Here is a 144,179-nt window from a genome sequence, read left to right as displayed (position 1 = left end):
ATTAAGTGATCATAAATTACAAAATTGTGTTCATTTATTTGAATTGTGTGGTATTTTAATTATATTAATAATATTTGTGTTAATTGATAATTATTAACATTTGTTTTTCAAAAACCATTGTTGAAATTAGGGCATTGAGGGGCTGATGAGTTTGGTGGTCAGAAAACCCCGACCACCAAACTCTTGATGAGGAGACCGCCACAGTGCTGGCAGGATCCCCACTGGCCTATTACGAGTTTCTCGCCGGAAAATGTGTGGCATCATTTTACTTGGCTCCACATGGAGCTGAGTCCAATGCTGTCGCACAGGGTCCCCCTAGCACCCTCGGAATGCACACTGTCTGCACAGTGCGAATTCTGACGGTGCTGGGGACAATGTCGTGTACAGAGCAGGGGCCATTCTGTGGCTCCCAGTAGTTGTTCTCCACCAGCCTTTTTGCGGCCGTTGAACAACTATGAAAAGGCTGACAGAGAACATGGTTGTAATCTGCATGGCAGCATGCAGATTAAAACAACGACCACCTTCATCCTGTCTGGATCAAAAATCCTAACGGAGACGGCTGTCTTGTGGCTGCCCAATGGACAGGGTCGTAGTGTGGTGCTCGGACCACCAAAGACATGGTGGTCTGAACTCCATCTCGAGTCTGGCGGTCTTCGGACCGCCAGACTCATAGTAGAGCTCTGGTTGTGGCCTCTTGCTATCTTATGCATTCTCCCCACTACCTTAATGTTCCCTGCTGCTCAGCCAGTGAGTGGGGTCATTGTATGGTTGAAATTGTGACAGTGGTTGTGCTTGGATAAGTGGACAATTGGAGTGAGAAAAGCTGAGTGGCAGGATGCTGCTCCTGGTGGGGCTTTATCTGTAACCTGCAACTAAGCTAATAAACCTACTTCTTTTATTACCTACGGGTATCCATCATTGATTACAACACCCCTGAATCTTCATATTTAGAGTTTTCGATTTTTGGGTAGTTAATAGAGTTGTTAAAATATGGTGTTTGTTTGAAGTGAAGTACTCTCTCTGCACTCTACCAGTGATTAGGGTGGGAATAGTAATCTTTAGCCCTTCTGAGTTTAACGAGTTTCATACTGTTGCATCAACGGGAGTGGGAATAGCAAATGTTACCCCTCCTATGTCCAATCTTTTCCCTACTGTTGCACCAACTGGTATGGCATTAGTAAATTTAACCTCTGCTCAGTCCAACGCTTTCCCTACTGTTGCACCTACTGGAGTGGGAATAGTACATTTAACCTCTCCTGAGTCCAACACGTTCTCTACTGTTGCACACATTGGAGTGGGAATAGTAAATGTTACCCCTCCTGAGTGCAACGCTTTCTCTACTGTTGCACACAATGGACTGGGAATAGTAGTTTTTAACCCTTCTTAGTCCAACGCTTACCCTACTGTTGTACTGACTATTGGGGGAATAGTACATTTTACCCCTTCTGAGTCTAACACTGTCCCTACTGTTGTACTCACTGGAGTGGGAATAGTAAATGTTACCCCTCCTGAGTCCATTGCTTTCTCTACTGTTGTACACAGTGGAGAAGGGGTAGTAAATTTTACCCCTCCTGAGTCCTACGCTTTCCCTACTGTTGCACATACTGCAGTGGGAGCAGTATATTTATTACTCTTGGAGATTACTAAGCTTTTTTTAGTATTGTTTACATATTTTTATTATATGTGTTAATGTATTTAATTTTATATTTTTATATATACACATATATACATGTATGTCATTATTAAAATATTTTAATATAATGTATTTTTATATATTGATACTGTTTTGTGTAATATTAAATTGGAAATATTTTAAAAAATGTGTAGTTTATTTTTTATATTTATTAATTATTGGTATATATGCATGTAATATAGATAGATAGATAGATAGATAGATAGATAGATAGATAGATAGATAGATAGAGAGTTGTATTGGTATATTATAAAATATTAGAAAATTTAAATCTAGATTATAATTAATATTTATTCATATACATGTGTGTGTGTGTTTAAATAAGTTTGTAGTTATATAGATATTACTTAAACATATTTAATTTACATTATATTAATGCTATATGTTAAAATATTTAATATTTACTGTTTGAAAAAATATATATATACATATATGCATATGTATATATATATATATATATATATAGATATAGATAGATATAGATATATGAATATATGACATGGTCATGCATGTTGATATTACTATAACTAAAAGTGTGAGAGACCATATCCTACAGGGTTTCTTTCCATGTGGAAATTGTCGGGCATGTACGAACAACAACATATCACAAAAAATTAGAAGACCCAAAAGGGATGGGTAATGGATTATCAAGCAGTTCCTCACCTGAAGTACTACATATGTTATATATGTTCTTGAATGTCCATGCCAATTGACATATAGGTAGCACAACACTGATGGCCAAAAAGAGGGTAATGGAGCATATGAGGGTCATTACCAATGCAGATCCTCACTATCCAGTAGCCAGACATTTTAAGGAGATACATGGTGGTAACAGTGCCCTTATGTCATTCTATGCTATTGAACACATAGTAGTGAGTCCTAGAGGGGGTAACAGGACCTTATGAGTGAGGCAACAAGAATCCAAGTATATCTTGGAGTCTGAAACTAAGATCCCGACGGGTCTCAACTCTGATGAGGAACTGGGAATACATCTGTATGAGGAGTAGAACAGTTGCTTTCTTGGTTCATGTACCTTTTCTATTCAGTGACTAAGCCATTCTGAAAATGATTGGATATTCTCTGTTTTATTGTATATAAAAGTAAATATACTATATTTCGTTTTTAAGGCACTGATGTTTGGGATGCACTGATATATGTTTTATTGTTTCCAGGTATTTGGAAGGGATCAAGAAAATGCCTGGGATTCACTTGCAGGATAGACACTGGATCTCACTCACACTCCACACCTATTAGTATTCTGTCTTGCGGTGTCAGATACATTTTTCACATTCTTCTGCTCCATTCTCTTGGTTCCCCCTTTTCCCCTCCCCCATGCAATGTTTTTGCATTATGCGGGTATTATGATGCTCATGGTGTGGAGGTAGAGGTACATTTTCTCATACTAATACGTTGTAGTGCCTTTTTAGAGGGAGAATATTCCTCCCTAATGACATCCACGCATATTACCTATTTGTGATGCACCAAGTGTTTTCCCTAGGTGGGTATACAGATGTAGTACTATTTCAGCTTTACTGGATATGATATATCGTACAGTGGATGGGGAACAGTGATGTACGCCTTCTGTTTCTAAATTATGTCAGTAGTGTACATTGAATTGAGATATTCACATGTAATTGTACACCATTTGAAGCACATTATTCATGAACTAGAACTCTTTTACATTCCAGATGGCCACCAGTGTGCAGTGAATGATGAGAGTCCTTTGCCTATATCTATGTTTTACTATTATATCTTCATCTGGTGCAATGCATTGAGAAGTAGACAGGCAGCAGTGAAGTACACTCACTGTTTTGAACTGTTGGTACTGGGGTGCATATATGTTATGAACTACAATTGAGACAGTAACAAGTAATTGTATTCATTTTATGGACCTTTTTTGAAGAACAGTATTACTTGTACATTCAAAGATGGCTTCCAATATGGGATGGATGGGGAGAGACCTTTGCCTCTGTTTATGTATTGTGCTTTCTCGTTTGTTTTCACGGTTTAAAAAGAGACTGCAAGAGCGTAACTATTATGTGATCAAGCCCGCTTGTTGGGCGAACCGCATCATGTTTGGTATGCAGTGGACCTGTTCCTGCACTGCAATCTCGAGTGAGCCTTTTATATGATTGTTTGTGGATTTGTATATTTGTATCTTTCAGCCAGCTTGCTCCGCTGGCGTGAACGCTCCACCCCTCACTGAGTAAACTCCGGAAGGGGCATTTTGGACTTGGATATATATATATATGTGTTGATATTAGTGTAAAACATTTTTTTTCTTTTTTTTCATACTTAACATTATATGTATAGGAAAACAATATTTTTGACACAATATTTCTGTATCACAATATTTTTGGTGTCGCTATTGTGTCAATGAAACATATTGTGATGCAGCAACTAATAAATTGAAAAATATGAGACATCTTAATCATCACAGTGTGACTGTGGATAGCTATGATATGTTAACGGGGACTTAGTACATTACTTACACATAAACAACATCAAATGTTGTACATATGACAATGGGGAACAAAGAGATACAGATGGGTCCCTATTGTAGTGGATGGTCTTATTGAGTGTCTGAACAATAGATAGCAGAATGATAAATTGCTGCCTGTAGGATGCCCTGTGATGTGGACAGACTAGTTAGGATATTATGGGGTCACCATGCTATGTTGGGTTACTGCAGCAGTAGAAAAGAACACGTTCAGACTAATCAAATTTCATAAGAGCAGTATGTGGGTGTGGGAACAAGTGAAAGCATCATCATCATTGAACATCCACAAAGTGATAATTTAGGTGATTGATCTTTTGACATTTGGGGTGACGTGAGGTGCAATTTCATTGATTGTGATTAAATGGTAGGTACGTTGTTCAAAGCAGTATCACAATACCATTGTGAACAATGGGAGCATGGGTGAAATGAATGAGTGTAGTCATGTTGTACATCATTTTAATCAAGGGTTAGTTTGATGTCTCAGACCAAAAAAACCTTATACACGTATACAACACTTTAAAAAGTTGTTATGTATAAAGAGATCAAAATGGTATTGGATATATCTGTGTACAATCTTGGGATAAGGGTGTATGTCATGTAATAAGGAAGGTAAGCATTAGATATACTTGTTCACCTATGATATCAATGGTGGACACATCCCTTACATAGGCTCCTTTGTGGATGACTGATTTATAGTTTTACTGTTATGAAATGTATGGAGAACATAGGCATAAGCAAAAACAGGCTGACATGGATGTTCACATGGCTGGCTCTGTTGTCCAATTGGTGTGAGAGGTCACCCAACCAGTAATCTACAGCAGTAGAGGTGGCGGTGGCAGCGAGTGGCTGATAATCTAGCAATACAGGGACTACAATGGTGACAGTAATATGATGATAATATACACTTATGGAAACCTTTCATTGTCACCTCCTCTGTACAGGCAGTACTGTGGATAGAACTTTCTCTCAGAACATGCAGACAATGTACAGTCAGAATAGAAGTGAGCTGGGACAATATAAGTTGCACATATCTTAGGGCTGTGGTTATGATAGCTATAGTAGTGATACATACCTATCTGGGCAACCAGGAAGTGTGCATGTGTCTGTAAAAGTTGTGGCCCTGTTACATGCAGAGGTATTGCAGTTGCTAGCAATGTGGAATACATTTAAACTGTAAAAGAGTAAGGTAGAACAGGTCAACATTGCCTTATCTGTGCATGTGTAAGGGTTCAGATGTGTGGCTCTGGTTGGTTTAGGATGAATACTTATGTGTGTAGAGATGTCTTATTTGTGTGCACATGATTACAAGAGTTACATGTCAAGATGATTGAGATGTAGATGACTGTGATCTTACCTGACGTGATGCTAGGAATCCCTTGAATAGGCAACCCATACAGCAGGTCTGGGTGCATGGTTAAGAGAATAGAGGTAGGGAGATAGAAATTGGAGATGGCAAGCAAACTAAGTCAAACCTGGGCATAGTGAAAAGGAAACAGGAATGTCAATGAAAAGTCACTGTTGAAAATCAAATGCCACATGTCAATATACAAATCAAAAGTCATCAGTCCAACGCAAATGCTGAAACAAAATCCAAAAGTCCCAAACAAATGTTTAAAGAAATATACAAGTAATTCTCATAACCCAACCATGGTTCAATTAGTTCTCCCCTGGGTTACAATTACATAGCCCTGACCATCTTGAAGGTCAAAGTTTCCACCAAAGCCTTCAACCACCTACTGTTGCACAGGAATGTTATGAAGGGCAAGAGCAAAGACCTGCTGACCAATAGGACTCATATGGTCAGACTTAAGGGTAGTGATGAAGGACAAACAGAGACTGACAAAGACAGTGGGGTTGTACAGGTTGGTTCGGGGAAAGGTATGTTGGCCATGCAGGGGTACAGCAGTCAGGTTGTATCCGAGTGTGTGCAGTGTGGGCATCATAAAAGTCCTTCTAACAATGTTCAATCATTGTAAATACCAGATCAATGACCTGAGTGATGGCTATCTGCTGAACCTCCAATCTGCCAGTGCCCACCTGAAATGCCTCCCAGGACAACCATGACTGGGAACGAAGAGAGGCACACAAGAAGGCTTAGGGGGTCTTTGCAAAATACTCCATCAACCAGAAAGGGCACTTTCAGCTGAAAGAGAAGGAGGAAGGATGGGAGAGACACATTCAAGCCAATGTGTCAGAGGGATCTCTTCAGTGGTGTGAGAGGTGTCCTCAGGTCCCAGTGTTTGAGCAACATGTTACTGAGACAACACCATTTTGTCCTGGCGAGAGGGACCCCAACCTCACTCTCCTCTTAATCAGAACCATGTAGAACACTTCTTTCTCTTTAGAGATCTCCACACAGCATCATTTTGTGATTGAGCATGTATACATGCGAAGATATGTGGAAGAGTAACATGACCAGGGAGTCAATAAAAGATGAAATGTAGAGAGCTGTTGATCTTTCCTTTCATTGGGATTCCCTGGAACATGCAGACGAAACAGCAGATTTGGTTGCATTGCAGAGGAAGTCATTATCCAAGTCTATTACCAGGTAAAATCATTGCCATTTCTAACCTAGAAAACCTCTTGTTCACATGTCTCCTCTTGTTCTAATATTTTTTTCTATGTTCATCACAGTGCATACCTCCACCCCAAAGCCCAACCCAAAGCATTCTTACTTTACATGACCCCCTACCAAATGGCAGTCTTTTCCAATCCACTATGGCTGTGTGGGATAAGACAACTTAGGGCCCGATTTTAATCTTGGCAGTAAGGATACTCTGTTGCAAACTCATGACTAATCACAGCAGAGACTGCTTCATCTCTGCTGTGATTAATCCTCTCCAACTGCCCTGCGGACTAAGGGCCATCAGAGGTTAACCTGTTTTTCCACCTCCCTTTGGATGAGCGGAATTACAGGTCAGTTTTCACTGCCTTTTCCTGCTAGGAAAACCCTGATGTTAAGAGGCAGTGAACATTGCTAAATGCTGCCCTTGCCATGGGTGAGGACTCCCATGGTGAGGGGAGCCTGTATTTTTTATTTTCAAAAAGAAAAATCAATTTCAGGATTTTCTTTTTTTTCAGGATTTTTTTTTAAAAATACAAAAAACACCCTGCTTGGTACAAGATTCTGTCCTGCTGACAAAGCCATGCACCAAACAGGAAAATGCATTGACAGGAACCACCATGATAGCAGTTCATGCCAATGCTTTATGAAGGCTGCCAGCTTGGCGGTCATTTAAAAATATGGTGGGCGGTCCCTCCACCAGGGAAACATAGTAATCTACTCTATTGTCCCAGTGGAATAATGGACTATCCACCAGGACTTAAATCACACCCTTAGTTCTCTATGGTGATTAGCTAGAGTTGACCACATTCCTTTAGCTTTGAGTGTAATAGTATGCATTGTGAGGTCTTATGTAATTCTCCGTCATGTAGCTAAAAGGGATGGAGCAGAGTCCAGGGAGTGCCCTGCATGTCAGTGCTACAATTTGTAATTGTATCATGATTTGTAATTGTGTTCAGGTGTTTTGGCATCATTTGTATTCTATGGAATTTGCACTTCCTTGAAATCTGCCTACATGCCCTAAGTGCTGTTAGACCTCAAGGATGACCATAGTCTTAACATTATGGACATACTTTGAGGTTTCTGTTTCCCCTTTCCATCATAGTTGGGAGGGGTTGGGAAATGTATGCCTACTAATAGAAGTATTTTAACATTTATTTGGATGAATTGCATTCAAGCTGAGAAGTATGCACAGTAGTAGGCACACTAATAAATGAGCATGTGCACCACTCAGAGGACAGTCATTGTAAATTGGGTCTTCACTTGGAGTTAGAGCTTTCCATGATTCTATAACAGGTGCCAAATATTACCACCCATCAAGCACAATAGTTGTCTCCCCTATTTGCTGCCAATGTTTGTCAGACCCTCAGGATAGAACTGCTTCTCCCGTCGGGATTTAATCAACTGATCAAAAAGGCTGATATTATCTTTGTCCACACAGAGATAACTCCACTACAGTGATCAATTGTCCCCTGTGATTGGTGTGTTTTTTAAATCGCTTGAATTGGACTTCCTGCAGCGTTTCAATGATTTAAGATCTTTAATGGGGTCAGGCCAGGAAACCTCTGTTACTATTACAAGCATTTGCCCTTGTGGTAAGTTAGACCCTGTGCAGCCCACACTACAAGAAGTTATTGTTGCCACTGTCAAAAGTCCACACTCTAAAATACCCCATCCTGATGGCATTCTGTCCAATTTATTTAAGGCAAACATTGAGTTCTGGGGCCCTTTTTTAACCAACAACATAAGTGCGGTGTGGAATTCAGGGAGACGAGACTCATGGTCAGCGGACTTAATTGTTCCCATATACAAAAAGGGCAACCGGGCTGAACTAGTTATTACCCTGAGACTCTCTAGTCAACATCATGGGAAGAATTATACTTGATAGTCTAGAGCATTGGAAGAATTATACTTGATAGTCTAGAGCATTGGGCTGATATTCATTCAGTCCTATCTGACATTCAATATGAGCTCCGCATGGACATCGGGACCATGGGACAGGGCTTGGATCTGGAATTGCTCATTAGAAACTACACAGTGGCAAAAAAGGGTGCAATTTACCTAGCCTTCATGGACCTGTCAAGTGCCTTAGAGTGTGTCTCACATTCCAAATTGTGGCCCTTGATGAAAAAGCTGGGGATGGAGGTACCAATTATGAAACCTTTGCAGGACATCTATACAGGCTTGAGAGTCCGAGTAGGGTACAGAGCTAATGGAGAATGCACTGAAGAATTCTGCATTGACAGAGGGGTCAGGCAGGAATGTGTCCTTGCACCTTTCTTTTTTTGCCCTCTGTATTAATAATCTGGAGAGGGTATTGGTGGATGGAGGCAGGAACATACCACAAATAGGTTACTGCCTAGTGCCTGCCCTCTTATATGAGAATGATGCAGTATTAATGTCTCACACCTGAAAGACTTCCAACTTTTATTAAACACCTATATAGATTTAGAGCTGAATCTGAGGATTAACCTGGATAAAATGACATTATGACCTGTGGGTTCTAGTGCCCCCACTGTCAGTTTTATTCTGTAGGGTGCAATTTTATTTCCATGGCACTTGGAAACAGAAAAGTGTCAGAAGACTGTGAAATGGGGTTTCTGGTTGGCTAGGGTATGCACCTAACCCAGGCAGAACCCACCACTCTAGTCAGGGTAAGGGAGCTACATTACTCCTGCTCACCTCCCTTGATAGCTTGGCCAGGGCAGTCAGGCTTATTCTTAGAGGCAATGTGTAATGTGTTTGCACAACACAAACACACACCAGCTACACAATAAATACACCACAAAAGATACTCCACACAATATTATATATTTAAAAATATAAAATATATTTTGTACAAATCAGAGACCAAAACAACATAAATCAGTAGTCACTTTGCCACCTAGGTTCAAAAAACATCACAATGCGTGTAATAAAAGAACTACTGTTACATTGCAAAACATCATGAATTACTGTGCATCTTGTGCAGGCATATTGTATAGTACTGGTTATCCTAATTACGCAAGGCATCAAGCACACATATCAATATGCTCAGGACACGAAATACTACAGACCATGGAGTACATACATGGATTCCCCCATATAACCACAAATATGTAGGTCACTGTGCCTCTGATGTCCTTTTATAGGTTGAACGGTAAGTAAGGTCAGAATATCGGCGACAGGGTTGCCTGTACACCTACAATGGTCATTACGGTAAGTCTCCGTGAGGGATTTCCATCCGCCAAGGACTCACCCTGCAAGGTATAGCATACATCAGGCACACAATGCCCTCAGGTACGAAGGCAGCACTCCCAAGTACCACTTATATACCCAGGCATGTATTATAACAGTCCTACGGGAAGGCTTCGCTCGGTCCTCCCTGCCGCTGGGGTCATGAAAAGAAATAAAGCAGCCTTACCCTGGAAACTCCTAATGGTGGGGTTAGGGTATATCTGGTATGCCCCTAGTGACACGGGTGGGGGTCAATTGCCCAGATCTTCCCAGGACCAGCCCATCTCTCGCAGGAAAAATATGGAGCTGCCTGGGAATGAGCGCTGGGTGACTGAAGGGATCCCCCAGGGCCCTACTCCCTTACCGCAATCCTGGGAAGGGCTGTCTCCCCCTGTTTCTCTGGGGACCCACTTGCTCCCGTACCAGACACTGGCTTCGGGCTGCCGAGAAGGGTTCAGGAGGCTGGGGGTTGGTGTCAGGTGTTGGCGGCTGGGCCCTGCCCTTAACAGCTACCAGCAGAGTCCTGCATTGCTGGGCAATCCACGCAGAGAGGCCAGAGCTTACCCCTGTTGAGTCAGCACTTATCTCCTCTTGGAGAACATAACAATGAGGGAAATGCAAGTGCTCAAACAGTACACCGCAGAATAGCCCACAGCACTGCCTATGCGCGGGATAATTGAACCAAAAGGAGGTAAACGCTGATCATGCATTTCCTTTCAGTGCCAAGTGAAGACACCTAGCTTCCTGACAAGCAGGGGTTGGTGAGGCAGCCAATGAGCTCCTGGAGAACATTAAGAGGAGGCACCAGAGATGTAGCAGGCAGGCCAGTACAAAAATTAAGTAGTGATTCAAATGGCAGTTCCTCCTCGTAATCCTGCAGTGCCCTGTGAAGCCAATGAAGCCAATTTCAGGGAATAGCTGGCAGCAGGGCAGCACACAGAAAAGCAATCCAGATGAGTCCTTTGTGCAGTCAAGCAGTCCTTCTGGCAGAGGCTCGGTCCCAGTTCCAAAAGTGCTCTGAAAACATGGGGCTACCGCCACTCACTGTACTTATTCTCAAATTTTCTGTGATGTAGGGGGCACTTCAAAGGAACTTTAGAAGTGCACAGCACCCCATTTCAACCCCGGCCCTGGCTGCAGATATCAGTAGGGGGTAAACAAGCCCTTTGTGTGAGGGCAGGACACATCCTATACAAATGTAACTGTGACCCACTTCCTAAACTCAGAGCCCAGGAAGACCGTTCAGTATGCAGATGTAATCCTGTTACACCTCCACTCTTCCTGTGTGATGGCTGTCTGGAAAGTATGCATAAAGCCCAGCTGTCACTCTAACCCAGACATGGATTGGAATCAGGTTGCAAAGCACAAGAGTCATAAGCACAACAAAATGCCCACTTTCTAAAAGCGACAATTCCACAATAGAAATAAAAAATCCACCTACACCAATAAGAACGATTTCTCACTACCATTCCAAACATACTAAATATGTCCACTCTACTCCTCATAGATCAGAAATTACGACTTAGACAGCACTCCTAGCAGTGAGAAACCAAATAGGCTGTTTGTCACTACCAGGGCATGTCACACAATGAAGGCACATGTCCTACCTCTTACCTACACAGCACCCTGCCCATAGGGCTACCATAGGCCTACCTTAGGGGTGACCTATATGTAGTAAAAGGGGAGTTCCAGGCGTGGCAAGTAACTTTAAATGCCAAGTCAATGTGGCAGTAAACTGGACATGCAGGCCTCGCAGTGGTGGGCCAGAGACAGGTTTGCAAGACTACTTCTGTGGGCGACACAAGCTGTGCTACAGGCCCACTATTAGCATTGAATTTACAGGCCCTTGGTATGTGGGATACTACTGTACAAAGGACTTGTAGGTAAATTAAATGTGCCAAACTGGTGTAAGCCAGTCATGCCAAGTTTAAAGGAGAGAGCACATGCACTTTAGCACTGGTCAGCAATATTAAAGTGCCAAGAGTACTAAAGCTAACAAATGAGGGTCAGAAAAACAGGAGGAGGAAGGAAAATCTTTGGGGATGTCCCTGCACAAAGGACCAGATACAACAGAGAGAACTGTTTGAGAAGGCTACAACTGCCTTTTTCAATTTCTCTTTGAAGTTAGGGATGAAACTGATAAAGCAGATGGGTACTGTTAGAAACTGGCTCTCTAGTTGGCAGAGGTACACACCCTTGTCCACGTAGGGACCACAATCCTAGTCTGGGTAAATCACAACACGATCCACATTATCCTGTGCTCACCCTCTGGTAGCTTGACACAAAACATGCAGGCTTAACTTAGAAGGCAATGTGTAAAGTATTTGTGCAATAACTCATACAGTAACACAGTGAAAACACCCCAAAAAGTAATCCACACCACTTTAAGAAAATATCTATATGAATAAAATAAGGTCAACACGACAATCTACACAAGTAAAGTTATCCATTTTTAAAGACAATGGGCCTGATTACAACTTTGGAGGACGGTGTTAATCTGTCCCAAATGTGACGGATATACCACCTACCGTATTACGAGTCCATTATATCCTATGGAACTCGTAATACGGTGGGCAGGATATCCGTCACATTTGGGACGGATTAACACTGTCCTCCAAAGTTGTAGTCAGGCCCTAAATCTCACTAAAGGACTTAGAAACATGATCACTCCAACTTGGGCTACCACAACATCATTGATGAAGTCGTTCCCAACATTCCAACGCCACAGTCGTCAGTCATGGGGTCACACAGACCCCCAGGCACAGCATCTTTGAAAAAGAAGAAACAAAGATGTTGCACGGAGTTGTGGAGGTGATACGTTGGTGGCACCAGTGCAGCGTCAGTCTCTTACCGCATCCGGCGAGGGGTTGGTTCCGTACTGAAGGGCAGAGGAGGCAAGGCGTTGGTTCCGTCCGGTTGCAAGGGAGCTGGTGCAGGGTCAGTGGCGAGGCGTCGGTTCCTTGTGACTCAGGGGGTCAATGAATCCAGTGGGTCAAGATGTGATGAGTCAACTTGGTAGTGCTCTGATCACACTTCGGGACATCAACGGCATCACAGCAACACAGGCTTGTATTGCAGGCCGCAGTTGTTGCATGCAGCAAGGACCACGGAGATGGAGCAGGCAGCGGTGAAGTGTCGGGCAGCGGCATCGGTGTTGGAGACTCTGAAGTTGGTGAACTAGGTAGAAACTAGTACTGTAGATTAAGTCTTTGTTGGCCCTGAAACTTCAGAACAGGAGGCAAGCTCAATCCAAGCCCTTGGAGAGCACTTTGGGGGAAGGCAGAGTCCTTCCAGCAGAGTCAGAGGCCAGCAGGTGGTAGGGCAACAAGCAGGGTAGCAGTCCTTGTCAGCAAAGCAGTCCAGATGAGTCCTTTGGGCAGCCTGGCAGTCCCTCTGACAGAGTCCAGGTGTACATCCAGAAGTGTCTGATTTGGTGGGGCCAGAGACCCAGTATATATACCTAAAAATGCCTTTGAAGTGGGAGAAACTTCAAAGGGTGATTTTGAAGTGCCCAAGTTCCCTTTTCAGCCCAGTCTTGTCTTCAAGGATCCCTGTGGGAGGTTATCAGTCCTTTTGTATGAGGGCAGGCCACTGGCCTGTGAAGTGTAGGGGAGAGCCCCCCCCCCACCCTTCCTGCCCAGGGAGACCCATTCAGTATGTAGATAAATGCAGATGTGACTGTGTATCCTGTGTTTATGGCTATCTGGGTGGAATGCACAAAGGAACCTGTCAACCAGCACAGACCAGACATGGATTGAAGACAGGCTGTAAGGCACAGATGGCAGTAAGTGCAGAGAAATGCCCACTTTCTAAAAGTGGCATTTCTAAAATATTAATATTAAATCCAACTTCACCAGTCAGCAGAATTTTCTATTACCATTCTGGACATTCCAAATATGACAAGTCTACTCCTTCCAGATCAGAATCTACCTCTTAAAAGTATACAACAACAGTTTGATACTAGTCTATGAGAGGAGCAGGCGTCACATTAGGTGCAAACAAATGTTTTAGTCTTTCACTATCAGGACATGTAAAACACATAAGTACATGTTCTGCCTTTTACTTGCACAGCACCCTGTCCTATGGGTTACCTGGGGCCTACCTTAGGGGTGACGTATATGTTAATAAAGGGGAGTTGAAGGCCTGGCAAGTAGTTTTAAATGCCAAGTGGAAGTGAAACTGCACACACTGGACTTGCAATGGCAGGCCTGAGACATGGTTAAGGGGCTACTTATGTGCGGCACAATCAGTGCTGCAGGCCCACTAGTAGCATATAATTTACAGGCCGTGGGCTCATGTAGTGCACTTTTTTGGGACTTTCAGGTACATTACATATGCCAGTTGGATAGGAAGCAATGTTACCATGTTTAGGGGAGAGAGCACATGCACTTTAGCACTGGTCAGCAGGGGTAAAGTGTGCACAGTCCTATAACCAGTAAAAGCAGTGTCGGAGAAATGGAGGAAGGCAGACAAAAAGTTGGGGGATGATCACTCTTAGGCTGGCAGGTCTAACAGGTACCAGTTATTGGGCAAAGTGCATAGTGCTGGCCACCATCAGGACAGCTGTTTGTGGGCACACAAGTCTCATGAAATTGCAGAGGTCAGAACATTCTTGTCTTTAGAATGCAAGTTGTCCCATTTTGTTGCCCGACTTTTGTAACACATTATGAGCTGGGCCTATCTTGTCTGGAGGACATTATTAGGGTTTGTCCTCTTCTTTTATGGCACAGGGTGTGGACCTAGGAGGAGGTTAAACTCAATAAGTTGATAATAGAGAACTGCCTTACTCTGGACTTGGTATTGCACATTCCTTGGTTGGGGTATATTAAGATTCTTTGCACGAAGATTGAAAGACCTAATCTGTACAAAAACCGAATGTCATTGAGTATGATCAGCAAAGGGGAACTAACGTTTTGGTATCCGTTTATTTTAAGAGCAAAGATACAATAGAGAATATAATAAAATTAGTGTTTCATCGCATGTGGGGTTAAGGGTCTCTGTAGGCTTAGAGCCCTTCTTGGAGCACACTTTAAGCCCTCAGCAGAGGTTCGTGACAACCGGGTTGAGATGGAATATGGTTCACCGTTTAGAGACCTTTCCCGAGCCCACATGTTTGGTCCAAAAATTGAGTAGCTGTCCTTGTGATGGCCTCTTCAAACAATGTAGCGTGAACGTTATGCTTTTTTGCACATTTTTCGATGTTCGAGGTCTATTTGTATTAAACCATTATCAGGCAATGTAGATCCATCTTGGTTTAGTGCAACAATTACAGTCACCAGAGGTTTGCTTAGCTGCTCAACTGCACAGCTGGCATGCAATCGGCATAGGGAAGACATTAGAAGACTTTTGATTAAGTTTGAATGCCTTCTTTATACCATTTATTGGCTGGCCAGAGGGGATTCTCTATGGATGGTTGCAGGATTAGATGTGGTCTATTTTAATTTTTATTTGCATTGAGACTCTTTTTGAATTTTGTATGAGGACTTCTAATTTATGTAATATCGATTAATCATTTGTTTGTTTTCATAGATTACTGTTATGGTTTATTTTATGCAAACTGAATAACATTGATTGACTGACTGACTGATTGAAACACACAAAATACTCCCAAGCGTCCTGTTATGCTGGAGGCCTGGAATACATTCACTTTGGGCTATCCAAGCGCAGACAGACACTCTGTAACCATATGTTTGTTGACTAGTTAAGATGCACGCACTCACAGCGTGCTTACGCCTGTAAACGCACAGGCAGACTGTACGTGCTTGGGTGTTTACGAGCACTTCCTTCTCAGCTTATTTGGAAGCAGAATAGAGGGGCCTGAAGAACTACGCAGGCTCAAACGTTTGCAGCTTCTGAGGCAACACAGTGTGTCAAACATTACCACTTGAAGCACTACTTCAGTCGAAATTTGGAAGTATACACAAAAATGACAGAATGTTAAACAATCATGGACGCCAGTGCTGTTCTCGAAATCCATAACTCAAGAGACTGTCCTGCTAAACCCGTAACTTGATTACAGCAGCGCAGAATATCTTTAAGCCAGAGGTGGCGTTAGCTTTGTGCCTTGTAATTGCTATAAGACGTTTTGTCGTATTTCCTGTGTTACTAGGACTAAACAGTTAGATTTGAGAAATAGTAGCAGATCATGTTTTATTCGGATGGGGGTTGGATGCTCATGATTTTTTTACATCTCCATTGGACCAGACAATGTATTACCCCGGATTCGCCCTTTTTAGTGCTTTGATCAGCGGATTCCTGCCCCTACAATCAAGGTTTATCTTCGGTTAACTGTAGGCCCAAGCGAAATTTCAGTTATGCTTTCTTAATTTGGGAACTTTCGTGGTACGTTTGTCACGCAAAATCCCTGAATCTATGCCATTATACCACTTCATGTAATTACGCTGCCGTCCATGGCAACGATATAGCTCAGGAATGAGAGAACAACCAAAAAAGCGAATTTCTGTAGATGCAAGGACCATTTTGCCCCATAACATATAACTGCATGGTGCATTTGTATTTTGCATAATTTTGCATACTTCTCCCGAATTGTCTCAAACTTATATAAAGGGAAATTCCGCAAAGTCCGCCCATCCCTAGTTGGTACCGTCTATTTGATCAAACCTACTCTTTCTAGGTCACATCACAAACTCAGATTTTTATATACATAATCCTCAAGGTTATGCCAGTGAGGGGGAAATACACTAATGCTTATAGAGCTGTGATGAACAGAGTAGTCAGAATAGATAGTTATAGGACAGAAAATAAAATGCCCTCAGTGAAGAAAATGCAAACATTGACAGTCAGTGAGATGGAATTATTAGGAGGAAGGGTGGGGCCAGGCCTGGCCATATGGTGAATGCCATAACCGGGGCAGGCCTGTCAGGGCCAGGCAAGCTGGGAAAGCAGGCGAAAGGAAATCGTCATGAAAGAACAACATGCATCCCGCCATCCCGAAATGAGGACACAAGGCTGAGGGCGAAGCAGTGTCCAGTGACTGACACTTGCACTGATGCAAGACAACACCGGAGGTTGAACTGCGGCTATGCAAAGTTGATTAGGGCGGATTGGCCTTGCGTCCCGATTTAACAGAGCAAGCTTCTCAAGAAAGCACAATTTAGGCCATAGGCTTCTTGTATGCCTAATAAAAATTCATCGTAGTCCTATAAAATATCAACATTGTGCCCATGGATAGTAATAGTACTGGAGTAGCTGTTCTCATCGAGATTAATACTGTTATTATTAATTTCTATTAATACCGCGCGTTAATATCACAACGTCAGATTTTTCATGCAAAACAATTGCCTTATTTTACTTCAAAGACTATTGTCAACACTGCAATATTGTTTTACATATCTCTAGTTTTTACTAATATGTAACCAGGGTTACTGGAATTATGTGATTCTGCAGCCACGACTTTTTCGCATAATTATAAATTTGCCGCATTTGCCACATAATCCATCATCTACTATATAATCTGCAGATTTTAACAAAATAGAATCCAGCTCGAACAGATCAAAATTTACTAAAAAACACAGCGACGTGTTTGTCCGTAGTGGAAAGCCATTTGCCTAGGTTAACTGGTCATCTTTCAGGTGCTTGGTTTATTTATGTATATTGTTAGTAAACTTGTACTAATGAGGTGACATATTTGCCCAGACAGTATTACCATCCGTAAAGATGGCACAGTAAGGAAGTAATACTATCAAAAAATGCGACACATTATGCCACATGTAACTTGCTTTTTCTTGCTGCATAGTTTAGTCAATGCTGCCACATAATTTAGTGCTCCCCTGCCTCGTAATTCAATTTGCCCTGCATATAGCAGAAAAGTTATTACGTAATAGCTCAGAAAGTTGAAACATCTAGTTTATATATAAATCTGTGTTTAAACGAGCAGAGAAAACGCTAAACTATAGGCGGTACTGAGGATACACATGACCACATTAATTTAGGCTTCTAAGCTCTGATTTTGGTGCATTAGGAGGCCTGAGATAATATTGGATGCAGCATTTTAAGGTCATTTCTCTGGGTCCATACCATAGGAATTTGTTTCTGAAAAATATAGGAATCGTAATCGAAAACCGGTAAGGAAACACTGACTTCTGGTGTAATGCAATTAGGAACCACGTATACAAAGAATAATCCTATGGTATATCTGTAGCCTGTTAATTAATAATACCCAGGGTATAGGTAAATCTGGGTGCTATAGCACCATATCAATATCACCACAATACTTGTGAAGGAGACCTAAGTAAAGTATGTATAAAGATGAACATCACGGACCTCCTTACAGAAGAGTGTTAAATATTTCGTACAAAGTAGGAGAGTAATTATATAAAGTAATCCTTCATGGCAGATACGAAAAGAACCTACTTGCTGCAAACTCAATTATTTCCAACTGTCGGTGCACAAGATTGCTAGGCAGAAATGTCTCCTCAGAGGGTCACTGCACTGGCCCCTCCCCCTGAGATGGAGAATGCACCTGCCCCCCCCCCCCCACACACACACTTAGGTGGAAAGGGTTCCCTTCTACCTCTTTACACCCTGATGGCTTCCAGGGAGAGGTGCTGCTTCACCCACAAACAACAAGGTTGGCTTGTTGCTGGGTGGTGTTTTCCCATCCGTCACCATGTATGTAATGGCGACCCACCATCTGAAGCTCGAGGAGAAACAGTGTAACTGGATTTGCATAGGCCGTGCTCTCAGGCAAATCAAACCCCGCCAGTAACCCTTGATAGCGCGTCCAGCCCTTATAAATTACTTGTACTTGGACACGCTGGAGGTCGGTGAACCTTTTAACCGAGTTGGGCTCTCCTCATCCAAGAATAGTCGGATCACTCAAATCAATAATCAATAACCATTGTAATCAATATCCAATACTTAATCAATAGACCAAGCGACACATTAAAAATCAATAACAATCAGTATTTTGACGCACCATGACCTTTCAGTCATGAATAACCACACCAGTTTGTTAGAAGTTAATTAATTTATTTCCCTATATTAACAAAGCTAACACAATATATGTGAGTCTCAAAATCAAATGATATATGTATACGAACATTACTAGCTGTCCATAGCGTTGGAAGAAACGCAATCTATGCAAAATCTGGATTATAATGCACTCGGTTATAGCAATGCAAATCACTAATATAAGTAACTGAATTTGACTAATTGCATACATTGGTCAGCATAACAAGATTTCAATTCAACATGGTGCATCAAGTGAACATCTCAACTAACCTCTAATTAACATTGGCATGTGGGGCTTCATGCAAAACGAATTTAGTCAACACAAATTTAGAAAACTTCTAGCTTGGGCCCTATCAAAATAGCAGTTGGTACCTAGGAAGGAAAACACAATGCAATATACAATTATCCTTTCATATTTACCAAATACAATCAGCATTCAAGAAAGGTCTTCGTCCTTCAGGTATCGGTTCGACCAGCATGGGGCAGATTTCAAGGGGGGGGGCAAAGTTAAGGGCAAGTTTCCTTGCGGCAGCAAGGAGGATGGGGTAAAAGTTACTGCATGGGCAAGACGGGGCAAAAGTTAAAGTCTCTAGGGTGAGAATTCTTTAAAGTCTCTTTCTCTGCGACAGAGAAAAGGCATCGGATGGTCGTTCAAGATGGCTTCTTGAATCAGGCTTCAAAATGGCATCAAAGAAAACGGCTGACTTCTCTTTGTCCGGTGGGTTTAAGTAAGAAACATTCCAAATTCTTCAGGGTCTTCCATTGGAGGGTTCATAGGGTGGCTTCCTTTTGACCAATGAATAGTGTCTTTCTCCTAGTACTCATTTATGCATAAGGCGTCCTTGGAGCCTTGGAACACAAGTTGCAACAAAGTTTGCCAATTAATTTTATCTTAGTGCCTTTATTGTCTGCACCTGCAGGAGCTGACCTTGCATCAATGAGGATGAAACCAGCCTAGCACGAAACCTTGAGATAAGTGTATTAGTCTTCGCTACTGGAAAAATACAGCCTTAAAATAAAATAATGTCTTTGTTAATGCAAGAAAAAAACATGCAGTTAAAATTTGAGACCAGGCAACTAGGCCAAAGCCTCTGCTAAATTTAAGCTAAGCATATAACAGTTTCAACAAGAAAATCATGGAATACATTTGCAATTATGACGGATTACTACATTTGTCAATTCTTCATGATTAATTAAGCCCGTTTATAATAATGGCGAACTACCCCATGGGCACAATTTCCCACGTATATTATTTTTCTTTGCTAAAATCACACTACCTTATACGATTTTGGTTACATGATATATGAATATTTGTTAGTCCTTCTTTTTCTGCGTCATCAATTCCTCCTCTGATGACTAATTATGTCATCACATCAAATCTTCCCACACATTTTATTCCATTAAAATTCTGTTTTAGTAATTTGGCACTTCAGTCAATTCCCTCTTCCTTTTTGTTCCCTTTGATTTTTCTCTGTATATTTCTATTATTTTATTTTGTTCTTTCTCTTCTCTTCTCTTTTCCTTTTGTTTCTTGTTTTCAATATTTTAATAGCTTTCCATATTCCCCAAATACCTAATAAGCAAATTAATGTTATTAATATTCCTTTTACTATTTTCAGCAATAGTCCGTTCCAAATGTTGCTGAGCCAATTTCCCACGGAAGCAAATCCATTTCCAACCTTCTCCCATGCTCCTGGTTCTTTCAATTCTTTCAAATCTGTACTCTCGTTAGTTCAATTTGTAAGCATTTTTCTAATTTGCCCACTGTTGTCTGGAATATAAGAACAACAGTGACGTGCACTAAGCATTTTGCAAACGCCGCCATCCTTTGCAAAAAGAATGTCTAAAGCAAGCCGATTTTGAAGAGTCATAGCTCTTTCTGCAGCAAGTTCAGCATCCATCAGGATTATAGCTCCTGAGAACTTTGTCAACATGTTATCCACAATAGTAGACAACTTTCGTATTTTAATTGAATTCAATATGACTCCTACTGAAGGAATCATTGCTCCAAATATATCTCCTACCACACCAGAAGCTGTCTCCCTTTTCTGAACATGATGTGATTCAGACAGCTTTGGAAAATTCTTTTAGTCGTCCAATTGATAAATCTTTGGAAATACTATTCCCAAATAACATCTCCCATACCATCCCTTTGGAAGACGATAATAGGCGTTAAGTCCACAAATATAATATACCCCTGGAATAACTGGGTCTAGGCCATTTAACATGAACGTCCATTTAGCTTGAAACAAAAACTTATGTTTACATTTACTCGTTCCCACAAAGATTGTGTCATAATATGATTTAGGTCTATATATACAAAGCCTCCCTACGTGTATTGCATCTAAAGCTAGTTTCCCTTGTGTCTTTATCGCGGCAAAAGCATAGTTATCTACAGATGTCCTTTTGTGTAATTCCCTTTCTAATTTCTCCTTCCCCACCTTCCTCCTATCGTCAGTGTGATCTAAAAAACTTTTCTCTATCGGTGAAAGCAAGCATGTAAGGTTTTCTCTGTGAGCGTAAGCCTTGTGAAAAGGTGACAATGGCTCAAAGAAACCCCTAACTAACTTTATATAATAATCTCTTGCTATTTTACTCAGGTACTCAATTATGGGGACATATGCAAATACAACATCATGATTGGAATAAAAGTAGTGAATATACTCCTGGCCATAAAATCTGGTCATTAATAAACTACATGAAATTCCATACGTAAGAGGCATGCTATGATATGTCCCTGTTTCCTTTACTGAGGTATATATTTGTGTGCACACATAACAATCTTTCGCATCCATTGTCTCAACATACTCATTCAGCAAGTGATAGAAAACGTTAGGGGATAATTCTTTCTTGTCGTGTAAATACTTCTCGTCTTTTTCGAGTTTCTGTAAAGGAGTTAATTCAGTAGTAGGTTTAGAAGTAGAAGCATCATTCGCGTCTCTCTCATTCTTCCCATGCATTCCAAGAACTATTGCTATAATTATTAGTACACATGCAGTTATTAGACCTATACACATGTATTTACAACACTTCATTTTATGTCCCTTTGTAGTACTGCCTGGCATGATCTATATACAGGGAGTGCAGAATTATTAGGCAAATTAGTATTTTGACCACATCATCCTCTTTATGCATGTTGTCTGACTCCAAGCTGTATAGGCTCGAAAGCCTACTACCAATTAAGCATATTAGGTGATGTGCATCTCTGTAATGAGAAGGGGTGTGGTCTAATGACATCAACACCCTATATCAGGTGTGCATAATTATTAGGCAACTTCCTTTCCTTTGGCAAAATGGGTCAAAAGAAGGACTTCACAGGCTCAGAAAAGTCAAAAATAGTGAGATATCTTGCAGAGGGATGCAGCACTCTTAAAATTGCAAAGCTTCTGAAGCGTGATCATCGAACAATCAAGCGTTTCATTCAAAATAGTCAACAGGGTCGCAAGAAGCGTGTGGAAAAACCAAGGCGCAAAATAACTGCCCATGAACTGAGAAAAGTCAAGCGTGCAGCTGCCACGATGCCACTTGCCACCAGTTTGGCCATATTTCAGAGCTGCAACATCACTGGAGTGCCCAAAAGCACAAGGTGTGCAATACTCAGAGACATGGCCAAGGTAAGAAAGGCTGAAAGACGACCACCACTGAACAAGACACACAAGCGGAAACGTCAAGACTGGGCCAAGAAATATCTCAAGACTGATTTTTATAAGGTTTTATGGACTGATGAAATGAGAGTGAGTCTTGATGGGCCAGATGGATGGGCCCGTGGCTGGATTGGTAAAGGGCAGAGAGCTCCAGTCCGACTCAGACGCCAGCAAGGTGGAGGTGGAGTACTGGTTTGGGCTGGTATCATCAAAGATGAGCTTGTGGGGCCTTTTCGGGTTGAGGATGGAGTCAAGCTCAACTCCCAGTCCTACTGCCAGTTCCTGGAAGACACCTTCTTCAAGCAGTGGTACAGGGAGAAGTCTGCATCCTTCAAGAAAAACATGATTTTCATGCAGGACAATGCTCCATCACACGCGTCCAAGTACTCCACAGCATGGCTGGCAAGAAAGGGTATAAAAGAAGGAAATCTAATGACATGGCCTCCTTGTTCACCTGATCTGAACCCCATTGAGAACCTGTGGTCCATCATCAAATGTGAGATTTACAAGGAGGGAAAACAGTACACCTCTCTGAACAGTGTCTGGGAGGCTGTGGTTGCTGCTGCACGCAATGTTGATGGTGAACAGATCAAAACACTGACAGAATCCATGGATGGCAGGCTTTTGAGTGTCCTTGCAAAGAAAGGTGGCTATATTGGTCACGGATTTGTTTTTGTTTTGTTTTTGAATGTCAGAAATGTATATTTGTGAATGTTGAGATGTTATATTGGTTTCACTGGTAATAATAAATAATTGAAATGGGTATATATTTTTTTTTGTTAAGTTGCCTAATAATTATGCACAGTAATAGTCACCTGCACACCCAGATATCCCCCTAACATAGCTAAAACTAAAAACAAACTAAAAACTACTTCCAAAAATATTCAGCTTTGATATTAATGAGTTTTTTGGGTTCATTGAGAACATGGTTGTTGTTCAATAATAAAATTAATCCTCAAAAATACAACTTGCCTAATAATTCTGCACTCCCTGTAGAATCAGAAAGTTGAAGACACTTTATCAAATCAGGTTTGCAGATATATATAAAGCTGAATGAGTTAATGTTCACACTGTTTTCTTTTAGCAGCTTAGTCTCTTATCGGTTTAGCAGCTTTGTCTCAAAATTGATTTCAAAGTCAATCAGGTTGTCAATGTCTTATTCGGTAATGTTCATGGAATTTTACTTTTCAGGTACCAAAGTGTCGTTCTGCTTCTTCGTTCTCAAGACTGAGAGATAGGAATTCGTCTGACCAATCGTTAGTGGCTATGTATGCCCACTCCGGACCAGAATATCTTCTGCTCGGTATTCTTTTCCTTTTCAATTTTGCATCTCCTTTTGATTCTCTCTCGCTGGTGCCTTGTTCCTTGGCTGGGTATTTCCCTTCACTTGGTGTTGTTATTGCGACAGACACTTCTTTTCTTTTCTCTTTCAACTTTGGCCCTTCACTTTCGTTTAATATTTCTTTAGTCCTTAATTTCACTGGTGATATGCTTTGTCTCCATTTCGCACTGTTTTCACCTGATGGACCTGCAACCGGTTCTGGAAGAGTTTAAACAATTTCACTCTGTCCTGTCTTGTCTTCTCCCCCTAGGAGGTCAATCAGGTTTTCCTTTTCTTTTCCTGTATCGTCTTCTTCTGGGAAAGCCCTCCTCTGAACAGGCTCTCCTGCTCCTTTACTGTCGCAGGCTCTTTGTCACCTTCGAGATCTTCGTCACTCCCTGAGGCTTCTCCTCGGTCCTCCTCAAATGGATCAGCTGTTTCTTCCTCAGAAAATATTTCCCCTTCCTCTATTTCTGCTTGTTCTCCTCCAGGTTCTCTTTGTCCTGTCTCAGTGCCTGCTACTCTCTTGTCAGTCGCTGGTGATTTTAGCGCTTCAACTTCCTCTTCTGTGGGGCACGTCACCCTTTTCGAGTGACTGGCGTGAATCCAGTTGGGAACTCCCGCACATTTCACAGCGGTGGTAGTTGTCAGAATCACTTGGAAAGGTCCTTTCCAATGGGGTTCCAGACACGACTTCCTCACGTGTTTCTTTACCACGACCCAGTCACCTGCTTTCAGGGCGTGTCATGGACCTTGGATCGGTGGCAAGGTGGTTGCCTCCACCTGGTGAGAAAAAGAGCGGACCACATCAGCTAGACCTTTGCACAGTCCAATACCATATCATCTGTAATATTTACAAGTGCATTTGCAGGGACTGCTGGGAGTCTCATGGCTCTGCCCATGAGGATCTCATGCAGTGACAATCCAGTTTTTCTATCAGGTGTGTTTCTCATTGACATTAACACCAAGGGCAATGCGTCAGGCCATTTCAAGTTTGTTGATGCACATATTTTCACCATCCTCGACTTCAATGTGCCATTCATTTGCTCCACTAGTCCTGATGCTTCAGGGCGGTAGCTACAATGCAATTTATGTTCAATGTTCAATGCTGTACACAGTAATTGTATTACTTCGTTATTGAAGTGACTTCCCCTATCTGATTCTAAAGAAATCGGGAATCCGAAACGTGGTATTAGTTCTATCAGGAGTAGTTTTGCAACTGTGAGACTGTCATTTCTGCGTGTAGGGGATGTTTCGATCCAATGACTAAAAATACACACAATCACCAACACATACTTCAAGCCTGCATGCATAGGCATCTCAATGAAATCCATTTGCATCCTGCTGAATGGCCCACCTGCTCTTCCAATGTGGCTCAAATTTACTACTGTTCCCTTCCCTGCGTTCATTTGTTGGCAAATGACGCAACAATGGCAAACTGCTTCAGCAACTTGACGGAATTTTGGATTAAACCAATCAATTTTGAATAGCCTAATCATGGCATCCCTTCCAAGATGGGCTTGTCCATGATACAGTCTGGCTAACTGCGTTAAAAGACTTTCTGGTAGAACCAATCTCCCTTCACTTGAAACCCACAAATCATCTGATTTCTTTATGCATTGTAGTTTGCTCCATGAGAGTTTCTCATCCTTACTGACATTATTTTGTAGGAATTTCAATTCTTCAATTGTATCTACAACCTTTAGGCTTCACTTGGTTCAAGTTCTGGCTCATTTATTAAATTCCATTTGTGTCTGAGCAAAATACAGTTCAATGCGCAAAACCTTGCGACTTGATCTGCATATCCATTTCCCAAAGAAACAAAGTCTTGTGATTTCGAGTGTGCACTGCATTTTACCACTGCTACTTCCCCTGGTAACTGGATGGCGTGTAACAATTCTCTTATTCTTTCACCATTCTTCACTGGTGATCCTGAAGAGGTCATGAAGCCTTTCTGTGACCACAATTGTCCAAAATCATGCACTATTCCAAATCCGTACTGACTGTCAGTGTAAATTGTGACTTTCATTAACGCGGAAAGTTGGCAGGCTCTAGTAAGGGCCACTAGTTCCGCTACATGTGCAGAGTAAACTCCTTGAAGCCAAGATGCTTCCAGAACACCTGTTATTGTACATACAGCATATCCTGCTTTCAATATTCCTAGTCCATCTCTTAAACATGAACCATCAACAAAAATAACTTGATCGTTTTCTTCCAATCGGGTGTCTTTGATATCAGGTCTTGGTTTTGTACAAAATTCAGTCACCTGAAGACAGTCGTGCTCGATGTCTTCAGCGTTCTCAATTTCGACATTTTCACTGGGGAACAAGGTTGCTGGATTCAACGTAGTTCACCTTTTCAGCTGCACATTGGGTGAACGTCCGGTGATGTGCTGTGTTCGGGAACGTGTCAAAAGTATTTAGACTGAGTGAGGGACCATAACTGTTAAAGGATGTCCCATCACTATTCCTTCACTCTGATTTAGGTTTATCCCAACTGCTGCTACAGCACGCAAGCACCCTTGTAAGGCTGCTGCGACTGGATCCAAAGTAGCTGAAAAATATGCTACTGGTCTGTTTACGCCACCGTGGGCTTGAGTCAAGACAGACAAGGAACATGCATCACGTTCATGACAAAACAATGTGAAATGCTTTGTGTAATCAGGTATACCTAAAGCTGGAGCTCTGCACATGCATTCCTTTAATTCAATAAAAGCATCCATTTAATCTCCTTTCAACACTATTTCATCCAGCACATCCTTTTGGGTCAGTTTCAGTAAAGGTTTGGCTAGAGTTGAGAAATTGGGAATCCATTGGCGACAGTAGCTCACAATTCCCAAAAACTTTCTCACCTCTTTTCTCGTCTTGGGTGGACTCATTTGAAGTATGCTTGTTATTCTTTCTTTCATTATTCTTCTCAACCCTTTCCCTATTTGGTGACCCAAATATTTCACTTTCTTCTGGCAGAATTGTAATTTCGAAGGGGACACTTTGTGTCCATTTCTTCTCAAATGGTTCAACAGAGCAATAGTGTCAACCATACAGTCATTTTCTGTCTTGGATGCGATCAGTAAATCGTCAATATACTGTACCAAGATTGATTCAAAGGGTAATTCCAATGATTCCAAATATTTCTTCAGAATCTGATTGAAAATTGATGGTGACTCCGAAAACCCTTGAGGAATTCAACACCAATTGTAGACTCTGTCCAGGAATTTGAAACAAAAGAGAAATTGGCTGTCCTCATGAAGAGGCACAGAAAAGAACGCTTGTGACAAGTCGATGACTGAGAACCACTCTGCATCACATGGAATTTGAAACATTATCACAGCTGGATTTGGCACCACGGGACAGCATTTGACTATTATGTCATTTATTTTTCTCAAATCCTGAACAATTCAGACTTTTCCACTCGGTATTATTAATCCCATGGTTGGTGAATTACATGGACTACTTAGTAGTTCTTTCAGTACTCCCTGTTTCACAAACTCGTCTATGAGTTGGGCAACTTTCATGAGAGTGTCTTGCGACATGTGGTATTGTGGTGTCTGGGGAAAATTTACATTGGGTTTTACGGTCACTTTCACTGGTTCTACTCCTTTGACCAATCCTACCTCTTTTCCTGTCATATCCCACACTTCTTTTTCAACTGTTTCCTGTAACTCAGCAAGAATATCTGCTTCAGTGAGCATAGGATAAAGAGTAATGAGGGGATACTCTTCATCAACAGTTTCCGCTTCGTCCTCTCCTAAACTGTCCTCTTCTTCGTCATCACTGTTCGTCTGAATTTTAATTCCATCATTTGAGCACATAATCGAACATCCCAATTTACACAATAAATCTCTCCCTAATAGGGATATCGGACGTGAGTCACACACCACAAATTTATGTGACCCTTGAAAGTTACCAATTCTGACTTGCACTGGATCTGTGATTGGGTTTGTCAGATACATATTTGCTACTCCCACTACTTGAACTGTTCTCCCTGAAAGTGGCAAATTTGGTACTTCGATGCTTCTGACTGTAGAGCATGTAGCTCCGGTGTCAACCAAGAACGAAACGCTGTGACCCATAACTCTTCCTTCCACATACGGTCCCTTTTGATCAACTTCCAAGGATGCTGCAAGCATACAATTTCCCTCCTCATCTGAACTTTCACTCTCCCACACATCGTTTATTCCATTCTCACTGTGTAACGGGAATTGGTGTACTGTGTCATTTTGATTCATTCCTTGACCCGTGACCTGTTGAGGAAGCATTACTTGTTGCTGATTCATTGGTGCTAAGGGTTTTTGCATTTGCTGATTAGGTACCATAGGAAACTGCTGTTGCATTGGCTGCAACTGTGCCATCTGTACACGGGGCATTTGCACCTGCTGTGGTTGTACGGGTTGTAAACCCTGCATCTGATTTACATTATTTTGGAAATTTGGATTTGGACCTCTCATTTTCGGTCCTCTCATATTCTGAAATGAATTGACATCATTGTTTTGCTGACCTACACCTTCCTGCGCCAACATTGGGCACTCTCGTTTCCAATGCCCGACGATTCCGCACGTGTGACATGGCATCACCTTCTTCATTGCCTGTATACCGTTTGGAATCACAACAGTATTTAAATCAGGACCATTATTCACAAAACCTCCTCGGCCTCTGCCTCTCATCTGTGGCTGAAACATAGCATTTCCCTGCTGTTGCTGCTGCGGCAACTGTTGTTGAAAACCTTGCAAACCTTGCAAACCTGTCTGAGCTGCTCTAAGCTGCATCACCATCACCTTTTCCTTCAACTTTTTCTGCTTCGTCTCAATCTCATCACTGCAGTATTTTGCATAATTCAACACCTCATCGATCGACTTTGACTGCCAACAAATCAAATGCATTTTAATCATCTGGCTAACCTCGGGTCTCAACCCTTCCACAAATCTGAACACAAAATGGAGCATGTCCTTTGGCTCAATCGTTTCCGTGCCACTGTAATTTTTAAATGCTTTCAACAATCTCTCATAGTACGCATGTATTGACTCTTTAACTTCTTGCGTCGTTCTGTCAATTCTTTGCCAATCCACATTTTTCGACGCAACCTTTGTTTTCAAATGCTCAATCACTTTATGGTATAAACTCATTACCGTAGGTGATGGTGCACCTGTCTCCCTATCTCTTTCTGGTTCACTTGTTGGCCAACCTACAGCCCTTTTACAATCTTCCCACAAATCTGCCGGAACCACAATTTCGAATAGGGTGTTCAGGTCTTCCCAAAGACATTTAGCAAGTTTCACAAATCTATCTGTTTGTTGATACCATTCGATCGGTTTCTCTCTTAATTTTTGGAAATCATCCGTAAAGGACTGAATATCGCACCTGTGCCACGGTACATGTACAAGTTTTCCCCCTGCCGTTTCTCTCATTGGCAACATTGTTATCAGATCATCATTCTGTTGTACTTTCGCATTCCGATCTGGGGTACTTTCTTACTTTTTGTCCTTTTTCTTAACCCACCTGCTATCCCATTTGTCTAAACATCTCCAGACCTGTGCGCTTTGCAGTATCTCCTTAAGGTGTGTTTTCATCCCTGCAGATCTCATGTGTTCAAAATCTTTTGTCTCAAAAAACCTGTAACTTCTGCTCAAGTGTTTGGTTTTACCTATGTCGACTTTGTTTCTGTCTGCAATTTCTTGTAACTTCTTAGGTATGCTGCTTTCTTCTCTTGTAATTCTATGGCACATGTATCTCAGCTCTTCTTCTCTGTATGATTCTAATCTGTTCAAACCCATCGTTCCCTCTACTAGTTCGTCTGCTTCCATGCCCAATTTTATTTTATTCAAATACTCTTCTCCCTTCCCGCTGGGTGTACTCTGTCGGGAGTTCAGGCTGTTCAACCATTGTGTTAGCTGTTGCGCGTTCAGTCCCATCAATGTAGCGCTTACATCGACTGCTACTGATGGTTTCTGTAATGCTTCTGTTTTTGAAGTTAGCGGTACTGTTAGTGGTGGACCTGACCTTACCACAGTTGACGGAGCACAAGCTGGAATTGGGCTGAATTCCAACAAGGACCCAGATCTATTTAGCAGTGTACCTACAGGAGTCATTTCTTGAGTATTTTCTATCTATCTCCTTCCTGTCTCATTTTGAGTCATTACCCCCTGGTCGCATACATTCGGCTTTGCCTGTATATACAATGGCACTGGCGGACCTACAGTGATAGGCAAAGATATTGCATCCGGATTCTGTCTGCTCCCCGAATTCTGTGGCATGTTAATTCCCACATTATGGTTCATCATTGCTGGCATGTCTAACTGGTTTTCTGCTATATGAGTGTACCTTGGCACTTCTTGTATCTGTTTTTGAGGCATCAAAATTTGTGTTGATTCAGTCTGAATCAATGTCGGTTTTTGGTAATTCTGTCCCCCCTGCACCATAAAATTAAAAGTCATTTCTAAATTATGCTCATCATAATAGCGCCTTTGAACCTGTGGCTGGTAATCATTGACAGGTTTCAATTTAGGCACGTCGAGATATATTCTCTGAACTTGTGGAATTTGTGGTGTAAAAGGCATATCGGGACTGCTCTGCCTCTGTGATATTCTCAGATTCGGTGTTACATTATCCAGTATTGGTTCTGGAGGGGCAGTACTAGTGCTTGGGCCATTTTCACTTTACACATATGGTGGCGGGCGGTCATTTAGAAATTGCATAATGAACTCCTCATCGTCTGACTCGTATGACCTTTTCGAATTTCTGTTGTTTTCTCTATCTCTGGACTGACTCCTGTTTGTTTTATAGGTAGCTTTCCTTCCTTCCATCTCTGCTTCGTCAGTAATTGCTGGAAACAATTTAATTCCCTGCAATACTTCTGATCTCCAAACCTTTTGAGTACTATCCCATCTAGCATCCGCTAGTGTTTTTTCTACTTTTCTCACTATTGTTTCAAATTTCTTCTGTTGTTACCTTCTAGCTATTAGCTCCCAAATTGCTAATGCTTCAAATTGTGCTGGTCTTGGAGGTACTTTCATGTCGTATAGTGCGAATCTTAGATTCTCCAAAACTCTTAGATTAAACGACCCATGGATAGGGAACGCTACACTTCCATGCTTTTCTGTTAATTTGCACCATTGCTTTAGCCAAAGACATGGTGCGACACCCTTTTCTTCAATCACGATGTAAGCTGGTGTACCCTCAGGCGGTGTTTCTTCTCCTACGTTTGCTTTAATAGATACATCTCCCCTTAAGGCACTCTTAAATGCTTTGAAACATTTCATCTTTCCGTCTTTTATTTTCTTTAAAAAATTGTAATCAATAAGTGACTTTAATTCCCGGAATACTCTTCGCTTGCCTTTCCCCACCAATTGCGCTTCACTGACTGCGTCCAATCCGTGCGCGACCCTTCTCGCCAACCAATCTATCCCAGCGTGGCTCCTAGTGACGTCACACCCACACACTGTGGCTGACAAAGTCTCGCGGCTTGACCTCCTTCATTCAGCTTCACTCAAAACTAATTTCTGCAATATATCGCGAGCACTAACCAAAAAGAAGAAAACAAATCTGTCGGTTTACTACAGGAAGGGTAATACAATCGCTTCAGAAACCTTAGGGATTTTTCACTAGCCTCAGCAGTTATTCCATCTTTCTCGGTTTCCCACTTTCGCAAGCAAAATTTGACCCGCAAATTTTACTCTCAACTGATCAATGAACTATTCTAGCGCGCCTTAGAATTCGTCAAATCTCAAAGTCGAAAATTTTCTTTCATTCCTCAGTATTCATACTGACTCATTGACCACGCCCAATCAACTTATTAAACCGAACAGATTACAACATCAATCAAGTGTCTCATACACTTTTCAACATACTCCGGAGTCTCTTGAACTCGCAGGGCCCGTCTCAACATCAATAACCACGTGGACAATTTTTCTGCACAAAGCGCTACATTCATGTGAAGTTCGACGACTTCCCTACTCTCACACTTTGGAGTGTCACTCCTCTAAAATATTCCTTGGAGTATGCAACCCCCTAAAATCCTCACAAACTTCACAATTCATCTGCGGCATAAGCTTTGCAAGCGTGAAACCCTAACTTCATTCATACCGTCATTATAAACGCCAAAAACATTCTCACACCTCCATTTCCTGCATTCGCAAGCTCCGAGATTCCGGGAAAGTCATTGGGGATTTAGGGCATCATCATCTCTCCAACTTGTTTTATCAAAGAAAATTCTATCTTGAATCCGCCTATTGTTCGGATGGGGTCCCAAAGGGCAAAACCATCAATCTCTGCTACCATCTACTGATAGCGCGTCCAGCCCTTATAAATTACTTGTACTTGGACACGCTGGAGGTCGGTGAACCTTTTAACCGAGTTGGGCTCTCCTCATCCAAGAATAGTCAGATCACTCAAATCAATAATCAATAACCATTGTAATCAATATCCAATACTTAATCAATAGACAAAGCGACACATTAGAAATCAATAACAATCAGTATTTTGACGCACCATGACCTTTCAGTCATGAATAACCACACCAGTTTGTTAGAAGTTAATGAATTTATTTCCCTATATCAACAAAGCTAACACAATATATGTGAGTCTCAAAATCAAAGTATATATGTATACGAACATTACTAGCTGTCGATAGCGGCGGAAGAAACGCAACCTACGCAAAATCCGGATTATAATGCACTCGGTTATAACAGTGAAAATCACTAATATAAGTAACTGAATTTGACTAATTGCATACATCGGTCAGCATAACAAGATTTCAATTCAACATGGTGCATCAAGTGAACATCTCAACTAACCTCTAATTAACATTGGCATGTGGGGCTTCATGCAAAACGAATTTAGTCAACGCAAATTTAGAAGACTTCTAGCTTGGGCCCTATCAAAATAGCAGTTGGTACCTAGGAAGGAAAACACAATGCATAATACAAATATCCTTTCATATTTACCAAATACAATCAGCATTCAAGAAATGTCTTCGTCCTTCAGGTATCGGTTCGACCAGCATGGGGCAGATTTCAAGGGGGGGCAAAGTTAAGGGCAAGTTTCCTTGTGGCAGCAAGGAGGATGGGGTAAAAGTTACTGCATGGGCAAGACGGGGCAAAAGTTAAAGTTAAAGTCTCTAGGGTGAGAATTCTTTAAAGTCTCTTTCTCTGCGACAGAGAAAAGGCATCGGAGGGTCGTTCAAGATGGCTTCTTGAATCAGGCTTCAAAATGGCATCAAAGAAAATGTCTGACTTCTCTTTGTACGATGGGTTTAAGTAAGAAACATTCCAAATTCTTCAGGGTCTTCCATTGGAGGGTTCATAGGGTGGCTTCCTTTTGACCAATGAATAGTGTCTTTCTCCTAGTACTCATTTATGCATAAGGCGTCCTTGGAGCCTTGGAACACAAGTTGCAACAAAGTTTGCCAATTAATTTTATCTTAGTGCCTTTATTGTCTGCACCTGCAGAAGCTGACCTTGCATCAAAGAGGATGAAACCAGCCTAGCAGGAAACCTTGAGATAAGTGTATTAGTCATCTCTACTGGAAAAATACAACCTTAAAATAAAATAATGTCTTTGTTAATGCAAGAAAAAACCACGCAGTTAAAATTTGAGACCAGGCAACTAGGCCAAAGCCTCTGCTAAATTTAAGCTAAGCATATAACAGTTTCAACAAGAAAATCATAGAATACATTTGCAATTATGACTGATTACTACATTTGTCAATTCTTCATGATTAATTAAGCCCGTTTATAATAATGGCTAACTACCCCGTGGGCACAATTTCCCACGTATATTATTTTTCTTGGCTAAAATCACACTACCTTATACGATTTTGGTTACATGATATATGAATATTTGTTAGTCCTTCTTTTTCTGCGTCATCACCCTCCGACCAGCACTGTTGAATGGCAGCTACCATCTGGAGGAATGAGTGCCCACAGCCAGGTACTCAAGAAATGGCAAAGGAGTGCAAGTCTCTGATTTACTATAACCTGATGGTATATAATTTTGAGGAGGGGTACAGTCATAGTCTTGCTATTTTATTCAAACAATTTAAATTACCTGAAAAGCTGAATCACCACTGTACCGTTGTCACTATAATGTCCTATGACATCAATAAAAAATTTATGGGACACCCATGCCGTATGCTGTTGCACATGTTAGATAATGCGTACCATGCACTCATCGCTAGTGCTGTAGAAAAAAATTAACGTTATAGTGTTCAAGCGAGCCTGAAATAACTGTATTTGCTCACTTAACAAGGAGGACTGGGAGATTAGACTGGTCCAGTGTACTTACTCCCTATACGTGAACCTATAATAAATGTGCACACTGTTCCAAGGAAAAGAATTAAAGAGGGCGAAGAAGAAAGACTGTAAAGCCGGTGTTGTAGGAGTGCCCTCAAGCATCACAATAGGATGCTAGGCATCATCATCGGGCTAACTCCTCGCCAGACCGGCACTGCAATGTCTGACGGGCCACCACACTGAGGTAGTGGCTCTTCAACCGGAAGATGGTTCTACAGATCAACTTAAATCCGCAGAATGTGCTGACAGAGGAGAAAAAGGAGAGAGAAAAGTAAAATTGGCTATGAGCACCTGATAACTAAATTTTATGTTAATAATGAGGGTCAGGCCAAGGTTAAAAACTGGTAGGAGTATTCAGGGAATAATGTCTCCTACACTCCTAAAAGAAGGGAAGGAGGGAAGAGTCTTCACTCCTAACACTGGGTCGACATGTTTCGCGTCTATTCGGTCAAGGATTGATCCACTTGCGCTTCATCAGGACCGTTTAGTTGTAACTTCTCCTTCATATATAAAAAAAACAAAATAAACCAAAAGATAAGTAAAGACCGTAAATGCTGGGAGGTCACTTATAGTCTATGGACCATTCGTCACAGTCAGTCTAATAGAAAGTTGCCCTGTATAAAGGATAAAGCACATATGTAAAACAAAGTGCAATAGGTAGACATTAATTGGTGTCTAAATGGTAAGTAGCAAGTGTGATAGGCATCAGATCCCAAAAAGAAATAAGTGGAGACAAAAATAACAATAACATAGAAGGCTTAACATCCCATGTGAGGAAAGGGCATCATAGGGACACGTAGACCTAGTAACCACGATGAGTTCAATAAATAAAAAGTTGTACAATAAAATCAAATGTGACTGGAACATCTATGGATAATTAAAGCAATGTTAGCTCAAGGTTAACACATTCAGATTAATCAAAGTGAGAGAATTCCATGTCTGAAAAAGATAGTCATATCACTATGACAATGTAATGATATATGATCTTATAGTGTTCTCTATACCCAAACTATCGGGTCTGTTAGTATTATACGAGACCGCTTCTCAATCTCTTGCCGAAATAGAGGGAACATCCCAGTTCCTGGGTATATGGGTATGTAGCCCATCATTCATGTTAAGAGGTGGGTGCTGATGGCAAACGGTTAATAGTGAATAGAAGACCAAGTTCTATATGGTAACAAGTAAAAAATTGCGAGATAAGTGCATATTCAGAGCGCCTCTTAGAGCGCTGACCGCTCGTTAGTTGGCAAACTTAGTCTTTAAGCAGGCTGTGCACACGCTTACGGCGTGTAGGTCGATCACTTACTTGAACCTTGTGTTGGTATGCCGTTCGCCTACCCCAGGACGCGTACCCTGAATGACAGGTAACGCGCGCTCTGGACGCGTTTAAATAGTGTGAGATTAATTAGGGCAATTAGCCCTGAATATGTTGCGTCGTGTTCGGTGTCGGAATAGACATCGACAAAGGACTCACGCGAGGGCTGGTGATGGCGGTGGCCATCTTGGAACAGAAAAGCATCATGATAAAAGTATGGGTACATGCTCCCAGTAATGTGTGGGTCAATTTAAATCCTCAAGCATGTGGAGGGGGAGGGGGGGAAAAAAACCCTACTGTATGTAATGGCATTTAAGGAATATGACAGTCGCCCCGATGTCGCTGTAAGAGGGTATGTTGTACCGTCATAATGCATATGGTCTCAACAGTAATTCTTATCTCCACGGTTCAGTCAAAAAAGTTAAGGAGATAGGGTCCACCAAGGAATGTCGTCATTGAGACCCTCCCTAGCTGTTTTAAGTCGGAAAATCCACAGCTGTTCAGTCCTGAACAGATATTTGGGGTCATTCTCATTGTATCTGGGTACTTGTAAGACAGTCCACCACAGATCATTAGGGCCATGTCTTGCTTCTAAAAAATGTGAACTCAATTTAGTTGTGATTCGTGCGCATCTATTGTTGCTACGGTGCTCATTGATTCTTAACTTTACTGGTCTCGTTGTCATTCCTACATACTGTAAGTCACACGGGCATGTGATCAAATATATGCAATGCCGTGTGTTACAATTGGTGTGTTTTGTCAACCGCCAGACTCCAAAGTGTTTCAACTGAAGACTGTCTACCCGTTTGGTCATAGAGCACACATTACAGGAGCCGCATGGAGAGTGTCCGGAGACAGGTGGAAGATTCCATAGTGTGGGCTGCTCTGGAGAAACCTCCTGTCTTTGCGGTCGTGTGTGAATAATTAAGGGGGTGATTCTGAGCTTGGCGGGCGGCGGGAGCCGCCCGCCAAGCGGGAACCGCCAGAAGACCGTACCGCGGTCAAAAGACCGCGGCGGTCATTCTGGGTTTCCCACTGGGCTGGCGGGCGACCGCCAAAAGGCCGCCCGCCAGCCCAGCGGGAAACACCCTTCCACGAGGAAGCCGGCTCCGAATGGAGCCGGCGGAGTGGAAGGGGTGCGACGGGTGCAGTAGCACCCGTCGCGAATTTCAGTGTCTGCTAAGCAGACACTGAAATTCTAAGTGGGGCCCTCTTACGGGGGCCCCTGCAGTGCCCATGCCACCCCATACCGCCATCCTGTTCCTGGCGGCCGAAACCGCCAGGAACAGGATGGCGGTATGGGGGTCGGAATCCCCATGGCGGCGCAGCAAGCTGCGCCGCCATGGAGGATTCCCCTGGGCAGCGGAAAGCCGGCGGGAGACCGCCGACTTTCCGTTTCTGGCCGCGGCTGTACCGCCGCGGTCAGAATGCCCAAAGGGGCACCGCCAGCCTGTTGGCGGTGCTCCATGACCGCCTAAATCTCTAATATTAGAAGATCTCTTAAATGCAAAGAGGGGTCTCGCAATCTGTGATCCCCCACTCAATAGAATTTGCCACCTTTTATTGATGAGTCTTTTAACAGTATTATAGAGGGGAGTGTATGTAGAAACACAGGTAAGTCGTGTTTGTTCATCTCGCATGGACGGTTCTAAGAGGGCGTCTCTATGGTTGTTTCTAGCTCTTTTATAGGATGAATTGATAATCTTTGTGGGATAACATCGACGTACTTGTGTAGTGGAAATGTGCGCTGTAAATTTCAGAAACGGATCCAAAGTGTTGATCCAGCTGGTAAACAAATCAATGTTAGGAACAGTGCCTTGCCAAATGATGAGAATGTCATCTATGTAACAACGCCATAATTTAATGTTATTGAAGAAGGGGTTCGTTACTGGTAGAATGAAGTTCTTTTCAAACTGATACATATATAGGCAGGCCAGGCTAGGGGCAAAGGTGCTGCCCATCGAGGTCCCTCTAATTTGATGGTATAGGGTATCCTCAAATTGAAAGTAATTTTGTGTCATTGCCAGGGATGCACAGTGCATTACGAAGTCTACCGGAGTTGAAGAAGCCCAAGGTTGTTGGCGAAGGGCGGACTCAACGACTTCTAAGGTGGCAGTCTGTGGAATATTTGTATATAAAGATTCTACATCCAATGTGATCAATACCTCGACCTGGATGGTAGAGTTGATTGTTTCTATGAGGTTCAAGACATCCTTGGTGTCTTTGAGATAGGTGCTTGAACTCTTGACTAGAGGTTGAAAAAAAGAATCACAAAAAGTTGATAAAGGTTCTGAGGCAGTAAAAATAGGGAACACGGGGATGCTTAACGAGGCTAAAGGCAATTCCTGGATTACTCCGAGAGAGGCTGAATTTCTGGAGAATACGCATCCCCGTGTTCCCTATTTTTACTGCCTCCCCAAAATCCACAAAGGTTCACGTCCACCCCCTGGCCGTCCAATAGTCTCCGGCATTGGTTCGGTCTTGGAACCTTTATCAACTTTTTGTGATTCTTTTTTTCAACCTCTAGTCAAGAGTTCAAGCACCTATCTCAAAGACACTTCATTCTACCAGTAACGAACCCCTTCTTCAATAACATTAAATTATGGCGTCGTTACATAGATGACATTCTCATCATTTGGCAAGGCACTGTTCCTAACATTGATTTGTTTACCAGCTGGATCAACACTTTGGATCCGTTTCTGAAATTTACAGCGCACATTTCCACTACACAAGTACCCTTTCTGGATCTTCTGATTCACAATGTGAATGGTAAACTAGTAACTGACACCTTTCATAAGATCACTGACAGGAACAGTCTACTGAGATATGACAGCCACCATCCGAAGGCTCTTCGCGATAACCTTCCTTTTGGCCAGTTTTTGAGACTACGTAGGAATTGCTCCTCTGTTCAGTCATTTGAAACCCAGGCATGTGAATTGAAAGACAAACTCCTACGTTGATGTTATCCCACAAAGAATATCAATTCATCCTATAAAAGAGCTAGAAACAACCATAGAGACGCCCTCTTAGAACCGTCCATGCGAGATGAACAAACACGACTTACCTGTGTTTCTACATACACTCCCCTCTCTAATACTGTTAAAAGACTCATCAATAAAAGGTGGCAAATTCTATTGAGTGGGGGATCACAGATTGCGAGACCCCTCTTTGCATTTAAGAGATCTTCTAATATTAGAGATTTAATTATTCACACACGACCGCAAAGACAGGAGGTTTCTCCAGAGCAGCCCACACTATGGAATCTTCCACCTGTCTCCGGACACTATCCATGCGGCTCCTGTAATGTGTGCTCTATGACCAAACGGGTAGACAGTCTTCAGTTGAAACACTTTGGAGTCTGGCGGTTGACAAAACACACCAATTGTAACACACGGCATTGCATATATTTGATCACATGCCCGTGTGACTTACAGTATGTAGGAATGACAACGAGACCAATAAAGTTAAGAATCAATGAGCACCGTAGCAACATTAGATGCGCACGAATCACGACTAAATTGAGTTCACATTTTTTAGAAGCAAGACAAGGCCCTAATGATCTGTGGTGGACTGTCTTACAAGTACCCAGATACAATGAGAATGACCCCAAATATCTGTTCAGGACTGAACAGCAGTGGATTTTCCGACTTAAAACAGCTAGGGAGGGTCTCAATGACGACATTCCTTGGTGGACCCTATCTCCTTAGCTTTTTTGACTGAACCATGGAGATAAGAATTACTGTTGAGACCATATGCATTATGACGGTACAACATACCCTCTTACAGCGACATCGGGGCGACTGTCATATTCCTTAAATGCCGTTACATACATTAGGGTTTTTTCTCCCCCCCTCCCCCTCCATATGCTTGAGGATTTAAATTGACCCACACATTACTGGGAGCATGTACCCATACTTTTATCATGATGCTTTTCTGTTCCAAGATGGCCGCCACCATCACCAGCCCTCGCGTGAGTTCTTTGTCGATGTCTATTCCGACACCGAACACGACGCGACATATTCAGGGCTAATTGCCCTAATTAATCTCACACTATTTAAACGCGTCCAGAGCGCGCGTTACCTGTCATTCAGGGTACGCGTCCTGGGTAGGCGAACGCATACCAACACAAGGTTCAAGTAAGTGATCGACCTACACGCCGTAAGCGTGTGCACAGCCTGCTTAAAGACTAAGTTTGCCAACTAACGAGCGGTCAGCGCTCTAAGAGGCACTCTGAATATGCACTTATCTCGCAATTTTTTACTTGTTACCATATAGAACTTGGTCTTCTATTCACTATTAACCGTTTGCCATCAGCACCCACCTCTTAACATGAATGATGGGCTACATACCCATATACCCAGGAACTGGGATGTTCCCTCTATTTCGGCAAGAGATTGAGAAGCGGTCTCGTATAATACTAACAGACCCGATAGTTTGGGTATAGAGAACACTATGAGATCATATATCATTACATTGTCATAATGATATGACTATCTTTTTCAGACATGGAATTCTCTCACTTTGATTAATCTGAATGTGTTAACCTTGAGCTAACATTGCTTTAATTATCCATAGATGTTCCAGTCACATTTGATTTTATTGTACAACTTTTTATTTAGTGAACTCATCATGGTTACTAGGTTTACGCATCCCTATGATGCCCTTTCCTCACATGGGATGGTAAGCCTTCTATGTTATTGTTATTTTTGTCTCCACTTATTTCTTTTTGGGATCTGATGCCTATCACACTTGCTACTTATCATTTAGACACCAATTAATGTCTACCTATTGCACTTTGTTTTACATATGTGCTTTATCCTTTATACAGGGCGACTTTCTATTAGACTGACTGTGACGAATGGTCCATAGACTGTAAGTGACCTCCCAGCATTTACGGTCTTTACTTATCTTTTGGTTTATTTTGTTTTTTTGATATATGAAGGAGAAGTTACAACTAAACGGTCCTGATGAAGCGCCAGTGGATCAATCCTTGACCGAATAGGCGCGAAACATGTCGACCCAGTTTTAGGAGTGAAGACTTTTCCCTCCTTCCCTTCTTTTAGGAGTATAGGAGACATTATTCCCTGAATACTCCTACCAGTTTTTAACCTTGGCCTGACCCTCATTATTAACATTAAATTTAGTTATCAGGTGCTCATAGCCAATTTTACTTTTCTCTCTCCTTTTTCTCCTCTGTCAGCACATTCTGCGGATTTAAGTTGATCTGTAGAACCATCTTCCGGTTGAAGAGCCACTACCTCAGTGTGGTGGCCCGTCAGACATTGCAGTGCCGGTCTGGCGAGGAGTTAGCCCGATGATGATGCCTAGCATCCTATTGTGATGCTTGAGGGCACTCCTACAACACCGGCTTTACAGTCTTTCTTCTTCGCCCTCTTTAATAACTGTATTTGCATCTGTAATAATATTAGCAGATTCCATAGAGTCGAGAATAACTATTATAACAACGTAAGAAATTAGTATTAAACTATAACCTAGGCATCTATATCATGAGGCAATCGTTGAAAACAAAAGCACATTTACTAAGTATCGAAGGAAGGGGAACACGACTGGCGCTATGTGCATTCAAATAGTAGGCCTTTTATTACTTCTGTGTAGTTTGTAGTTGTTTAATCAGTGATAGTAGTTTCGTGTAACATAATTAGACAGCTGGTGATTTGTCGGGTGAACCATGTGTTAAAGAATTAAGTAATCTCTGTTAACAATTGACTCTCTGCTTCGGCTATTGGACGGGGGACGAATGTTCTTCGGTGCCTGCTATATTTTGGTGCCTGCTAAGGTCACTCGTAGGCGTGGTACAGTGCTTGAAATTGAAAAATAGAAGTGCAGGTGCGCTCTACCAGAGTACCTGCTTGTTTCTGAGAAGTGCCAGTAGTCTCCAATTCAAAGTATTACGTTTTTCTAGAGAAGTGCAGGTACTCTTTCTCTGAAAAAAAAAGGGTCGGTACTCAGTACCGGACAGTACTGGCCCATTTAAAGCAGTGGCGTGGTAGATGAAGGTCTATGCAGATCTGCAAGTATGGTGTCCCAATTGGTGGCTATGTGGTATTTAGGAGGCCAAGAGCATCCTCCCTGCGGGGGTAGTGCTTTCTGCTTGTGCCCAGACCATCATTGACTGTAACCATGAGTCATATGTCGGCTGGTCTGATGACCTCCATATACGATTAATGAGTCTCTTAGCTAGTATGAATCATAAGGTTACAAATCTCACAGTGACACGGTTTCTCTTAGTTCTATGAAGAAGCCCTAACACACAGGTCTCCACGCAATCAGTATTATACAGTTCACACAGTGTTGCAGGCACTGCCCTATTTCATCCCAGTAGTTTCTTAAGGCTGGGCATGACCATATCATGTGCAGTAAATCCGCATTCATTGAATGACAGCGTGGGCAGTTCGCATCAGTGAGATGGAAGTATCGATTGATTTTAGTGGGTGTTAACTAGGCATGCTGTGTAATATAATATTGAATAAGGCAAAACCTGGCATTTGGCGGTACCTTTGTTGGGCTCTCCAACAGGTTGCACCATAGTTTATCTGTGTACAGTGTGCCCCAGTCAGTTTCCCAGTGGTTATGAAGTGATGTGAGTGGTGAGGAAGTGTGTCCTAGGGGCTCTGCCAGCCACCAGACCAGGTGTGTACCTTCCCCAAATACATGTAAATACTGCATTGTAAGATGTGTGGGGAGTTCGAGAATCATGCCCCCCACGTCCTCCACAGTGCACTGATGATGGGACAATGTAGTAAGAAATCTGTAGAAGGCAGGTCTCCCTCTTCTAGTAAGGTGATGTAGGAGATGAGAGTAATGTTTTCATACAGGTCCCCAAGTGTGTGAATGCCAACCTCATGCCATGAAGGTAATTCCATGGACGAGGTCACGTGTGGACCACGCAGTGTCCCTAAAAGTGCAATAGCTGGCGTGTAAGGGAGTGTTGCTCTAGTAAGGTAGAGAGTCCTGCAGAAGCAGCGATATGCCACATGTCTTAACTGGGCCATTGACAGAGGATGCTGGGCGCATTGGTGGACCCAATGAAGTATGTCTGGGAGTTTCCAAGGTGGGGACAGTGTGGCGGTGTCCTGCAGATTTCAGGAGGCCAGCCAATGACATAGCCACTGTAACTGAGCCGCTAGGTAGTAGATTTCAAAGTTAGGGAGTGGCAACCTGCCCTGGTCCATGGCTCTGTAAAGCTTTGTGAGTGCTACCCTACATCTAGAGTTGTGCCATAGGAACTCATGGATGATTCGTTCGAGGGAGCGAATGAAAGAGATCAGAATGTATAGGGGCAAGTTTACAAAAAAGTAGAGCGGACAGGGTAGGGCTACCATTTTTAAGAGGGCTACTCGGCCTGTCAACGACAAGGGTAAAGTCTTCCAAAATGCCATCTGGGATTTCAGGGAGGTCTCAGCACGCATTAGGTTTCCGTCCATCAGATTAGTGCCTGCATGGTAAATCTGAATTCCTAGGTAAAGGATGGTGTCTGATTGCAGTGACGGGAAGGAGCAGCAGGGGTCGGGGCAGAACTGGGCATGTCGGGTTGGAACGGAAATATACAGGACTTGTTCCAATTTACCTGAAGACCCGATAACATCGCAAAATGGGGAGATGAGAAATTTTGCGCAGATAGATGAAAAGATCACCCACATAGAGAGACCGCACGTACCCCATCACCCTGTTCCTGGGTGCGGAGAGCTATGGCCAGGGGTTCCATGGCTAGAGTGAAAAGGAATAGGGACAGTAGCTATCCTTGTCTAGTGTCTCTTTCAATATTGATGGGGGAACGGTGTGCACTCTAGCTCTGGGTGCGATGTTTAGCAAACAAACTATGTTCGAGAAGTTGGCACCTTGCTTTATTTTCATCAAAACACAGAGTAGAAAGAACCATTGTACCGAGTCTAATGCCTTAGCCAAGTCTAGTAGCCCCCCTGAGGCCATTGCATTAGAGCGCACTTCAGGGGCCGAAAAAAAGTGCTGCATGTTTAGTGACGTAGTGCAGGATGGTACAAAACTTTTTTGATCCCCATGAACCATCGTGGGGTGTGGACTTTGGTCAATATTTTATAATCAGAATATAATAATGCCAGTGGTTGGTATTAGCTAAGTTGTGTTGGATCTTTGTGGGGCTTGGACAGGGAAATTAGAAAGGCATTGTAGGAAAATGGCTCTGTGTTGCAGTTACCCCCCACTTTTTGCCTGATATTGATGCTGACTTGACTGAGACGTGTCCTGGGACCCTGCTAACCAGGCCCCAGCACCAGTGTTCTTTCACTAAAAATGTACAATTTGTTCCACAATTGGCACATCCCTGGCACACAGAAAGTCCCATGTAAAAGGTACCAGTGGTACCAAGGGCCTTGTGACCAGGGATGGTCCCTAAGGGCTGCAGCATGTGTTGTGCCACCCTAAGAGACCCCTCACCTAACACATGCACACTGCCATTACAGATTGTGTGTGTCGGTGGGGAGAAAAAGGCAAAGTCAACATGGCATCCCCCTCAGGATGCCATGCACACAAAATACTGCCTGTGGCATAGGTAAGTAACCCCTCTAGCAGGCCTTACAGCCCTAAGGCAGGGTGCACTACACCACAGGTGAGGGCACAGTTGCATGAGCAATATGCCCCTACAGTGTCTAAGTCAATTCTTAGACATTGTAAGTACAGGGTGGCATATTAAGTATATGGTCTGGGAGTTTGTCAAAATGAACTCCCTAGCTTCATAATGGCTACACTGAATACTGGGAAGTTTGGTATCCAACCATCAGATTAATAAACCCACATTGATGCCAGTGTTGGATTTATTACAAAATGCACACAGAGGGCATCTTAGAAGATGTCCCCTGTATTTTACCCAAAACTTCAGTGCAGGACTGACTGGTCTGTGCCAGCCTGCCACTGAGATGAGTTTCTGACCCCCTGGGGTGAGAGCCTTTGTGCTCTCTGAGGCCAGAAACAAAGCATGCACTGGGTGAAGGTGCTTAACACCTCCCCTCTGAAGGAACTGTAACACCTAGCAGTGAGCCTCAAAGGCCCTGACCCTGAACCCAGGAAATCAGATTCCTGCAACCTGAAGAAAGAAGAAGGACTGCTGACCTGAAAGCCCCGCAGAGATGACGGAGACGACAACTTACTTGGCCCCAGCCCTACTGTCCTGTCTCCAGACTCAAAGAACCTGTGCAGCGACGCATCCGACAGGGACCAGCGACCTCTGAGGACTCAGAGGACTGCCCTGAACCCGAAGGACCAAGAAACCCCCGAGAATAGCAGCACTGTTTAAAACCTGCAACAACTTTGCAACAAAGAAGCAACGTCCAAAGAACTCTCTCTTCCCGCCGGAAGCGTGAGACTTCCCACTCTGCACCCGCCTCCCCCGGCTTGAGCTCCAGAGAACTAACACTGCAGAGAGGACTCTCAGCTGATTCCCCCCTGCACCCCCACAGCAACACCTGCATAGAGGCTCCAGAGGCTCCCCCTGACCGCGACTGCCTGGTAACAAGGAACCCAACGCCTGGACCAAGCAGTGCACCCGGACCCCCCAGGACAGAGAGGAACCACCTTCCAGTGCAGGAGTGACCAGCAGGCTTCCCTCTTCCTAGCCTAGTCGGTGACTGGCCCGAGAAGCCCCCCTGTGCCCTGCCTGCATCGCCTAAGTGACCCCCAGGTCCCCTCATTGCTTTCAATAGCAAACCCGATGCCTACTGTGCACACTTCACCTGTGAGCTGAGGGTATGTTTAGTATGCCTGTTTGTGTCCCCCCAGTGCTCCACAAAACCTCCCTGCTCTGCTCCCCGAGGACACAGGTACTTACCTGCTAGCAGACTGGAACCAGAACACCCCTGTTCTTCATAGGCGCCTATGTGTTTTGAGCCCTCCTTTGACCTCTGCACGTGACCGGCCCTGTGTTGCTGGTGCGTGACTTTGGGGTTGCCTTGAACCCCCACGGTGGGCTGCCTAAGCCCAGGAGACTGACGTGTAAGTGCTTTACTTACCTGAGAAACCTAACCAAACTTTTCTCCCCCGGGAACTGTTGATTTTTGCACTGTGTCCACTTTTAAAATAGCTTATTGCCTACTGCTTTGAATCAAAGTTCCAAACTTACCTGGGTGAAGTACCTTGCATTTTATGTACTTACCTCAAATCTTGAATCTTCTGGTTCTAAAATAAATTAAGAAAATATATTTTTCTATATAAAAACTATTGGTCTGGAGTTCAGTCTTTGAGTGTGTGTTCCTTCATTTATTGCCTGTGGGTGTACAACAAATGCTTAACACTACCCTCTGATAAGCCTGCTGCTCAACCACACTACCACAAAATAGAGCATTAGCATTATCTAATTTTGCCACTATCAACCTCTAAGGGGAACCCTTGGACTCTGTGCACACTATCTCTCACTTTGAGATAGTATATATAGAGCCAACTTCCTACAGGCATCACATAGTGAATAAAGGAGTTGCAAGTGATTAACACCTCCTCATAGGTCTTGAGTAGACGGGGTGCCAGTAACGTGGCATATGCTTTGTAAAATTCTAATGGTAGTCCCTCTGGGCCAGGGGTTTTGAGGGTGACAAGAGCTTTACTGGTGTTTTGAATCTCCATTAATGTGAGTGGTTCATTAAGTTCCAATTATTGTTGCAGTGTGGTGTGTGGCAAGGGTAGTGCAGACAAGAAGGAGTCAATGGTTTCTAAGAAAAGAGTCGAGTCAGAGCGGTATACAGTGGAATACTGTTGTTGAAATTCGCTATGTATTTGTCTTTGTGTGTATGTTAGGTCGTTGGGGTCTGTCTTGCCTTATCAGCCAGTCCAAGAGGGAATCAGCTCTGTCAGCTTTGGCGTGTGTCTTAGCTGAGTGCACCGAGTAGTTTAGACAGCGTAGTTGTTCTAAAAACTTCATGTGCTCTCTATGCGCCACTGCTAGAGCCTGTGATCTAATTGAATTTTGTATTGCCCCAGTCTCAATTTGTAAAAGTCGCCTTTCCACAGATGCTACCTTGCTGACCAGTGTCTTGTGTAAGTTCAAAGGCAATCCCATACAATGACTATGCAGGGCTACAGTAAAGGCATCCCATTCAGTGGATCGTGTGTTCATGGATCCCTCATAAGGTTCGAAATAATTGATTAACATTTTTTAATGGAGTCCCGAAATCCTGGGTGCTCAAGTGCCACCGGTTGCAGTCACCACGTTGGTACTGGTGGGGAATCAATGTCTCTATCCAGGTGTAGGAGTAGGGGATGATGATCTGATTGAGTGCACCCCAGATAATCAATTTGTGTTACGGAATATGCAATGGTGGTAGTGCAAAGTAACCTGTCTATATGTACATGAAGTCTGTGTGGAGCTCAGTAAAAGGAGTAAATCTTGGTGGTCGGGTTACGAACGCGCCAGACATCAAGGAGGGTCCAGTTGTGTGACCAGTTGGTAAGGACACGGGCATTAGAAGTCGCTGCTGTGTGCGATAAGCACCTGGGCCTAGATTTATGGGCTTTATGGTGCAGGGCAGCACAGCAAGTCCCCTTGCTGCGCTGCCCTGCATGACAGGTAAAGGACAGGAATACACCGTATTGTTCCAAGATGGCTGCCTAGCATTAACACAGACAACCCTTGCGCCCTCCTGAGAGGCGTTTTCCTCCTTCAAAGTGTTCTGTAGTATGCAGCACATAGAGAAAGAGGAAAAAACTAGAAGAAATAAAAATATTCCTCGTCATTATGCCTCACCTGGGGAGGCGTAGGATTTTGGTACATTCCCAGGTTTACCACGGTTGGTAAATCTGGGAATACATAAAACACCATGAGAGTTGCATGGGAACACCCCTGCAATGCCTTTGATCGCCTCCCTAGTGCAGAGTAAGGCAAAGCAGCAATTTGCTCTGCATTGCCATTCTCCATATTTTTGAAGCCATTCAAAGCCACGCAAAGTAGCTTTGCTTAGCTTCAGGAATATGACTTAGTGGTTTGCGCCACACATGTACCACATTGCATGGTGAAAATATGGTGCAAACCCCTCATAAATATGCCCCATGGTGTTTGTGAAACCATACGTGCCATTAATATGTGGTTGCACGAATTTCACATTATACTGGGTAAATATCTGTAAACCTTTAGGAGAAATTATGCCTCTTTGGTGTCATAAAACTCACTGGCAGTTTGCTAAATATGAGAGAAGGTGCCCTACTACAAAATATAAGCATCTTGCAACTCACCAGGAGTTCAGTGCTCATGTAGTGCAAAATTATGCGGAAGATCAAGTCTTTTTTTTAAGGTCAATGAACACAAAATGCACCGTCACTCGCCCGTCCCCCCAACCCTTCATTACATCCGTTGCCTCATGCTCATTCAAATGAAAAAGTTTTTTCTGGCTGCAGATATGTGGAGTACATATGGAATCTGCCCTTTCTAAATAAACAAAGCAAAATCTAGCTTGTAATTAAACTGAATGAATGGCACGCCGATGTATAATCAATATGCATGACTACAAACAGCATGGTAATCTATTATCCATATGCATGACAATGTTTACTAATAGCGTGAAGCATCCTATTATTCCAAGCACGTGAAACTAACATTAAATATGAAACCTGCACAATGCCACACTGAGCTTGGCACCAAATGGAACCAGCAAGACAGACTACACCCCTTACACTTCACTAATCACTTATAATGGGGTCCCACGAAATAGCATGCTTAGTAACAACACGCAGATGGAGTCCTGCCCTCCAGGTTTGAATTCCATAACCTTAAAAACCATCAACAAACATTTGTAGAAAGTCTCATGAGTGGGTAACGTGCCCGAACGTTTAGGAAAAGGAAAAAGAAAGGGACACTTGCAATGCTCTGCTCAGAAATTTGCTTGTCCATCTTTTCTTACTGAGGTAAGGTAGTATGATATCACAAATCCACTTTGAGATATTGTGACAGTAGTGCAGTGACTGCTTTTTCTTACTACAGCTGAGTAATAATGCCACAGTTAGACTGTTTCATCCATAGGAACATAAGCATGTCACTCTCTTATTACAGGCACGGAGTTATGTCATCAATTGACAGTAATATATTATTACAGTGGTGTGGATGACCAGGACTAGTTAAAGTTCCACGAATATGCCAGAGTGGTTATTGTTATGAATCTGTACAGATGGATGTCCCACCCAACATGGACAGAAACCCAGGCTACAATGTTTTCCCTGCTGTTGTTGGAGTGTGTTTTTTTAATCAATATTAATATGAAAAGCTTGCAATATATTGTGTGATGAAACTGCATAGAAAATATGTTAACATAGAAAATAATGCACACGTTGAAATGTGCCCATGGGGAGTGGCTACCAATGTATACGAAGACTAATGAAAAGCTTATTAATTCTGAAATTTTATATGCAATAATGTCTGAATTTGTATTAGTATATCATAGTTAGAGTTGTGTGTTAAGAATTTGCTTTATTAAATCAGAGGGCCTTAGATAAGCGAGGTTTTAGGCCTAGCTGCCTGGACTCATATTGAATTGCATTTTCTAATGTGTAATGTGCTGTTTTCCTGAAGGACGCAAAGCTGTATTTTTCCAGGAGTTATGTGTGTGTAGCCGTAGTAAATTCTTTCTCATGAGAACCGGCTTGCTCAAGGCGACGTTCTTGCTAGATGCAACAGTGTAATTTGTAACAGGTGCAAGGTTAACCGTACTAGGAGAAGAAAATGAAGACACTGACTGGAGCCCAAAGTGCAACATTTCCTACCTGACATTCCAACTGTTGAAGACGTCAATAACTTGGACCAATCCACGACATGGGAACTACAAATTGTGGAAAGTTCTAGTAGGGTACTTGCCAAATTATTGAGCAGAGATAATAATGCACCAAACTTCATCCAATGAGGAATTAGGGAATATATTGACAGTTTTGATTTAACGGCGTAACCCGAGGAAACCCGAATCCAGGCACACTTCTTCTTCCACTTTAACGGGGACTCTTACCCTTGCCATTTGCCATTCCTTTAGCTATGAAACTTTTGCTAGAGAACTCTTGCCAGTTGCCACAATTAGTTTAGTTGTTCTGTCACCTTAAACCATCCTTTGTCCATTCTTTGCTTGATGCTAACTTCTCCTCTCTCTGAGGGAAGTAATCCATTCTGGAGTTATGCTATAATGAGACTCTGCCCCGTTCTGTCTCTGCTGATGGTGAATTGAGTGATGTCCTGAGAACGAAGACTGAAGCTGTTTGCTGATCTGTTGGATTGGTAACTATCTGATGCAAATTGTAATTGCAACTGCTATTTTGATAGCGGCCTTAGTTAGATGTTTTCCAAATTCATGTTCACTAAATGTTTTGCATGAAGCCCAACATGCTAATGCTAATTTGAGGTTAGTTAAGGCATTCACTAATATTTTGTGCAAATAGACAAATGACCGAGTTCTTGCTTTGTTGATTCATGTACCGATGAGACTCTGCTAAGTTGATTTGTATAATGATCTGCCTAGATGCTAAATGAAATTAGTAGATGTATTGATTAAAATAGCTTTTTGATTATTGATTGGATTGTTTTGGTGTGAGTTCATTGTTAACGAGACTAACAGATATGATATTAGATTGTAACCAATAGGGAAATAATTATCTTAATTTTGACTAAACTGGTGTGTTTATTTGTGACTGAGGAATTAATGGTGGTGTTCAATTATTGATTTTATCAAATGTTTATTGACTAGTGATTGTTGTTATTAAAGTGATTATTGATCTATTGATTGGCGATGACTAGAACATTTTTCGTACTGGGAAGTCTCCAAAAGTGGTCCAAAGGTTTGTCGGCCTAAATGCGTCTCCTGGTAAGTTTACTTATCCAGGCTCTGACGCGCTAACACTGTCACCTGAGTTGTTCTCCGTCCCACCTCCTCCTTTCCTGGGCCATAGGACATCCGGCAGCTGAGAAAAGAGACATAAAGTTAGATGTATATATGAAAATAATTGTGATTTTCCTAATTGTGAATCTCTGCAAATCACAAATAGGCAATTACAATTTCTTATGTACATAAAATTTGAGCCCACAAATTGCGAGTCACTACCAAGCTGTATCGCAATTTTGGAAGTCACTATTAGTGATTTTCAAAATTGCGAACATGACTGCAAATAGAGAAAAAAACACTTCCTGCTCATGGGTAATCACCTCTGAACCAGGAAGTGCCTCACAATACCTGTCCGGAGACCAGCCTGAGTGGATTTGGAATGGAGATGGAGTGAAGCTGCCATTTTCAGCACGGGTTTTACAAACACCAAGAAGCTCCATCCACACCAATGGCCAGCCAAAGTGGAGAAAAGGATGCAGGAGGAAGAAAAATTAAAATTAAATTCTCTGAAAAGGAGTTGGCGATCCTTACTGAGGAGTGCTGTTAGAACCATGAGGTGCTTTTTGGAAAGGCATCCATGACAGTCCCAGATACATAGAAGAAAAACATCTGTCAAGAAGTGCAGGCAAAATTAATGCCATTGGAGTCACTCACCTCTCCATAGATGAGATCCATAAGAGGTGGTATGACCTCAAGTGCCGTACTGAGGAAAATATAGCAACAAGACTGTCAAAATCCTGGGCAACAGGAGGTAGGCCCCTACTGTACCACCACCCTCTGACATGGAGAACATGGTTGAGACCACCCTGGTGCCTGTAGCTGGTGTGGCGATTGGAAACATTGACCACTCAGCACCTGACACTTCCCTAAGTAAGTGTGATTTTTTAAATTTTGTCACATCTCAGACCTCACATCTATGTCAAAGTCCACAGAGATCTGTAGTATACATCAGACGGTTGTTCCTCAAGTTTGCTAAAAAAGTACCATCATAGCGCATAATGGGACATGTAGTCAAAAAGTCAGCACATGAGTCATATGTACATATTTACTGGGATACAGCTACCAAAACATATACATTTATATCTCATCATATCAATGGGTAAACAGATTCTGATTTGTCCCACAGATTTCCCTGAGGTACATACTGATGGCACCAATGTGGAGGGAGTGGAGGTCACATACATGGCAACTGATGAACCCATCCCCATTATCAGCCACCCAAGCACAACACCAACCCAATGTAGCACTGCCTCACTGTCCCCACAGGCAGCATCAATGGAGGATGACGAAGTCCCTCTACAAACCAGTTCCATCCAGCACCCATGTGTGAGGCAACAACACCAGCATGTTCCAGGGTGTGGGCGCAGTCGGCACCATGAGGCACACCAACAGTTGTTTGGGGGTCTTAAGGCATCCATGATCCAAATTTAGGGCCTAATTACGAGGCTGTTGCACTGCCGTGGTGTGACGGTCTGGCCGCCACATTATGAGCTTAGCAGGCAGACACACCAACCTCCCGCCGTCCCTGATGGGATGTTGGTGGTGCAGGTTGCAATCAGCCAAGGCAGTACTAAACTCAGCACCGCCCTGCTGATTACAACCTTCTTCTTCGCCAACCTTTTCATGGCGGTTTAACCACCATGAAAAGGCTGGCAGAGAACAAGCGCAGGGGGCCCCAGACGGGCCCTTGCCCAGCCCCCTCGAAATACACACTGTCCGTTGTGCTGTGCAGACAGTGCGCATTTCGATGATGCTGGTGCCGCTGCATGTGGCAGCATAGCCGCCAGCTCTATTATGAGCCGGCGACAATGCTGCCACCCCTTTTCCACTGGGCTGACCTGTGGCAATCTTGGTTTCCACTGGTCAGCCCAGTGTGAAAGTCATAATAGGGCTGGCGGGGGAGGTTGACCACATTGCGACGACCACACCATCGGGAGTTTGGTGGACGGGTGGTGTTTCCATCTGCCAAACTCTAAATCAGCTCTTAAATACCTGCAACACCAGAAGATGGCAATTGGCAACCATGAACATCCCTGTTGTCAGCCTCACCACCACCATACAGTCATTATGCCAGCACATAGCTGTGCCTATCAAAGGCATTGTGATCGCAGTGCTGCAGATAGAATGGACAGTCTAACCTTTTTCATTGGATGTTTCCACCCTACCAAGGAGAACAGTTACACTGCAGGTGGAAATGGGGCACTTTAGTGGTGACTTTGCCAGGGGCCTAGGGCAGATAACATCAGCAATTGAAGTGCTCCACAATGCAGAATTAGTAGGTGGTGTTGGAAAGGAAAGTGAGGACATCTCAAGAGTTAGAAGCATATCTGCCAGTAATGCACAAGTCCTGAAATGCAGCTGTACTTCTGCTGGAGAACAATCAGGGACATGCCATTTTGGACGTAGCCGCAGAAAGCAGTGATGGACACATTGTATTGTTATGTCATATTGACATGGTTGTAGTTATTTTGGTCATGTAACCAACAATTGTTTGTCCTTTACTGACTATTTGATTATCATACAGTTGACAATTTAAACTATAGATGTAGCAGCCTGACATTAAAGTCTGCTTTAGCTTGCTGCATCAACTCCTCTTTCATCATTTCAGTGAGTGTAGTGTCACACAGAACTTACCTTGAAAAGGCATTTGTTGCAATGTGATCCTGTTGGCATCACCCCCACCACTGCTGTACTCTGGTCTCCAGACTACTTAAGAGGGGGTTCTGGATCCTCACCTTCAGAATCAGTGTTCTCCAAAGTGCTGACTGGTCTGCACCTGTTTGCTATGTTTTATAATTTTGTAGGCTTTTTCAGGAGCATCCTGTTGTGTACCTTCACTCTTGTGAAGGCACCTAAATCTGGATTGGAGCATACCAAATGTCCATTCACTCACCGCTCTGATGTGTCAATGGACAATCTTGCCACGCCTTTCATTTTGGTTTGCTGTACCTGTTAATGTTTAGAGTCATGGCGTCTAAAAACTTCCTAAAAAAACATAACAGCACAGTGTGTGACACCCCACCATCAACAGTAATCATGCCCTGGCAGCTGCCGAAGGCCAAAAGGTGCAGTGAGCACAACAGCTGCATATGATGGGGATGGAACTACATAGCAGGGTACTACTTTCAAGATGTAGTTTAAGTAAGTCAATTAAATACAATATCACTGCACTACTTAGCCTTTATTTTTCAAAGACTTCCTCCTCTGTCTGTTGGAAAATGGTAAGCCTGGGTCTAAAGATTCTCTCCTGACACCGCCTCTGCTGAGCAGCCAGTAGTCGATCCTCCTCACAATCACATAGAGAGCAGCCATTGTGGAAACCCTTGATGAATTATGGGGCAGCTTTTATAGTTTGCATACAGTTACTACTTGAAAGCAATCAGTGCACAAATGTTTGTGCAAAAGGGTGGGTTTGCGACTAGTTGCTAATTGTGACAGCCTCAAACATAAGGTTTGTGAGCTGTAAATACAGAATCACTAACCTATTTGTGACTGATTTGCGAGTCACACATTGTTTGTACATCTAGCCCAAAGTATGGTGCTGTCATCAAACAAGCATTGGCAAAGCCAATCGGTTTCGCTTATACAAAATCTATTGGCCTTGTCAATGTTTTTTACACATCACAGCAGTGCAAGCTGCTTTGCAACATGGGTTAAAGTAAAGAAAAGCACTATGACCGCAAGCATTGACCCATCACAGTGTTGTTTTTAAACTTTAAGCCATGATGCACAGCAGCTTACACTGCTGTGCAACATGTATAATACAGTGTGAGGGGGTTGGAGTATGAAGCAACACAAGGGAGAAGGGTGGCAAATACATCACAGAGTGGGAAGGGCCAGGGGGCTGGGTGAAACCACAGGAAGTTGGAGAAAGGGGAGGGTGACAACACAGAGACAGTGACACCACGGGCCATGGGTGGAGGGTGGGGTGAAGGAGAGGGAATGCAGACACACACTCTCTCTAAGAGGGCAAGCTGAAAAGCAAAAAAAAGAGTACTTGCAAGAGCCTGCCCCCACTGGAAGGACCAAGGAAATTGTATGTGGTCAATGCTCCATGACACAGTCGAATACTTGAAATCCAGGAGGAAGCTGGAAGCGAGGAGGAGGCACCTGTCAATAGGAAGCAAGGAAAAGAGAGAGTGACATGAGAGACAACCAATGGTTAGTAAAGGTAAGTAATGAGCTGGCTCTAACAGATGTTTTAAAGCATGGGCAAAGTGGGCTCTGGCGAAGGGCTCCAACATTCAAAGGAGTCCCTCAATAAACTTTCAGGATAGCTTCCACTCTGTCTGGAGTTAAAAAAATTACCAGTTTGTTTACTTACATTCTTTTTTTGAGCCAGCCAAGGATATCAGGCCAGTCCGGCCCCTGCCTGAAAGAAAGAGACACTTAAAGAAAATACCTATTTTATTGTGGTTTAATTCGACAAGCATGCTAACATTTCAAAGTGAATAGGCCAGCCTTGCTGCACTGGCCTTTGTATTCAGTATATCGACTCTGAGGGGCAGATTTAAAAACCTTTCATACAACACAACAGAGCAAGACAACTTGCTGCACTACATGAAATGGAGAGGACAGGACTGTGCCATATTTGCTAATATAATTCCTGCTCAGTCTCTGCGCTGGTGCACTGAGTGCTGCTGAGCTGGATTGCTTTTGTGCAGGAAAGGACACCTTTGATTGCTTTTGTACAGGAAGGATTGCTTTTGTGCAGGTTACCTTCCTGCACAAAATCAGTAGTTGGAAGCGTTTTTCTTGTATGTGTGCTGCAGAATGCAGAACACTTAGAAAGTGGAAAAACAAGGAAAAATAGAGATGGTTCTCCTTGTTCCCGCCTCTATTGGGAAGGTGTACAATTTTGACCATTCCAAGGTTTGCTACTCTTAGCAAATATGGACAGGTGGATGTGTGGGAACAACCACTCTCCACCCATGTAACGCCTTCTGGGCACAGAGTAACACAAGGCAGTGACAATTGCTGCCTTTCATTTCTTTGGATTCCCCAAGCCATTCATGGCCATGAAAGGTGACTTTGCGTGGCTTGGTAAACTTTGATTAAGCCCTTGCGTTGCCTTGGGTCACCGAGGAAAAAACAAATGCTAATAACGTTGCGTTGTTATCATTTTATTTTTCCTTTTTCTTCACTGCACAAGGCAGTGGGGTGATGCTCCTCCACCTTAGTTGAGGAGCCGCTGCTGGCCTAAAGGTGAGACAGCAGTCCACAGCACCACATACAAGGGGCTGATTCAGACTGATAAACTTTCTGTTTCTTTGGTGCTGGCTAGCAAAAGAGAATTTGTTTGCTCTAATGTTGGGCCCACATGTAGGCTGGTCAAAGAAGATAGTTGTCAATAATGCATCCAAAGTCATTGAAGGTGTAAATGAGCTGAAAGTGCATAATAAATTCAGAGTTCAGCTGAACAGGGGCCCTCAAAATATGTTTGGCCTCATGCCCCCAAAATCCTTACGATCTCCCTGGGCTCTAAGCCTCTTTTAAGAGTGTTTTTCTTTACAAGAGATTTCACAAGCACATTGCAGGCTCTGTGCAGGCAAAACCTAAAAAGGAAACAGCTTCTGCTGGTCTTGTGTGGCAATATGGATGTTCTTGCTACAACACAGGGCCCTCTTTTTCAGCTTTTGTAAGTTGTCAGTTTTGCACTTTTTGAAGCTGGTGAACGTTTTTGTTAAAAAATTGCACAAAGTTGAAAAACAACAGGCGTAGTGATATATTATGGTAACAGGCAGTAGAGCTCTAATTTTATTATTCTAGCTATATCAATGTAAGAACTATACTCTTCTTAAAAATAGCATTTTTCATAAAAACTATTGCATGGATGCAGTAGTTATTATAATATAATATTGTACATTTATAAGCAAATGTCTTTTATTTATGTCTGTGCCCGTTTGCTGTGTTTTTAGCCTACTGAAGTATTCAGATAATCCACTTAAAACATGTTTTCCAACTTGTATTATATTTTTCTTGCCAGAATATGACACTGCTATAAACCATCAGCATCAAAAGATATTCTAAAGTAAGATTTCTGGAACATATTGTAAGAAGATGTCTAAAGGCTAATACTCCTTCATCACTTGGCACTGAAAAAACATGAATCTATAATCTATAAACGAATCTACCGACCTGTCAAGAAATATTGGCTTAGTTGAGGGAAGCCACGTACTTGTGTGATTCCAGGCTTTTATTTTACCTAGTTTGGGGCTTTCACATAGTGGCCGAAGCTATCACGGAAAATCCGCTAGTTCGGAAAAATGCCCCATCCATGGTAGAACTTTTGCTGCCCCCACATATTACCTCCTTACAGATAAAGTCGTTTTCAGGTCCTACATTATGAAGTCTAGAGATAAGCAACTGACCTTAGGGTTACAAAATCAGTACGCAAATCTTAGTTTCAACTCGTCCTTACTTTTAGGGATGCTGGGTAAATCGAAGTATCTACCTGTGTTTCCCTTTCTTCGTCTCGTAAAATTGAGGTGACATGGAAAGTAGATAACATGTAATATTGAGCATGAAAAACAAATGCAAATCTATATTTGGAGTTTTGAAAAAGTGAATAAGGGCCTGATTTAGAGTTTGGTCAATGGTGTTACTCCATCACAAACGTGACAGATATCCTTTCCACTGTATTATGATTCCATTTTCTCCAATGGACATCGTAATACAGCAGTCAGGATATCTGTCACTCAATCAGGCCCATAGACTTTAACTTGATTTGCTATGTGAGGTGTTCAGTGGCAATCCGGTGGGGGGTTGTGGGGGTTGAGGCATGGTTTCATTGCTTATATATGAACTGATGGAACATGAATACATTAGATAATATTTACTGAAAATTCAAACTCTATAAACATGTGAAAAGGCCATATTATGTTAGAAACTGTCATAAGGTGAAATCTGGTGAATCCATTGACAACTGAGCATTGACAATGCCAGCAGGCATGGCTTTCAATTAAAAGTGCCACTTCACTAGCTGGTGAGTTTAGGCACTCAGTAATTCAACATAGATGAACTCTGTCACTCAGCCTTGCACTCATGCATCCATTCATTAACCCACTGACTCATTCTTACATTCACCCAACCACAGTAAAACATATATACAAACCCAACAAGCATATGCAAGATAAGCTAAAAAAAGTGAAAAATAGAAAACACGCACTGCCTAAATTTGGCATACATATGCTTACAGTAAAAAAAAAAGTATACCTAGCAGCGGGCAGCTATCTTTCAATGGCATTGTACAGATTGTATTACAATGCTTTGGTCATCTTTGAGTAGTAAAATAATAATACATTTTGCACAGTACCTTCCTCAAGTGGCTACTCAGGAATCATTGCACTGGGCAGCCATCTTCAAATTGTGCTGTGCATAATGTATTAATGTTATAAATATTAGAAATGGCCAACGTAATGCTTCTAAACATGGCAATGTCAAGGACTGGACTCAGGGAATGTCTGTTGAGTATAATTCTTAATTGCCTGGAGAAAGGGTGATTCCTTCCAGTAGCCACGGTGCTAGTCTGCACAGAATAATAAATGAGAAAGCTTTCAAGTGTCTCTTTCAGAGTGTCCCATTATAAGTTGAAAACCGCAAAGAGTTAAAAATCTACTTTGGCAATCTTGTAACTCTTGACTGGAGATGAAGATTGCAGGTGAATGTTTAACAGGAATACTTCTGAAACCAAGAAGGAGGAAAGAGGTTGGAAAATCCAGGAGTAGATTCCCAAAGTACATGGTAACTTCCTAGAAGCAACAATCAGGGGCAAAAATAGAAGCAAGACTACAAGAATAAATCAGGGAACTAATGTTTGGCAATGCATTGGGCTGGCGATGAGGGGAGTTGTAATCAGCCAGGTGGTGCTGAGTTCAGCGATGCCCTGTCTGAGTACAACTCTTTTAAAGCATGTATAAAGGAGGCTATTATGACTGTCATAATAGTTTCCTTTATGCATGCTTTAAAAAGGAGCTGTAATCACAGGAAAATACTCTACTGTATCTTGGATTGAGAACCTTAGACATCCTCCTATGTACAGACCATCTTGGAAAGAACTGTTTACGAGGTTTGACCACTCCTCTCCAGAAACTTCTGGTGTTCATTGAATGAATAAAGAAGCCTATGTTTGACATCCTCAGAAGCCATGCCACTGCCCTTCCTGTTTTGTGTTTTACATGACTCATGGAAAACATCTCTGGGTAACCGCAACTGCAGACACCTTCACAATTCAGGTTGCATGGACACCCAGTCATGTGCTGAGCATGGTGCCTATCAATGTGCTGATCAGCAGTACGTCAACGCTGCTTATCTTCTGAGTGCACTCAGTCTCTGGTAAGCTCTTAGTACTGTTTTTATCACAGATCTCGGCACAGATGTAACAGACAACCACTGTGAAGTGACAAAATAATGATACAGCATGAACGATACCAGTCCAAGTTGGCTGCACACTGCATATGAAATGAGTGAGAAATTCCCTGATAGTACTGTCTGTGGAGTTGCAGATGACTGAACAAAAACAAACAAAATGAAAAGAGGAGAAGAAAGAAATGAAAGCATACCTATAAAAAAAAAAAATGAAAAATGATAATTTATAATTTGGACTGACACACCAGCCCTAAAACTGAAGCACATACACTTTAAGGAGGATGTCCACATGTGACCAATTGAGCTGCTGTTACACACAGAGCAATGAGTCAACTGCCACAATGGGATGGTCCATTGCACCATGCTATATAACGTGATAGGCAGAAGCAGAATGTGAATGATACTCGAACAGACCAATGTCAAAGAAGAACAGACATAAAAACCCTCCATATATGTAAGTCTATTCGTGTATATATGTATTTATTGCTGAATTTATTTGATTTCAATAGCCTCTGCAGCACACATAGAAAGAGCATAAGGCCATGAATGATTGCTTATGTGCTGTAAGGGACACCTTCCTGCACATAAACAATCAATCCCCTCTACGTAGACACCCTTGCACTATGGTGCAAGGATGCCTGCATTGTCTGCTATGTTTAGCGCCGGCACAGGGGGAAACACAGAGGTGCTCCGTATTTTAGTAAATACTGTACATTTCTGCATTTCGAAATGCAGTGTGGTGCTGCAAATTATGGCGCAGCACCGCGCTGTGCCACTTTTTTCTAAATCTGGCCCATAATATGCCACTGTATCTGTTATGTTATGTTCTGTGTATATTCATAGTGCCCTATCACCCGTGAGAGTATCCTGGTGCTTTTGCAGGTGTGTAAGCCTAGTTTTGAGGGGACTTACTTGAAGAACCAGGTCTTCAGCTTCTTGTGGAATTCAAGAGGAGAGGAGGAGGAAGCTTTAATGTGTTGTGGGACGTCAGTTCACGGTTTAGGAGTGATGTATGAGCAGGCTCAACCTCCTGATCTGCTTTTGTGCATAATTGGGATGTGTGCTAGTGAGAGTCTGGCTGAGCAGAGGTGCCTAAGGGGGTGTAAAGGTGTGTGGCTGTTCAGGTAGGCTGGGCCTGTGTTGTGTAGTGTTTTGTATGTGTAGTTGAGAAACTTGAACTATGTGCACTTGTGTATTGGGAACCAGTGGAGTTCTTTCAGGTGAGTTGTGATGCTCACTATGTATGGGAGGTTGAGGACGAGTCTGACAGTTGTGTTTCAGAAGTCTGTAGGCTTTTGATGAGTTACTTGGTGATTCCTGAATAGGGAGGGTTCCCATAGTCCAGTCTGTTGGTGATGAGGGCTTGGGTGACATTAGGGATGTGCAAGGCTTTCTGAACAACCTCAGAGTGTGGAAGCAAAGCATAGCGATGGTGATGTCCTGGGCGGACATGTCGAGCTTGCTGTCAATGATGATCCAGAAGTTTCTTGCTTGTGTTTCTTGCTTGTGGACTGTGAGTGGAAGTAGCTCTGAGTTCTGTAGGCCACTGGATGGAGTTTCTTAGTGAGGTATCCTCTCTGAAGACCACCACTCCAGTCTTGTCTTATTTTGTACATTTGGAGGCAGTTGGTTATCAGCCTGAAATAACAAACAGCATCACTTCTTCTCTAGAAAAGAGGCCCACTCCAGAACTCAAGTTGCACAATATTTAGCCCCATAATAATAAATGAAAACACATGATGGGCACCCACTAAGCAGTTCTTTCACAGGGCTGTTCTCCCTTGAACTTTAGATCTTTTCCTTTAGAACAAATTCCTTGGCAATGCAAGGTTTTTCTCTATCTGAATTTGTTGTACTTCAACTACTCCCCACATTGTGATTTATGTGGGAATGGGCGTAACTCTCGTAATTCAGTGCAGTGTAATCATGCAGAATTACCTACAAAAGCTGCTTGAATTATATGAGAAGAGTAATTCTGCATTTAGCTCTATTTCTTAGCGCAAAAATGCCCCCGTGCATCTAAAATGGGTTTGAGGATATGAACAGTGAGTGGAAGCAGCCACGCATGCTTGCTAAATGTGCTCTAGGGGTACAATTTCACCCCAATTTACCACCTGCATTTTGCGCTATTTTCTTAGTGCAAAAAGCACCCATGGGTCCAAAATGGATGCAAGGATGCATTTTTACACTAGGAAACAGTGCTAAATGCAACAGAACATGAATTGCGAGCACGCGTGGCCACTCACATTACCTAAATGTGCTCTCATGGTAGGTCTTTTTTCCACTAATTACTGTTAATCCGGCAAGCAGGAGTAACTGCGGAATTATTGGTAATTTTGCATCAAAGAGTAATGCGGAATTACCTAAATTACTCTGATTAAGTTTACATTTAACCGAACTGTTTGGTGACCAAGAATTCCCTGTTTTCAACTTCCCTTATCTGCCCCATCTTAGGCTTTTCCTGGGTGCTCTACTTCACCCAACATCTCCTTCTCAGTTAGGTGAGCTACCCCATTCTACTGGGTTGCTTCCTTGCAGACAGAGGCCACCACCCATGTTCTATGTAAATTGTGGACCTCTACCCTGCGCTCCTGGTATGGTAGTGTGGTGACCTTTGACTCCCTTCATGACTCTGTCAGTGAATGTTCAATTGCGTCTTACTTGTCTCCTTCAGCCTGGACCCTATATGTTGCTTCACATCAAAATTAAACCCAAGCAAACAAAACTGCACCTCTCCCTATTGACATATTTGCACACTCCTGCCTCCCTGCTCTTCAGTGCATGTCTGGTCCACATGCCTATTTTATAGATGCCCTGGTGATGGGGTTCATTCACACTTAGGAGTTGGCCTCTACACTCCCTCACCAGTTAAGTTAGGGAAGCAGTAGGTGCAATGTAATGTCTCACAGAACAACAGATACTCTAAGAGATCAGCAAAGGCAACTGTTGTCAATACTCAAATAAGTTGTGTTAGGGCATTGGGATTAGGAGGATGACAGAATCTGGCACCTTAATTATGGGGTATAGGTAGTGTAGGGCAGACTATAAGAGGGGCAAATGCAATCCCTGAGAGCATCTAGAGGCTGGATCTGGAGGAGATCTGATAGGAATTAGGTGATAAGCCTTATTCCCTTTGGTCTGAACATGCTCTGATTTGTGAATCAGGACTGATGTCTACATTCTTCTAATTGGGGGCAGTGGAAGGTGCTATGGGGGCTGGCTGTCTGATTTGAGCAGGGTATAAGAGCATACAATTTCAGTTTCCTGTTGCAGGTTTCCAAGTGTCAATGCTTGTGATGGAGAACTTCTCTCACAACTGATCTACCCTCATTACCTTTGGCAGGGGATATTGAGGGGTAAAGTGTTTGAGCATATGACAGAAGAAGAAAAAATAGAGGCAAGGATGGAGTGCCTGAATTGGTTAAATGGGTGGTCTACATTGAGATGTGGCCTGGATTGGAATATGATGTTGGGGGTGGGGGAATGGACAGTGACTATTTTATCATTTGGCCTTACCTGCACTCTAGGGTGGGCTTTATATCTTCTTGTACATTCCGACTACAAGACGGGCAGGCTCTTAACTTAAAATGTAGAACATGCCCTTTTTGTTATTTTTACTCATCAAACAATGTAACACCATCTCTAGACCCTGTTTGTATTCATACAGATCACTCTACCTCTTATGGCCAGGTTACAATGGTTCTAAAAAATGATTATAAATTGAAATATTGTTATACTTACATTGTTTCTTTCCCTTCAGGACATCAGAGGTCATGCTTAGCATCACAAAAGCTATCACGCCTACCAGAACAAAAGCTGATGAATGTGTGCTGAAAAATGAATCACCTTTAGTTTAGAAAAACTATTTGAATGCACAGACCACCTACATTCGAGAGTCATGGCATATAGTGCCAATAGGTACATTCAGATAGTCTGTTCTTCATGCAACTAAAACACCTCTCATGTGCCTTATTTGGGCTTTCATTGGACATCCAACAGCACTTGTGTCTAAACAGGATTGGAGAAGAGCTGCTGTCATGATATGGCTCCCTTTCTGGGACATATAAGGACAGCATTGCTACTTCCCCAGATGGTGGAAGTGACAGCCCATCGGGAGCTGGACTTGGCTATCAGGCACTGGAGTTTGAGCCTCTCCCCTACTCATAAGCCCTGAGTGACAATAGAATGATGGCAAAATTACACTGAAGCTTAAAGCTCAGACATGCTGTTACTGTGGGGCCAGCAGCCCAAGTGTCAAGTGAGGAAGTGATGATGAAAACCAATAAGGAATGTAAAAAGTTATCCAGTGTATCTTGAGCAGACAGGGTTATCTACACTATCAGTCACACCAGTGGATATGAAAGGTAAAGGGAAGAGGACTGCTAGGGGCAGAGCAGAGATGCAGTGGCAACTCTGTGATACATGATAAGAAGTTGAGCCTGGGACCTGAGGAGAAAGCATAATGTTGACTGATTGTGTTGATGGCATGTATTATCATTCTGTGAGCCTTGGTTTGTGAACCCTGCCAATATTATCTTAAAAGGCAATGGCACTGGCGAAAAGAAAAATGATTTTTTTTAACTTCAAAAACCCCTCTCAAGGACACCAGAGAAGGTGCTGACTCCAGTGGCTGTGGCCTGTGCCACAGCAAATAAATGATAATGTCAATGCTAATGGACTTACCTAAGTCTATGCAGTGAATTGGAGACAAGCTATTCTCCACAGAAAGGATACAAAAGGGAGTGAATGAACACACTGCAAAAAATCAATTTTATGTAGACCATCTGAACACAAGGATTACTAAAATTGAGTTGATTGTACAGGAGGCAGAATCTGGGTAGCTCAGTCTTCCAATCTTGCATTTGCCAACAAAAGTTGGATACTTGGAGAATGCTACTAGAGCATCCCATACAAGGGTTCTAGACACCTCATTTCCTACCAGCTCTGGTAATATTCTTTAAGCAATATTGGATTTTTGTAATGTTGTGGGCTTGTGATGGTTACCTCGACTAATCCTGTTTTGGTGGCCACAGCTTCAGTGCCAAGCACCAGAACTTATTTTTGAGGGTCGGGACTCATTCTTCTGCCTCAAGCATTTGCTGAGAGCAAAAGACACATATGGGAAAGACGGAGGAGGGGAAAAACAAAAAAGCGTCACAAAGGGGGAAAGTAGAAAGCTGCAAGAGTGAGCTGAGGGGGCAGGGAGTGGCTTTATATGGATTGAAAAGGCTCGAGATGGCTTCTCCGTGTTACCACATTTAATTGCAGCAGCCGCATGTTTAAGAGGAGGGCTTTGGGCACCGGCACGTTTTTATTTACAAATTATGCACTGGGGTGCCCCACATATGCCAAACTCCATATCAGTCCCTTCATCATCAACAAATGTAGGATCTGAATTTTCCGAGACCTCAATCTATGGAATTGGAATATTGGCAGCATTTTTAAAGGGTTAATGAGGTTTCCAGCAAAACTGGGAAAGAGGTAAAGACAAAAGCTGCACGTTTAGCTACATTCTGCTCACTTAGTAAGGACTCCTCGCCATCTTGCAGTAATCGCTCCCACAGACCAGCGGCCGTTTAGCGCACAGCGGCAGCATCTTTCACTTCACGGTAATAAAGTGTTCAACTAATTACTTTGTCGCACCACCGACCAAGTAACCTGAGAAACAAAGCTCTGTTCAAACAGGACTCTATGGCCCATATTTATACTTTTTGATGCAAAACTGCGCCCACGCAGTTTTGCGTCAAACATTTTACCGGCGGCTAACGCCATTTATTTGCGCCGCTCGGGCGTCAAATTTATACTTTGACGCACGGTGGCGCAAACCACAGGTGTGATTCATTTTTTTTTACTCAAACTAATGCGTCATGTCGTAAAGAAAAACGACGTTAACGTGGCGAAAATGACTGTGAGTCGGTTTACAAAATTGCAAACCTGGTAAGGCGCCGTTTTTTGACACAATAGCGTCAAAAAGTGGTTCAAACACTGAAAAATGTGTTAAGGAGAGCCAAACTGGATCCCAGATGCTTGGACAGACCCCAGGAAGATCACAGCAGACCAGGAACCAGCCAAGAGGACCCACACAAGACCCCGGAGAGGGAGAAGAAGAAAAGAAAGTGTTGCATCAGTGCAGAGGAGCAGGAAATTCTGGTGAAAGAGGTGACGGAACACCAGCACCAACTTTTTGTCACCTCAAAGTTGCCAATCAGTAGGAGAGAGGCAATATGGCAACAAATTATACAGTGTGGCAGAAGTACGGAGAACAGTCATCGAGTGCAAGAAATGCTGGCATGACTGCAAGCGCAGGACCAAGGAAAAGATGGCCAGGAACAGGAAGACAGCAGTGCAGACTGGAGGTGGGAGTCCTGCACCGCAGGAAGCCCTGGACCACATGGAGGAGATGGTGGCAGCCGTCATCCCTGAGGAGATCATCTCAGGGTGTCAAGGACAGGACAGCGCAGACTACCAGGAAACAACACAGATGCAGGGTAGGTCGCATGGGGAATTAAAATGCACAAATGTTAACTGCAAGCGGGGGGAGACATACCTACTACACAATGCATGCAAGTCATGATATTCAGGGAGTGGAATGCGTAAAGGGGCACGGGGGCATGGCCCGTTCAGAGGAAACCTGGGGCACAGTACTACACTACACCAACAACCTTTGCATGGGGGTATGCTGCCATGCCAAGGACGTTGGAGAGGTAAAGCCAGTCCAGGAGGGTAGGGTACATCATAAAACTGGCCTGCTGTCACACAACAGCTGGTATTCTCCCTACATGAACTAGAGCTCAATTAACAGTCTCAGGCCATATCTGCAAGTGGAATTTAACATTGACAACAGTTGCCACTATCACCTCTGCTGTGTGTGTAGGCCAAGTAGCTAATGGCAGTAACGTCCCCATGGCTCAAACACACCCAAATTAGAGGGTTCAGAATGACAACGTTATTGATCCCCTGTAATCAATAAAAATGTTTTAATCCTGTCAAAAATGAATGTCCATAGTTGCTACAAACATCAGCCATTGTCATAAACATTATAAGGGGTACACAGCACTAATGTCATACCCATGCTGTATATTTCAGGGTTCACCCTGTGCCTGGGTCACAATCGCTCCAATTACACCATGCAACATCCCAAATGTCATACTGCTCAGACAACAGCATTGAGTGGGAAGACACATGTCACCGGTTAGTGAAATTCACCCTCACAGTCAGAAGAGGAAATGGAACACTGCTAGGACCATCAGTGCAATCCAATGTAGCACACATTCCCCAACATAAACATTACACACTACCAATGCTGACATCTGTATTGTGCCATGCCAGTGCTATACGTAGTATATGCTAGGTCTCAGCAACACATAGCTGGATGTGAAATATCGGAGACTGGCTCAGTTACAGATTGTTAAGTGTGGTGCAAGTGCCATCAGAATAACCACAGCCAGTGCAAGGCCTCACCACGAGAATGGAAGTAGACGGTGGGTTGAGTAGGACAAGAAGGTGGCAATAAGCAATTTGGCCAGAACCAACACTCACATGATATGATGCTGACAAGTCCCCAAACTGACCACACTACATGTGACATGCAGGTGGGGCAAAGGCCTGGGAGAAAGCTAATGTTAAAGACAGGATTAATGAACAGGAACCAAGATCACAATGTGCAACAAATAGGAAGGCAGGCATGTCACATTACAAATCCCATAACACAGACACACTAATTGTACAATATCTCATTGCAGAGGACGATGGCTCTCCTGGGGATATGCCTGTCCTGGACTACCCTGATGACATGGATGATGAGCTGACAGACATCAGCCAGCAGACCCTCCAAGATGTCCTTGGGACCCTCCAGACCCCACCTTCAGTCAGAAGGAGGAGCACAGATACAGCACCCATCACAGACCCACCCGCCACCCCAATTGTACGACCTGCCAGCTCCAACCCAGCTGAGGACTCTGACGACACTGGCACCAGCTTTGAGAGAACTGTAGTTGGAGTACAGCGGGAGCTGGCCAAGGAGGTGCGGGTGGGGATAGAAAATATGGCAGCCAGCCTAGAGGGGGTGCGTCCGTGCATGATGTCAACTGCAGCACAGGCAGCAGCCATGCAAGGGCAAACATCAATCTTGCATGAAGTTGAAAAAAGTGTGAAGGAAATCAGCACAGCTGTAAGAGAGTTGATACAACACCTCCAACAACAAACTTTTCAACGTGTGCACAAATTAATATTGACCCCCTCAGGGCCGACCTGGCTGCTTACCACAGTGATTTGGGTGCTATTCTTAAGAACCAGCAGCTCCTCCGTGCTGCAGTACTGCCCTTAATAGCCCCACAGTTGGCAGCTACTGAGATGTCTGACTCCACGTCTTTAAACACTGAGGTGTGTGTTGCCCCTTCACAACCACCACCACCAAGGGCAGAGGAGACAACACACACATCTGAAGATGAAGACGTGGAACAGATCACCTACACCCTTAAGAGTACCCGGTAGCACTAGTCCCTGCCACCTGGCCACTTATGACCAAGGTCCTGTGCTTTGTAACATGCCAGTCTTGCAACAGCTGCTCTCAAGCACTGTTCTCCAGCCCACTGTTTATCTTGTCACTCTGCCCTGTGATTGTCTCTCACTACCTCATTGGCAAATCCTGTCCCTCTGCACTGTCTGACACTTCACCCCAGCATGTCCAATGACATGTCCTTTTGCACTTGTGTAGGAGCACAATGGAAGGTGTCACACTAATGGACTCACAATCATGGACAATGTAAATATAGCACTACAGCACTTTATAATAAATAGCACTTACACAACCACATTGTCTCTGTGTAATGTGACACATCAAACGTGAGGGAGATCAGTGATGTTTGCCTCATGTCAATGATTATAGAATGTCAATACAACTGCCCTGAAATAATGTAGGCTGATAACTATGCACTGTGGTCTGGATTGTACCATAATCTGCCCTTCCTGAGGGTTAATTCTGAGGGAAATAGAAACTAAACAGTATAATGATGTGTTGGACAGAATAAGTCTTCCTCAAGGGATGTCTAAGCCAAAAATTATTGCCTTCAAATTTTTCTTTAAGCCAATCTTTACGTATGTGACATTTGACCTAACACACACCATACAGCAGGAATGGCTGAGTATGAGTGTACGTAAAAATAAGTAACTTGGCTGAACAATGTAACAAATGATAGGTGTGAGTTATGTATACCATACTACATGAGATCATACCACCACTCACCTTATAAGGCTTCACTTGAACATCAGGCTCCAGGCAGAAGTAACACAGTGTGCTGAATACCAAATCTGGTCCCAAACTATGTGAGATTGAAAACATACATCAAAAATTAACAACACTTTGGGATCCATAGTAACCTTGAGTGGTGGGTGCAATGAATGGCAGAATCTTAGCAAAGTAGCTCTGGTGAAGCTGCCAATGTAAGAGCTCAATTGGGAATTGGTTGCAGGATGGGATACATATGCAAATACTAAAGAGACACTGTTCAGCCATGGCAAGGCCCTGATCCCCAAGCATTTGACACATACTGTAAAGGATTACCTAAATATTTATTTAACAGTAAAAAAGGAAGATAAAACCTGGGAAAACACCTTACCTAACCTAACCTATCCTAACTACACATTACCCACAACAGGCCCTAACTAACCTAAGCTAAACTTACTTATCACATTTAACTAAACACTCTAAACATCAACCCCTCACCCCCCTTATAAGACGGGACACATGGAGGACAACATATATATAATCATGACTGAGGGTATATTGTTCACAAGTTCGCCCTCCGCAGGGTCTTCTTGATGGCACGCACCCTCTTACTAACTTGTGCCACCTCCTGCTGCAGCCTGTTCATTTTCCTCAACATATGTTGCATGTCACGTTGCATCCTTTGGAAATCTGCAGGGTCAATGACTGCAGCAGGGGTGGTCTGGGTGCCAGTTGAAGATGTTTGTCCGGTTGTCGGTGCCATGCTTGTAGGGGGAGGTACAGGTGGTGCTGTCATAGGCCCGGGAGCAGCAGAGGTTGATGGTCCTGCAGTGGTGCCTGATATGGTTGGTGCCACTTGGGTGGTAGTGATGGTGCTGGTGGTGGCGGCTGTGGTGGACACCGAAGGGCCCCCTTGGGCAAATGCCCTCCACACTCCGGAGGCTCTTTCATGGCGATAACGCATTGCCCGTGCCATGTAGCGGAACCCAGACTCCACATCCAGAATGTGGCGGTAACGCATTGCCCGGCGCTGAAACTCCCGAATGTGGAGGCATTCATATTGGCTGCTGTTAAAAAAAGATAAAACCAAACATTAGGTACTTCATTGTGTGATATAGCTACTGAAGTAAATCAGACAATACATCTAATGTAGCAGAAACAGGCCATATCATCATACAGATCACAGATTGTCCCTGAGGAAGTACATGCTAACGCAGCCTGCACATGTCCTATCTAACAGCACAGCAATGCTCTAAAAGATGTGTAACAACTTAAATGACCTATGCATCATTGTTCAGCCATTTGTCACGTAAAAAATGCTGCAAGTCCTCCACATGTGACAGGCCAACTAATGACTATCTTCTGGATGACAATCAAGGGCCACAAGATCTGTGATTTGTAAATGGAATGGCCAGGATGGAATGCAGTTGCTAATCATGAGTGGGTATCCTAGTTTTGGACAAGTGATTTACAGATTTACATGTCTGTGTACTGAACTTGGATCATCACTCCTAGGTACACATTTCATAACCCTAAGCCTGTGCCTGAGGGGGGGAATGGACAAGCAACAAATACTTTCCAACATCAAGGACACCCAGGAAGCTTTGGACAGCTGCACATGGGTTTGGGCAGTCCACCACAGGTAAGGAGGATGTCCAACTAGGATACACCCAAACCTTGGACAATCCCATCCACATTTATGTTTGGAAATGCAGACAATTGTCAACATCATTTAATTCCACTAATACATGTCTTACAACAAGCAGACAGAAGCAAGCACACATCTGGCCATGAGCTGCATGCACACCTATGACATTGTACTCAAGTGCCACATACACGTAGCACAACATGTGGTGCTACATGCTGCTAGGAAGTCAAACATACAGTCGAACATGTTCATTAGTGAACAGGGAGGCTCAAGTCTGTGGGTAAGACTTTGGCATCCCTATTCTGTGAGATTCAGGGTCTGACTTGCATACTAAATCATAAATTTTTATCAACAAATGTCACCCTATTCACATGGCCATGCCTCCAGGGCTGCACTACAATCCCAAAATATGACTATATGCTAATGATTGTTCAACTCAAAGATGGAAAAAAAGTGATACTCCACTCAAGTAACATATCCGATCATTTCCCAGCACATTTCCCAGCACATTCCCATTCCCTTGCTATGTGTCCAAAACACGGGAGTCAATCACACAACAGCTGCAAACACAACACAGAACTGAAATATCAACACTTACTGGAGATGTCTGGGTCCGCAAATCGAGCCACCTCTCCGATTGTATAGGGGGCAAGTCCACCTGTAAAGGATGGAAGGGAGAAATGTGCTCAATGTCTGTGCACTGTACAACACTTCCAAATACAATTACTGTGTGTAACATTAAATCTGAAAGTCCAGCCTCTCAGGCATGATGATACTGCAACGGACATACCACTGCAAGACCCGGTCACTCCAGTGAGTGATACACACATATCTGCACACATGCAGTGGTCCTAACTAACATGTGGTGGCAAACATGCTCCATCAATTGTTTGCAGACTCATTTATGGAGTGTACTCCACTCATCATTTGTAGTAATGAGAGACATGCAAAGCCACTTTCCTGGAGCACTGCAATACCAGTCACTCAGGTATTGTGGCTTGTGCATCAAAGGACAATCATTTACTGTGTGACACACCTGTGGGTTGATTTAAGGTCATGATTTATCATGCTTTCTATGGTCCCTTACATGTAGGGCCTGTGTTATGTCTAGGTTACATATGCTACATTAACAGTGTACCCTGAGCCACATATGCCCCCTATGACACCATAATGACAGGGATCCTGTGCATTACTTGGTGACAGTTTGAGGCTAGCCATGGATTGACCAGTTTTAATATTTGGATACAACAAGGAGATATATGTTGACAGTGTATATTGTAGTCATCCATGACAGACTGTATGGGCACAGGTGTAGTCATTGCACCAGAAATGTGTCACTCATTGCCCTATTTACCCATTATGGGTTTAGGAAATCACAGATGAGCCACATTCATCATCTTACATTTACCAAGTTGGTTGATCAGTGGATATACAGCAAACTGACACTGTGATATTATTAACACATGGTTTAGCAAATGCACCACTGTGTCAATCATGATGATGTAGGTTTCAACTTGGATGTACCTTTGGAATGACAGCAGTCACAGGAATGCTGGTCTTCTGATCTTAGCATACACCCATGTCAGTGATAGCCTCCATACTGGGATGTTAGTTATTAAACATATGCTGCACTAGATCAGCATGGGTGTGCCAAACTAAACTAGCAAAGTATTAGTGAACTTTATATTTATGATGGAATTGGTCAAGGGTCCCTTGCACGACATCATGCACGTAATACATTGTGATCATGCATTCCCCAACGTCAGGTATCCCATGATGATCCCATAACTTATGAGAAGTTCATGACAAAAGAGTAACACAGATGGCAAATGCATTAGCTCAGTTTCAGCTATTGTGACTAAGACCAATGTAAAACACACAGGTACAATGAACAAAGGTCCATGTACAGTTGTTACCCCTCAATTTGTATCATTTGCTTCATTTTATGTGCCACAGCTATGGAAAGTAGCACCAAACATTTAGATATGAACCTGTGTGCATTACTTTTGGCATCTATCCCTAATTTAATTGCGGCACAACCAAGTCAAACTATCAGCCTAAGATGTTACCTGAGGTCAGAAATAACTTGTTACGTATGTGTCAGAATCCAGTTCAGACATGTATCAGAAATAATACACATTAATTCTTGAAAATATCTGGATTAAAAACATATCTTTCCTGGTACACTCACAGACCATGCCTAAAACATATGTTAGAGCCACATTTGCATCATCTATTGACGTGAACGCAGCACTAATTTACAGGCTCCAGTTTTGTTTTGTAACTCAGTGCAGCTGTTGCGTCAACAAATGACGATAATGTGTAGGAATTATTGTATAACTCACGGCCACTGTATGTTTAACTTCCATTCCACATGTCCAAAAACATTGCCTGCAGCATATGAACAAATCTGCTACTGTCACTACAGAGCATTTTAATCTGCAAATTACTCTGAATTTTACTCACCAACAGGGCCACCAATCACAATCCCCAGGTGGTCCAGCAGGTCTTGCTTCCTGGCAACCAGGTCAGCCTAACTGTGTTTTAGCTGGTGGTCGTTGCGCGGTGTGTTGTATATTCTTTGCAGATAGTACAGTACCTTTTCCCACCGGATCCTCCTTGCCTCTGTGTGATACCCCTGTATCACCCGGCCACCTGCTTCTATCATCAGTGGGAGGAAGTGGCACACCAGCCAAATGAGTCCCCCAGCTCCTCCTCTCCCATTCTACCAAGACGTGGCCTACCCAACATGCTTGATAAAAAAGAAGGAATTAAGGGGTACAGAGGATAATGAAGGGAAAGGAGGAGAGGGAAATGAAAAGAAAATAACACTACAACAGCCCAACTATCCCAAAACTAACGCTACCCACAACAGACTCCCAACACTACAAAAACAAAATTAGACACCAGAAATGACAAAAATACACTTACACAGGATACCACAGACACTTAGAAAACACCAAAAGACAATATAAAGAGCACACAGGAGACAAATTCACAATATTCACACAGAGACAAGTCCAAACACAGACACACAGTCAAGAAAAATCACAGACTGCAAAGTGAAAGTGAAAGTACACCCACTGTACCAATTCTGTAAACAGGATATCTTATTACATCACTTCCTGCCTCAAATGCGGTGCGTTTTTATTCTTATGCGTCAAAATATTATAACACTTACAGCCTGTGCGTAATTTTGTTTTTGACGCACATGCTTAGAAATTACCCCCATCTATATTTTCAAATATTTTTCATAGTTAACCAATTTCATGGGGTACAGTATGGGAATTACCGCTCAGGGCCAATTGATGTATCATGGCAGTGTGTGTCATTTTTCGACGCATATGCAGCATTTTTTGAAGCATGTGCGTCTTTTTTTCCGCGTATGCTGCAACATTTCTGTCTTTTACTGGGTTTGGGTCATTTCTCAAATTTTATAGTACATGACAGGTGTGACTATACAGAGGTAAGCTGTTTGGACCTACATTGTGCATTCCGGTGTATAGGCACATGTGGCAGATCATACTACTGCGGACCATGATCCTCTAGTTGTTGTACCGGATTTGCACTCTTCACTGACGCAATAGATCCCCAAACGTGTGGAATACAAATTGGTATTACCCAGTTTGAGCAGGTTGTGCATTAATAGAGGATAGTAAAGCTACGCAACTCAATACAGTAACTCATTGCCTGTGTGTCAATGTGTGTGAATTGGCTCTTACAAATTTAGTTGTCCCACTGTGTGAACATCACAAGATGTGTTTTCATAAATGTGCTTGTATGCATGTGTTGTCAATGTGGCCAACCATCAGATGCTATTCAGTGTGGAAATGAGAAAGGAAATGTGTTTGTCATACACGTAGCAACAAATGCTGTGTGAACTTCCCAGAATTTTGGGACATAAGCATCTCCAATGACAAACCATGCACAGGATAGATAGAAGACGGTTGATCATGGCAATGTTCCAAGACTAAGCCATCACATGTCCTGGAATGTTGGATACCACTTCCTGGTCACTTTTTTGTATACTACCTATGAGTCAGGCATTGGAAAATGCTATGTGGGTACGGTGTTTGTGACACCGAGTCCCAAAACCAATCCACAAATGTAATGTCACTCCACAGTTTGAGTCGTATAAATTACCTATGTTTCTCCTGTGGCAGTGGAGGACTAGCAGACCAAGCAGCACGTGTTCACATTATTCCTGTGGTTAATTGCACAAAGGTATCCAGTTCAAGTGTGTGGGCCAATGTGTAGCCTGTATCCTTATTGGGGTCCATGTTGTCACAGTTACGTGCAGGTCTAGTCATGAGTCTGTGGAGCCATTCCCTGCATTAACAAAGTATCCTTCACAGCTGAATTGAACGAAAGCCAAAGAGGAATTGACAACACACATGGGGATAGTCCAGCTATGGCACTGCAGAAGTTTTATGAGACGGACAACAGGGCAACCTTGGTGTGCTCACAAAGTTAATGAATCAGTATTTTAAACCGGCAGGTTTCCTCACAACATTTGTACACAGGGTGGCCTCTAAAATTCCCACTGCATCCGGGAACATCAGTGCCTCTGTGCTGATTAATCTCACAGCTATTCATCATGCAAGCCCCATCAATATTTTGGGGGCGATGTGAATCAGCGTGTGGACCGTCAGGGTACAAACACGTGTTGACATTTCATGCACATTATCTAACATTGTTTGTTGTGCTGGAGGCACCATACCCAATCCATGCATACAGCGATGGTACACTGTCACTATTTGTCACTCATGCATACATGAAACCCAGCCAAGGGATGGGCCATGATTAGGCTATTTGAAAACAAGTTCCACCCCATGATACAATAAGTAAACTGATTACGCTACACAATGTGTTTGAGTATTCATTGTAGACCTACCTGACACAATACCCCAGGAGGAGAGTGAGGGCATGGAAAGCAACTATGAGACACATGTAGCCACAGGGAACTTTTATGGTAACGCAAAGACAGGAACCAGTCAGGCTAACAGGATGCAGGGTCAATCAGGAACAAAAGTGAACAAGGCAAATACACAGTGAGCAGACTGAGACTGGTCAAAGCTGGAACAACACTGTGGAAAATGTAAACTGTTTTTGTCCTGTGTGCTGCAATGTTACACAATAACCCAAGGCCTGTGTTACACAAGTGATTTATACGGCAATGCTTAACAGTGATATACATATAATGGCAGTTTCTATGCCGTTCCAGGCAGCTGCAAGGGCAGTGTATGTTCAAATGGCTGGTCTGCATGGATGTGCTCACAGGTGTGTGCATCTTCAGTCTCTCACAAGTATTGTAGATGAGAATCTAGTTCAAAGGGCCAACAGTACCTTTCACATGGGAAGCAATGGACAGGTGATAACAGGTCCTACAGACTACAAGGCAGTGCATTATCCGACCAGAAGTCCATGCAGACAGATGAACAATGATAATGGCATACCATACTACAGAGGGAAGCACACTGGAGTCAGAATGTGAGTCTGGGTGTGTGTAGATGAGGGATTATCTTGGTACAAATAGTCCATTTCCAGGGCCCCCTCGAGAAGGGTGGGGAGAGACAGAGAGCAGTGGCAGGACTTATGACCTGGGATGGCATGTGCAGGGGATGTCTTGTGAGCAATGCTAGTCATACCTGGGGCACTCGTGCTATCCATTTGATGCTTACATAGATTTCTTGTCACACATACTCCTTGCAAAGATAGCTGATGTCACACTTACTGCTGTCAAGGGTCTGGTCATAACTTCCTGTCACCAATGCTATAGCACATCCACTGCCTCATGTATGAGGCATTGTTTTCCTTAGTGAATGATGGTGTCTTAGTTGTGTGCCATATGCTCCAATGAACCATGTTGCCAACATGTATGTGTGAAATAGCTGTGGTCCTCTGCTATTGCCATTCAAATGTGAAATAGACAGGATATATGTCATTTACAGTGTGTGTGAAGTTGGCTGTACATTCATACCCATCAAATGTGATGCATAGGCATATGTATATGTGATATGGAGTTTTCAGGATCCTAATATGTATTTCTGCAATGCTCCATGAGGCTACACTCTGATTATGAATCTTAGGGATAATGTGATGCAAAAATGATTACCCAGACCATGATATACTGATTAGAATAGGTGTTTAATGACATATGGTAAGACAGTGGTGATTGTGACTATAGTTAAAAGAAGTTTTGGACTATGTGTTGTCTCCGACGCAATCCTGCTGCAGTGTTTGGATGATCCCCCTCATGTTGATGGACAACATCCTCCTCTTCCTCTTCTTCAGCCATTTGTGGGTCTGGTTCATAGAGGGGAATGTTCCACCTTACACTAATGTTGTTCAGGATGGCACAGGCCAAAATGATCTTGCAGACCATTTCTGGTGAGTATAGGAGGCTGCCTCCGGTGATCCCGAGACACCTGAATCTTGACTTCAGGATGCCAAAAGTCCTCTCGACTATGGTGCGTGTCCTCCGATGTGCCTCATTATAGGCACGCTCTGATGCTGTGCTTGGGTTTGCAAATGGGGTCATGATCCATGGCTGGATCCCATACCCCTGATCAGCTGAAAGAGAAAATGAGTGAGAAAATGTTGATGTTGCTAGCACCATGATTATCACTTTGCATGGCAGTTGTTATCTTGTGTTGTCTGTGACTCATCTGTGTTTGTGTTATTGTGTGGAATCCTAGGCTTCTATGATGTACCATCAGCATTGGGTTGTTTCATTATCTGAACTGGTGTTTGGCTGATTGACTTGAATGTCAGCGGTATTTTTGTAGAGTTGCAGTACATTGTGTACTCCCTTGCTTTATGTCATGTGAAAGAGGTGTCCATGTGTCTTAACTGGGGGTGACATGATACTTCCATACACCAAATCAATTCCACAGTGGTGGTAACATGGTTGCATCTATACGGCCTGGACATCCCATTCAATTTAACATATGCAATAGAATTTGTTAAACATCAGTGAGGCCCTTTGATTTGGCTAGGTGACAATGTACAACACATCTCTATAAGTTGTCAGCACTGACGTGTTGACAATTGATAATGCACAAATATCCCATGTGTGACAAGTTCTCTGCAGACCTATTTCTCTGCCCTTGCAGAGTTGACTCATGTTCAAACGTGTACCTATACTACTGAACCTGGTCCAGTTCAGCTGGCTAACTTGGTTGTGAGGTTTTCGTTTTGAGTGTCAGAAGGTCCATATGCCTATACATATGTTGTGTGTGTGTGAAATTGTCTCAATCCATATGTGTAGGAATGTGCGCTTTCAATATTGTCACATCAATATGTGTTCTTAGCACAGTCCACTTTCTTATTGGTAGTGGGCAATGTCAGAGCAGGAGTGATGTGAGATATTGGTACAGCCTCAATTATTCCATGTCACCTTAAGTGTAGTCATCATCATCATGCTATGTGTGTCATGGTGTTTGACCTGCAGCAAAACACATTCCACACCCCTTACACAGTACGTATTGCTTGGAAGGGTGTTCGATTGAGTGTTATTGATGTGATATTGAAAGATTCAAGGCCATGTCATTGCCATTGTGTTGTTTTAAATTATTCCCTTGTGTCTGTGGAGGGGCATCTGTTGTTATTTGGAACTGTCATTTGTCCATAGGTGTGTATCCCATAGGGTGAGGATATCAAACATGCCTAGCAGTGTCACAACCTCATTGTCTTCCTGGCCACGTATCAATGGAGTGGTGTATGTGTTGTGTGGCCTACAGGGTTGCTGTGCAGTGTTTATATAACTGGGTTCCTGTACTTACCAACAAGTAGGCCATTTCCATATCGTTCATCCTGGAAGTGTTGATTGATGGTGCAGTGACGGAAGATGAATGAATCATGTACACTCCCAGGATACTTTGCCACGATGTTGGTGATCAATCCCCGGTGATCAACAATGGCCTGCACATTGATGGAGTGTGTGTGCTTCCTGTTGCGGTATAGATGTTCGGTTGCAGCAGGTGGCACAATGTGTACATGTGTGCAGTCAATGGCATCAAGCACGTGTGGGAAGCTGTTGATTTCGTAGAAGCCCTGTTTGGTCTCCTGCTGCTTCTGCTGTGTGTTGGGGAAGCTGATGTGGCGGGGTGTGAGGGCGATGATGGCATCCAATACCTTCGGTAGGAAGGCAGAGAATGAGGGCTGTGAGATCCCGGCAACCAGAGCACCAGTGGTTTGAAAGGATCCACTTGCCAACATGTGGAGGACAGCTAGCAGCTTGGTTTCTGGTGGAATGGTGTGGGGTGTCTGCAAGCTGGGTGCCAACTGTGGCTCAATGTTGCGCAGCAGCTGCTGAATGGCTTGCCAGTTGAGTCTGTACCGCTGGATGATGTCTTGTTGCCAGAGTCCCAGAAGGGTTGTCCTGGTGCGGAATATCCTCTCCTGCCTTCTGCATTGCCTTTGGGGTCCCTGCTGGTGTTGTGGAAGCTGCTGTTGTTGGTCCTGTGTATGCTGGATGAAAAGCACCTCCATGTCTTCCTTTTGGAGCTCTGCTGTTGCTTCTGTGTGTTTTCCTTAAGTACTGGTGTGTTTGCCCCATTTTAACACCTGCCCGGACCCAGGTGTTATTTTTTTACGCAAATCGGGCTGTGCGTCATTTTCCGCCTCCGCCTCCCGGCCGTGCGGGATTTTTGCGCGGTAGCATAAATATGGCACTCGGGTGTTTAAGTCATTTTTGGGACGGGAACGCCTACCTTGCATGTCATTAACGCAAGGCGGTTTCCAGCATCCAGAAAATGACGCACATGGCGGACTTTTGGCGTTCGCGGGCTCGGGCGTCATTGTATAAATATGGTGCAAGTTTTGTGCTGAATGTGCGTCAAAATCTTTGACGCACATTCAGTGCAGACAGAGTATAAATATGCCCCTATATTCCTGCAATAATAAAATGTAAGCACCTGTGTCTGAACATGGTAATTGATCCTCTGTTTCAAGAAGCGAGCGTTTTTGTAAATAAGCGGGTTTGGACATTGTTTACTTGTTTATTGTGATATTGTGCCTCACCCTGCTGCTGCCCCTTGCTGTTTCCATGTACAGACCACACACATACAAAAAAACAAGTGAAACACTGTTTAAAGGCATGTAGTAAAATATATCGTAACATCATCTATATGTTTGTATATTAAAGAATGTAAAAGTTGCTATCAGTGCTATAGAAAACAAAGATGTTAATACAATTTATAGAATGCTTGTGCCATAAAAAGGTCACATATGCTTTATTAAATAATGTTGTCACTGATTCATTGGCTGCCGATAACAAAAGGTAGCCAGATGCTAAGATTTGCTGCCAGTATAAAGTGTTTCTAAAAGCTTCTCTTTTATACCAAAGACTATTTGTTGACTCCTAGGCGTTCATACTTGTCTTTGTAGCGGTGTCTTCATCTGCATTTAGAGATTCTGTGGTAGTCCGCACTTCCAATCAACAATCATAGTAGAGCCTCTTACTACGTGGCCACTCCTACCACTGTCAACATCCAGTGATCATCAGTCAGTCAGCACAGTGGAACTCGTTAGTCATGGTGCGATTGAGTACACATGATCGTGCCACTCGTATTACAGGCTTTCAAGAGTCATCGCACTAGTGCCACTGAGCACATACACTATCACTCTTCTCAGTGAATCCTGACGTATTCTTTTATTAGTGCTTTTAGCAGGCATGCATCTGCAAGTTGATAGTAAGTGGGTAATTTACACTGGAGGATTTTGACTGATGTAAATTGAGGGTATACCGCTGTATGAAAGGACTTTTATTTAACCACTGTGTTGGCCTGACCCACAAAGATTTTTTTCTTAGAAGAAAAACAAATGGAGTAAAAGACTGCCTTTTATTTCATAATTCGTTTTTATTTTTGCATGTTCCTTGGGATGACAAGAATGTTATTGTAATGGTTTGGGGTAGCTTTTCTGACTTTTAACTTATAACATTGGAAAGTATCCTGCTTCCTGTAGCCTTTCTAAAATATGGTATTTGCTATGATTATCTTTTTAATGATGTTAAAACTTCATTCTATCAGCTCATGATGTGTTGAGATGTATTCCCATCATCTTGAGACAGGACAAAAAATTGTATAGAAGACAACTAACATCCCTTTCTCTGCAAAGACAGGATAGGAGTTGGTTATCATATATCTCGATTCATTTTGGGTCAGGCTTGTGTGTCCTCCACTGCTGAATTGTTAGCGGTGTGGGACCTAGGCCTGTGAGGTTTGCAGCACCTGAGATGTATGTGCTGTGCATGAACTCCACATCCCAGATCGGCATAACTTAGAAAATGGTTTGCTGTGTGAGAACAGCTAACAAGAGAGTTAGATGGTCCCTGGAGGGACAGTTCTACGGTCTAAAGTCAGTGGAGATAATCTGTATGTTTTCGAGACTTTCAGCAGTCTATGGTGTCAAACTGTCAGATCTGAGTTACACTACTTCTAGCATAAACATGCTTCTGCACGTGGGCGTGTATGTAAATTGTAATTGTAATCGTATTTATATAGCGCTTACTACCCCTGACGAGGCGTCGAAGCGCTTTTCGATGAGTAGCACGCTACTCTGGTACCCAACAAGAATTAGTGATGGATTAGTATAATTTAATACGGAGTACAGTTTTAGTATTATTATGAGTTAATTTGAGTTGCGGATATGAGAGTTTGTTAGTTAGATTGACTGGAGTAATGGAGGGGTGGAGGAGGAAAGAAATCCAGAAGTGTTAATTGGTAGTTTATCCTTCATTTGCTCAATCCAAAGGCTTGAGATGAATAAAAGGGGGGCGGAGGGGAAAGAGGATGTGGAAGGGTTAGGGAGAGCATAGTAGCAGGGTGAGATGAATGCAGGAGAATTTAGTAGGGTTGTGTGGGAGGTCACAGAGGTAGAGTGAGGTTTGGTGAGTTAGATGTGGGGGTGGAGGGATGAGCTTAGGCAGAGATATTTAGGAGATGGAAGTGGTCGAAGGGATTTGGGATGAGTCCGAGTGAGAATGGAGGATAGTTTGATAGAGACATGACATAAGAGCGATGAGTAGATAAGTGTGATAAAAAGAGAGCAGAAATTCATAGAAACATGCCAGGCACAGAAACAACATATACACATATATATATATATATATTTATACACACACACACACATGACTATACACACACATCTGCACATACAATACATAATTAGAAACATGGGTAAAAAATACTTAGTCGTCCATCCATCATCCTGGTAAAAAGGCGGGAACTCCCCCACCTACCTCGAGGGTGGACGGGGCGTGGCCCAGCGGGCGGAGCCCACAGGTGCTCCACAAAGGGAGAAACCCTCCACTCTGTGTCTCCAGCAGAGGAAGACAGAAACCGCGCGTCCCAGTCAGACACAGACCACGCTCCAGCACATCATCAGCTCACCTCCAGGAAGGATTCCAGATCCCCTCCGCCATGGGATCTCTGAGCGCACAGCCCCGCCCCCCCCATCCCTGCTAAGCCCAAGAGCCAGGGTGGGCCGTCCTTTCCAGAAGGTGAGCTTCAACCGCGGCATCTGCCGCGTCCACATTGTACACTAGGGTACGTGATGGGCCACAGGGGCAAAACGTCTTCAGCAACCTTGTGTGCCCCCGGCAATGTCATTTCCACTAGTGCGTCCCCGCGGAGATGTCCTCGCGCCCCTGCGCATCAACGACGCACCACGCGAGTCGGCGGCAAACGCAGTGGGGTCGCCTTGGAAAGCTGTCCATCATTCTGGCAAGAGGTGGGAATTCCCCTACCTATTTCGAGGGTTGACGGGGCGTGGCTCAGCGGGCGGAGCTTACAGGTGCTTCATAAAGGGGGAACCTTCTACTCTGTGTCTCCAGGAGAGGAAGATAGAAACCGCGCGTCACAGTCAGATACAGATTACGCTCCAGTACATCATCAGTTCACCTCCAGGAAGGATTCTGGATCTTCCTCTGCTATGGGATCTCTGAGCGCACAGCCTTGCTTTATCTTTGCCAAGCCCGAGAGTTAGGGTGGCTTGTCCTTTCCAGAAGCTGAGCTTCGACTGCGGCACCTGCTACATTTATATTGGTAAGTGCTTCCTTTGAGGTTTAGTTTCTGTAAAATGAGCATCGTGGCCTACACAACCGGAGTATTTTCTACGAGTATGTCAGTAAGCGTTACCTAGCATGTTTTATATACACTGTTTATATTGTACAATAGGGGTACGTGATGGGCCACGGGGTAAACGTCTCCAGCAACCTTGTGTGCCTTTGGCAATGTTATTGTTACTAGTGCGTCTTTGTGGAGATGTCCTCGTGCTTCTGCGCATCAACAACACACCACCGGAATCGGCGGTAAAACGCAGTGGGGTCGTTTTGGAAAGCTGTCCGTCATCCTGGCAAGAGGCGGGAATTCCCTACCTACTTCGAGGGTGGACGGGGCGTGGCTCAGCGGGCGGAGCTTACAGGTGCTTCATAAAGGGAGAACCTTCTACTCTGTGCCTCCAGGAGAGGAAGATAGAACCCGCGCGTCACAGTCAGATACAGATTACGCTCTAGTACATCATCAGTTCACCTCCAGGAAGGATTCTGGATCTTTTTTTGCTATGGGATCTCTGAGCGCACAGCCTTGCTTTATCTTTGCCAAGCCCGAGAGTTAGGGTGGCTTGTCCTTTCCAGAAGCTGAGCTTCAACTGGGGCACCTGCTACGTTTATATTGGTAAGTGTTTCCTGTTGAGGTTTAGTTTCTGTAAAAATGAGCATCGTGACCGAACCAACCGGAGTATTTTCTACGAGTATGTCAGTAAGCGTTACCTAGCATGTTTTATACGCCCCGTTTATATTGTACACTAGGGGTACCTGACGGGCCACGGGGTAAACGTCTCCAGCAACCTTGTGTGCCTTTGGCAATGTTATTGTTACTAGTGTGTCTCTGTGGAGATGTCCTCGTGCTTCTGTGCATCAACAACGCACCACCGGAATCGGCGGTAAACGCAGTGGGGTCGTTTTGGAAAGCTGTCCGTCATCCTGGTAAAAAGCGGGAATTCCTTTACCTACATTCGAGGGTGGACGGGGCGTGGCTCAGCGGGCGGAGCTTACAGGTGCTTCATAAAGGGAGACCTTCTACTCTGTGTCTCCAGGAGAGGAAGATAGAACCCGCGCGTCACAGTCAGATACAGATTACGCTCTAGTACATCATCAGTTCACCTCCAGGAAGGATTCTGGATCTTTTTTTGCTATGGGATCTCTGAGCGCACAGCCTTGCTTTATCTTTGCCAAGCCCGAGAGTTAGGGTGGCTTGTCCTTTCCAGAAGCTGAGCTTCAACTGGGGCACCTGCTACGTTTATATTGGTAAGTGTTTCCTGTTGAGGTTTAGTTTCTGTAAAAATGAGCATTGTGACCGAACCAACCGGAGTATTTTCTACGAGTATGTCAGTAAGCGTTACCTAGCATGTTTTATACGCCCCGTTTATATTGTACACTAGGGGTACCTGATGGGCCACGGGGTAAACGTCTCCAGCAACCTTGTGTGCCATTGGCAATGTTATTGTTACTAGTGTGTCTCTGTGGAGATGTCCTCGTGCTTCTGTGCATCAACAACGCACCACCGGAATCGGTGGTAAACGCAGTGGGGTCGTTTTGGAAAGCTGTCCGTCATCCTGGTAAAAGGCGGGAATTCCTTTACCTACTTCGAGGGTGGACGGGGCGTGGCTCAGCGGGCGGAGCTTACAGGTGCTTCATAAAGGGAGAACCTTCTACTCTGTGCCTCCAGGAGAGGAAGATAGAAACCCGCGCGTCACAGTCAGATACAGATTACGCTCTAGTACATCATCAGTTCACCTCCAGGAAGGATTCTGGATCTTTTTTTGCTATGGGATCTCTGAGCGCACAGCCTTGCTTTATCTTTGCCAAGCCCGAGAGTTAGGGTGGCTTGTCCTTTCCAGAAGCTGAGCTTCAACTGGGGCACCTGCTACGTTTATATTGGTAAGTGTTTCCTGTTGAGGTTTAGTTTCTGTAAAAATGAGCATCGTGACCGAACCAACCGGAGTATTTTCTACGAGTATGTCAGTAAGCGTTACCTAGCATGTTTTATACGCCCCGTTTATATTGTACACTAGGGGTACCTGACGGGCCACGGGGTAAACGTCTCCAGCAACCTTGTGTGCCTTTGGCAATGTTATTGTGTCAGTGTGTTGTGTAGGTGTATATGTGTCTCTATGCTGTTTGTACGTTGGACTGGGTACTTATATGTGCGCTGTGTGCCCATCTACCACACATATACCACACCATACAGTGATTACAAGAAAGAACACATCCACCTGAAATACCAGTCTCTTTTGTTTCTCTGCAATGGTCTACCATGTTCTTGCATGCTGCTGCCATGACGCACGCTCATTTTAATGTGTGTGACCTTTTGCGTATACCTTATTATTATTTTACTGCTTTAAATAGTGATTGTCTACCATAGATTGGTAAAATAATAATAATAATAATGTATGACATAAACGGTCCAAGATGGTTGCTCAGGTATATGTTTACATCTGTCAAGGAGAGAGCACATCCAGCACAAGTAATATTGCTAGTCAAAAGTCTACTTCCAGGATACTTTCTACCATCTAACTAGGAGCCACCAGGAAGGAAGGCCATCTGATCTTTCCCCCATCTAAACTTTGCACTTTAGACAACAGCTGCTAGCACCAGCTCTCTTACATAGTCCTTCCATAGTCAGAAGTCCTGGTGCTCTCAGTCGTATTTGCTCCCCCATCTCCATTGTTCACGGTACCCATGCCCCACTCCGGTCTCCAGTCTCCAGTCTCCAGACTTACTTTCTGCTTCCTTTGATCCTGCTCGGCAGTACAGGAAGGATGACTGCAGACAACACAGGCACTGCAGGATTTGCAGTACCCAAAAAGCTAGGGGTGCGCAGGTACCACAGGAGCCACGGGTGCAGCAGGAACTGCATGAACATCAGTAGCTGTGGGAGTCTTGAAAGCAGTGCAGGAGTGCTGTGGTGCGTTCAAACATCCAGAGTGGCACAGTGACAGGAAAGGTGGTACTCTTTTTCTCCCCCGAATTAGATGAACCCTATAAAGGTGCTATATAAAACGCTAGAGAATTGATGGTGCATTAGTTGTTAAGTTGCTAGGACTGCAACTGCTGTGGAAATCACATCTTACTGAGGTTGGTCTATGTTAGGAGGACCCCTTGCAGGTGAACCGGCAGGTGGGAAGCATGTAAGAAGCACAGAGTTGGGTTTCAGTACCTCGTGAGTGGGGTGCAGGAGGGTTGAGAGGTGGCCCTAGCTGACAGAATTAGGAGTTAAGACCAGTCTGAGAACAGGAATGTCCAGGAATTATATACTCCTACTCACCTATTCAACAGGAGGTGATACTGACCCAACCAGCAGTTCCGGCATTATGAATGATTAATGGATGAAAGACGGAGACTTAGATACATCAACTTGGCACATCTGAAGACATACAAGCAATGAAGAAGGCCTATAAATCAAAGATGGAGGGCGGCAGTGTGCATAAGGTGTACACCCGATGAGTATTATGAGTTGACTAATTTATAGAAAAGTGTTTTATTGTTCATTGTGCACATTTTAAACCCTCAGGAAGTTTGTAACATTGTGTCATTGTGATTTTGTAACAATGGCAGTAATTAAGAGGAAATCAACAAGGAATATCCAGTAAAGTAAGAAAGAAAATATCAACACCAAGAGGAAGGTTACAGAAAAACCTGTTGGTTCATTGGAATCCCCTGCTTTAACTGTGATTACTTCTAAGTATAATTTAGATCTGCTTAACAAAAGATGTAAAGTGAGTTAGTACCAGCAGCTGTTAGCATCTGTTCAATGAATGCTTCTGCGTTAGCTTCCTTGGCCTGGTCTGTAAGAACTTTTGTAGGAAAGCACTTTACGTCCAAAAGAGTGGAGGATAACTTAATATCACAGGAAGATATGGACAAGATCCCTGTGAAAGAAGCAGAGATATCCTTTTCAAAAGGAGTGGTTCATTCTAATTCAGTTTTTGGGTCCAGGATTATACATTTTAGAGCCCTCTCTAGCCTTATTCCCCAAAATGAGATCAAAGTTTCAGAATATTAGCAGCAATAATGAGGATCGACATTAATTAAACTCAATACTGGAGAAGAGCAAAAAGTATTCTGAAGAAGGAAATAACAATCAGGAGCAAGAAGATCTGAGAAACAGAAGTCAGATTATGTTGTCCTTATTGGGTGCGTCTGCTTCGGCGTCTTCTTCGATGTTGGATGTTTTATTATTAATGCTCAAAACTGTACACAGTAAATTTGAGGCTTTAGTGTTGAAAAATGATACAATGAAGTTCCAAAAAAGTATTAAAAACAATAGCTTCAGGGTTAAAAAGAGATAAATTCATGCATACCCTCTTTGGTACGACCAGTAGAAGTATACCCCCAGGAGAGTGATGTAAAGGCAATTCAAGAAAATTCAGTTTATGTTTCCTATAAGCCAATATTGGTTAAAAATTGTGAGATTATATCTTCTATAAGACAGGACCCTTCTGTATGCATGGCAGTTTCTTAAAATATGGTAGAAAGAGAAAATCCGTCACCCATTCAAAGAGGAAGAGAGGAAAAATAATGACTTCTTTAGATTGCTGGAGAAGGAGCTGGTTAGCAAACAACTATCAGTAGTAGTCATTAGAGTCTTGACAGAAAGCCAATTAGATAAAAAGAAGACATCAACAATAAATGCAATGAGTCAAAGTCTGGTAAAGGAAGGGAAGGGTAGAAGATGTGGCAGAGTTGGTTAAAATAATGCAAATGAAAAGGGTTTCAATATATTAGTTAAGGGAAAACTTCAGAGTGTAAGCTGTGATCATGTAGCTACAAAATCATCCCAATTATATATAGGAGAAGGTATAAACTTGGGAAGAAGATCTCAGGAAGAATTAGGAAGGGATAGGAATTTGTTGATGTATGTTTATGTACTCAAAGTAGGTCAATAGAGCAAAAAACTTGAGACCGTTAAATAGATGAAGCCTTTTGCAGATCTTTAATAAATGTGCTTCCCGAAGATCAGGTTCATCTAGAGATGTAAAACTGGTGGGTTTTTAAATGAATACAGATGGTAGGGAAGTAACCAAGAGTGTCTTCTACTCTGGTCTGTTAAAGCAATTGATGTTCCAAGCATCTTGAATTTAATATACATGGAATTAAGATAATTCCTAACATTGAAATTGAAAATGGAAAAAACACAACTTTTTTATAGTACAACGCTATCTCAGCATAAAATCAAAATAAGCTTGATAGGTGTGGATAAATGGGGTCTAAAAATACGGGTACACAATGTGAGAGATGCAAGAAAAAAGGGACAAAGTGCAGCAGAGGAATTATTACGAATGTTTGAGCCTAGATGAACAAGATGAGAATGGAACAACATGTGTATGTGATGTAGATTAGCAAAAGAAGCCCTTTCCACAGCCGAGTTTTATTGGATGAAATCTTGGCTGTGTATTATATAATATGTCTTGAAGAAACATGACTCTGTTAGGAAACACCAATATTTATGGGGTGTATGCGAGTGAATACAAAGGGCAAAGTAGGCCAAAGTAGATGAAATTAGATGGGCCTCTGAAGGTTTATTAATCCTTTTACTCACTAAAATCTCAAGAGATGTAATCAATTTAAACACAAAATAGGATTCGATACATACTAGTTATAGCATAACTCTGATGTTCTATTAGCAGTGAATGTATATGTAATTATGGCTGATACGCTGTACAATGTGACACAATTCAATTTGTTCAAAGACGGCCTGGACAATTTTATGGATACCTACTTGAATAGTTTTATTGTATTAATGGGGATTTTAACTCAAAAATAAATCCACAAATTGTATGCATTAATCCATTTGTCCATCCCATTACTTTTAGATCTACTCAATGATTGCACCATATCACTCTACTTTTCCATCCATCCAGCCATCAATCAATTTTTTCACCCATTCACCCATCAATATATTTATGTAGTCATCCGTCCGCGAGTACATCCATCCATTTAGTCATACTTCTTCATCTGAACATTCTATCCTTTCATCAGTTCACCCTTTCATCTGTTTTAACTTCCATTTATCCTTTATTTCACATCTCCATCAAGTCATTAATTCAACGTTTCATCCTTCCATTCACCTTGTTTTTTCTTCCATGTTCCCTTGCTTTCCTGTCACATTTCTTTCATTTTCCCATTATTTCTTTCATCTTTTCTGTTAACCCATCTGTTTTCTCTTATCCTTACTTTTTCTTTCTTATTTTCTCCCATGCTCAGTGTTTTGCTGTGGTTCTCTCTCTCTGTTTTCCCTCTGTGTTGCCTGAAGCCTATAAGGCGTTAGGTGTGACGATTTCATCTGCGGACTTGTAGAGAAAAGGCGACCATTAACAACTAATTACTATTTAAATGGGACGCAGTTAACCATCTCTTTGGCAGCCCCCGCTTAAGCTGCTAGAGTTGGGGGTTATGTACGCCACCAGGCTGGTGTGCTTGAATGGCCTTTTATCAACCTTATTTTCCAGCTTCTCAAACTTTCACCATGGAAATTCAAAGATGTCCAACTGATCACATTTTTATATTTACTTGGTATTTTAGATTAATTTTAGATTTCCATGTTCTTCTAATATATAGTAATGACCACTACCTGTTGCAAATGCTGTTGCAACTTGATATAGTCACTGAGAAACAACAGGTACTTTTTACAGGGGTGCATGTCTCAGACGGTTAACAACCTGTAGGAGGAAGAAAAACTAAGAATACTGCAAGAAAAATGCAAATATTTGTGAAAGTGACAAGCTTGGGCTAGAGTATTTCAGTATAAATATCTAATATAGGGAAGTGGTGATAGTAGACCTGCACTTGAGACAATCTGTGCCACCTCACTTAGACTGAGGATTACAAAAGCTTCTGGTCAACATGATGGGGGTCATTCCAACCCTGGCGGTCGGTGTTAAAGCGGCGGCCATCCCGCCAACAGGCAGGCGAAAAAAAAATGGAATTCTGACCCTGGCGGGAACCGCCAACAGAGACCGCCACTTTAACACTCCGTCCGCCACGGCGGGACAAACAAACAGCGCGGCGGTCACCGCCAACAGACAGGCGGGAGACAATGTACTGCCCACCCTATCACAACCCCCCAATCCGCCACCTTTTCCGGGGCGGGAGCCCCGCCGATAAAAACACGGCGGAAACAGACAGTACGAACGGAAAACGCTCACCTCTACACACTCCACGAGGAATCTGGACTGCATGGAACCTGAATTACACATCCTACCAGCTATTGTCTACCTGCTCCTCTACCAGGAGCATGAACGCCGCCGCAGGAGACAACGGTGAGTACAGCACCTACGACACAGGGGAGGGGGGAGGAGAAAAGATTACGGGCACACACATACGCGACACACCCACCCTCACCCTCACCCACAACTACATACACATCAATGCAGAGCAACAACTCAGAGTGACACCCCCCAAGCCCCCCAGAAGAATGCAAAGACAAAATAAAATGATCATGAAAATTGAAGTATATTGTACGGCTAAGTTAAAAAATAAAACAAACAACTATAACTATATATACATATGTAAATTGTCTTGTCCAAATTGGGTATCAGCCATTGTACGTGGGCCAATGGGCCGAAACACATGGGCAAAGCCCACACAGGAGACCCGAATCCATTGGAGAGAACACTGCAGGGGCATCAGATATCAAAACTACAGGCACCTCAGGGGAAGGGGAAGGGGGGGCACCTCAGCCAGATGAGTCCACGACGCCAGATCCACGAGGGGCCTCCATGCCCACTGTACCATCCTGGGGAGTGCAAAGCCACAGTCCATCAAGTGGATTACAGACTCCACTGGTTCTGGAGGAGGCATGGTGCCCAGAGTGCTTCGTGAAGCCCTGGCCGACACAGATCCGGCCCTGCCAATGGGCCAGCGGTGCTTGAGATGAAGGGCCCAGCGGAGCGGTGCTTGAGATGAAGGGCCCAGCAGAGCGGTGCTTGAGATGAAGGGCCCAGCGGAGAGGTGCTTGACAGGAAGGGCCCAGCGGAGCGGTGCTTGAGATGAAGGGCTCAGCGGAGCGGTGCTTGACAGGAAGGGCCCAGCAGAGTGGTGCTTGACAGGAAGGGCCCAGCGGAGCGGTGCTTGACAGGAAGGGCCCAGCGGAGCGGTGCTTGAGATGAAGGGCCCAGCGGAGAGGTGCTTGACAGGAAGGGCCCAGCGGAGCGGTGCTTGAGATGAAGGGCCCAGCGGAGCGGTGCTTGAGATGAAGGGCCCAGCGGAGCGGTGCTTGACAGGAAGGACCCAGCGGAGCGGTGCTTGACAGGAAGGGCCCAGCGGAGCGGTGCTTGACAGGAAGGGCCCAGCGGAGCGGTGCTTGAGATGAAGGGCCCAGCGGAGCGGTGCTTGTCACGGCGGGGCCCTGTTCAGCGGTGCTTGTCACGGCGGGGCCCTGTTCAGCGGTGCTTGCCACGGCGGGGCCCTGTTCAGCGGTGCTTGCCACGGCGGGGCCCTGTTCAGCGGTGCTTGCCACAGCGGGGCCCTGTTCAGCGGTGCTTGTCACGGCGGGGCCCAGTTCGGCGGTGCTTGCCACGGCGGGGCCCTGTTCAGCGGTGCTTGTCACGACGGGGCCCTGTTCAGCGGTGCTTGTCACGGCGGGACCCAGTTCGGCGGTGCTTGCCACGGCGGGGCCCTGTTCAGCGGTGCTTGTCACGGCGGGGCCCTGTTCAGCGGTGCTTGCCACGGCGGGGCCCAGTTCAGCGGTGCTTGACATGTGTTCCCAGGGAACCAGATCGGGCCAATATTTTCCGCTCAGTCGCCATCCGACCTTTCGCTTGCGGGGCCCTCCTGTGCTGGAGTCCTGGGCCCGTGGGTGTCCTCCTTCACACCCGAAATGGGGCTGGTGGGGCCCTCCTGGGCAGCTCGCCCACTGGTTCTGGAGGAGGCATGGTGCCCTGAGTGCTTCATGAAGCCCTGGCCGACACAGATCCGGCCCTGCCAATGGGCCAGCGGTGCTTGAGATGAAGGACCCAGCGGAGCGGTGCTTGAGATGAAGGGCCCAGCGGAGCGGTGCTTGACAGAAAGGCCCCAGCGGAGCGGTGCTTGAGATGAAGGGCCCAGCAGAGCGGTGCTTGACAGGAAGGGCCCAGCGGAGAGGTGCTTGACAGGAAGGGCCCAGCGGAGCGGTGCTTGAGAGGAAGGGCCCAGCGGAGCGGTGCTTGAGATGAAGGGCCCAATGGAGAGGTGCTTGACAGGAAGGGCCCAGCAGAGCGGTGCTTGAGATGAAGGGCCCAGCGGAGCGGTGCTTGAGATGAATGGCCCAGCGGAGCGGTGCTTGACAGGAAGGGCCCAGCGGAGCGGTGCTTGAGATGAAGGGCCCAGCGGAGCGGTGCTTGAGATGAAGGGCCCAGCGGAGCGGTGCTTGACAGGAAGGGCCCAGCAGAGCGGTGCTTGAGATGAAGGGCCCAGCGGAGCGGTGCTTGACAGGAAGGGCCCAGCGGAGTGGTGCTTGAGATGAAGGGCCCAGTGGAGCGGTGCTTGAGATGAAGGGCCCAGCGGAGCGGTGCTTGAGATGAAGGGCCCAGCGGAGCGTTGCTTGACAGGAAGGGCCCAGCGGAGCGGTGCTTGAGATGAAGGGCCCAGCGGAGAGGTGCTTGAGATGAAGGGCCCAGCGGAGCGGTTCTTGAGATGAAGGGCCCAGCGGAGCGGTGCTTGACAGGAAGGGCCCAGCGGAGCGGTGCTTGACGGGAAGGGCCCAGTGGAGCGGTGCTTGACAGGAAGGGCCCAGCGGAGCGGTGCTTGAGATGAAGGGCCCAGCGGAGCGGTGCTTGAGATGAAGGGCCCAGCGGAGCGGTGCTTGATAGGAAGGGCCCAGCGGAGCGGTGCCTGACAGGAAGGGCCCAGCGGAGCGGTGCTTGACAGGAAGGGCCCAGCGGAGCGGTGCCTGACAGGAAGGGCCCAGCGGAGCGGTGCTTGACAGGAAGGGCCCAGCGGAGCGGTGCTTGAGATGAAGGGCCCAGCGGAGCGGTGCTTGAGATGAAGGGCCCAGCGGAGCGGTGCTTGACAGGAAGGGCCCAGCGGAGCGGAGCTTGAGATGAAGGGCCCAGCGGAGCGGTGCTTGAGATGAAGGGCCCAGCGGAGCGGTGCTTGACAGGAAGGGCCCAGCGGAGCGGTGCCTGACAGGAAGGGCCCAGCGGAGCGGTGCTTGACAGGAAGGGCCCAGCGGAGCGGTGCCTGACAGGAAGGGCCCAGCGGAGCGGTGCTTGACAGGAAGGGCCCAGCGGAGCGGTGCTTGAGATGAAGGGCCCAGCGGAGCGGTGCTTGAGATGAAGGGCCCAGCGGAGCGGTGCTTGAGATGAAGGGCCCAGCGGAGCGGTGCTTGACAGGAAGGGCCCAGCGGAGCGGTGCTTGAGATGAAGGGCCCAGCGGAGCGGTGCTTGAGATGAAGGGCCCAGCGGAGCGGTGCTTGACAGGAAGGGCCCAGCGGAGCGGTGCCTGACAGGAAGGGCCCAGCGGAGCGGTGCTTGACAGGAAGGGCCCAGCGGAGCGGTGCTTGACAGGAAGGGCCCAGCGGAGCGGTGCCTGTCAGGAAGGGCCCAGCGGAGCGGTGCTTGACAGGAAGGGCCCAGCGGAGCGGTGCCTGACAGGAAGGGCCCAGCGGAACGGTGCTTGAGATGAAGGGCCCAGCGGAGCGGTGCTTGAGATGAAGGGCCCAGCGGAGCGGTGCTTGACAGGAAGGGCCCAGCGGAGCGGTGCTTGACAGGAAGGGCACAGCGGAGCGGTGCTTGAGATGAAGGGCCCAGCGGAGCGGTGCTTGAGATGAAGGGCCCAGCGGAGCGGTGCTTGACAGGAAGGGCCCAGCGGAGCGGTGCCTGACAGGAAGGCCCAGCGGAGCGGTGCTTGACAGGAAGGGCCCAGCGGAGCGGTGCTTGACAGGAAGGGCCCAGCGGAGCGGTGCCTGACAGGAAGGGCCCAGCGGAGCGGTGCTTGACAGGAAGGGCCCAGTGGAGCGGTGCCTGACAGGAAGGGCCCAGCGGAGCGGTGCTTGAGATGAAGGGCCCAGCGGAGCGGTGCTTGAGATGAAGGGCCCAGCGGAGCGGTGCTTGACAGGAAGGGCCCAGCGGAGCGGTGCTTGACAGGAAGGGCACAGCGGAGCGGTGCTTGAGATGAAGGGCCCAGCGGAGCGGTGCTTGAGATGAAGGGCCCAGCGGAGCGGTGCTTGACAGGAAGGGCCCAGCGGAGCGGTGCCTGACAGGAAGGGCCCAGCGGAGCGGTGCCTGACAGGAAGGGCCCAGCGGAGCGGTGCTTGACAGGAAGGGCCCAGCGGAGCGGTGCCTGACAGGAAGGGCCCAGCGGAGCGGTGCCTGACAGGAAGGGCCCAGCGGAGCGGTGCCTGACAGGAAGGGCCCAGCGGAGCGGTGCCTGACAGGAAGGGCCCAGCGGAGCGGTGCTTGACAGGAAGGGCCCAGCGGAGCGGTGCTTGAGATGAAGGGCCCAGCGGAGCGGTGCTTGAGATGAAGGGCCCAGCGGAGCGGTGCTTGACAGGAAGGGCCCAGCGGAGCGGTGCTTGTGATGAAGGGCCCAGCGGAGCGGTGCTTGTCACGGCGGGGCCCTGTTCAGCGGTGCTTGTCACGGCGGGGCCCAGTTCGGCGGTGCTTGCCACGGCGGGGCCCAGTTCGGCGGTGCTTGCCACGGCGGGGCCCTGTTCAGCGGTGCTTGTCACGGCGGGCCCTGTTCAGCGGTGCTTGCCACGGCGGGGCCCTGTTCAGCGGTGCTTGCCACGGCGGGGCCCTGTTCAGCGGTGCTTGCCACGGCGGGCCCTGTTCAGTGGTGCTTGCCACGGCGGGCCCTGTTCGGCGGTGCTTGCCACGGCGGGGCCCTGTTCGGCGGTGCTTGCCACGGCGGGGCCCAGTTCGGCGGTGCTTGCCACGGCGGGGCCCTGTTCAGCGGTGCTTGTCACGGCGGGGCCCTGTTCAGCGGTGCTTGCCACGGCGGGGCCCAGTTCAGCGGTGCTTGACATGTGTTCCCAGGGAACCAGATCGGGCCAATATTTTCCACTCAGTCGCCATCCGACCTTTCGCTTGCGGTGCCCTCCTGTGCTGGAGTCCTGGGCCCGTGGGTGTCCTCCTTCACACCCGAAATGGGGTTGGTGGGGCCCTCCTGGGCAGCTCGCCTGCTGCCGGAAATGTCCGCTCTGCTGCCCTTGCCCTCCTTCGCCAATTCTCTGGGGCCCTTGCCTCCCTTTGTGGATGTGCCAGGTGACGGTGCCAGGGTATTGCCTTTGGGGGCTGCCGTCTCTGGCCTCTCGCGCCGGCCCTTCCCTTTTTTAGTTTTCTTCCCAGGGGGTGGGCTGGCTGTCCCCTTGCTGCTGGCCGATGTTGCTGCCCTAGAAGCTGGTGGACTCCAATAGCCCTGGACTATGGTCCTTGTAGGTGCAGGGCTTGTGGTGGCTGAGGTGCTGGTTGGACTCTTACGAGATGGAGGGGGTGGGTCAGGTGATGCAAAGAGGTTCAGTTTGGAGAGGAAAAACTTTTTAGGAGCAGTGGGAAGGGTAGGTGCAGTGGGTATGGGAGTGGAGGAAGAGGATGTGGTTGTAGGAGAGTCAAGTGTGCTGTCTTTGGGTGCAGGTGCTTGTGACGGAGGCTGTTGTGAGGTGGATGGCTGTTGGGTGGGTAGCTGCCTGCGTTTGTGTGGTTTGGAAGAGGGGGTGACAGACACACTGGGAGAGGACACAGGGGACGTGTAAATGGCAGTGGGGGTGGTGACTGCACGTGTGCGGAGTGTTCTGGTGGGTGTGCTGGTGATGGACGTACTGGCTGATGGTGGTGTGCATGCAGGTGTGAGTGGAGACGTCACAGGGAGGGAGGAGGGAGACGAGGAGGAGGGGGACACAGAGGAGGCAGTGGCTGTTGGCATGTCTGCATGTGGATGTTGCATGTGTGAATGCTTGTGTGATCTGTGGTGCTTATGTCTGGATGAGCTGCCCTTGGGTGTTGATGTGTGTGCAGGCTGGTCTGTAGGTGTGGCTGGGATAGGCAGAGGAACAGGGGAGTGGGACTGGGATGAGGAAATTGGAGGGGGGAGGTAGGAGACAGGGACAATGGCTGCCGTCAGTACTGAGGCCAGAGCGTTGAACGATCGCTGATGGGCAGCCTGACCCGAATGAATGCCCTCCAGGTATGCATTGCTCCGGTGCACCTCCCTTTCTACACCCTGGATGGCATTCAAAAGGGTAGACTGCCCAACAATGAGCGTCTGGAGGAGGTCAATGATCTCCTCACTGAGGGCAGCAGGGGTAACTGGGGCAGGGCCTGAGGTGCCTGGGGCGAAGGAGATGCCCGCCTTCCTGGCCGAGCGGGAACGGGGCCAACGCTGAGGGGCTGCTTGGAGGGCAGAGCTGGTGCGCGGGGTGGCGGCTGTACCTGTTGTAGCGGTGGGCACGGATATTGCCGCCACCACAAGGGAGCTCCCTTCCGAGGACGTGTCTGTGTCGCTGACGTCTCCACGGGTCCCCGTTGTGGAGCTCCCCTCGCCCTCCGTCTCACTGGTGTACTCGGAGTCGGTTGCATGGCCCTCCGGGGCCATGTGAGATGCAGCTCCCTCGTGCTCCGATGCCACTTCTCCTCCGCCTGATGATGCTAATGCACACATGAACAGGAAGACCACAAAAAAGGGGGGGGGAGAAAAAATTACATGTTGAGTGCATGCATTGGCGACACCGTTGGCGGAGAGGACAGACACAGAAGCCCCCTGCACTACGCCGCGCACTCGGTGTACACTACTCAATTATTGTGACTTGGCCTACAAGCCTATGGATGACAACTGCACACATAGGTGACCCAGGGCCATGGATAGCTGTACTTAGCACCCTACAGAGGTGGGGGGCGGGGGCACAGGGCCATGCCTTACGGAGGGGACCAGCCTACAGAAGTCGCCCTGGCCTAGAGATACCCACAGCCCTCCTCCCCCACCCAGACACCTCCACTGTGCGCTAACATAGCAGAATGTGCTGGTACTCACCCCCTTGTGTCTGCTGTGATGTCCTCACGCGCCCATCCAAATCGGGGTAGGCCACCGCCAGGATCCGGGACATCAGGGGGGTCAACTGACGGGAGCCACCCCTCCTACGTTGGAAGGCCATCCCCAGCAGAGCCTCCGCGGTCTTCCTGCTCCCGCGGCGGATGTCCTCCCACCTCTTGCGGCAGTGGGTGCCCCGTCTGTTGTGGACCCCCAGGGTCCGGACGTCCTTGGCGATGGCACGCCAAATGTCGATCTTCTGATGGGCGCTGACCTATGTGACATGGACAGGGTGGGAAAAAAAAACATAATTTTCTGCATGGTCGATGTGAGTGGCCCCCCCTCCCCAACCTTGCCATATGGCACATGCTCTCATCTGTCGTGTGATGCATGCCTCATTCGCTCCCCTCCTGTAGGAAAGTACCATCTTGCCTGGCATGTTACCCCCATTTTTCACTGTATATATGTTGTTTTAGTTGTATGTGTCACTGGGACCCTGGTAACCCAGGGCCCCAGTACTCATAAGTGTGCCTGAATGTGTTACCTGTGTAGTGACTAACTGTCTCACTGAGGCTCTGCTAATCAGAACCTCAGTGGTTATGCTCTCTCATTTCTTTCCAAATTGTCACTGACAGGCTAGTGACCATTTTTACCAATTTACATTGGCTTACTGGAACACCCTTATAATTCCCTAGTATATGGTACTAAGGTACCCAGGGTATTTGGGTTCCAGGAGATCCCTATGGGCTGCAGCATTTCTTTTGCCACCCATAGGGAGCTCTGACAATTCTTACACAGGCCTGCCACTGCAGCCTGAGTGAAATAACGTCCACGTTATTTCACAGCCATTTTACACTGCACTTAAGTAACTTATAAGTCACCTATATGTCTAACCTTTACCTGGTAAAGGTTAGGTGCAAAGTTACTTAGTGTGAGGGCACCCTGGCACTAGCCAAGGTGCCCCCACATTGTTCAGAGCCAATTCCCTGAACTTTGTGAGTGCGGGGACACCATTACACGCGTGCACTACATATAGGTCACTAACTATATGTAGCTTCACAATGGTAACTCCGAATATGGCCATGTAACATGTCTATGATCATGGAATTGCCCCCTCTATGCCATCCTGGCATAGTTGGCACAATCCCATGATCCCAGTGGTCTGTAGCACAGACCCTGGTACTGCCAAACTGCCCTTTCTGGGGTTTCACTGCAGCTGCTGCTGCTGCCAACCCCTCAGACAGGCATCTGCCCTCCTGGGGTCCAGCCAGGCCTGGCCCAGGATGGCAGAACAAAGAACTTCCTCTGAGAGAGGGTGTGACACCCTCTCCCTTTGGAAAATGGTGTGAAGGCAGGGGAGGAGTAGCCTCCCCCAGCCTCTGGAAATGCTTTGTTGGGCACAGATGTGCCCAATTCTGCATAAGCCAGTCTATACCGGTTCAGGGGACCCCTTAGCCCTGCTCTGGCGCGAAACTGGACAAAGGAAAGGGGAGTGACCACTCCCCTGACCTGCACCTCCCCTGGGAGGTGTCCAGAGCTCCTCCAGTGTGCTCCAGACCTCTGCCATCTTGGAAACAGAGGTGCTGCTGGCACACTGGACTGCTCTGAGTGGCCAGTGCCACCAGGTGACGTCAGAGACTCCTTCTGATAGGCTCCTTCAGGTGTTAGTAGCCTATCCTCTCTCCTAGGTAGCCAAACCCTCTTTTCTGGCTATTTAAGGTCTCTGTCTCTGGGGAAACTTTAGATAACGAATGCAAGAGCTCAACCGAGTTCCTCTGCATCTCTCTCTTCACCTTCTGCCAAGGAATCGACTGCTGACCGCGCTGGAAGCCTGCAAACCTGCAACATAGTAGCAAAGACGACTACTGCAACTCTGTAACGCTGATCCTGCCGCCTTCTCGACTGTTTTCCTGCTTGTGGATGCTGTGGGGGTAGTCTGCCTCCTCTCTGCACCAGAAGCTCCGAAGAAATCTCCCGTGGGTCGACGGAATCTTCCCCCTGCAACCGCAGGCACCAAAAAGCTGCATTACCGGTCCCTTGGGTCTCCTCTCAGCACGACGAGCGAGGTCCCTCGAATCCAGCAACTCTGTCCAAGTGACCCCCACAGTCCAGTGACTCTTCAGTCCAAGTTTGGTGGAGGTAAGTCCTTGCCTCACCTCGCTGGGCTGCATTGCTGGGAACCGCGACTTTTGCAGCTACTCCGGCCCCTGTGCACTTCCGGCGGAAATCCTTTGTGCACAGCCAAGCCTGGGTCCACGGCTCTCTAACCTGCATTGCACGACTTTCTAAGTTGGTCTCCGGCGACATGGGACTCCTTTGTGCAACTTCGGCGAGCACCGTTTCACGCATCCTCGTAGTGCCTGTTTCTGGCACTTCTCTGGGTGCTACCTGCTTCAGAGAGGGCTCTTTGTCTTGCACGACGTCCCTTCTCTCTGCTGGTCCAATTTGCGACCTCCTGGTCCCTCCAGGGCCACAGCAGCGTCCAAAAACACTAACTGCACGAATTGCAGCTAGCAAGGCTTGTTGGCATTCTTTCGGCGGGAAAACACTTCTGCACGACTCTCCACGGCGAGAGAGATCCGTCCACCAAAGGGGAAGTCTCTAGCCCTTTTCGTTCCTGCAAAAACCTCAGCTTCTTCTGTCCAGTAGAAGCTTCTTTGCACCCGCAGCTGGCATTTCCTGGGCATCTGCCCATCTCCGACTTGCTTGTGACTTTTGGACTTGGTCCCCTTGTTCCACAGGTACCCTAGATTGGAAATCCACAGTTGTTGCATTGCTGGTTTGTGTCTTTCCTGCATTATTCCTCTAACACGACTTCTTTGTCCTTAGGGGAACTTTAGTGCACTTTGCACTCACTTTTCAGGATCTTGGGGAGGGTTATTTTTCTAACTCTCACTATTTTCTAATAGTCCCAGCGACCCTCTACAAGGTCACATAGGTTTGGGGTCCATTCGTGGTTCGCATTCCACTTTTGGAGTATATGGTTTGTGTTGCCCCTATCCCTATGTTTCCCCATTGCATCCTATTGTAACTACATTGTTTGCACTGTTTTCTAAGACTATACTGCATATTTTTGCTATTGTGTATATATATCTTGTGTATATTTCCTATCCTCTCACTGAGGGTACACTCTAAGATACTTTGGCATATTGTCATAAAAATAAAGTACCTTTATTTTTAGTATAACTGTGTATTGTGTTTTCTTATGATATTGTGCAGATGACACTAGGTGGTACTGTAGTAGCTTCACACGTCTCCTAGTTCAGCCTAAGCTGCTCTGCTAAGCTACCATTATCTATCAGCCTAAGCTGCTAGACACCCTATACACTAATAAGGGATAACTGGGCCTGGTGCAAGGTGCAAGTACCCCTTGGTACTCACTACAAGCCAGTCCAGCCTCCTACATTGGTTGTGCAGCGGTGGGATAAGTGCTTTGAGACTACTTACCACTTTTGTCATTGTACTTTTCATAAGAGAAAAATATACAAAACAAGGTCAGTGTATATACACATAGCCAAAAAGTTTTGCATTTCCTCTTTTCACTCTTTTCTAAGTGCTGAAAAGTACTTCTAACTTTCTAAAAAGTTCTAAAAAGTTTTTTTTTCTCTGTCTTTCTGAAAGCTCTGACAAACTTTGTATCTTTTACTATCACTTTAACTCTCTCTAAAAATGTCTGGCACAGGCCAAAATGTTGATCTGTCCAAACTTGCATATGATCACCTTAGCTGGAAAGGAGCAAGGAATCTCTGCATAGAGAGAGGTTTGAGTGTAGGGAAGAATCCTTCCTTAGAACTGTTAATTAACATGCTTAGAGTACAGGATAAGGCCATAAGTGCCCAATCTGGTGAAAAAGTAGCTAATGGTTCTCAATCTGATCCAGGGACTCCCCCAGGAAAAGATTCAGGAAAGAAACTTCCTAGCCTGCCCATTACTAGACAGTCTAGCATAGTTGGTAATGATGATGAGCCACACCATATAAATAGTGTTGTCTCACATCATAGCAAAAGCATTTATTCTCACCATACTGGTAGTGATGTTTCTGTTAGCCAAGCTGTTAGGGTGGCTTCTGTAAGGGACAGGTCTCCTTCTGTCCATTCTCACCATACTTCTGTTTCAAGGCATGTCCCTCCCACCCACCCTGATGACAGATTGTTAGAAAGGGAGCTCAATAGATTGAGAGTGGAACAAACCAGACTGAAGCTCAAGAAGCAACAGCTGGATTTGGATAGACAGACTTTAGAAGTAGAGAAGGAGAGACAGAAACTGGGTTTAGAAACCCATGGTGGCAGCAGCAGTATTCCCCATAGTCATCCTGCAAAAGAGCATGATTCCAGGAATCTGCACAAAATAGTTCCCCCTTACAAGGAGGGGGATGACATTAACAAGTGGTTTGCTGCACTTGAGAGGGCCTGTGTTGTACAGGATGTCCCTCAAAGGCAGTGGGCTGCTATTCTATGGCTATCATTTAGTGGAAAAGGTAGGGATAGGCTCCTTACTGTGAAAGAAAATGATGCTAATAATTTCCAAGTTCTTAAGAATGCACTCCTGGATGGTTATGGCTTAACCACTGAACAATACAGGATAAAGTTCAGAGAGACCAAAAAGGAGTCTTCACAAGACTGGGTTGATTTCATTGACCATTCAGTGAAGTCCTTGGAGGGGTGGTTACATGGCAGTAAAGTTACTGATTATGACAGCCTGTATAACTTGATCCTGAGAGAGCATATTCTTAATAATTGTGTGTCTGATTTGTTGCACCAGTACTTGGTGGACTCTGATCTGACCTCTCCCCAAGAATTGGGAAAGAAGGCAGACAAATGGGTCAGAACAAGGGTGAACAGAAAAGTTCATACAGGGGGTGACAAAGATGGCAACAAAAAGAAGGATTGTAAGTCTTCTGACAAGGGTGGGGACAAATCTAAAAATGAGTCTTCATCAGGCCCACAAAAACACTCTGGTGGGGGTGGTGGGCCCAAATCCTCTTTTAATCAGAACAAGGAAAAGAAACCATGGTGCTATTTATGTAAAATAAAAGGCCATTGGACAACAGATCCCAGTTGTCCAAAGAAAGGCACCAAGCCTCCTAACACTACAACCCCTACTGCTACACCTAGTGTCCCTACTAATAGCAGTGGTGGTGGGAGCAAACCTACTAATGGCCAATCCAAGGGAGTAGCTGGGCTCACTATTGGTAACTTAGTTGGGGTTGGCCTTGTTAGGGAGGCCACAGAGGCTGTGTTAGTCTCTGAGGGGGCTATTGATTTAGCCACCTTAGTTGCTTGTCCCCTTAATATGGATAAGTACAAGCAGCTACCCCTAATAAATGGTGTTGAGGTTCAGGCCTACAGGGACACTGGTGCCAGTGTGACTATGGTCATAGAGAAACTGGTCCACCCTGAACAACACCTACTTGGTCACCAGTACCAAGTAACCGATGCTCACAACAACACACTTAGCCACCCCATGGCTGTTGTTAATCTCAACTGGGGGGGGTTACTGGTCCAAAGAAAGTTGTGGTAGCTTCAGATTTACCTGTAGACTGTCTATTAGGGAATGATTTGGAGACATCAGCTTGGTCAGATGTGGAGTTGGAGGCCCATGCAGCAATGCTGGGCATCCCAGGGCATATTTTTGCTTTGACAAGGGCTCAGGCCAAAAAGCAAAAAGGACAGGGAAGCTTGGATCCTGGAACAATGGACCAAGTGCTCCCTAAAGCTAGGGCTAGTAGAAGCAAACCACTTCCTACTATCCCTCCCTCTACTGTGGATTCAACTTCTGAGGAAGAAGAATTCCCTCCCTGTGCAGAACCTACACCAGAGGAGCTGGAAACAGACAATACTGAGCTTTTGGGTGAAGGGGGGCCTGCCAGAGAGGAGCTGAGTGTGGCACAGCAAACCTGTCCCACATTAGAGGGTCTCAGACAGCAAGCTGTCAAACAGGCTAATGGGGATGTCAGTGACTCTCACAGAGTTTACTGGGAGGACAACCTCTTGTACACTGAGCATAGGGATCCTAAACCTGGAGCTGCCAGGAGATTAGTGATTCCTCAGGAGTACAGAAAGTTCCTCCTAACCCTGGCACATGACATTCCCCTAGCTGGACACCTGGGTCAAATGAAAACTTGGGACAGATTGGTTCCATTGTTTCATTGGCCTAGGATGTCTGAGGACACAAAGGAATTTTGTAAGTCCTGTGAAACCTGTCAAGCCAGTGGCAAGACAGGTGGCACCCCAAAGGCACCCCTTATTCCACTGCCTGTGGTTGGGGTTCCCTTTGAAAGGGTAGGGGTTGACATAGTTGGCCCCCTTGACCCTCCTACTGCTTCAGGCAATAGATTTATCTTGGTGGTAGTGGACCATGCCACAAGATATCCTGAAGCTATTCCTTTAAGGACCACTACAGCACCTGCAGTGGCAAAGGCCCTCCTGGGGATATTTTCCAGGGTGGGCTTCCCAAAGGAAGTAGTATCAGACAGGGGAAGCAATTTCATGTCTGCATACTTAAAGGCCATGTGGAAGGAGTGTGGTGTAACTTACAAGTTCACAACACCCTATCATCCACAAACAAATGGACTGGTGGAGAGATTTAATAAAACTCTCAAAGGCATGATTATGGGTCTCCCTGAAAAACTCCGCAGGAGATGGGATATCCTTCTACCATGCCTCCTTTTTGCCTACAGGGAGGTACCCCAGAAAGGAGTGGGCTTCAGCCCCTTTGAACTTCTTTTTGGACACAGTGTTAGGGGTCCACTCACACTTGTAAAGGAGGGTTGGGAACAACCTTTAAAAGCTCCTAAGCAGGATATTGTGGATTATGTACTTGGCCTCAGATCAAGGATGGCTGAGTACATGAAAAAGGCCAGTAAAAACCTTCAGGCCAGCCAAGAGCTCCAGAAGCAATGGCATGATCAGAAGGCTGTTTTGGTTCAGTACCAACCAGGACAGAAAGTGTGGGTCTTGGAGCCTGTGGCCCCAAGAGCACTCCAAGATAAATGGAGTGGTCCCCACACAATTGTTGAAAAGAAGGGAGAAGTCACCTATTTAGTTGACTTAGGCACTGCCAGGAGTCCCCTTAGGGTGCTCCATGTCAACCGCCTGAAACCCTACTATGACAGGGCTGATCTCACCCTGCTCATGGCAACTGATGAGGGACAGGAAGAAGACAGTGATCCTCTACCTGATCTCTTCTCTTCCCAGAACAAGATGCTCTTGTGGAAGGTGCAGTTTTGGCTGATTGTCTTACTGCTGAGCAGAAAGATAATTGCATAAATCTCCTAGATCAATTCTCTGAACTCTTCTCTACTGTGCCAGGTACCACTTCTTGGTGTGAGCACACTATAGATACTGGAGACAGTTTACCTGTCAAAAGTAAGATCTATAGGCAGCCTGACCATGTCAGGGACTGCATAAAGCAAGAGGTCCAGAAAATGTTAGAACTAGGAGTGGTTGAGCACTCTGACAGTCCATGGGCTTCTCCTGTGGTACTGGTACCAAAACCCCATTCCAAAGATGGAAAGAAGGAAATGCGGTTTTGTGTAGACTATAGAGGTCTCAACTTGGTAACCAAAACTGATGCTCACCCTATACCCAGGGCAGATGAGCTCATAGATACACTGGCATCTGCCAAGTATCTAAGCACTTTTGACTTGACTGCAGGGTATTGGCAGATCAAATTGTCAGAAGATGCTAAACCTAAGACTGCATTTTCAACCATTGGAGGACATTACCAGTTTACTGTAATGCCTTTTGGTTTGAAAAATGCACCTGCCACTTTTCAGAGGTTGGTGAACACAGTCCTGCAAGGGCTGGAAGCTTTCAGTGCAGCATATTTGGACGATATAGCTGTCTTTAGCTCCAGCTGGGATGATCACCTGGTCCACCTATGGAAAGTTTTGGAGGCCCTGCAAAAGGCAGGCCTCACTATCAAGGCTTCAAAGTGCCAGATAGGGCAGGGTAAGGTGGTTTATCTGGGACACCTTGTTGGTGGGGAACAGATTGCACCACTTCAGGGGAAAATCCAAACAATTATTGATTGGGTTCCCCCTACCACTCAGACTCAGGTGAGAGCCTTCCTAGGCCTCACTGGGTATTACAGGAGGTTCATTAAGAACTATGGCTCCATTGCAGCCCCTCTTAATGACCTCACATCCAAGAAAATGCCTAAAAAGGTATTATGGACAGCAAACTGTCAGAAAGCTTTTGAGGAGCTGAAGCAGGCCATGTGCTCTGCAGCTGTCCTGAAAAGCCCTTGTTACTCTAAAAAATTCTATGTCCAAACTGATGCATCTGAATTAGGAGTAGGGGCAGTCCTATCACAACTTAATTCTGAGGGCCAGGATCAACCTGTTGCTTTTATTAGTAGGAGGTTGACCCCTAGAGAAAAGCGTTGGTCTGCCATTGAGAGGGAGGCCTTTGCTGTGGTCTGGGCTCTGAAGAAGTTGAGGCCATACCTGTTTGGCACTCACTTCATTGTTCAGACAGACCACAAACCTCTACTTTGGCTAAAACAAATGAAAGGTGAAAATCCTAAATTGTTGAGGTGGTCCATATCCCTACAGGGAATGGACTATACAGTGGAACATAGACCTGGGAGTAGCCACTCCAATGCAGATGGACTCTCCAGATATTTCCACATAGACAATGAAGACTCATCAGGTCATGGCTAGTCTTATTGTCCTTCGTTTGGGGGGGGTTGTGTAGGAAAGTACCATCTTGCCTGGCATGTTACCCCCATTTTTCACTGTATATATGTTGTTTTAGTTGTATGTGTCACTGGGACCCTGGTAACCCAGGGCCCCAGTGCTCATAAGTGTGCCTGAATGTGTTACCTGTGTAGTGACTAACTGTCTCACTGAGGCTCTGCTAATCAGAACCTCAGTGGTTATGCTCTCTCATTTCTTTCCAAATTGTCACTGACAGGCTAGTGACCATTTTTACCAATTTACATTGGCTTACTGGAACACCCTTATAATTCCCTAGTATATGGTACTAAGGTACCCAGGGTATTGGGGTTCCAGGAGATCCCTATGCGCTGCAGCATTTCTTTTGCCACCCATAGGGAGCTCTGACAATTCTTACACAGGCCTGCCACTGCAGCCTGAGTGAAATAACGTCCACATTATTTCACAGCCATTTTACACTGCACTTAAGTAACTTATAAGTCACCTATATGTCTAACCTTTACCTGGTAAAGGTTAGGTGCAAAGTTACTTAGTGTGAGGGCACCCTGGCACTAGCCAAGGTGCCCCCACATTGTTCAGAGCCAATTCCCTGAACTTTGTGAGTGCGGGGACACCATTACACGCTTGCACTACATATAGGTCACTACCTATATGTAGCTTCACAATGGTAACTCCGAATATGGCCATGTAACATGTCTATGATCATGGAATTGCCCCCTCTATGCCATCCTGGCATAGTTGGCACAATCCCATGATCCCAGTGGTCTGTAGCACAGACCCTGGTACTGCCAAACTGCCCTTCCTGGGGTTTCACTGCAGCTGCTGCTGCTGCCAACCCCTCAGACAGGCATCTGCCCTCCTGGGGTCCAGCCAGGCCTGGCCCAGGATGGCAGAACAAAGAACTTCCTCTGAGAGAGGGTGTGACACCCTCTCCCTTTGGAAAATGATGTGAAGGCAGGGGAGGAGTAGCCTCCCCCAGCCTCTGGAAATGCTTTGTTGGGCACAGATGTGCCCAATTCTGCATAAGCCAGTCTACACCGGTTCAGGGGACCCCTTAGCCCTGCTCTGGCGCGAAACTGGACAAAGGAAAGGGGAGTGACCACTCCCCTGACCTGCACCTCCCCTGGGAGGTGTCCAGAGCTCCTCCAGTGTGCTCCAGACCTCTGCCATCTTGGAAACAGAGGTGCTGCTGGCACACTGGACTGCTCTGAGTGGCCAGTGCCACCAGGTGACGTCAGAGACTCCTTCTGATAGGCTCCTTCAGGTGTTAGTAGCCTATCCTCTCTCCTAGGTAGCCAAACCCTCTTTTCTGGCTATTTAGGGTCTCTGTCTCTGGGGAAACTTTAGATAACGAATGCAAGAGCTCAACCGAGTTCCTCTGCATCTCTCTCTTCACCTTCTGCCAAGGAATCGACTGCTGACCGCGCTGGAAGCCTGCAAACCTGCAACATAGTAGCAAAGACGACTACTGCAACTCTGTAACGCTGATCCTGCCGCCTTCTCAACTGTTTTCCTGCTTGTGCAGGCTGTGGGGGTAGTCTGCCTCCTCTCTGCACTAGAAGCTCCGAAGAAATCTCCCGTGGGTCGACGGAATCTTCCCCCTGCAACCGCAGGCACCAAAAAGCTGCATTACCGGTCCTTTGGGTCTCCTCTCAGCACGACGAGCGAGGTCCCTCGAATCCAGCAACTCTGTCCAAGTGACCCCCACAGTCCAGTGACTCTTCAGTCCAAGTTTGGTGGAGGTAAGTCCTTGCCTCACCTCGCTGGGCTGCATTGCTGGGAACCGCGACTTTTGCAGCTACTCCGGCCCCTGTGCACTTCCGGCGGAAATCCTTTGTGCACAGCCAAGCCTGGGTCCACGGCACTCTAACCTGCATTGCACGACTTTTTAAGTTGGTCTCCGGCGACGTGGGACTCCTTTGTGCAACTTCGGCAAGCACCGTTTCACGCATCCTCGTAGTGCCTGTTTCTGGCACTTGTCCGGGTGCTACCTGCTTCAGAGATGGCTCCTTGTCTTGCTCGACGTCCCCTCTCTCTGCTGGTCCAATTTGCGACCTCCTGGTCCCTCCAGGGCCACAGCAGCATCCAAAAACGCTAACCGCACGAATTGCAGCTAGCAAGGCTTGTTGGCATTCTTTTGGCGGGAGAACACTTCTGCCCGACTCTCCACGGCGAGAGGGAACCGTCCACCAAAGGGGACGTCTCTAGCCCTTTTCATTCCTGCAGAAACCTCAGCTTCTTCTGTCTAGTAGAAGCTTCTTTGCACCCGCAGCTGGCATTTCCTGGGCATCTGCCCATCTCCGACTTGCTTGTGACTTTTGGACTTGGTCCCCTTGTTCCACAGGTACCCTAGATTGGAAATCCACAGTTGTTGCATTGCTGGTTTGTGTCTTTCCTGCATTATTCCTCTAACACGACTTCTTTGTCCTTAGGGGAACTTTAGTGCACTTTGCACTCCCTTTTCAGGGTCTTGGGGAGGGTTATTTTTCTAACTCTCACTATTTTCTAATAGTCCCAGCGACCCTCTACAAGGTCACATAGGTTTGGGGTCCATTCGTGGTTCGCATTCCACTTTTGGAGTATATGGTTTGTGTTGCCCCTATCCCTATGTTTCCCCATTGCTTCCTATTGTAACTATACATTGTTTGCACTGTTTTTTAAGACTATACTGCATATTTTTGCTATTGTGTATATATATCTTGTGTATATTTCCTATCCTCTCACTGAGGGTACACTCTAAGATACTTTGGCATATTGTCATAAAAATAAAGTACCTTTATTTTTAGTATAACTGTGTATTGTGTTTTCTTATGATATTGTGCAGATGACACTAGGTGGTACTGTAGTAGCTTCACACATCTCCTAGTTCAGCCTAAGCTGCTCTGCTAAGCTACCATTATCTATCAGCCTAAGCTGCTAGACACCCTATACACTAATAAGGGATAAATGGGCCTGGTGCAAGGTGGAAGTACCCCTTGGTACTCACTACAAGCCAGTCCAGCCTCCTACACCTCCCCACCATCTTTCATCCACCCCACTCAACACAGGCATTGCCCACAAAGCATGGTCCCAGTGTACATACCTGTTGGTCTGGAGGACCGTAGAGTAGCGCATACTGGGGGAGGACCCCATCCACAAGTTTCTCCAATTCCTCAGATGTGAAGGCAGGGGCCCTTTCCCCAGTCGCAGCAGCCATTGTATCTTCCAGACCGAGGTCACAGCAGCACTTGCAGTATAGGTCCTCTCCTGTGGATGATCAGGTCTCGAGTGATTAAGCAGATAGAAGATGGCGGTCACGCCCCCGGCGGTGCGTACCGCAGCGGTGCTTACCGCGACCGCCAGCGCACATCGTCATTGGCTCCTGAGACCCATAGGGTTCAATGTTAACCAATGCTGCTTTGCGCCGCGGTCTTCGACCGCCTACCGCCACGGTGCGCCACGCCAGCGCATTGACCTCACATCCCATTGTCACACTTCACAGGTCAGGCAGCCGCCATTTCAAGGGCCCACATGGCTTAATTTGTACTGCGTCACACAGGCCTAGGCCTTGCATTGCCACTCATACAAGCCATTCAATGCATAGCGATTCGTGTTCTGTGCAAGCTGTGGTTACGTACCTGTGGGTTGCTTGACTCTGTGCTCCATGTTGTCCTTCCTAGGCACCGTCCGCTGGGACTTGCGAGGAGATGGAGGAATGTTCCCGTGTACAGACCGCTGGTGGACCTGTCGACAATGGAAGAAAGACATGTCATACTGACATACAGACTTGACCGAGCCACTATACAGGAACTGTGTGCCCAGCTGGAGCCAGACCTGATGTCCCCCATTCGCCAACCCACAGGGATTCCCCCTCTGGTGCAGGTTCTGTCAGTACTCCATTTTTTGGCAAGTGGATCATTCCAAACAACAGTGGCCATATCATCAGGGATGTCTCAGCCTATGTTTTCTAAGGTTTTGTCCAGAGTGTTGTCTGCCCTGATGAAATACATGCGGAGATACATTGTTTTCCCTGAGGTGGGCGAATTGGCTACAGTGAAGGGTGATTTCTATGCCCTTGGCCATATCCCCAACATCATTGGTGCCATTGATGGGACCCATGTGGCTTTGGTTCCCCCCAGTGAAAGTGAGCAGGTGTGCAGGAACAGAAAAAGTTATCATTCGATGAATGTCCAGGTGGTCTGTTTGGCTGACCAGTACAAATCCCATGTAAATGCAAAGTTCCCTGGGTCAGTGCATGACGCGTACATCATGCGAAATAGCAGCATCCCTTACGTGATGGAACAGCTACAGAGACACCGTGTGTGGCTAATTGGTGACTCTGGTTACCCCAACCTGTCGTGGCTACTGACCCCAGTGAGGAATCCCAGGACAAGGGCAGAGGAACGGTACAATGAGGCCCATGGGCGTACTAGGAGGGTGATCGAGCGGACCTTCGGCCTCCTGAAGGCCAGGTTTAGGTGCCTGCATATGACAGGTGGATCCCTAATGTACTCACCAAAGAAGGTATGCCATATCATCGTGGCCTGCTGTATGCTTCACAACCTGGCTTTGCGACGCCAGGTGCCTTTCCTGCAGGAGAATGATCCAGATGGTGGTGTTGTAGCAGCTGTGGGGCCTGTGGAGAGTGAAGAGGAGGAAGACGACGGGGACGACAGACAACAGGGACACAGTGATACAACAGTATTTTCAGTAGCACACAGGTACGAATCAACCCCGCCATTTTACATTTACTTAAAGTCTCCTGCCTCTCTACTGTCTGTGTTTCCCCCCAGTTCCTGTTAACTGAGTTGTGACTTTCCCTTCCGTTTTCAGAGCTGTGGGCCCCACTGCGTGACCTCTGCTTTGTTTGCCCATGGACTACAGCTGTGTGACAGTGGTATGTTGTCATCACAATGTAACTGAACATTTTGGCACCGTTATGTCTAATACATTTGTTCAAAATACAAGCAGACTCCAGATTTTTTAAGTGCAATAAGTGATTTTATTAAAGTGCTAAATTTAGGGACATGATTGTAAAACGGTGATGGGTGATGGTGGAGTAATGTCCATGGCAGAGTCCAGTTTTCAGTCTCACAGGTGAATTGTCCATATGCCTGTGGAAGGATGGAGCAGGGGCAGTTTAAGTTTGGACAGGGTGACAATGTGGGACAGTGGTATGACATCAGGGGGTATCGTTTGCTGGCGGGTGTCTTGGCATCCTACTCTGTCTTCTTGTGAGATCTCAGGTACCGCTTGCGGGGTGGTTCTTCTTCTGCAGGAGGTGGGGTTCTGGTGGCCTGTCGTTGTGTGGGGGCCTCCTGTCCACTAGCGCCGGCGGAGGTGGTAGGCTGTTCCTGGTCCAGGCTAGTGACAGGGGCCCTTTGTGGTGCCACATGGTCCCACAATGTGGTGACTATCTGGTTAAGGGCCACGACGATGGTCCCCATTGCGGAACTAATGTTTCTCAGTTCCTCTCTGAACCCCATGTACTGTTCCTCCTGCAGTACCTTGATCTCCTGGAACCTGGCCAGTACCGTAGCCATCGTCTCCTGGGAGCGGTGATATGCTCCCATGATGGAGGAAAGGGCCTCTTGGAAAGTCAGTTCCCTGGGCCTGTCCCCCCCCTGTCGCACAGCAGCCCTCCCAGTTCCCCTGTTTCCCTGGGCCTCTGTCCCCTGGACCGTGTGCCTACTACCACTGCCCCCAGGTCCCTGTTGTTGTTGGGGTGGTGGGTCAACCTCGGTGCCCTGTAGTGGTGGACACACCGCTGATTGACGTGTCCTGGAGACAGAGGCATGGGCCCGCTGGGTGGGAGCTGTGCTGGTGTTCCCAGAGGGGGTTAGGTCTGCTGTAGCCTGTGGCTGTCTGTGGGGAACCGACTGTCCCGAGGTCCTCGATGGGCCGGGCTGGTCATCTGGGTCCAGGGAGACAGAGCTGCTGTCATCACTGGGGGCCTCTTCTGGGGGTGGGATGGACATCTCTGGACCCTCCTGGGCGGTGTGGTGGCGTTCGGGTCCTGCAGGGGTATAAGAGTATGGTTATTGCTTCTGTGTGTGCCATTTCGTGTAATGGGTGGGTGGCCGTGTACCCCAGTGCTGGCATTCCCTTGTGGGGGCTTTTGTGACAGTGGCTTGTGGGGGAGATGGGTATGTGCAGTGGGCATGCTTTGGTGATGGGTGTCCATGCTTTGGGGAGGCATGCAGGGCTAGGTTTTGGGATGGGTGGCTTGTGATGGTGAGCCATTTGCAAGGAGTTGGTGTGATGGGGGTGGGGTATGATTTGGCATGCAGGTGGGGTGGGGGGAATGAAGTAGTGGAGATTTGACTTACCAGAGTCCATTCCTCTGCCTACTCCTGCGAGGCCCTCAGGATGCAGGATGTGCAAGACTTCCTCCTCCCATGCTGTGAATTCTGGGGGAGTAGGTGGGGGTCCGCCGCCAGTCCGCTGTACCGCGATGTTGTGCCTTGATACCATGTAACGCACCTTCCCCCGTAGGTCGTTCCACCGCTTCCTGATGTCGTCCCGATTGCGTGGATGCTGTCCCACAGCGTTGACCCTGTCCACTATTCTGCTCCATAGCTCCATCTTCCTGGCAATGGTGGTGTGCTGCACCTGTGCCCCGAAGAGCTGGGGCTCTACACGAACTATTTCCTCCACCATGACCCTGAGTTCGGCGTCAGAGAACCTGGGGTGTCTTTGGGGTGCCATGGGGTGGTGTGGATGAGGTGAGGGGTGGTGTATGTGTTGTAGAGTGTGGTGAGTGTGGTGGTGTATGGTGTTTTGTGCGTGGAAATTGTGTGGGTGATGTTGTGATTTGCCTCTGTGTGATGGTCTACTCTATGCTGTGCTGTCTCTCTCTGTCCTTCAGTCGCAATTGTGGTCGTAAGGGTTTGTGGGTGATGTGGGTGTGTGTTTTATATTTAATTGGGTGTGTGGGAGTGGTGTGTGTATGTGTCTCAGGTGTGTGTATTTTGAATTGTCCAATGTGGTAATGTTTTGTAAAGGTGTGTGTATTTTGACTGCGGCGGTGTGTACCGCCAATGGAATACCGCGGTTGAAAGACCGCTGCGGGGATTTGTGGGTCGGAATGGCATGGGCGTATTTCTGTTGGCGTGACAGTGGAGGTTTGGTCATCGCCAGTTTTGCGCTGGCCGTTGCTGTGGCGGACTTTTGTTGATGTCGGGTTTTTGGCGGTTTGCCAGTTGCGGGTCAGAATGACCGTGGCGGTTTACCGCGACCGCGGCGGTGTTATGGCGGTCTTCTGACCGGCGGTAAGCGCCTTTTACCGCCGAGGTCAGAATGACCCCCTAAGTGCTGAATCTTAGGGGAAGTAAAGTTAGTTCAGGACAAGTGTGACACAGTGATTGCCAATGAGGGGAGGATGTCAAAGCCCAGAGATCCTTTAGGAATAAAGTGTAAACATGGAAATACAAGAAGGTTTCTCACAGATGGTTGAAAGCCCAGGAACTGAGGACATTCAGGAACACAGATTATAAAATTGAGCCAAAACATTGTGTTATTACGGAATGTAGAATCAAAAAAATCAGATAAAAAAATCTGGAGAACCTACACTCTAACTTAACAATTGTAATGTGCTGTCCTTGGAAGAGGGAATCCAGAAGACTGATATTTCAAGATTTACAGACAGCAGGAGATCCTAATATATGTTCCAAACCAGATGAATTGCTAGACTTGGGATAAATATTGCCAATCTTATCATCTACTTTTTATTTCACTCAGAATGTTTCACTATCAACTTTCTAATAGTATGTGATGAACCTTTCTTTTTCTATTTTGTATTTGCTTTTTGCATGTTTTTGCACCTTTGTGATAATTATTACTTTACTCTTTGTTACTTAACTAGCAAGTACTGTACCTGTGCTCTAAATACCTAACGGTAGAATTAAGAAACAAAATAAATGATATGAACAAAATGGGTGATTGATATACTGCAGTTCCTTGCCCCACAACAAACAAAACTCAAAACTCAACTGTTTTCTAAGAGGCAAACATCTCGGCCAGCTATATTACCTATAGCACACAAGACAGGGAGTGCTATTGCCTTAACATTCCTTAAGAGACCAACACAGTTGTGATGCAGCTATCCCACACTCTTTTGGACGATATCAAGAAGCATGTGTTCCTTGTAATAGCCTATCTCTGTTTATTTTTTTCTTCCGAAAGTCAATGTTATGTAAATCGAGATGGTGTTCTCTTGTGACAACAGTGAGCATTTTTTTTTCATTCTTAACAATAACCCACCGGTGGTGGTGTCAGCACGATGCAAAAATAGGACAAACTCCTATGATACATTTGTGTGTTAGTGAAAAGAGAAACACACAGAAGATGACGCGTGAGAGGACAGAGGAAGCTGATAGAAATCAGCCAGGACATGTTACATATTGAAATATTGCTTTTTGAATCATTGTGCAGGAAATGTAAAAAAGCAAAGTGGCGATGGAAGGATTAAAATGCAATTACCCAAGAAAAAGTGATGTAGAAGCCCGCAAAACCTCCCACACAAAAAGCAGCTGGGGGAGGATGCGATAAATATTTGGACACTAAAGGACTATATAAATAGGTGTTTGGAAAACCCCTGGCTAAACTTTGAATTGTTCACTTAAAGACAGGTATTATGAAGCATTTTACGTCGAGCCTACCACTCAGCACATATAGCTAGTTGTAGAAGACCTGTTGTCAGCGTGGCAGGAGTTCACAGGGGGCATAAGCCCACCCTTTGCTTACCACTGTTTTCTTATTTGGCACTCTTATTTGCTTGCTTCTTATTCAATGTCTTACCTTGTCCATTTTGTTTTTGTCCTACCCCGGAGCATAGCGTCTTTAATTGTGTCCCTCCATTGCTCACAGTTAAGGATTTGTTTTCTTTTTGCTTATGTACTCCATGAAAGTGCATGTGTTTTCCAGGTCTCTTCCCTGTATGATTGTCTCCAATCCATGTTCCATGTCAGTTGCTCTTGTTCATATGCCTCTCTCTCCCCCTCACTCCACCTTGCTCTCTCTGTATGCATCTCCCTATGGCCCAGTGTTGTTCGATCCCTTGTACGTGTCTCTCCCCTTCTTGTTGCTCCTCCCTCATGTGCTTCTTGTCCATTACTCTCCACTACCACTACCCCGACCCACTCCTCCATTGCCCTTTTCTCCCCCTTTCCTGTTCAATTGTTTATGTTTATTTTTTTCTTTTTGAAGTGCCAGGCAATGAACTGCTGTGGCCCTTCCACATTACAAATTAAAGTGTTTTTCTCATTTTTCATTTTCATATTTTTTTTATTTCCACATCAGTCTTGGATTGGTAAATAAAAAAGATGGTGTCAATGTCAAGCACATGCATTATGACTCACGAGCACACATATGTCATGACATTGCATGCATATAAAATAACACATCTGTCATTGCCGAGTCATCACACCTTTATTCTTTCTTTTGGCTGTGCTGTACAGCATTGGCAATGCTGAACATAAGGCGTTGCCACCTAGACAAAATAAGCTGTAGCTTGAGCATAACGCATTGTAAGAGCCTATAGGTCTAAAAGGCTAGACCTATTGGCTTTGCCAGTGCTTGTTATTTCAGAGAACTGGAGTACTTCATCACAAATGTAGCACAACATTTGCAAAACACAAAATATAAATCAGGACATTCCCAAGGGGGATTAAGAAATGAGTACCAAAAGCATGGCTTTTTCGTATTAGGCTAAAACACTCGTGAAACTTTACATTCATGCCAGGCTTGTAAGCTTTGTAAGAACTCGGGGAAATTCCCTCAGACCATACAGAACTTTTGTTTCTCCTGACCTAACTTATTTGTGTCATCCATCCCAATATTTAAGGCACTTTTAACCTTTCATAATCGCTTGCTTTCAAACCTTGGGAGGAGTGCTCAAAAAAGTCTAACCAATGGCAATAATGTAACCAGTGAACTGAAAGGGCCTCCTTAACTTTATTCCTGCAGGTTGACAGCCTGGACAGAGAAGAACTACTGAAGCACTAGGCAGAAGTGGACCTGCTAGGTGGAAAAGGTTGTTTGAGCCCCTATCCCAAGAATGGAGCCTACATGACACTTTCCTGGATGAATAGTATTCCCCGTTACTGCCCCCTTTGAGCTGACAGAGGGCAGTTTTCCATTTCCCTCGGACAGCCATGGATATTTCATAATGGTGTAGGTGAAGGCAGGGGTTCAGATTCATTTTTATTGGCTGACTGTATAAAGATTACCCCGACATATTTCAAACATCTACCAGCAGAGACAATCTGAGTGTTGCACCAGCATTGGATTCCTGCATCAAGAAAACATCATTCAACCCGCTAGACCATGCATATCTACCAGTATCTAGTGCAATACAGTCACTACACACTGGCACTGAACATACCAATAAATTCATGCTGTCCCCTAGCTGTCATACCAGAAACCTGTACATCTTGGTCTGCTTCTGGAGATCACCTAAAAGAAGGGACGAAAACCAGGCTTAAATTCATGCAAAAGAGCATTGAGTGTAAAAAAAAATAAGCATGTTAGCAGAGAAGAAAATGACAACCAAATAACCAGCCGGTGCTTTTCAGAAGGAATACAAATGAACTTGGAGTGTTAGGTACTTGCAAAAATGTAATCCGTTAAAACTATTCTAATGGCATCCAAATTATTCTTATGCAGGAAAGATGTCCAGACCTTGAGGCATCAGAAATTACTTAAAGCGTACAGGCAGTTAATAAATGGGTGGTATTAAAACGATCTGCAACCAAATGCCTCTAACCTGAATTCTTAACTTGTGGAGCATGGAAAACATATGATTTACCTACACCTTAGTTTAAGGCGATCTGATTTCCTCTTACCATGTCAACAGTGGTAAATAAATTGCGGATGATCATGGACTACTCACTCACACTTGAAAGACAGATGAACTATGTGACTAAAATCATCTTCAACAGGAGAAGATGAGAATAGATTTCCCCTATCAGTGGTTTCCTGTTGCAAAGAAGTATATCAATCAAAGTGCTCTCGATTGTCTAGAGCACTGAACCAATTTTTCTCCAAACCAGATTCAAACTCTACACTCAAAGGAGAAACCAAAGATCGAGTACGGCAAAGCTACTAACCCCTTCTAACAGAAGAAACTTACTATATCGATTCTTACAGAAGAAACAGCATAGATGCTACTCAGAACAAGCATGCAAGTTATGGAACAACCTGCTCAAAAAGGAAGGGTGATCAGCAATCTCTTATGTTGATAGAAATAAAAACTACATATCATCTCTTTGTCAAATAGATGCTCTAAAACTATTTATACCAATACCCTACTGGTAAACAGTTTTGGGGCATAACAGTGCATGGCCTGAATATTTGGTCTAAAGTGTTTCTAATAGTGTAGCATACTGGCTTCATCAATGGTTCAACGATTCTAACACCTACATATAGATTATAAGTACATCTATGCATGGCCGCACTAAGCTCTTGCACTCTGTGAAGCACTCCCTGTGTGCTATAGAAGCCTTACATGACACCTCTACCTTCCCTCTGGTCCACACTCACTTCACCCATTTGTTCTATACACAGGTTAATCTTTAACTAACACACTTTCAATTACAAACATGAAAGAAGGCCAGAAAGGCTAGGTAAATAGTAGTGTGTCCATGACTTGGTCAAAGCCAAGAGCACTACATCGATTATATGTACATACTCAACTTCTGAGAAAATACTTTAGAGAATGTAGGGGGTATGTAAAGTGCTATATAAATACCAATAAAATACAGTATAACATGGCAAGGCCACTTAAATGTAGTCTCCTTGATGCTGTCTGCCATTGGTCTCAGGGTAGCCGTGGGCTAGATTGATGTTCTTCTCCTAGGTAATTTCTCCATCCAGTATAAACTTGCATCATTAGTGTTTGCATTAATTATTTTCAGAAGGGAAGTGATTTTAAATTCTGTACAATAGCTCCCACAAGGCATGAGACATACTCTATCCTCACTGCAGCCTTCAAGGCTCTCTTAAGTCAACATCCAAGTACTGCCAGTGTTTACTCATGTTTCACTCTTACTGCAGGTAACCTATTGAATTCATACTAAGTGAACTACAATTCTTAAGAGGGGTTGGCGGGATCACAGGGAGCCATCCATCAACATATAACATTTAGGGGCCAATTTACATGTTGACGACAAGAGAACTCCTATGCAACAGCAACAGAGTTTTCCCCACCAACACAGTGGCCAGCCCACCCAATTTATATGTGGGTGGACCAGAGGTGTGGCTATAGCAGTGACTACTCCATCACCACAGTAGCCAAACTTCTCTGGTGGCCCGACAGAGTAAGGGCCACCGGATTATTGGCTATATACTTGTCACCCCAATTAGGACGGGCAGACATATACCATTTTTGTGGCAAACCCTAGTGGTAAAGGACAGTAAAAAACAAAAAGCCCTCCTCCTCATTAGAGGTGACTTCCATAGCAATTGGGGGCATTATCTTTTTTATTTGTAAACAAATCCCGCTTCAGGATTTTCATTTGAAAATGAAAAGAAAACCTGTTGATGGAGCACTGCACCAAACCGTGAAAAGCATTGACAGAAACCTCTGTGACAGTGGTTCCTGCCAATGCTTTACAAATTACAGCCAGCTTGGTGATCATTTCTAAATTCCACAGGTGGCATCTCTGCCAGGGCAACAGACTGAATTACTCCATCGCAGTGGTGGAGAAATGAGCCACTTGCCAAGTTATACATTTTCCACTACCTCAGGAAGGTATATGTCTGGCTTGCATTGTGCTGCCTAAGAGAGCAGCCACAACTGACTCCAACCCACACCAGTTCTTTCCTTAATCACTGTAAATACCCTCTAATGATTGTGTCCGGTATTATGAGCAAAAACAAATATGGCTGCATGTTGATTCATTAACTTTTTATTTGATGTATCATTGGCTCTGAGTTTCTACCCTACACCGCTTTCCTGGGTAAATCTTGGACTGATTGAGTTTTCTATCCTGAGGGTCAAGTGCTAAAGGAGAGTACTTGGTGCTCAGTTCTGGGATCAATAGTAGGGTAAAGTCCCCAGATATCAGTAGTATATTGTTCTGATTGCTATAATCTGAGCCGATTAGCCCTTGTATGCCCTGGCAGTCCTGAAAACATACTAATGTCCTCGCTCAAGCTTGTAGTTCCAAGTCAGGGAGGGGAGTGTTCTTTCCCACAATAATTAGATGGCCTCAAGTGGGACCTTCTGAAAATGAAAACCAAGATGGTGACCCTTGTCATTCCTCAATTCGATTAAGGTAACTAGCAGGATGAAATGGATATATCTTTGGGCTCCTCTTGCCATATGGTGAAGGGAGCCCCTCTGCAGCATCTACACCATGTTGGCCAAAGGACCACATCCCCTAGAAGTCACTTTGATTGTCACTAGGCAGTTAACATTTCAAATACTAAGATATAGTCAATTGTAGAGTGGCAAATGTATTGCATTCAAGAATATGTGTTCTTGCATACTGACATGCAAGTGGATTGAGTATTCACCATACTCTGCAGAACTTCAAATCAGTTGCAATGGTTGGGCTCATTCGGTACTGTAGATGTAGTTGTGCAATCCCTCCTTCTACTAGAAAATATACAAGGAAGCCTCAAAATTGGATTAAAATCTCCATAATAATGAATGCATATAATATAAAGTTGGCATTGACAGCTTATCACACATAGTAATTGGAGATTAGTGCTGATGGTTCTACCAGCCATCCTGCATATTCCATACCACACCTCAGCCCCGTTATATGGAAATTATTCATAATTAACCAAGCAAACCTTTTACTTGAAGCCCACAACAGGTACCCTTACCTTTGTGATAAGAAGCATTAGTCACCAGTAGGGAACAGACTTGCCAGAAATGTTGAGCACATTTTGTTATGAGATCTGAAGCACCATGTTATCATTGGATAAGAAGGCATTAAATGTGTACAACTGGGTCTCTACAGAGATATCTCAAGGGATTTGACTACAGTGAGACATTTTGCCAAATTTATTTTATTTTTTTCTTGCACTTTTAGTAGAAAAAACAGAATTCTGTTTATCTGAAGGTGTGATACCTCTTACTGGACTAACACGAGAGACACATGTGTAATAAATGTAATCCCAAATGGTCAGGGCCACTGAAATTATGTAACAAAAGATGATCTAACTATGTAGCAAGGCTAACTAAATTATGTGGCAAGAACAGGCAAAACACAGTCTAATGTGGCACACTTTGTGACAGTATTACTTCATTATTTTGTCATTTTTACACGTTAACAATATCTGGACAAAGATTTCACCTAATTTTTTGACATCATTTTAACATCTAAATTCAGCAAACAGCAACTGAGAATTGACCAGTTAACCTCTGCAAAGTGCGTTCCACTGTACCGCAACACCTGTGGTAACATGTTTAGTAACTTTTGATCTGCATGATCTACAAACATTTTTTTGCTAAAATGGGAAACGTGTGCAACAGATAATTGATTGTGTGCCAAGTGCAGTACATTTATAATTAGCCAAAAATGCTGTGGCGGCAGAATCGCATGATTCCAGTGGCCCTGCAAATGGTAATGGCCTTCCTCGGGGGCCATTGCTGGCATGCAGGGAGATGATAGTTTGTTTGTGATAGCTAATGTGCCCTACAGCCTTTGTGCTGTTTGTACTGGTCCCAAAATAGTATCATAACTCCGAGACTGCAGGAAAGCCTTTGACCCAGTTCTGCATAGAGGACGTTTAAGGACCTTTAACAACTCTAGAAAAATGTAACTAAATGTTCCAGCATTTGGGGTTCCGATTGTGTAGAGCCTTGTAGAGAGTATGGTGTGTATATAAAATTATCGGATTTAGTACCTTTGCAACATGTGTTTTCAGGGATACTTTCTTGATTGTGAGCCAATATACGCAGAAAGCGAAGTTTTAAAGACGTATATTTTAGATAGCATCGCAGTTCTGGCACGGATCACGGGAGTCCCTTTGGGAAAAGAAAACATTTTTACATAGGTCACTATAGTGTGCAAGAGCCAATAAGGGATGGGGAGACAGAATTGCGCACATTTATTTGTGTGCATTTCGCATTTGAGGCACCAGGGGAGATGAAATAAATAGCTCGAAGGGGAATTGAACAGCAGGCGGTTGTAGAAGGGAACTCATTTTAGAGGAAGTGACGCAGGGGCGAAACAGGAGACAGACTCGGGCAGAAATTATTAATAACACTGACAAACGCTAATAAGTAATGGTGAGGACAACAAACATAAATAGGTCAGGTAATGGCACCTGTTAGCAATGGTACGGAAAAACCCAGGGTAGAGCCGACATCACGCGTGATCTGTGGTGCAGGAAGTGTTAGGACAACGGTCACCAGTTGGCTTTTTTTCTTGTCTAAAAAACGGTAGAGTTTCTGTAGAGATAAAAAAAAAACGGGACATTTTGTTTCCAGTAAACACTGCTGGATTCCTACCAGTTGCCTGTGGTTCGAACTCGAGAGAAGAGGTTAGGCGCAGTTCAGTTAGTCAGGCCTCCTTGCACAGGCAGTCTGCTCTGCTGCAAAGTCCAATTGAGTTTCGGTCACTGCTTTATATCCCCAGACCCAGCAGAATAACATCTGTTTTGTTTCAATTAACAGCACATCTGGCGTTCGACATGCTCCAGCCGCCTGACAAGGTTATCTATTCCAGGTTTCCAAACCGTTAGGGACAGGTACAAATACGGGCTCTGTGTGTGAACTGACTGGATCACAGGCCGACAAGAGTAACAAAGACCACGGCTTACATTTAGAGAAGACTGGAGAGTGGAAAACACAATATTAAGTGAGTTAAGCGTATTTGAGAGCAGTTAATCGCATAATTTTGTAATTTAAACTCACGTGTGGTTTCCGCCTCAACAGGTGTTAATACTCCCATGTAGCATGGGGAGGCCCTTCCTGCTAGCATCAACAAAAACCTGCTGCCAAGTGTGTGAAGTACAGGTACATAGATTTGCGTTGAACTGTTCTTCCTGCTTGTTATTCACCAACAATGGTACATTTGCGGTGCTATCACCAAAACCAGTTGAGGTAACACAGTTATCGAATTATGGCATGGAAGCGCATTGACCACGCAACCCTAAACGAGGCTACAAGAAGTAACACAAATAAGAAATGACATAATCACTGATGTGGGCTGCCTTTAAAAACTATCACGCCTCTCTCACAAAGCTTGGCTTTAGGAGCCTCTAATAACTATCAGGTATCATGCACAAATGATCATACCTCACGCACAAAGCTACATGAGAGGCCTCTAAAAAAGTATTATTCTTTCTGACCAAGGAATGTTTTGAGAGCCCCTCTTGCTCAGAATCTTATCATCTGCTGTGGCCTGCATTACAGCGGACTTTAGGACAATCCCGCCCTACGAGGCATTTAAAAAGAGCCGTAAAGCCTGGTATTGCAGCGCCACTCCCAGCTGTAAAGAGCCTTTCCTCTTAGCTGCCTCCTCCTTTAATGGACTCTGTACACCACAACATTTGACATGTATTGGATAGTTCCACTGTATGCTATAGTTTTCAAAAGGTGTGCTATATTTTGGATATGCTTGAACCCGCTGTATTCATTTCACAATCCATATTCGGTTAATCTTGTGCGCCTGTGCCACATATGTTATTAAATTTTATACCGTATTATATTACTTTATACGTTATAGCACATATTATATAGCACATCCTCTACTAGTTGTGCATTTCTGTTTCTTTGTAAGGTGCTCTGCCACCAACTAGGTCTCTTCGTGATGTATGAAACGTCTAAAAAATAAAGCAGCAGCAAGACGCACAGAGAAATCTATATAAACATGTGAAAAACAATTGAGTTTAGCTAAAATGTTCTTTACAATGCCATAGAATCAAATTTGCGTAATACGTATTTGTGTGGAATTGCTGGTTTACATAGATGACAAGTCCCAAATTCTATCATTGTGCAGGACTGAGCAGATAGACCCTTACATTATAAAATATGTATCATTATTTAACCAATCAACAAAAGTCAGATCATCACATGCAAATATCAAAGCAATTAAAAAAAATAAAAGTGCTCTTACACTTACAGAATTTAGATAAATGTTTGTATGCAGATTTATAGTAAATTGAATTAATTGACCCACTCTCTTCACATAAAGGGCCTAATTTACAAGAAAGAGGCGCTTCGGTCCCAATTTGCCACTTTTCTTGCATGCCTCTACCACCACCTAGCGACACCATGGTTGCACCCTATTTACAGTTCAGCACACCATGGCGCACGTTAGGACAATAGCAACTACATTTTTGATGCGATTGTAGGGCTTTGCTACACTAGCATCAAAAATTTTGCACATTTTCCAGCAAAGTGAAAGGAGGCCCATTGATTCCAATGGGTCCATCACTTTAATGGCTGCATTGAGTAGAATTTTGTGGATTTCACCTCGCCATTTTTGCGGGCCTCGTAACACATGAGTGCCCGCCTTGCATACATTATGCATGATGCAGGCATAATGTGGCGTAGGAAGCCGCAAAGTGATCCAAGTATGCATTGCGCTGTTTTGTAAATATGGTATGGTGAAAATTGCCTCCTTGTGCCCCCTTGATGTAAAAATAAATGATGCTAATGTGGCGCAAGGAGGCGCTAGGGCCTTGTAAATCTTGGCCAATGTCTGGCCAACCCCTGAGACACTGTTGTATGGGAGGCTGGGGTTGGGACCATGTATTATCCAGGTGCCCTGTCTCCCAAAGACTCAGAGAGAGAGGATAGTAATTGGGCTGTGTGGGAGAACAAAGGACAGAACATCAGGCGAACAGACACTGGGGAAGTGGGATCTGGACAATACCATACCCTGAAAAGAGTTAAGAAAGCTCTATGTGTGATGCATTCTTTGGGGTCCTGTGACAACTTGAAAGGAACATGAATTCCATGTGCAATGTAACAGCACAGTCCCTAACACTCAGGTGTAAATGGGTGTTAATAAGAGGTCCCCCGTCTCTAGTGAAGGAACTTTAGAAAGCAATATAACACGTTCTTTTTCCAACAATGGGCAGCCTCTGAGTGAGTGGGATGAGTATCATTCCATCCTCTTGGAACAGGGGCATCATATTTTTCTCTCTAATCAACCACTTAAGTATTAAAATCTGGGACCTCTGGTTAGAAATAATAAAAACCCTAAGATCAGAGGATCATTTATGGCTCTTAGCTTTGGCCACTGACTAAATCTGAAAGTTGCTGAGTTCTTGTTTGGCCTTTTGAGTCTTGTGAAAATTAGTCATTTTATAAAGTTGTAATTGAAAATACAACATTGTGTTGTGTTTAAGTGTAATTGTGTGAGCTATTACAAAAACTGCTTTGACTTAGTCATCAATATAGGCTGCACTGATGATTGTGACCCTATGGTGGTTCTCATGCATACTGGCAATATCATGGCAACATTTCCTACAAGTAATTGTTAATGCTTTTAAAACAGTGTGAGCACAGGCTCCCAGTCTGCCTGGGAGCACCCTGGCTGGGCGCTCCCAGCCAATCCTGACACTGCTCTGAGCAGCATCAGGATTGGTGCAGGGCAGGCTGGGAGCCTGTGCCTACAGAGGCAGAGGAGCATCGAGGGACAGAGGCGCGGTGGAGGAGGTAAGTGATTAAAAACAAATTAAATGTAATGTTTATTCCCTTCTGCTTCCCCTCACTCCTGTGCCTCCCTGCCCTACCCTTTCAGCCGCTACTGATCTTTTGTGTTCCAGAAGTTAGGAGAGTTCTCTGAGGTGGGGGCTGTTAGGGGTGTGATGAGGGAGGACAAGGACCAGTCATGCTCCTGCTTTCTGGATGGTCTGCAGTTTTTAAATGAGGTGGGACACGATTACCGCATAGAGGGTGTTTCTATAGTCCAGTCGACTGGTTACGAGGGCCTGGGTGACGGTGCATCTTGAATTTGGGGAAGCCACTTAACAATCTTTGGGGAAGCCACTTGATTTAACTTGCATATAACTTTGTAATCTCCCTTAGGAGAACAATATAAATGCAGACATTTTATGATAACATTGTTTCCTAAAGATGCTCAAGAGAAAATATTTTATTCAGTACTTCTTAGTGTCTAATGTAAACAAGAATTGGGACGCTAATGTGTCTCACCTATAAACCGTCGACCTATTGGTTTTTCCAAAACATGTTTGCAGTGACAATTTAGCTAATGCCAAAATTGCCAGCAGTGCATTACAACACATTTGTACCCACGAATCACAATGCATGCACATACATTTAGGAGCATCAACAGCATATTGGAATGGATTTCCGTAAGGCGCCAGTGGTAGTTTTTAATTTTTTATAGGCCGTTTCAACATGACTGATGGCTATTTTAGAATGGCAAATTAAACATGAAAAAAGTATGCTAGACTGGAAAAAAAGCTAGAGAGCAAATCAGTAGCACTTTGCAAGTGTTGGGTTCTTGTTAAAAAATAAAATAATACCCTTAAAGAAAACAAAGAGTAGTATGGGAAGCACTGGGGAGCAATGCATGAATGGGGGAAAGTGTTATGCAGTGCTTAATTTGTGTTGGTGGTTTCCGGTGATGGGCTCCAGCACTTATTTATGAGGACTGGCACTTATTTTTCTGCGTAAAGCATTTACTGTGAGCAAAAGACAAATATGAAAAAGATAGAGGAAGAGAAAAACGAAAAAGTGTCACAAAGGGAGAAAGCAGAAAGGTGCAAGAGTGAGCTGAAGGGGCAGGGAGAGGCTGTAAATGGATTAAAGGGGCCCAAGTTGGCTTCAGGATTACGCTGTCTCTGTATTCTGTGCTCGCACATTCAGTTGCAGCAGAGGAGAGCTTTGGGCACCGGCACGTTTTTATTTACAAATTAAGCACTGGAGTTATGATGTAATGAAAAGAGGAAAGGGGGAGCAACACGTGAGGTGGAGCGCTAGAAAGCAGGAAGCGAGAGCAGTGGGAACAAGTGGATGTGGAAAAGACCAAGGAGGGACATGCGCTCCCATACAGTATTGAAAGGGAAAGAAGAAAAAAGCCTCCACAAGTCAGCAGTAGAAGGATACAGCTCATTAAATAAGAAAACTGTGAAGCTCAACTGTTCAGGGCGGGACAACATAATAATAATAATGAAAGCCACTAAACAAATGCTGAGACACGAGACAGAAAACATAAACCATTCAATCATGAGAAAGGGGTGACTCAAAGTCTACTCTGAGGCCTTCATTACAAATTGTGCTTTTTCACTTGTAGTGGTAATTCCTGTTGAAATAATGCATATCAAAATTACGAGAGTGCCGGGGCTCAGAATTATTGGTTTCAAAACTCTGGACTTGAAATCTGGAGTCGATAATTCCCTGCCCAGAGACACTGGGCCTGAGAGAATTGCTCCAGGACAGGTGCTGAGAGCAACAGCACTGCACAAACCCGCGTACCCACCACAGTGGTATGGCACAAGCTTACAATGCCACCCGACAGGCAGAAGAAAGCCATGCTCCACTGACAGTTCTGCATAGACTTTCCACCTGAATAGAACAGGTGGAAACGAAATGTGACTTTTTTGCCGAAACTGTGAAAAACGACATCGTAAAACAAGCAGTAAATCCAGGTACGTGCATTTATTCTCCATTTCTAGGAAAAAGCTTGTAATGACCCGACATTGCATTGGAGATACCAACTGATACAATTATTTCTGGTCTCCAGTATTTCTGCTCCAAAGTCTGGTCAAGTCAGAATGAGGTCTGAAGTGTATGTAATGTATTGGAAACAATAGATCTGCGACAGTCAGTTAAAGCTGTCCGTAGTGAGACCTAAAAGTCTACTCTACACATCTGTGGCATCAGGAGAGCCATGTTAGACACTACTTTCTGTTTTGTAAGTAACCCTTGCCCCTGATAAATAGAAAGAAAGGAGGCTACCGGCAGGGGCAGCTACATAGATCTGTGACTTGCTGGGCTTTTTCATTTTCGCAAACACATGTCAACAGACGCAACGTGTTGGATCATATAAGGGGTGGAAATATCAGTGACCCTGTATGACCTGTATATAGGAGTGACCTTTATGAAGGTTTGGAACTAGTCCATTTTAATTGGGGTTGGACAAAGAAGCATAACTTAAAATTGACATGAATAGCCAATTATTCTGCCAACATTTGAACGCTGAGCCAAATAGCTGCAGTTTCAACACTGAACATTCAGGGGCATATTTATACTCCGTTTGCGCCGGAATTGCGTCGTTTTTTTTGACGCAATTTCGACGCAAAACTAGCTCCATATTTATACTTTGGCGTTAGACGCGTCTAGCGCCAAAGTCCATGGAGTTAGCGTCAGTTTTTTTGCGTGGACACCTACTTTGCGTTAATTATATGCAAGGTAGGCGTTCCCGTCTAAAAAATCGACTCCGAGGCATGTGCGTGGGATTTATACTCCCGGGCAAAAATCACGCCCGGGAGTGGGCGGGTCTAAAAAAATGACGTACGGCCGCTTTTGCGCCGTTTTTTAGCGCCTGCAAAAGGCAGGCGTTAAGGGACCTCTGGGCTCTGAAGGAGCCCAGAGGTGCCCCCCCATGCCCCCAGGGACACCCCCTGTCACCCATGCCCACCCCAGGAGGACACCCAAGGCTGGAGGGACCCATCCCAGGGACATTAAGGTAAGTTCAGGTAAGTGTTTTAAAAAAAAAAAAATTGTGGCATAGGGGGGCCTGATTTGTGCCCCCCTACATGCCACTATGCCCAATGACCATGCCCAGGGGACAGAAGTCCCCTGGGCATGGCCATTGGGCAAGGGGGCATGACTCCTGTCTTTGCTAAAACAGGAATCATTTCTATGGGGGTTGGGATTGAAAAAAAATGGTGCAAATCGGGTTGAGGCGAAAAAATTGCCTCAACCTGACTTGCCCCATTTCTTGACGCCCAAGCTCCATATCCCCCTACGCCGGCGCTGCCTGGTATACGTCGTTCTTTTTTAACGCACACCAGACGGCGCCGGCGGCTAACGTCATTCAATAAATACGGCGCCCGCATGGCGCTTCAGAATGGCGTTAGCCGGCGCTAATTTTTTTGACGCAAAACTGCGTTGGCGCAGTTTTGCGTCAAAAAGTATAAATATGGGCCTCAGTCTCGAGGAACATGTTGTAAAACTCTAAAATCTGCTTCCACACGTACTCATTTGCTCTAACTTTACCAGATCTGTCTCTGTCAGCATAGCTTTTGTTTATAGACTGTGAACAAAATGTCACCAGGTACATTTTTAAATCTGGATGACCAATTGACGAACACCGGCTTTTTTTCTATTCTTGGTTGAACATGTGCCAATAGTTGCATTCGAATATTTGCTTGTGGCAGACTTGGCTGAATAATTATTAGCAGGCAACTTTGCCACAGCCTGAATTTAATTCCTCTACTCTAAAGTAGTTGGATTCAGGCTTATGGAAAACCGAGAAAAAACTAAACGTGTACATTGTTGTAGTGCACAAGTATTTGTATTTCAAATTGCACCTCTGCCTGGGCAACACTGTCCTAATGTATAAAGCTTGAAACTTATATTAAAAATCTTTACACAGCATGCATACTGTCCTTGGATTTATTTTTTCTGCGACGTTAAATAACTAACGTTACTAATCACACCGATCTGTTGGAAATCAGAATATATTTGCCCTATACAGTAATGGCGCCATGCAAATGCAATCATTTGCACTAAGTGGATGAAGTAATCTGTTAGGAGAAAGGCGGACGTTTACCTCTGTTTACACGTTTTCCTTCTTAGACGAACGTTAGAACAGATTTCTAAATGCTGCAACATTGATGTCTTTGTAGAAGTGTTTTTTCGTCAGGTTGCACTTTCGTTATGTTTTCCACTAGGTGGCGCTGCAGGATGGCTCATCAGGCGATAGCCTCGCTTGCCTCAAGCATATGCTGGATTAAAATCTGCACAACATATCAAAAGTTTGACGTTGTCATTAACAGTCAGTGACCAAGTCATTGCTTAAAATAGTTGTTGCCGGTCAATTGGTCTTCGATGCATTTTTCTGTCCATAGTGAATTATTTGATGTGATGCAGCACCACTGCCCATCTGTGTACGTTTCAATAATGCTATATGTTTGCTTAATCACTTGCCTGCCAATTCTTTCCCGACTGCAAAACCCTTATTTGGATGAATGGGACAGTTCCTGCTTAAACCTTCACATTTTTTTTCCCACAAAAGGCCTAATGTACACCCTTGTTTCCAGCAAGTGAGGATCATAAAGGTACCCTTAATTTGTAGATTCCCCTTGAAGAAACCAGGGAAAATAACCAAAATATACCTAAAGGTTTTAGTTTTTTTAAATGGAAAAAATGCTGTTCAAGAAGCTGTATGTTTTTTTTGGGTAACAATGTAAAGCTGGTTGTGCTAGGATTACAATCTTTCCAGCTTTAAGGAACAAGCGCAGTTCATAAAAATATTTCACAACGGTTTTTTCATTTTTCTAAGAGGCCATTTTTCATAATGTTTGCGGTTACAAGTGCCGTTTGTGGAGGAAACAGATGAGAAAATCACAAAACCTATACACTTCTGGAAAGTGAACAAAGTTCTGAGTTCAGCATGTCGCTATTTGCGTATATCTCTCAAGGTTTTCCCTAAGAAACTAATCAAAATAAAAACACAGTGGCTGCTGGTGAATTTATAAAGTGGTAGGGCTAACAAACAAAAGGTCATTTTGCTGGAACTCATACAAACAAATGCTCACATACACACACTAGCGTAAGCATGTAGACACGCACAAAACAACATAAACATGCTCTCACATATACACTCAATGTACAAACTTACCTGAGGTAGTCCTGAGTGTACAGTTTCCTTTGCACGTCGCTTCCCAACTTTCAGATTCCTAATCAGATGCTCAGATATAATGGAAGACTGTCCTTTTCCTTCATCATGGCTTCTGATGGGGCATAAAGGTGCAATGATTTTTTAATGTGTAACCATCATACAGCAATTCCCATGGTAAAATATAATGAACAGAAAATAGGTATGAAGAAAACCTTTGTATTTTTAAAATGTGCACAAAATTTGGAGTTTAGGAACCATGTTTATTTGTGCACCTCTGCATTTTGGGTTACCAATATTATTGGGAATCAGACAGAATTTTGCAAAATGTATTTTTTCTTGCACACTGGTTTGCAATGGAAGCCAAAATGCAGAGAAATACAATTGTTAATAGTAAATGTTCTACTATTCTATGTTAGCACATGTCTTCTGATAAAAAAAGTATCAGACTTGACCTGGGGACCTAACATTTCACCCAGTAAAATCAAAGATTTTTAACAAAATGGGTAGCTTTGGAATTTGGGCATGAGCTCGGCCCTCACACAGGGACAACTCCCAAACCCAGACATCTATGAAACAAAACACTCAGGGGAGTCCAAGGTGGTGTGACTTGCATGCACCTCACAACATTTTATTACCCAGAAGCCTTTGCAAATCTTATACTTTGGCTAAAATTGCATTTGTGAGAGAAAGTTCCGGAAGCTGCAGGGATCCACACAGTTCCTACCACTCAGCATTCCCACACATCTTACTAGTTGCTAGTGGGCTTTCTGCATCCCCAGGGGTCAGATGGGGGCAAACCTCAAAAAATTTCCCCTTCAGGTTGGCAGAAAGACTGTAGTGCCCCCCCCCCCCCCCCCCCACACCTATGCCAGGGTGGGCCAACCACAATTCTTTTAAAGAAAGCCCTGATCTTTTTACACCCCACTTCATGGGGAAGGCTGGGGCAAACCCTCCATACAGTCTTCGGGGGAGGAGGGATAAAGACATTCACATTTTTGGGGTGAAGAGTGGCCCTATGTCAGGGTGGGCAGTCACCATAACTTTGTTATTTTTTGTACTTTCCTGGTGGCTAGTGGTCTTTCTGCAGATTTGTGATAAACCCTCTATCCTTTCCGGTGTGACATAAAGACTGATCTTATGCCCATGGAGTGGGGAGGCGGTAAAGGCCCTTGGACCTCAGTGTTGATACCCTTAAAAATAATTCTGGTGTCCAGTGGAAGTACCAGTCAATGACATCCCACTGTGATCACTTTGGTGCCTTGCAGTCCAAGACAGCTATCTCTGGAAAGCTGAGCTTCTCAGTTTTTCAGCAATACCTATCTCTTACAACTGTTACCTGCTAGCATTGAGAATGAGGATATTTTAAATGCCCTTCATACTCACATTGAAACCAGGAAGCCATTTTATTTTTGCAAGTCCTTCAACTGATGTCATTTTGGTACTGACATGATCATATCAGTTGCAGGACCATCATGCCCCTATGAGCTGGAGCAGGAGAGTCTACTATTCCAATCCAGGGAGGGGTGATGGTGGGGCATTGGTTTAGCACACAACAGTTGCTGCACCAGTGCCAAGTGCTTTGACACCCCTTTCCAATAGCACCCAGTTGTGAGCAGTCTTGATGCATAAGTTATGTCATTAGCACCCAAGAGGCTAAGAGAGAGATGCAGACTCGTCAGGGCTGTTACAGGTTTTTGTAGGCTACAGGCCTAAATATGAGATGGGGCCCTCCTCGCTCCAGTTTCAATCTTCCATAGTCATCTTGCCACTCCCGCCACATTACACCACTCTACAACACCCAACATGTAATACTAGCCCATTGTTAAGAATAAAACTGGCTGTTTAGAGGGTGTTGTTAGTAATGAGGATGCCTCCCCTGCCACTACCACAGTAATCTTCCACCATTTTTCAAATCTCTGAAACCTCAATTTCCCCACCTTCACCCAGTGCTAAGAAATACATCAACATTATTAGTGGAAGCTAGATAGATACAGGGAGTGCAGAATTATTAGGCAAATGAGTATTTTGACCACATCATCCTCTTTATGCATGTTGTCTTACTCCAAGCTGTATAGGCTCGAAAGCCTACTACCAATTAAGCATATTAGGTGATGTGCATCTCTGTAATGAGAAGGGGTGTGGTCTAATGACATCAACACCCTATATCAGGTGTGCATAATTATTAGGCAACTTCCTTTCCTTTGGCAAAATGGGTCAAAAGAAGGACTTGACATGCTCAGAAAAGTCAAAAATAGTGAGATATCTTGCAGAGAGATGCAGCACTCTTAAAATTGCAAAGCTTCTGAAGCGTGATCATCGAACAATCAAGCGTTTCATTCAAAATAGTCAACAGGGTCGCAAGAAGCGTGTGGAAAAACCAAGGCGCAAAATAACTGCCCATGAACTGAGAAAAGTCAAGCGTGCAGCTGCCACGATGCCACTTGCCACCAGTTTGGCCATATTTCAGAGCTGCAACATCACTGGAGTGCCCAAAAGCACAAGGTGTGCAATACTCAGAGACATGGCCAAGGTAAGAAAGGCTGAAAGACGACCACCACTGAACAAGACACACAAGCTGAAACGTCAAGACTGGGCCAAGAAATATCTCAAGACTGATTTTTCTAAGGTTTTATGGACTGATGAAATGAGAGTGAGTCTTGATGGCCAGATGGATGGGCCCGTGGCTGGATTGGTAAAGGGCAGAGAGCTCCAGTCCGACTCAGACGCCAGCAAGGTGGAGGTGGAGTACTGGTTTGGGCTGGTATCATCAAAGATGAGCTTGTGGGGCCTTTTCGGGTTGAGGATGGGGTCAAGCTCAACTCCCAGTCCTACTGCCAGTTCCTGGAAGACACCTTCTTCAAGCAGTGGTACAGGAAGAAGTCTGCATCCTTCAAGAAAAACATGATTTTCATGAAGGACAATGCTCCATCACACGCGTCCAAGTACTCCACAGCGTGGCTGGCAAGAAAGGGTATAAAAGAAGGAGATCTAATGACATGGCCTCCTTGTTCACCTGATCTGAACCCCATTGAGAACCTGTGGTCCATCATCAAATGTGAGATTTACAAGGAGGGAAAACAGTACACCTCTCTGAACAGTGTCTGGGAGGCTGTGGTTGCTGCTGCACGCAATGTTGATGGTGAACAGATCAAAACACTGACAGAATGGATGGCAGGCTTTTGAGTGTCCTTGCAAAGAAAGGTGGCTATATTGGTCACTGATTTGTTTTTGTTTTGTTTTTGAATGTCAGAAATGTATATTTGTGAATGTTGAGATGTTATATTGGTTTCACTGGTAATAATAAATAATTGAAATGGGTATATATTTGTTTTTTGTTAAGTTGCCTAATAATTATGCACAGTAATAGTCACCTGCACACACAGATATCCCCCTAATATAGCTAAAACTAAAAACAAACTAAAAACTACTTCCAAAAATATTCAGCTTTGATATTAATGAGTGTTTTGGGTTCATTGAGAACATGGTTGTTGTTCAATAATAAAATTAATCCTCAAAAATACAACTTGCCTAATAATTCTGCACTCCCTGTAGAATAAGCATTAGCAAAGCAAATAAGTCTGGCATTGGCTGCCAACCTTTTATCAGTTCTTGTTTTTCATGGTCTTTGTAAAAATTTACTGTTGGGGGAGCTGGTGAGCCCTCACCAATCTAAAATAAATAATTGGCTAAAGCAAATACATTTTTGGTGTCAAAAAGCACACATTGCCACAGTAATTCCTGGCATAAAATGGAACTACTTTGTGTGTGATTATACTCCTTATGAAAGAGTGAATGCTGCCACTTACAGTGAAGATAGCCAATGGGCGAAATAGGCTGACTCATTGCCCCATCCTTTATTTTGTAATGAGTGGCCGAAAAATGTGGATGACACAACTTCAGACCAAAGGCTGAAGAGGGCTGGCTAAAAGCCCCTAAAAGTAAATATTTTTTTAACCCCCTAAATGTAAAAGTAAGTATATATGTATATGTCTCATACCTGGTGGGAATAGAGAGAAAAGCAGCTCCCACTGGGGTCGAAACAAAACTGGGGTCTGCAGCACAGAGGATGGCACCATACAACTAACTTTTAAAGACAAGTAAAAACAAAAAAGAGTGTTTGGCTCATATGTGGTCCCAAAAATTAGGCTGCTTGCAGGAAGCCGGAGGGGTCACCTGCGGGTGTCCTGGGTGAGCTGAACATCCACTCAATAAAACATAAAACAAAAAAGAAACATTGGGAAAAGAATAATGAATGAGCGTCAGGAGATGCTAATTTATTTTTTTTTGTTCCCAGGAAGGAATGCCCCATTGTGCCCTTCATGGGACAATTTAGATATATGTTGCTGCATGGTGGTGCTCCAATCAGAGCAGGGGCACCACCAGATTAATATTTAAGTGTTTTTGGGGTCTGCAGGGAGCGCTGCAGCCCCCCTGAAATACTTAATACAAGTATCCTATGTAACCTGGGGTCTGTATAACATGACCCCAGGAAAATTTGATAATATATTTCAAGCATTCTTACAACTGGAGGTTTTGATGCTTCAGCTTGGGAATGCAGGGATCCCTTGTGGTTGGGCTTATGGCTGCATTATGTGGCTTGAGCAGTGTATAGAAGACTAAGGGGCATATTTATGAGCCCCTTGCACTACAGTTATATCACTTTTTGTGATACAACTGTGGTGCAAACCTTGAGCTCATATATATGAGGCCATGCAATGCCACTTTGCATGGTTTTGAATGGCCTCATAGATATGAATTAAGCCAAGGTGGGGCTAATCACTGCATTTCCTTTCTCTGAGCAAGGGAGGCATTCCATGGGCATTGCAGTGGATCTTCTTCTGCAACACCCTTGAATTTGATGCACCCCCAGATTTGCAAGAGGTTGTAAACCTGAGAATGTGATAAAACCTCATGACTCCCCAGGGGGGGTGCAGGGAGGAGAAATATCTTTATTTCTGCTTGTTTCTTCCTCTTTTGGTGCGTACTACTGCACACAGAAAGAGGAAAAACCATCCCATGATTGTTTTTGTGCAGGAAGGCACACCTTCTGCACAAAAAACATCCTGCCTAACATGCAGACACCCTTGCGCCATGGTTCAAGCCTGCATTGGTGCTAGGCTGCCCAGATGGTGCCAGCTCAATGGCAAAAGACAGAAATGCACAGTATGGCTTAAATATGCTGCATTCCTCTCCCTACCCTTTGATGCAGGGCAATGCAGTAAGGTGATTTGCAGCACTTTCGTGCATCAAAATCCCATAAATATGGGCCTAGATGTGGGTGGAACTCATGGAGTTTCACTCCATGGAATTCTGTAGAGTTACATTAAAATTTAGTGAGACTATGCGGAGTTCTGCGGGCATGCAGAATTCAGGCATGTCACACTGCTCACACTGTTTTTTAGCACCTGGAGCAAGTTCTGTGCTGTAAAATCAGCACAAATGGCACCACATGGCACACCAGAGGGTGCTGCTTTTTTCTGGCATTCAACTAGATTTTCTACTCGAGGGGCAGCTTTCTAATGTGAAAGTTTGCAACCTGTAGTGGACGACCAGCACTTTGTGGGAGATTTTAATTTCTCTCACAAGTGAGAGCAAACAGTGGTTTCCCTACCCATGCCAGTGCAGGCAGGGAAACCGCTATATCCCAGGGGTGGGCACCCTGTGGCACAGCCTTAGCTGGCCCTGGTGGATTGGGTCCCCAGGGACATTAATGGCTGGCCCCTTCCCCTTTGCAGATGAGGCTGGGCCCTGGGGATGGAGTCTAGCCCAGGGAAAAGGACCACAAAGCCCACTCTCCCCTTTTAAAATGTGGCTGGGCCTCCGAGGCTGGGGTCCCTGGGACTGAAATCAGCCATAGGAGGGGGGGCCGTTCGCACCCCTCTCCTTTAATTATGCAGCCAGGCCCCAGGGGGAGGGGGTGGTTCTTGGGGCTGATATCGGCCTCAGGAGGTGGACTACACATGCCATTCTCCCCCAAACTATAAATATGTTCCACCCTGGGACCTGGCCCACCCAGATCACGTTTAAAAAAAAACAATTGTCATGCAGTCCCCCTCCCCTATGCAGATGCAGTCGGGCATTGGGGAATTGGATGCATATGGCCTAAATTGTCCTGGGGATGGGGACCATGTGCACCTTCCTCCCCATATTATAAATATGTTCCCTTCTGTGATCTGGCTCACCCTGGGGGTTAAAAAGAAAATGCACAGGAGGCTGCATTTGTTCTTTCCTTAAAATTTGCCATGGATCCTCTGTGAATTTTTGGCAAAATTTAAAAAAGAACAAAAACATGTTGACCCCAGGCAGAGTTCCTCTGGGACCCCACCACCAGGCCCAGTGGTTCAGGGTATTCCTACCCTGCCCCTTGTGTCTTTTTTGGCATTTTGTTAGGACTTAAGAGTGAGTCATGAGTCCTAAGATGGCTCACACCACTTCCTGGTTAAATCTGTAGCAGCCAATCAGATCTCAGTTTGAGTCTGTCGGATATGTGGACTCTCTGCATCTCTCTCTCTCTCTCTCTCTCTCTCTCTCTCTCTCTCTCTCTCTCTCTCTCTCTCTCTCTCTCTCTCTCCTGATATATATGTATATATATATTTTATCATTAATTACTTCAAAACTACTGACTGATTTACACCAAATTACAAAGAGCAATGTTTCTGGACCAGGATCTAGCTTTTTGCCAAATTTGGTGTAATTCTTTTGAGCGGTACAGACTTTAGTCTTGTTTAAGATTCCTATGGGTAACTGCATAGGGAAAACAAATTTTGAGTCCCCCCTTTTTCTCGGCCTCCACTTGACGAATCACTCCAAAACCTTCCAGAAAACAGCTGAGATGACTGGCACACTAGTATGAGCATTTTATGAAGATTCGTGAAACGGCACCAAAGTCAATAGAAAAACAAAAAAATGCTTTTTCTTTGGAAACTAGGCCCTTTATATATATATCCAAACAATATATGTAAGGGGGCATAAGGCCTCCCTCCCAAAGCTGTTTTTGAACCCGGGGACCCAGTCCCCTGGGACACAAACTATAACTCATGCACTAAGGTAACTATAACTTGCGCCCCCACCATGCACAGTTTTCTCATGAGCAGTTTTACAGCAAATATTGTGTGATATTATCAATGATGTTATGAAAGATGTTGTGGGTCATGAGTGCTAATATCTTGGGTAATTAGCAGTGCATGAGAAGGGAGTGAGTTTTAGTTACTTAAAATAACCCAAACATGTGAATTCCTATGGTTTTGTACATTTAAAATGAGAGCCTAACTACAATGTCCCTGTAACCTTTGGTTTCTTGAGTGAATTTCAAATGTTTCTTTTAATTCTATTTCCTAGCTATAATGTCCCTGTAACATTTGGCTTTTCAAGTGAATTTCTATGTTTTTTTTTAACATAGAGTCATTCTAATTACTATACGTTAATCCAACCACCGCTGCACCGCCCATAACAACTCAACCCTGCACCACACATGGCACAGCAAAGTTTGGCCGCAGGGCCTGGCCTGCAGTCAGGCCCTGCAGCCAAGCCTGTATAAGCACCCAACCCTGCATCACACAGGGCCTTCGGCTGTGCAAGGCAGTGTTTGGCCACAGGGCACTCATGAAGTGTTTCTTTGTTTGGTGGAGATGAGATCATATTCCTGTTCATTAAGAATGTGTCTCCAAAATCAGTGGGAAACACATTCAGGGAATCCTTTTAGTAAGCTGTCCATCTTCCTTGGAAAATGGATAACACAATGGGGGTTATTCCAACTTTGGAGGAAGTGGTAATCCGTCCCAAAAGTGGTGGTAAAGTGACGGATATACCACCAGCCGTATTACGAGTCCATTATATCCTATGGAACTCGTAATACGGCTGGTGGTAAATCCGTCACATTTGGGCCGGATTACCACCTCCTCCAAAGTTGGAATAACCCCCAATATCTGGTCTCAGCATTAGATGACAAGAAAGAACCCACACATCATAGTCATTACCCGAGACATTGCGTTAAAAAACACAATGATGCAAACACCTCCTTCAAAGTTTACCCATAACTTTTCATGGTGAAAATGCAGAGAAAACACTTGCTTAGTCTTGGCCATGGGCATGAAGTTAAGATAATTAGTACTTTAGAGAAGAGCTTCAACTTGGGCACCTGCTTTGTTTATGTCTGTAAATGCTTCCCATTGTGGTTTATTTTCTGTGAAATGAGCATCATGCCAGAATGAATCCTGCCCTGCATATTTATGTAAGAAAAGGTTAGCAATTTCTGCAGAATGTCTACCCAACTACAAAACTTTCTACTTTCTAATTAGTAAGTGTTGTCTTGTGGGGTAAAGATATAGTGCATCTCCTACACAACAACTGCGTGAAGGACACTGAGGTAATGTCTCCAGTTTCCTTCCATCTGTTACTTTGACAATGTGATTGTTCCTCGAGTGTCTTTATCACATAACTCATCAAGGTGGAACTGCAGAGAAAACACACTTGGATGATTTGTATTTTACAGAAGTAAGTGCTTCTGTGTCTGTGTCTATTGGCCATGGCAGGGACAGGGGGGCAAGCCTCAAATCACCCTGTGGTCCCAGTTGGCTCCTTGCTTTCTGCTGGAAGCCGGCATTGCTCCGGCAGGCAGGGAGTTGCTGAAAATGCAACTCCCTGCATGCGGGAGCAATGGTTTCATCTCTTTGGGCAGGGAAAAAGATGAAAACTCCACTTTCAGCAAGCAGGAGCATTTTCACAATTCCTGCTTGCTGGAAGCAGAGTGTTTGCTTTTGCTTGCCAGGAGCTGCCACAGCTGCTGCCAAGCAAAAGAAAACAACTCCCTCCTGAGGGTGGGCACCACAGGAGGTAGCAGTAGCTGGACTCGGGGTGGCACTCCCCAGGGCCTTATATGGCTCCAGAATGGGGGCCACACGGTCCCCCTCCTTCTTTGTAAATATCTATTTTGGCCAATGGAGACGGTGGTCCCCGGGGCCAGGCTGTCGGTGCACACCCCCTTGTTAAATGTCATTGTAGCCTGGGGAGGTAGCAGTCCCGGGGAGATATGCGGGATCAGCATCTCTTTCATTTTTGTTGCCCCGGGGAAATGGTGGTCCCCAGGGCCCAGGGGGTCCCCGATCTGCATGGCCCCTTTGCATCTCTTTAATTCTTGTTACCCTGGGGAGGTTGCAGTCCCTGGGGACTGTGGGGTCCACGCAGCCCCCCTGCATCTCTTTACTTGTTGTTAATTGTTGTTGACCCAAGGAGGTGGCAGTCCCCAGGGATGAGGTCCGTGCGGCCCCTGCATCTCTTTATTTGTTGTAGCCCCATGAAGGTGTCTATTCCTATGGCAACTCCATCTCTTTCATTTTTGTTGGCTCAGGGACATGGCAGTCCCAAGGGGTCTGGGAGGTCCCTATGGCCCTTGCATCTCTTTAATTGTTTATGTGGTGGTCTCCGGGGCTTTTTAAAGCCCTAGGAGGGGGGCACCATGCGCCTCCTCCTTAATAATAATAAGTATGCCCCCAGGATGTGGTCCACCCGGGGGCACAATTAAAAGCAAGCACTGGAGACCGCGCTTGCTTTTTTATTTTTTAAATTCACTGAGAAATTCGCAAATATTTGAGAATTTTGCTGTGAATTAAAAAAAAATGCTTTTTTGCCCGATCCCAGTGGAGCCTCTGCACTCAGGCTAGAGGGTAGGGTATTCCTACCCTTCCCCCTCTCTATGTTTTGCATTTTTTGGTGGGCTCAGCTGAAGCCAATCAAATCACAGAAAGAGATTGGGACTATTTGTGAAGTATCCGTGCTTCTAGATATATAAATTTGGATTTCCTTTAATATTTAAAAAACTAATGAACGGATTTAAACCAAATAATAAAAAGCATGATCTACGGACCACCGGCCATCTTTTAGACAAATTTGGTGTAATTCCATCCAGTGATTCAGGCTTCTGGTGTGTCTAGAGTCTATGGAAATTAATATAAGAAGCACACTTTTTTTTAATCCCCCTGTTTCTCTGCCCCTGCATAATGGATCACCCCAAAACTTTTCATGCGCAACAAGACCCAAATTGACACTTTTTTGGGAAAATGTAATGATGTCACCAAACAGCGCCAAATATATAGCCAAGTCAAAAGACTCTTTTTCTATGGAAAGTAGCTCCTAGTGACCACCAGTAGCCCTAGAGTAACTATAACTCTTTCCCCCGCCATGCAGCCATGCATAGTGTTGTCATGAATCATGTAATTTTAGATGTTGCAGTAATGTTATCAATGCTGTCACAGAACATGCCAGATTGATGTAATTAGTGGTGTAATTAGCCGTGTATAGCAAAGGAGCTGAGGTGGTTGAGAATTGATTTGGGGAATATTCATGAAGCTTTGTCAAACAGTGCCAAAGTTAAACAAAAAGGCAACCTAAGAGGCTGAAGAGGCCGTATCTGCAACATCCAGACCTTTACTGTACCTAACCAGCAATGCTGACATCAAAAACTAGCTACGGCAAGCACAAGTCGTACCCGACATGCAACCTGACCTACAAGGGCTAGCACAAAGGCATCACCTTCCCTGTGACCGGAGTACAAGTGTTGAGAAGCACTTCCAGGATGACAAGTGCAAGGATTTGGACTTTCTACCTGAACTAAACCAATGATAAGATCAAGGGACTATGTTGTGTTTCTAAACCTCACACGTGTACTCTGCACCTATATCTACTTTTTCACTCTGCCACTAGATACGGAGGACTATAGTGGCTAGATATGACCTTGCTGGGGAGAGGACATTTATGTGAGAAGATGTAACTCCACCAGAATGATGAACTAGGTCTTCAGCCTGTGTTCTTCATCGTTATTTGATTGTGTAGTACTTAGTTCTGTTGTGTACTTAAAGTACTTGCCCTTAGTTAAAGGCAAGCACTTGGCTGGAAATTGAAGTTATTGTGTTTCGTGGTTGATTGTTCAGTTCTGACCTCCTGTCCCAAAACTACTTCCCAGAGAAACCTTCAAAGGCTCGCCCTTACTGCCCTGACCGTCAGGTAAGGAAAGGGCTGTTCGTGGCCCAGTTTGCAAAACAAAGTAGGATGGATGGCAGTACACTAGCGGCAAATGACCTGAACCTATGCGATTGACACCAGTATCGCTTGTCTGCCCTATGAGTTCTCCCATGCCCTCAATATGAGGTTTGACAATTTTTCTATAATTCTTGTCCCATGGACGGATCTGTACAAAATTCGCCACTTGCTTGGTGCTTTCAGCTAGGCCACAGCTTGGCAATTGTTGTGTAGTTCTACGCAGGGAAAAATGTTAAGAAAAAGATGTGTTTTCCATTTTTGCACCAATAGGAAATTTTGTTCTCCATTAGACCAACAATGGGGAACAGGTTTATACCAAACTTGGCATACACATAGAAGTTTAGTTAGGCCTTGTGAGTTTTGTGATTTTGTGTTAATCCAGCAAGTAGGTTTTGTGAAACTATTTGAGTTATAAAAAGATCCCGGGTGGATTTGGAAGGGTTAACACTTTAGTTTATATGAATTGTCAGGCAAATTTGTAAATTCTGTCAATCATGTTTGAATTATTGAAAACATATGATTGGCTGTTGAAGCGGATCACATTTTTTCCTACGTTGAAAGTAGCTAATGTGTGCAATGGATAACAATTCCACAGCAAATGGGAAGCATTATGAGGTGGCCAACAGCATGGGAGTACCAGGGAGGGGTTGAAAATGGAAAAATTACAGCATTTCTAGAAAATGATAGCTACTTTGCACCCCACTAGTTAGGGGATACCAACTTCCCGGTATCAGCGGTGAGAGATGGTGCGGTCAGTGTAGGTTGTACTGCACCATGGCTTCGTGACGAATGTGTGACTGCAGGGGACAATGTCCTCCCAGACCGGAGAGCTGGTATCCCTCTAATCAGTAGGGCACAACGTACTTAGATCCAGGTAGAACTCACCTGGGTGTTTGGTTTCACCAAGTTTTTTTGCTATTGGCAAACAGACCAATCAATTAGGGATCCTTGGCCCTGACAAATGCCCTAGACCAGATTGACAAACCATAGGGAGAGAAACATGTTGGCCTAGGGAGATTGTTAGACTCATTGTTCTAACTGACCATCCCAATAAGGTTTTTAGAAGGGTCCCAATACTAAAGGTGACAGTGTTGGGTACCCCAAAAGTATTTTTAGTTTATCTGGATCCTGTCACTTGTCCAGTTAAACTTTATTTAAGAACTCCGGCCTTCCTTTTAACCCACCAGGAGCTTGAGTCCGCCCTGGTGGCATGGTCCTCCAGGGTAGAGAGAGTTTGCTGATGATGTAGCATAATACGGATAGTGTGTGAGGCTTCTTCTTCCAAAAGGAATGGCTTTACCATGTGACCCAACAGGATTACTGTGATGTCCAAATAGAACTCTGACTTGTATCTCTCACTCCAAATCAACAAGCAATAGGGGAAAGTGCTGTTTTTCATTAATATATAATCACGATTTAAATCTAATTCCATGTCCAGTGTCAAAATATTTCTCTTGAAATATTTTTTAACAATCATTAAAAATGCTATTTGAAAAAAATATATTAATATTATAATGTTCTGAAAATGAATACACCCATTTTTAAAATAAACGAAACAAATGAGAAAGTGAAATATAAATTAAATATTTACATGTATAATGTTGTCACTTGTATATATAAAACATAAGTATAGTAAAAATAAATATAAGTTATTAATATTAAAACACTTCTAAAGATAAATTACAAATCATTTTAGTTCTTCTCTACATTATTATTAAAAGGCAGGACTATACTTTGATAAACTTCATCACTATTACTAAATAGAATAATAATGAGAACAACCTCATGCTTTTTATGTAAAATGAATAATATAATAGTTAAAACACTAAAAATAATAAGCTATTTGATTTCAAAATGCGACTAAAGTTCAAAAATAAAAAATATGACAAAAAGGTAAGAACAAATATGAATAAAAAAATATACAAACAATAAAACAGCCAACCTATTCCACTAAGAAAAACAACCGTCCCATCTTACAAAAAAGATACACCGATTAATAAAGTGGAAAATTAAAAATCCATATATTGTTTAATATTAATTAGAACATTGGAATGCTGGGGGCTCCATTTAAAACAATGGAGTGCTGCGGGCTTTTACTGGCCGGTAAAAGCCCGCAGCGCCAACATTCCAATGTTCGCTTTGTTCACAGCAGCAGCTGTGAACAAAGCCTCACGGAGCCCGAGGGGATTTTAATCCCCTCGGGCTCCGTGAATTTTTTTTTTTTTTAATAGAACATTCTGCCCTGAGTGGCAGAATGTTCTAATAGCCTTAGAACCCGCCGTAGCGAGCTCTACCGGCTATTAAAGTCCCTCTCCCTTGTTAAATGCCCTCGCCTTCGGCTCGGGCATTTAACGCGGGTAGCGGGCCTTTAATAGCCGGTAGAGCCCGCTACGGTGGGTTCTAAGGCTATATTCATAAATCTAAAAAAAAAAATTATATATTTAAGCACACGACCATTTATATTAATTAACAATACCAACAAACAACATTAAGTAAAAAAAAGAATGACATACTATTAACATCAATAATAAGCAAATTAACCAATTATCAATAGAGTTATTAAATAATAAATACAGATATATACAGATATATTTTTAATACTTCCCACCCTCTTCCGCTGCAATCCTTACAACCTGAAAAATTTAAAGTAAGCCAAACACTACCAAAAAAGGAACATTGTAACCAGTCTTCAGTACTGAAGACTGGTTGAAGATTACTGAATCACATGACACAGGCCTATTAAGTCACAATACGATTTTCCAGGTCTAAGCAACTGTGTGATGCCAAATTTTCCAAAAGACTCACTATGCCGGAAAGGCAGACTGTAACTTGTGAAATGCTTTAAAGGCTAGTGCAAGCCCAGCATAGTATTAGAGAGTGGTTTAGGAAATATTACTAAGTTCCACTGCCTTTCCTATAACTTCCTCCGAAAGGCTGGCACTACAACACCTCAGATAAGCCAGAGACACCCTTGCATCATGAAATATGGCTAGCCACTGTGCATGCCATCACCATGCTGTACATTTTGGGAAACTAACATTCCTCTCATTTACCAGTGCAAAATGAGTGCCTAACAAAAATATAAAATATATTATGAACAGATCTTTCACAGGTTGCAAGACAGAATGACCACTTTCCTGCACACATGGCCACACTTTTTGGGTCCGAAGGAGAGAGACAAACCTTAATGGGAAGCTGTTAGTAACTACAACAGTCCTCCCACAGCATTATGTTCCCTCAAGCTGGTTCCCAACATGACCATTTCTACTCTCTCCACCAACCCTTGTAGCCCGTGCCCACCTTTTTTTCTTTCTGCTCTTACTCGCCTTTAGAGACTTCTATTGAGTTAATTTGGCTAACAGTTCTGAAGTTGGGAACTATGGATGTGTAAGTACATAGGACCATATTAATACTTTTTTAGCGCCGCATTTGCGTTGCTTTTTGACGCAAAAACGGCGCAAACTTGCAAAATACAATTGTATTTTGTAAGTTTGCGCCGTTTTTGCGTCAAAAAGCGGCGCAAATGCGGCGCTAAAAAGGTATAAATATGGTCCTATATTCGCCTTAGTTAGAGAGTTCCCTTTTTCAGTTGTGAATCAAGCACTGACAAAGTCAGTGGCCTTGGATGTTAGACCTTGCATGTACCCATTACTGTATTGTATGTAGTGGAATCCACGTACAATGGTTGCATTGTAGTATAGGTTTGAAAATGTATAGTTAAAAAATCAAAAAAGGGCTGATTTAGAATTGTGTGGTACCGGAAATATCTCCAGTTTCTGTAGAAAAATACTAAATTGAGGGGAAAATTCATCAGTGGGCTATTCACAAACCTACATTGGAGAAAATTCCACCGTGTAATCTTTGGTTTAAACAGATCCTTTAGAAATCAAAGGATTTTCCATTACCTTCCAACTTTAAATGATGTCCTTTCTTCCTTGCTGTAAACCTCGGTCCAATGATTTCCTTAGAGCACAACAGAACAGATGGAGGAAGGTGAGAATGGTGTGGGAGGGAGTAAACTTTCTGTAAATGAATGCTGGAAATCCGAATCACTGTGATGCAAAGTTACTCAAATGAGGCCATTGCCTGCGGGCGTTATTATGTGAGTATCCTGGATGGTGTTGTAGGTATCACATACCACGCTGGCATTGATTGTATATTTACTGCTGGTAAACACTCGGATTCGTATGGATCGTTATTCTGAATCCATCTATTGCCTCTTTCATTTATTTGACCACAGAAGCACTGAATTGTATTCTCACCACCTCTGATCAGTTCAGCCCTTTGCTATTTTCCGTAACCATCTAAAAACGTAATTATGTTATAGTTTACTTTTAATTTCCAGTCCTATTCTAAGACTTCTGCAGAATTTACCCCTGCACCAAGAGCCCTCTGGATTAGCAGCACACTTTAGAAACTGCAAATTTAATAAATTAATCTATAAAGTAACACCACTGCGCTGTTACATAACTTCCTTAGCGGTTTAAAGAAAATTTGGGATTTGGTGCATTTATAGTTGGAATTACAGCTTTGATCTAATAGGTGAGCTTGCTACAGAGCTGATACATGGGCTGCAGGTTAGTAGAAACTGGCTGATGTGCAGCAATACTAACCTGAAACGCAGATGCGAGATTGCTAAAAAGAGGATGATTACCACTGAGCATCACTGGTGTGGTTGGACCCTTCACTTAGTGAACATATCTATGAATGCCTCTAAATGGAAATAAGTGTTCTACGTTTTGTACATTCTAGTCACATGTAGCCTCATGCCCTCCTATAATCTCCCTTCTCATCTAGAGACAGCTTTAGAAGTCTGTTATCGAAGACATATTGTCCCCAACACATTCAAACATATACATTTTCTGTGCTTCGTGTTGGACCTTTGTTCTTGATTACGTGGCTTTCTTGATTCATGGCTTTCATGCCTATTTGATCTGCTTTTTTATGTTTATCTTCCCTGTTCTTTGTGTGTCCCACCTCTGCAGCATTCCTGCTATATCATGTTCTTATTGGATGACTTGTATCCCTCCACTGCTTACATCCAGAGGACTATGTTTTTCTTTGCTTTTAGTGCTCCACTAGAGTACATGTGTTTTCTCCCTCTCGCTTCTTC

This window comes from Pleurodeles waltl, chromosome 2_2, assembly GCF_031143425.1.
Source record: "Pleurodeles waltl isolate 20211129_DDA chromosome 2_2, aPleWal1.hap1.20221129, whole genome shotgun sequence".
NCBI lineage: Eukaryota > Metazoa > Chordata > Amphibia > Caudata > Salamandridae > Pleurodeles > Pleurodeles waltl.
This window is presented reverse-complemented; position numbering follows the sequence as displayed.